Source organism: Pyrgilauda ruficollis, unplaced genomic scaffold (genome assembly GCF_017590135.1).
Source record: "Pyrgilauda ruficollis isolate IOZ18807 unplaced genomic scaffold, ASM1759013v1 scaffold5, whole genome shotgun sequence".
NCBI classification, from domain to species: Eukaryota; Metazoa; Chordata; class Aves; order Passeriformes; family Passeridae; genus Pyrgilauda; species Pyrgilauda ruficollis.
In genome coordinates this window covers 3,730,073-3,873,270 of record NW_024526599.1, presented here as the reverse complement: position 1 = coordinate 3,873,270, position 143,198 = coordinate 3,730,073, and the positions used below count along the sequence as shown (strand labels likewise).

The following is a 143,198-nucleotide window of genomic DNA, read 5'->3' as shown; positions in this document are numbered from 1 at the left end:
CCCTTTAGCTGGCCCAGAGCAGCTCCCTGCTCACCGCACGTGTTGGATGGCCTGTGTAGGGGCTACACTCCATGGGGGACACATAGCTCAGGGTGAATCTCACTCCAGCACCTGAAAGTTAGGCACTGCCACTGCTGGTGGAAATCTGGCCATTAACTCTCTTGCTAAAGGCAAAATAGAGAACCAGAAATACTCAGAATTCAAGGGAATTTGTCTTTCAGCTGCCTTTTGGGGTATTTCTGTTGTTTTTTTTTTTTCCTTTTGCTGTTCTTCCTTATATTTCTCTCCCCAAAATGAGATTCTGTAGTACTTTATTTGCATTAAGGGAAGCTTGCATATTGTTGCCATTTACCAATACAAATGCTAACAATACATAGGTTACTATCTGAAATAATTTGGATGACATATTAAGATGTTATTAATTTTGAATTTGGGTCATTATAGTTCAAGAAATGTGCCCTAAATGTAGAGCATGAGTTATATACACTTGTCTCTGAGAAATCAGTTTGCACAACCAAGAACTTATATATTTGGAATGTAAGCTGCCAGATACTAGTGTCTTGAGATTATTTATCAAAATAATTATTTAAGTTCAAGCTTGACACCCTTGTTTTTATAAAATAACAGTTTTAGACTCTGTCCTTTAAGATGTAGTCACTGGAAATGGCAATCCTGATGGAATTCAACGTTTTTTATTTGTTGGCCCTGACAGCTGTGTATTAGTAAAATAAATAAATTAAATAAACAGAAACATCTGTTCCAGTCACTAGAGGCTTATTGCTGGAGTTATCTGCATCAGATGGGAGGAGATGCTCTAGTAGAGGAGCTTGGCTTTCCAGAGCAGAGATTAGTGAAATCAGTAGGAATAAATATGTAGAATTGTGTGACCTGTGGGAAATATCTCACCTGCCAAATGATGATGCTAACTAGTGTTAAAGTTTGAAGTCCTCTAGCATCTATTCTGCATTATTCGTACAAGTAGAAATCCCATTATATTCCAAGTGCTAGCAGAGTCTCAGTCTGTATCTCATTAAAAGGAAAATCTGTGGCTTAGTTGAGAACTTAAGCCTGTAAGATTTTTCTTTTCATTCATTATTATTGGATCCAGGATACCTTACTCCATATATGTGTAAGAAGAGTATAAATGTGTGTGTATGTATATATATATATATATATATATATATATATATGACTATACACGTAATTTTTTTCTGTGTCAGTGCACTGGATAGTTATCATGCACAGAAAGCAAGAAAAGGCAACCTAATAATGCTTCAGAATTCCAATTCCATGAATATCTCAATAAACCTGAGAGAGCAGACAAAATGGGTATCCCTCTGCAAGTGTTCCTTTGCTGGTATTCCTACATGATAAATTAATCAAAGCTCTGGTACAGTTTTCAAAAAGATGCAAAATAAATTGTTCATCAGCTGGACATGTGTAACTTGCTAATTTCATGAAATTAACATGGGAAAGTTGTATACAGCTGTAGGAAAAAGGCAGAATGAACTAGAATGTTTCACTTTTTGATTGTAATCTGCAACGTCAAATTGAAGTTGCTTGCTGGGTTTGCAACTGTATCCAGGAATACATGATAATAATAAATAATAAAATAGAAATGAAAACAGAATTGAAGTTTGTAGACTTCTGAAGATGATTGCGCTACGGAAGGGCTATAGCTGTATAGTGCATGGTTATTTCAAATGGCAAAACCAGATTTCTTTGAAACTAGTTCTGTACTGAATCTCAAGCACTTCAGAAATAATTTCTTGTAGTTAATCTGTTCCAAGCAGGAACTCACAAGTTGGCTTATTTTGACAGAAATTGCTCTCTTCTGGGAATCATGGAACATAGAATGGTTGGTGTTGAAAGGGACCTTAAAATCATCCAGTTCCTCTCTGCCATGGGCAGCAACACCTTCCACTAGACCAGGTTGCTCAAAGTGCAGTCCAATGGTCTTGAACACTTCCAGGGAGGGAGCAAACCTAGCTGCTCTTGGCAGCCTGTTCCAGTGCCTCACCACCCTCACAGTAAGGAATTTCTTCCTAATATCTAATCTAATCTAATCTAATCTAATCTCAATCTACCTTCTCTCAGTTTAAAACATTTTCCTCTTATCCTATAAATGCCCATATAAAACGTTCCTCTCCAGCTTTCTTGCAGGCCTTCCTTAGGTACAGGAAAACTGCTGTAATGTCTCCATGGAGCCTTCTCTTCTCCAGGTCAAAGAATCCAAACTCTCAGCCCTTCTTCCTAGGACTAGTACTCCAGCCATCTGATCATTCCATAGCACTCCTATGGACTCACTCTAACAGATCTACCCACAGCCTTCTTGTGTTCCCCACATTATTCCTCGCCTTTTTCTGTTTCAATTGTAACAACCAGGGACTCATAGAAACCGATTCATTCATGTTGGAAGAGATCTCTGGAAGCTACCTTGGTTAAGACCTTGCTCAGAGCAGGACCAATTAATCCTGGTTGCTCAGGGCTTTTTCCAGCCCAGATTCACATGCTTCAAAAGTTTCTAAGAATGGAGATTCCACAGCCTCTCTGGGCCATTTTTCCAGTATTGGACTGCCCTCATAGTAACAGAGTTGTTTCTGATACCTCGTGGGAATTCCTGTTTTCTAACTTACACCAATTGCCTCTTGTCCTATTGCTCTGCCCCTTCAATAAAAGATAAGGACATGTTACTAGCTCATATTCAACTCAATTTCAAACACACTCCACCAGTATCTCCAAATCCTTTTATGTGGAGCTGCTCTTTACCCATTTGGCTTCTAGCCTGTCCTGTTGCATTAAGTTATTCCATCCCTGACACAGGACTTTGCATTTGCCTTAGTTAAACTTTATGAGGTGACCATCAGCCCATTCATTCAGGATACAGAGGTCCTTCTGAACAGCAGCCCTGCTCTCTAGCCATGCCCTCCAGTTTGGTATCACTTAGAAACATGCTATACCTACAATCCATCCCATCATCTGGGTCTTTATTAAAGAGGTTATGCAGTATTGACCCTAGTATCCAACTCTACCTGAAGGCTCTGCTAGTAAGTGACAGTTAGCTGGATTTTGTACCATTGATCCTAGATAGTTTCCTGAGGCCTTTTGATGTTTATTCCCTTAATTTCAGTCAGTAGAGTCTATGGCACCATTATTACCATAACATAAGCACCGGAGTGCTGCCAATGAAGAGATCTGCTTGCAGGTTTAAAGCACATGAGTAAGCAGGAGTTAGCGGTAGTGTGAGGGATGGTAACTGAAGCCTAGGAGGAGGCCTCAGGATCAAAGGAGAGTAAATAAGATGGAGGACAAGGCTCACTGATTATAATTGAAAAAAAGTACTTCTGTCACTTCCTTGGCTCAGAAAGTTTCTGAACACCTTGCTGCTGAAGAGAGACGTTACTCAAGCTATTTTCATACTTTTCCTGGAAGTATGGACTATTTGCTATTGCAGAAGATGGGATGTCAGGCTGGACAAACCCATCTGGGATTCACTTTGTGAGCCATTATTGCTTACTTGACTTTCATCTCTTTTCACATTAAAAACGTGAAAGTATCAACAGGCTAAGAGGTAGTGATATAGAAGTTGGAGAAAAGAAGACGTTGGCTTTGTTTTGATATTCAGGAGAATATTGAGAAGGTTGGAGGTTCCCACTATCTTTTTAATTCTTTAAAAACCTCAATTTATTGCAAATAACTGTTACAGTTCTGGGAAGTATTGTATTTACCAGTTCTCTGAAATTTAATCATTGAATGTTCAGCCAAGTAAGTCAGATGGATGTGTGTGGGTAAAAGGGATATGAGGTAATTTGAAGGAACATGAGTTTGCCAGCAAAGGCTTCCTCAGCTTCGTGTGAGGGTACTCTTTAGTTTCCAATTTGTATCTCAGTCTGCTAGATAATCTTCAGTCTTGCTTAAGTCAAAGTGGTTAACTTTAAAGTATAGTGCAGCCAATATTTGATTACTAATTGGTTGGCATTTATCTCTCCACTTTTCTCAATTTTGTATTACTTCTGGTTTCCAGTAATAGTAATATGTGTGGACATCACAAATACAAATATCAAGAATTGCAGCATGAAGATATTTATTGTGTAATAACTAAATTTGATAATTGCAGCTATTTGAAGTAAAATTATAAATGGTTCATAAAAAATAATTTTGGTTTCAAGGATAATGAGCTGTATAATTTAGTAGCACTGGGAACTAACTTCTTTAAAAGTTGCTGTGGCTAATGCTTTTCTCACACTAATTTCATGCTGTTGAAACTCCACCAGCATTAATGGAGTTAATCCTAATTTTCATTTACATAAATGCAAAGAAAGCTCAGCCTCAGTGATTTTTTTACATTATGTTTCAAGGGTGCTTGAAATTGCTAAACCCACTTAATTCCACATAAAAATAAAGCTTAATGCAGAGAAATCTAATTGTTCTTATGTCACACACAAAACTCTGTGGCAAACAACAGAACAATGAAATTCTGTTCTTTGACATTTTAGATTTGCAATGCTCGGTGAACATTCAGAGGCTTTTTGAGCTGTATTTTTATCAATGAAAAGTCTGTGAAACTGCTTAACTAAAAATTAGCTTGCTTTAATGTTAGCTTGTCCACTAGTTTCCACAGATGATGGAAGTGTTTAACTGCCTGTGTCAAAGGGAAGAAAAAGCATTTGATTTTTAAGACATAAATCGAATACTTAGTTTCTTACTCTTTGATCAGCTTTGCTTATATGGGCACATAATCTGACCCCCTTGCCATCCAATTTTCAACCTCTTTCCCCTCCCTCCCCTTAGTATTGAGCTTTTATCAAGGCCAGATTTCCCCCTCCCCTTCCCCACTACTCCCCCCTCCAGGGAATAGTCATGCCTCCTGCATTTTTCTCTCTAGTGTTTAGAAACTCCTCTGAAATGTTAAACCCTTAGGAAATACCCACTGCTTGTAACAGCAAGTGCTTTTTTTTTTTTCTTTTGTTACTAGGCTGCCACTCTATGGCCGTGCACATAAACTACAGCTTTAGTTCCACTGCAGTAAGTTGTACTGGAGGAGTTTCTGGGAATGAGAGAACATCTGGGCTTCATGTCCTACAACGCGAGTATGAATACTTTAAAAGAGGACAAAGGAAAAATCTACCATATGGTGTGTAGGCATCTACCAGAGTGATATCTTAAATACGTTACGGAGAATTTTTGATCATTAATAATGTCCATCCTGTCGTGCCCTAACATAGACCCTGCTTGTCCTGGCTGTTTAAAATAATGCTAGTTTGTGTTAGATTTTCAAAGGAAAGCAAAAGGATAATGCTCTTCAAAATACTCTGGCCAGGAAAACAACTAAACACTTAGACTGAACCATGCCTGGTATCCTTCATAAGTATGACGTTTTGATGATTTTGAATCTGTACAATAATTAAGTCATAGAAGTGAATCAAATGTTTTAAGAGTAGATGTTTATATGTAGCCAAAACCAGTGGCTTATAAATGGGTTAAAGGGGTATTAAACTTTTCTTAACAATAATTTCACTTTCACAAGGTTAGAATATGCTGCCTAGTAAGTTATTGTATAAGTCACTGTTTTCATAGCTGCATCTGAAAATGGAGAGGATTGCAATTTAGCAGATCTGCCTGTGAGTAGAATACTGTGAGGAAGTTGTAGATTTGTCTGCCTGTAAGCACTGTTACTTGAGTTCTACCAGTGTCAAGACCTTTCATAGCCAAAAGTCATGTTCAAAAGTGTGGGAGTGGCACTCCATATGTGTGTATTATTATTCCTCACCCTTGGACAATTTTGCGTGTTTCCATTCAGAAAGTGGAATAAAAGCAAACTTGAGATGTGTACCTGCCTTCATTTTTAGCACACCTAAGTTAAGAAGAAAACTCCAAGGTTGATGGAGATCTAATTTCTTGGAGATGTTAACTGCTAAAGAACACAGTCCCTGGTTTTGACTTGTCAGTGACCATCAGTTACTACCTAAAATATTGTAAGGCCTACAAAATTATACTATTTTCTGTATAAATAATGTCTACCATTTGAAAGTGATCTGAAAACCTGAGTCCAAAACAAATTCATTCATTCAAGTGAATAAAAGAAGTCTTATTGGCCAGAGAAGCCCAGTAGATGGAAAAGAAGCTCAGAAGTTTTAATAGGTGTTTTTCTTTGAATATTCTCCTGTATGCACTCCTGGATTTGCTGGAGGGCAGAGAGAAAGAAGGATTATTAAAAATTAAACAGCTTGCTCTTAGTAAAATAAAAATCCATTGTACAGTTTTCATTGATTCAATTTCATTAAACTGAAACAGGTGCTGACCTTTGGCCATGTTAGTAACATTGTTCCAGACACTCTCTTCAGCATTTTAATATATTTTGCTAATGTAGGTTAATATTATAAGAAGGGACAAATCTTCTTAGAATGGTATTTTCCAGGATCTTCAGCCATAATGCAACTTTGGTTTCTAAACAGAGCCAGCTGTTAAAAGTGCTAATTAGTTCTGCCAAGATGGTAATAGTGCCTATGTCCTAATAATCCAAACTGTTATATATATATTAAGAGGTTCTCAATGCTACAGTTATATCCCCCCATTTAGGAATATTACAAGAAAATTTTACTATGAACAGGAGGTTAAGAAAGAAGCGGAGATGATAAAAATATATAAATTAGGTTCTCAGAAATAAGTTGGACAAGAAACATCTTGGGTATAGGAAATAAACCAACATAAAAGGAGATATAAGATTACCTCATTTTCTAAAGTATTTCTACAGCAGTCAGTGCACGCAAGAGCAACATAAGTGGTGTGACTTAAAACCATACTGAAGTTCCAAGTGGCAATATTGAAAGATAATTAAAGCATTTTCAAAGAACAGGGATGCTGACCAAATAGCCAGAGGCTGGAATGCAGAAGAGAGTGAGTTTGCCTGAAGCACGATGCAGGCAGCCCAAGATCTCTCTCTGTAGTTTATTTGTTGCAGCAGAAGCACCAAGGTCCCCAGCTATCATTGGTGCCACGTAAAAATCTGCAAAGTGCTGCAGTGCTGCAGTCTTTGACACCTAACACATGCAGCTGAAATGCTCAAATCTACCAGCCAGGCTAAAGAGTGAGAATTAGAGCGGTAGACAATGAAAAAATATCAACACATTCTCTGTTGGGTGGCACTGTGTCAGGCAGATGCACATAAAAATACATGTGCAGAGATACAGAGCTAGCAAAAGCCAGGTTAGTTGTCATTTGCAATAATTAATTTAACTGTTGGTTCATGAAGGTGAATTGAACTGCAAACCAAACCTAGTACTGTAACAGTTAACACTGGTTTTGAGCTGTTATAATAAACTGACTATTTCCTGTATATGGAGCTCCTAAAATGTCCATTTTGTACAAAGTGTTGTATTTTTTTCCTTGAAACTTTTGGAAAACTTTGTCACCATCTACCATAATTTTTCTCCGGCATTATTCCTAAATGGTTGGAAATGTCAGTGCACTGTATTCCAGATATGGCTGCAATAGGGCTGCAACAGGACTCTATAGGAGATTATTTATTGTGATGAATTCCAAATATGAGCCATGGCTGTTCTTAGAATGCTACTGTTTCTTTGGTTTTACAATGGCATCACATAACAAACTTGTATTTAATTGCATATTTTTCACCTGTCTGGTTTGGCTCTGCTTCTGAGACCATAGGTGGCTCAAACTGATATGTTTTTTTAAAACAGAATAATATGCCCTCAATACTTTGGAAATGTAAAAATGTCTTAGAAAGAGACCTTTTCTTCCCTGTGCATCTAAATTAATCAAAAGGAGAAAAGGCCTATATAATCAAATTAATGTTATTGTCAAGACATGAAAATATAAATAACAGCTTTTATCTTACATTTCTTTTCTCTTGTTCTTTTTGCTAGAAATTAGTCAGTTAAACACATTCAGTGTATTTATCTTATCATAGTGTCCAGGTGATTTAGTTATATCCAGAATCCTGTTGTGGCAACACAGAAAATGCCTAGAGGACCCAAAAGTACATTTCCCACTCTTCCTGCCCTTTGCTAGTAAAGATGTTGGGTAGCATCATTGAACTAGCAAGGGCTAGAGAGGCTGAGTTAATTACCTGCTTCTCCCATTCCTCCTGAAATGCTGTTTCACTTTTCTGTATTTCAGTTTCCTCATCCATTATATTTCCTTCCTCTTGTCTTTTTTGTCACTTGTTTGCTTTTTTGCTTTTTGGTATTGTTGCTTAGGTTTTTGTTGGTCTTTTTTACTTATTTGTTTGGATAATATGCTATTCAGTGTAGGAACAGTGCATCTAAACTGTCAAATATGAACTGGAAGCTCTTTGTGTCAGTATAATCACACTAATAAATTCTTCAGCTCAGCTACTCTAGCTCACTTTATTTCACTAGACATAGCTCCTCACAGCACTTCCTCCTCACTAATACTCTGTTTTTGTGGGAATGAGCAGATTAAAATGAGTGTGCTGGACACCTGCTGCCACCCTTGCAAAACAGTGGAAGTCGTGGTCCAATCCAATCAAGAACACAACCCTAAGAGATACTGAAGGTACTATCCCCTTGAGCTGCCCAGTTCTCTGCTCTCTCTCACCTCAGATCAAGTCTTTCATTGAAATAATCTTCTGTCCTGATTCTCCTGCTTTGTTTAATTATGTGTACTGTTTATACTATTTCTTTTCATGTTCTGTCTATAAGGCTACCATTTCTTTTCCTGTTGGCTTGACTGCAAAAGTCTTATCCTGAATATGCATGGAATCTAGCACAACCTTCAGGCAGTGGTGAATCTCCAGTACTGTTACTTATAAAAGATATTTTGGGGACACTGTACACACAGTAGTAAATTTATTGAAGTGTAAAGAGAAAAATGGCTCAGTACAATGCAACACTTCAGGAACACATTTTGATATAGCTCTCAATCACACACAAACATGAAGTTATACTGACTGTCATAAAAGAATTGGATGTGATAAATTCTGTGAGCAGTATATTAAATATAAGGCTCAAAAAGCTAGCCACTTTCACAGCGCCAGCTTCAAGAAGCTGGCTTGAGTTTTCTTCAGTCTTATATTTAACAAATTGCCGCAAAATTATGCGGGTGTTCTTTTCTTTCCTTTCAAAATACAGCTTTTTGAAACATCATCCTTTATTATTCTCATTTCCTATTCCATTGGATAAATATTCATATCTCAGAATTTCCCACAGCTGGCAGAAATTGGCAGCCCTGTTGTTTGCTAGAAGAGAGGCAAAGGACTCAAATGGAATGGCCCTATTTCCCCACAACTGTGATCACATCAAATCAATCTGCAGGTTTGGAAAATATGTAGTTTTCCGTTGAGTTACTTCAACATTGTATGTGTTTTGTGGATAATGTGAGGATTTACATGCCTGACCCAAAACCAGCTGAAGTTTGTAGAAAGACTGATTGTAACTCTTTGGAATATGTGTCCTCTTCTGCTGACAGAGATTAAAATAGATGTAAAGAAATACCTGTGCCAGGCTTCTGTGCCTGTTTACAATACAGGAGAAACATTCCTATTTGTACTGGTTTTTTTAGAGAGGAAACCCAATTCTGATGAAGAAAGGAGCTGACAAATTAAGTAAACAATGCAGCAGGGCTACAGGAGAAATTTTACACTGCATATGTAGAAGAAGAAGAACTGAATTCACAGCCTTCGGGAAGGATAAGCAAGACCGCCTTGATACCATCTTTGAACTCCTCAGATTCTGGGTTGCTCAGCAGTCTGACCTGACTTCTGACTGGTGCTGAGATTCTGGCTCTAACAGCACTTGTTTGCCATGTTCTGCAAGAGGCCTTTGGACAAACAGCCTTTATATTCCTTATACCACCACCAAAAAGGACTTCTCCCATTGCAGAACACTCCAGCTATCTTCATGAGCAAAAAGTGAGTAGAGCACAGTTGAAGACATTTAAAGTGCAGAAGAACTAATTCAATACTATTGCAATGCCCTAAGGTATTTCAGTGAGGCTCACTCACCGGGAAGAACTGTGCTGATACATCTCTGTTGTCACTGTGCCTGTTCATCACTCAACTTGCTCCCAGGAGTAATATGAGAAATGGAGAAAACACGACACCAGAGGCTGTGGTGAAACCTACACAGAGCTTCTTGTGATCAGGGTCTGGGTTCTTGTGGACCATGTGGGTTTATCATAAATGTGCGAGAATATTTATTACACAAAGGGCAAATACCCAAACACAACTTTTTATTGTAGCCAATAAAAAAAGTAATGTAATCAGGAGAAAAGTAAGGAATTATTCAAATATATAGTTGATGGCAGAAACAGAGGACTATGATATCAAATGTTAAGGCCAGAATTTCTGTGAAGTAACATCTCAGTGTGTCTTTTCATTATTTTAATTTCCTGGATTAACACATGAATGATCAGGAGATGCTTGAGGCATTTAGAAGCCAGAAATAAACTGAAATGTACAGCAGTTTGCTCTGATCATCACTTTCCTACTGCCACCCCTTGCTTTCTGTCTCTCTCACTTCCAACTCATTGTTCCTTAAAACTGCTTTTCTTCATTGTGATCATGTCACAGTCCTTCACTGATTATACAAGACAGTTCCTCTATATGGTTTCTGATTCTATAATTTTTCCTGAATCCTCATTTCTGATTCTACCATTTCTCCTGATTTCTCACTAGCCTTTAATGAAAGTGATATTTCTGCTAGCCTCAGGATTTCCTGCTTGAAATAAATTCTCAAGTAGCATGTGTGTATTAGCCAGCCCGAGTGAAGACAGAGGAACTATGACAACTGGGAGGCCTTTTAATGAATATTTTCAATATAAAAGGATTCATTTTACAGGACTCTGAAAACAAGACATTAGCAAATCAAAAATTAAATCCCATAGACATAATTTTTAAAAGTTTTTACTTAGTTTAACAGAATCTCTTTGGTTTTCTTTCTTAGGAGTGCTGTGAACTTTTGTTTTTCCTATTTCTTCTTGGCTCACTATTTGTATTCTGATATTACTTTGCACAGAAAAAGATTGCCTCTTGCAGAGTTCAGTTACGTGTGCTGTTCAAGTGATCCTGACAAAGATGAATGGTAATAAAAATTGTTCATCCTTTGAATGTGATTTGGATTACACTGCAGAAATTGTATATCAATATTGGATAGAGCTGTAAGGGGGCTATACACAAGAAATATAGGGTTATATCTGGACATGATTTGTCATTCCCTTCTTGACACCACTCATTCTACATGCGTGTTCTTTATTTATAGGCAAGAAGCATGCTGACATTTCAATATTCCTTCAACTCAACAGCTCAGAGTACAATCACAACAAGAAAAGCAACATGTGTACCCACGAATAGCCAGAGATTAATTTCACTGGGTTTTCCAAGTATTGAAGGGTAAGCCACAATGCTAATTTTATAGATTTTTGATAAGGAGAGGTGAAATTTTAGGATTAAAAAAAGAAAATACATTTGAATAGCATTCATAAGATAATGAAGATATTGGGAAAACAGCACACAAAATTCCCTTTACATTTTAGTAGTAACTACAGGAGAAAACAGATGCTGTCCTGTCATGCAACATAATGTTTTATTTTATTTAGTTCTGGGTTTTAATTGCATTACTAGAGACAAAAGTCAGTCTTAGTTTATTTCTGTAAATGATGTCTTCATTACTGACAGAAACAGTAATAATTATGTGTACACAAACAGATGCAAAAGACACAAATAAAAGTCATGCTATTGTAATTAGAAGGATGAAAAAGTGTATTAATTGAATTAGGCTTCAGTTAATTTAATTAACATGCCAAGGTATTGTGATCATGAGCACATTAGAGACATCTTAACAGGATGATTTTCCATCTCTCATGCCCTCTTCAAATATATATTTTGTCATACATATGAAAAATGTGAAATGTGAAAATTCATAGTTATTCCCTGAAAGTCTTGACTAAGTAATGATGCAGAATGAACACAATACTTCTGCTGATAGAAGACTAAGAATGTTGAAGAATTTCAGAATATCTAAGATGAAGATTACATCTTGCAAAAGCAAGATATTTTAGTATTTCAAGCTAACAAGAACCTTTGCACTCTTAAAAAAATTCACTTCCCAGGGAGAACAGGAAGTGTAATCAGGCCAGTAAATTTTCAGAAGCCTTGAACAAATTCCAAAAAAAGACTCAGAATAAAAACATTCAGGCATATAACTTTTCCTGGTTTTAACATACCAGTTGTAATGTTGGCATATGTGAACCTGTATAGAACTAAGCAGTGACTTTCTTTTCCCAACAAGATATTTTTCATCAAGAAACAAAAATAAAGATCCTACTAGATTCAGCAATCTCTGGTTCAGCCAACATTATGTCAATATTATTTGGCTTCAGTTGCTAACAACTTGCAAGCTGGAAAATTAATAACTGGACTTCAGTTGCCACCATTCTCTAATGAGGCTGGAACGTGACCTGTACACCTAACCAGCTGTGAATAAAACAGAAAAAGCACAAGCTCACTTACAACTGTCAAACTAAGGCATTTTCTTTAGTGCTAATGCAAAGATGGATGAGCCCTAGTGCTGCAGCAGTATATCAACATTCAGCCCGTGTAAGCATCAGAGTAAAACAAGACACTGTTTACTCCAGAAGTTCTCTATATATTTTTTTCTTTTTGCTGTGAGCATTTCCTATGTTTTGCTCTGGGACTGGATGATAAACCCATATTAATCCCCTTGGAAGATTGTATTTACTGTAATTGTGTGAGATGGACAAAGGTCTTATCTGCATGTTTTATATTGTCCTTTTGCAAATTTTTGCATTCCTTTCTCAGTTTTAAATCATTGCTTTCCCAATAGTAATTGTGTATGCCAGAGCTATCAACAGTAGAAAATTCCATATGTTGCTGCATAGATAAAATACAGACAAGAGAATAACTCAAACCTACCTACTTTATATGCACCTCTCCAACCTGAGCAAAAGAGAGGGTGGTCTATGTAGATTTCATAGTTGAATCCTAGATCAAAAACTGTGTTTTAATTATATGTTCAGTTCAATCAGAACATCACACTTGTCTTCTCTCATCTTGAAGGAAGTCTGAAATTGTTTGCCCAGGTACAAATTTGGTGCATGACCACATCATTGACTTTCAGAATAAAAAAGCTTTCTTAGAATCCTGAAGGTTTGTGGAATAAAGTTGTGACTGAGAAAGCTGCTTCAGGACTGATAGGTTGTTCCTGGCTCCAGCACAGTGCTGAACACATGGCTTTTGTAAAAGCATCCCAGAAACTCCTTCTAACGCTCTCTTCCTTATTTTCCAGACCATTGAACTCTTACTGATCGGGAATTGAACACTGTAGAGATCCTTTAAACAACTTCTGGCATTTAGACAGCATTGGGAGGAGGGGAGTTCACAGTAGACATGAAAGATTTTTTCTGTGAAGCAGTTCATAAATTGATAAAGTTATCCTGAGATAAGCATTTAGGGAATTTTGTCAATAAAGACAATTTACTTAGTCAATGGGAACAACCATAAAAAGTGCAGAAAGCACAGATGAGTGTGTCTGGAATTCTTTTTTGCCCTACTAATTCCTGGATACCACTTCCTGTCCTTAGAAACAAGAAAAACCCATGTAAATTGGAGTGAGGCCTTTTTTTGGAGAGAGGAATGCCAATACTTTCTTCCATGGGGTAAAATCCCAAGAAATTCTACACAGGCTTTTCTCTGCTTTTCATGCTTTCCATACTCCTAAAGCTTTCTACTCAGAAGCCCCTTGAAGAATGTGGCATTTCCTTTGATCTAATGAAATTGCAACAAGCAGCTGTAAGATTTGGAGTATATAAGGTGTTTTTCTGTAAGGAAAGAGTCAATTTTCTTTATGGGTAAAGGAATAAACACTGTGAAAAATAAGCAATATGAGTAGCTGTAGCCAAGGAAGACAGAAGTTTGGGACAGGCTAGAGGAGTTATGATACATCCACACAGGGGAAGAGTAGGAGAGACATAAAGTGCCACAGAAAAGAAGATGTGAGGGAAGTCTAAAAAAATTTGAAAATTATTTTCCCTAAGGGAAAAATGCAAGTTGCTTTAATTTTCAGGTGAGAAATGTTGTATATAGAGCTCACACAGAAACCAGCTACTGTGAAGCTCTGATTCAAGGTGTGAGTTTGCTGTGAGAAATTTTCCATCCTTGTCAGGATTTTGCCAACTGCAACTTGCAAAAATGCTGCTTCATCAATCCAGACCTACTGGGAGCTCCAGAAATTTGGTAAATATTAGGATTTTGCTTCACTGAATCACAAAGGAGTTAGAAGAGAGCTCTGGACATCATCTAGTTCAGCGCCCTGCCAAGGCAGGGGTACCTAAAACAGGTGACACTGGAACATTTCCAGGTGGGTTTGGAATGTCTCCAGAGAGTGAGATTCCACGGCCTCCCTGTTCCAGTGCTCTGCCACCCTCAACATAAAAACTTCCTCATGTGGAGATAGAACTTCTTGTTGTTTGGTTTATGGCCATTGCTCCTTGTTCTGTCGCTGGGTACCACTGAAAAGAGTCAGGCACCATCCACTTCCATGACTAAACCAGGAAATTTGGTTACTGCTCTACTATCACATTATGAACTTTAGCTTTGTATTTTTTTAATCATATGAACCCTTTTCTTTTGAATGATGCAATCCTATGATCACAACTTGGTGAAAACAGAAAAGATGCTGAACCCAGTGAATGTGTGTATGTATACGCAAAGTAATTGGGAGGTAGAAAAAAACAGGATAAGGCCTCCTTTCTTGCTATACTGCTAAGAAAACTCAACATCGAAGAATTTCGCAAGACCAAAAACACCAGATTGTTTTGTAGTAGCAATGCATGAATAACATGAAACTGTTTCTGGGAATCAGAAAAAGGAATAGTTCTGGAGCTCAGTTTTTCATCTATCTAAATAGTATGGATATGCCTTTGGAAGTTGTCACCTCAGAAACTATAGTTGTTTAAATAAATATTTTAACTGGAGTGAAGGACCCCTAAAAGCCTAGCTAAAGGGATTCTTGCAAGCATGAGTGTGAAATACACAAACCCTTTATTTGATGTCAAGTCTTAGGCCTCTTTAAAGCTACTATGGAGGCCCTGATGATGAGGACGCTTGTCATCATCTATTCCTCTACTGACATTTGGTGATTAGAGTAAGGGTTGTGGTGTAAAATTGAAAAAGACAGGAGTGACACTATCTTGTATGTTTATTTTTCTTTTCCCTTTAATTGATACTGAGATATGCAGGTCCTTGCTTCTTACCAAACAAATTGAAAAATAAACCCTGTTATATCTTACATCATGTTTGGCTGTCTGGCTTAAAATAAGCAGGTGTCATCCACAATTTGTCAGAGGTCCTAGCCAAGTACTAGGCTAAAACCGTCAAACTGTTTTTTCACTCAACTTTTAATAAAACAATATTGTTCTAAGAAGTTGTGTGTTGTTGAATGTATGACTGAAACATAATATCTGAAACAGATCAAAGTGATTTATTTTTAAAGTTGGAAACACATAATATTCTATTTGTCATAGTATATTTTGAATTGTTTTAAAACTTCTACATCAGAAAAGTGTTTTTCCATTAGTAAACACATATTAATGCATCTAGACAACCTCATTAATATTAAACTTCTGAGCACTGAATTAGTAATTATCATACAAATATTTAATTGCAAAATTATTCTGTTGCTGTATATTAATGTTGCTTTGTGAACACTTCTGTTAAGTGTGAATTCTGTCAGTGTTCAGCACAAGAAAAACATGAGAGACTGCCTAAGTGCCCACAGGTGGTACTGTGGAGCGGAAAAATACCCCAAACTACCAAATAAACACACACACTTCCAAATAAAGAAAAACAACCAAAACCAGGAGACTGTAAATTTTAGTATTGAACTGCAAAGATTCTCTACCAGTATGTCATATATATTTCCAGTGTAAGGCAGTTTAGATGCATTTAATGACAGAAGAACAGAAGAAAACAAAATCAGAACTACTCATACCTTTAGCCCATTTCAGTACCATGAGAAACTCCTAAATTTACTTCTATTGACAAATTACTGCAATAAACTCCTAAATTTACTGCAAACAACAAATTTATGACCCCATTTCACCTTTTGAAATTTCTTTTAGGACTCTGTTGCTCTCTTCCGTAAGTTTTTCCCTCATCAGCTCTTTGCACTGAAGTGCAAGCTGCAGCAGGAAATCTGCTGGACTCTCTCCTGGGGCTAGCATTGTATGTTCTTAGGTATTAGACTCACGTGTGTCCAATGTGGTAATACTTCTTACATCATGCCGCGGCCAGCTCGCTCAGCACTACATCAGCTTTGTCCTCTGATAACTCTGTGGTTATGGAGCAAACATGAGCATATTTCAGCACTCAAACTGTGAATCAATTTGGCTTTGTCAGCCTCTCATTCTAAGAAGTATTGACCTCTGAACCAGCTCTTTTCCCTTCCATATTTTCTCACTTTTTTCTACTTCTTTTTCTTAGTCTCTCTAATCATGAAGGCAGTAGAAACAAATTTATTTATTACCCCACAAATGGGGTAAATTAATAAAGGAGAATTATACTTTAGAAATATGTTTGTTAACAGGACAGGAAAGGGTTCTTTTAGCCCACAAAATCTGGAAAACAGCAAAAGTAACAAAAATTATTTGTAAAAGTAATATTTACAACTGAAAACTGTAAGAATCTTTCTCTGAATAGGTTTTCCCCCCCTTGACTGCCAATTTTTGGTCTTTTGAAATTATTTGATTTGCTGCTTTCATGCAGAGAAATCCTACTCATTTTTTGAGAGCAGTCTCAAAATTCCTAGTTTTGCATCAAGGTGATTTTCCAGGGTTTCAGTAAGAAAGGTCCTTATTCATGGAAACAAATACTCTTTTCTTTTAATTATCTTCATTCATCACAAAACCACTTACCTTTAGACTGTCATCATGCTGATATGCTAGGAGCCACAAGTAGTTGTAAAAAATGCAAGGAAAACCGGCATTTAGCTGGAGACATTTCAGGAAGCCTGCAGGCTCCTGATATGTCATTCTCCAGCTACACTAGAACTCATTGGATCAGCTGAACACAAATGGAGATCAAATTATCAGATCTTGGCCCTCACCAATGTCAGCTTCCTACACTGGCTGTATCGCTAACGTCATTCGTCTATTGAACGAGACCCTTGCTATTTTTACTCAGAACAAAAATAATGTTGTCATGTCCAAGGGCTACATTTTCCCCTTTGAAAATACTCTTTTTCATCCTTTGCATTTTTAAAAAATCTTTTGTCTGCATTCTTTTGTGGTCTGAGGCTCCTGTATCTCAGCCAAACACTGATACATTCATTGCAGGCTTCAGCTGCTTTGCAGAGCCTAAATAGACGTTGAGGCTACACGGGCGACTTCAATTAAGTAGTTCCATAGAACTGACATTTTTTGTTGAAAAACAGTGTCTTTTTGCAGGGCCAAACAAAGTGGCAATTCCAAAGATGCAAATCGGAACAAAATACTTATAAAATAATAACCACCAAGGCAACTAATTGTAAGCATTCAGCAGAGATGACAAAGATGCATTTACCCAATTATTTCCTTCTTTTACTCTACCATTGTGAAATTACAAGTATGTGCATTACAGCAAAGATGCATATGATAAAGTAAAATTTCAGTGAGAAATTTCCAGATTTTAATAACCAAATAGCAGGCTTTTTGAGACAGTAAAGTTCTTTTACTTGGAGAAGTCTAGCTATGAAAATATACAAAAGCCTTTTATTCCTACGCACATGTATGCAGCAGAGATTCTCACTGAAGGAGAAGAATGCAATTATTTTTCCTTCGTCCTGCTTGTAAGACACAAATACACAGTACTTCATGAAATGCCTTAGAGGAACATATATGCTAACGTTTTCCTTCCAACCACCTTAGACTACAGCAAGTGTTTTCCTTCTTTTTCAGTTCTTTTTCTTTTTAAATTCAACTTCTGCGACTTACATCTATATGTACTTTCTCTTCCCGTTTTGGTTTTTTTATAATTTCTATTGGTTTATTTGCTGAAAAGTAAAAGAGGTGCTTGGTTTCTTGACTTTCTGAAGAGAATTTCCCACATTTAATTTCTTATGCACTTGAAATCATTTGGTCCAATTCATTCTCCCCTCCTCTTTGTTTCCTACTTCCCTTGGGCCCATCAAGCAAGCAGCAGAAGTCTGTCTGTGTGTGCGTGTATTCTGATCTGAGCCAAATGATCACAAATTACTCTGTCTGGCCTAAGCTATTATTAGACTTGCCAGCAACTGTGGCTCTTTTGATAATTTCAACAGCTGGTTTTGTTGCTTGTCTAAAGATGCAAAAGCACAGCTCTCTCCTCCCTGCAGAAACTGCTTACCTGAATAAAGGGCTGTGTCAGGATCTGTTCCAAGACTGCTAAGGTAGATCTGCCCAATATTGCTGCTCAGTCTACCTCCTGCAGACTTGTTAAAGCCTACCTCCCTTCCTAGGTACCTCTATTATTTACACACCTTTATCAGGTATCAAGCCAGTGATGTGTGGCATTTGGCAAAAAAACCTAAAGCTGTTTATCACTTGAAAATACCAACATAAACTAGAAGTGAATCAAAGCTCACAGACAGAGCATGGATGAATGCATCTGGCAAGCACTCACTAGGAAAGAATTACTTGCAAGTAATGGAGGCATTTAAAACCTAAAAACCACTTCCAAGATTGAGTGCTTGTGGCATTCCTCAGGGGTCCGTATGGGAACTCATGCTGTTTAACATCACTGATGTGGACAGTGGTACCCAGTGAGTTCAGCAATGACACCAAGCTCTGTGGTGTGGTTGACAAGCTGGAGGGCAGGGATGCCATCCAGAGGGACCTGGACAGACTTGGGAGGTGGGCCTGTGCAACCTCCTCAAGTTCAACAAGGACAAGTGGGAGGTCCCACACCTGGGTTGGGACAATCTCAAGCGCAAGCACAAGTGAAGAAGCAATACAAGAGAATGGATCAGGACTACCCCTTGGGAGCAGGAAGTGGGAATGATAGTGGATGAGAAGACTGACATGTCTCAGCAATGTGTGCTTGCAGCCCAGAAACCCAGGCATCTCCTGGGATGCCTCAAAAGACAAATGGCCAACAGGTTCAGGAAGGTGATTCTCCCTCAGTACCATGCTCTGGTGAGACCCCACCTGGAGTGCTGCATCTGGCTCTGGGGTCCTCAGCACGAGAAAGACGTGGACCTGTTAGCGTCCAGAGGGCCACAAAGATAACCCAAAGGCTGAAACACCTCTCCTATGAAGACAGCTGAAAGAGCTGGGGTTGTTCATCCTGACAAAGAGCAGACTTTGGAAGGACCTCACTGTGGCCTTCCAGTACTTTAAAGAGGCTTAAAGAAAGGAGGGAGAAGGACTTTTTAAATAGGCAAATAGTGACAGGACAAGGGGGGATGGCTTTAAGCTGAAAGAGGGTGGGTTTCAATTAGATACTAGAAAGAAATTCTTTAATGAGAGGGTGGTGAGACACCACAACAGGTTGTCCAGAGAGGCTGTGAATGCTCCAACTCTGGAAGCAAAGGTGTCCTTGCCCATAGCAGCTGGGTTGGAACTGAATGACTTTTAAGCTCCCTTCCAACCCAAACTATTTTTTTGTTGTATTACTGGTACACTGGCAGTGTGAGGATGCCTGCAGATAATTACCCTGAAGAATTCTATCTACTAGTAAGCTACCTCCTTTTACAGGGATTGAGCATTATTGAATATTTTTTGCAAAAACTTCAGAAATATGAGTCAAGTACTTCAATGAATGCTGCCTTGCATTTTAATTTTGTTTAAATGTTGTGACATTTCTGTGTTTCCAGGAGTACTGACTGGGAATTGTTTCCAGTACTGTTTACAGTAATATGTTGGTTATTGCTACCTGAATGTTGTATCCACATATGAATTGTATCTTAGTTTGATCTCTTCCTTTCGGGTGAAATCCATCTTCAAACAGTTACAGGCTTTTTTTGAATGGCTCCTCTAGCCCTAAATACAGTCACTGTCCCATGTGCATTTCCAGCTGGCAGAGCTTGATACATGGCCAAGCAGTTGCTTCAGGGACTTTATCACTTTCTGTAATTTGGTTATTGCAATCCCATTTTTAAATTGGACTTCCATGGTGATCGCTAAGGAACTCTAGATGATTGTCAATGTTAAACACTCATGATCACACTATACTCTATTATGTGATATTTTTGGGAATGTTTTCTTAGTAATAGCTGGAGCAACTCTGTTCAGCATGATTTTCTTAGGCCTAAATTTTGTCCAAATGTATTTTTCAATTTTATGTGCATGGAAGCCTCTGTGTCAATTTCATCAACAGCAACAAAAAAAGGCTTAATCTAGTTTTTGAGGGCTCAATGGTTTATTTCTGGTTTTTCCTTCTTTAGTAATTTTACATTACACCAAGTTCCCTTTCTGCCAATCAGCAGTAAAACACATAGTATAAAAAGGAGATATTTGGGAAGTGAAAAGTGGATGGTCCTTGTTCTTTGTGATTAGTGGAGTTTAGGAGCTGAATACAGGTGCTGCATTTTGGTTCCACAGTAGAGTACCAGAATACAAACAACACACAGTTTGTTTTACATGGGAGAGTCTCCTCTGTCTCACACACATGCACATATCAACAGCACGTACCTGTGACAGCAGCGCTCCACTGAAGAGTTTTGTATCAGCTCTAGATCACGCACAAGACATCTTGATCTTGCACTGAAATTTTTAAATATGATTTCCTTGGACTACCATGCAATCTATCCACGCAGAGGTCATCCAAAGCATGAGGCTTTTGAGAACACGTACCTGTATTGGAAGGTTTCAATTGTCTGTTATACAGTCCTGCTGTACATTCAGTTTTATTCCTGGCTTTACATCTTTTTACAGTATAAAGCCTTATGTTCTTCAAAGAATAACTATTATACCACTTGAACACTAAGAGCTGCAGTGGAAAAAAGCCTCTGTTAAGGAACAATGATTGTAAAGTCAAGCACTGAAACACTAAAAAATGTACAGACAATCATTTGTATTCATGCATTATATATTTTTCAGTTTTGTGATGACTTTTTCTTCAACCTGTACAATATGGTTTATTCACTGTGAGCATAGAAGGTCCTCAGTGTGTCAGCACAGATATTGCTCAACATTAGGATTACTCACTGTTTAGTTGTACCTTCCTGCTCTAATTTGTGGTCATATACTTTATGGGTTTACTGTTCCTTATTCACTTGCTCTGAAGCTGAATTTATCTTCCTTATATCCTGTTTTAGTAGTACCTACAACAGAATAATATGTAAAAACATTTATGATTAGGTTTTACAGCTACCATATGAAGAGAAGAAGCAAGATAATTTCTATTTAGATATAGGCAATTGAGGGCCCCAGGAGGGGTGGGGGAGAAATTAGATGTAAAACCACACAGGTGTCTGACTTGAAACGTGGCCATATTTTTCCTATCACTTCAGTGGTGTTAAGTGTGTACCTCACTGGTTTCAAGTAGGTCCTAAGATAACTTCTTAAGTAGTTCAAACCACAGTAGTGAACTCGGGCCAAGACACACATCCTCCTAGCCACAAACTACAACTACTGCCGGTCAAAAAGCTGCCTGCCCCCAGCCCTCAGCCACTATCAGGGCCACAGTCTGCTGCACCTACAATCCACAGCTCCCGGGGCTCCCGACTTCCCGGACGTGCACAGCAACTGCCCTTCTCACCTCACAGGATCACAGAATTGTCAGGAGGCCATCTAGTTCAGCCCCCCCTGCCAAGGCAGGGGCACCTAGAGCAGGCGACACTGGAACGTGTCCAGCTGGGTTTTGAGTGTCTCCAGAAAGGGAGACTCCACGACCTCCCTGGACAGCCTGTTCCAGTGCTCTGCCACCCTCAACGTAAAGGAGTTCTTCCTCATGTGGAGATGGAACTTCTTGTGTTTTAATTTATGGCCATTGCTCCTTGTTCTGTCGCTGGGTACCACTCCTCTTGGCATCTTCTTGCTCTCGTCAGGAAGCGAGGCAGACCTCGCACCCTCTCGCCGCAAGCCCCTTCTCCCCTTCAGCAGGAGGCCGCCCCGCTTCGCACACGCCGCTCGCTGCCGGGCCTCGCCCGCCGGCCCATCCCCGCGCGGTGCCCGGCGGAGCGCGGCTGCCCAGCGGCGGCAGCCAGGTACCTCCCCCCGCCGCCGCCTCCTCCGCCCCCTTTTGTGGCGGTGCCAGGCGGCCGCCGGGTTTCCTGCTGACGCCGGAGAGCCGCGGATGGGCAGGAAAGGCCGCCTCTCCTCCCGCCTCGCCCCGCCGGCAGCAGCGCGGAGCGGTCTCCGGGAGAAGCGCGGCGGAGAGGGCGCAGGTGCGGGGCGGGCCCGGCGGCCGTGAGGGCCGGGCGGCCGCGCCGAGGAGAGGGCGCCGGTCATGGCAGCCCCCGCTTCTTGAATGCTGCCAGCCGCCCCTCCGCCGCCGATGGCCGAAGCCTGGAGGCTGGAGGAGGACGAGGAGGAGCTGCGGGAGCTCGGCAGGAGGCACCGGAGGGTCGCGCTGAGCTCAGCAGCAGGTGAGCGGCGAGGGCGCGGCGGGCCGTGGCGTCGCTTCCTTTGGGCTGGCCCTGGCCCGCTCCCCGTGTCTGGATTCCTGTCGGGGGCAGGGCGGCATTGGCGGTGCCGGCCCCGGCGGCCTCGCCCCAGGGCAGCTGGGTTCAGCTCAGGTGCATCCGAGCCGCAGGCGTGCGCCCGCGGGCCGGCCCCAGAGCCTGCTCTGCTCCGAGCTCATCATAGTCATACAGTGGTTCAAGTTAGAAGGGGACCTAAAGATCACCTTGTTCCAACCTCTGTGCCGTGGGCAAGGACGCTTTCAACTAGACCAGGTTGCTCAGAGTCCCATCCAACCTGTCCTTGAGCACGTCCAGGGGTAGGGCATCCACAACTTCTCTGGGCAACCTGTTCCACTGTTGCACCACCCTGGAGCTAACACGGGCACGTGCTGACTAGCACAGACATGTCCAGGTGTGCAGGGTGCTCCATCAGGAAATTAGCTGCCCATGTTTTTCAAAGTACCGAGGTAGAGAAACATCTAGATAGCAAAGTTGTTCACATTCAGCCATTTCTGTGCAGGTTTGGACAGCAGGCCCCTGTGAACAGGCAAGAACCAGTGCATGTGAGAAGGAATGGGGCTGGGGAGTGAGTATATTGTCATTGTAGAGAGACCTGGACAACAACAAGCTTTTGTTTGAAATTATTAACTCGAGTGGACCCTGGCAGCAGCTGAAATTATTTAATTTGGACATCATTGTTAATTGAGGGTCAACATGCATGTCACTGTCCTGTAGTCACTGAGGTGTGAATGCAGCATTTATTTTTCTGTCAGTGTAAAATCCTTTCCAGAATGAATTCATAAGGTCTGTTTCCAGTAAAATCTCAGCCATGCTACATAGTTGAATTCCAAATATTTTGGTTTTGGTAATTATGGTACAACTGTAACAATATAGCACCCTCTGCAATTAATGTGAGTTTACATCCATTTGAGCAACAAGAAATTGAGTGTCCCTTTTGTAGTTGATAAAAACACAGCAACATGGGGGATCCTAGAGGAAAACTTTCAACAGGCAGGCCCTGTGGCCTTCAGTGGCTCAAGTTATGTCAGTGCCTCTCTGTGCAGATGCAGGATTAGCTGGATCCTATTGAAACCACTGTGCTTTGGGATGTCTGCAGGGTTTCACGTTGTCTGGGGTAGAGTGCAGAAAATCAGCGTTGGTTCCTGTATGGTTTCCTCCACAGCAAAGTGTTCGTGCTGCTGGTTATGATGTCTGTTTTCTAAAGGTGTTTCTTCTAGAGGTTTTTATTAGCAGAAAACAGAATTCGTTCTACAGTTCATATATGTATATAACCTTTGCCACCTTCTTGTGGAACAAAGCTTGTTCCCAGAATTTGTCTTTGGCACAGTGCTATTAACCAGTAATGAAAGGTGTTTTTCCAATTTTTACTAGTATTTTTTCCTGACAGCCACCCCTTGAAATGGGGCCAGCACTGTTTGTTTACCTCACTGGTGTAAAGTATGTGTGAATGAATAGCATTCTGCTTGAGCAGTCTCGCCTTCTTTCCATCTGTTTGCACATCTCTACACTGGAAAACACCACTAAGGCTCCCAACGGAGTATTCTTAAGGCATCAGTGAAGAATATCATCCAAAGTAGATGAGTTTGCTGCTCTTCCCTTACTTGACCTTTATTTACATACTTTTATTTATAAACCTTTTGAAAATCAGTGGGGCTTTTTTGCATGTAATGTGCGGTTAGGCTGCCAAAATGGTAATACAAATAGGTGTTAAATAAGCCTGCGAGATACTCTGTTGTAGGGTTTAAAAAATGTAGTGGCATCTTAGCAGAATGTCAATTTAAGTATTTCAGTCTGTTAAACAAGTTGTGAATGCAAGCAGCCTCATTTTCTGCTGTGTTCAGCCTGTGCATGGAAGTGCGTAAGAGCAATTGATCACCTTTGTCCTGCCGGTGGGAGGCATGTGTGCAAAGTGGGAGCTGAAAGGTGAAAGTTCACAAGTGCTTCTGACTTCCTGGAACCTCAGACTTAGTTAGCAGTGGTTTATTGGAGAAGCAGAGCACAGGAGGCTCTGCAATGAAGAAGTAGTATTTTCCCTTGAAGCAGGTGTGCTGCACCATGGACTGTAGGATGAAGCCAGCTAGACTAAACTTACAGCTTGCTGCTGCTCTAGAGGTGTGATCTCCTTTGGGGATGTGCACTTCTACTCTCTCTAGTGTGTCAGCTCTGCTGCTCATCCAACCTGTTGGTGAGTGAAGTCACTGGAATTGTGGTTTGGTGGTAGCCTGGGCTGATGTACTGGGTGGCTGCCTCATTTGGAGCCCCTGTGCTTGCTAGAACCTGCACCAACCTGTTCTGGTGCACTGTCCAAGCAGAGGGATATTTTTCTAGTTCTCTTCAGTGGCTGGGAGTCTTCTGATTCAGCTCACTGTAATGGTTTTGGGTGAATGTTGAAGCTGGCACAAGGGAAAGAATAGGAACATGCAGCCAGAGGGAGGTAAGAGCCTATGCCAGTCAGAAGTTAGTTTGGCTCAGATTGCTGTGAGACTGCAGCCTGAGAGCTATTAGAGACCTACTCATGATTTGGTTTTTTGGTTTTTTTTAGTTTGATTCACTGGAGGGTTGATTTGATTTTTTGCTGTGTTGGGGGCTCTTTTGCTGGTTTAATGAGCTTGAAGATGCTTTCTTAAGCAGTAGACTGCCAAAGGAGATCTTGGAGCAGGGAAACTCGGAGGAATGAGATAGGCAAAAACCATTTGTGTCCATGGAGTAGTTGTAGATAGCTCAGGTGATGTGTCTGGCTGCCTGTGTCTACCACACTGCATGTCATGATCCCATGTCATGGCATTATTTTCTCTGAATTCAAGAAAGCTTTTATTTGACATAGTCTGGAAAACCTGTGGGAAGATATATTAAATAGAGCCATTTGAAACTCTTCTAAAGAAACTATTTTCCCTTTGAGAAAATGCTGATTGAATTTTATATATATATATTTGTTTTTTAGGTTATAGGGAGGAGAACATATTCTTTAAAAATTGAGAACAATGAAAGTAAGTGCATTAAAACTGAATCATCTGGTCACCTGCTTTGGGAAAGGAAACCACTTTTATTGGAAAGTTTTAGGGTTTTTTACTGCAATATAAATAATGTGATCAATTTCTGCCTCCCTTGTTGCTTATTTCTGTCACATGCATTATTGTTCTGGGAAGTTATAGAGACCACAGGATCTTTATTGGATTTTTTTTTTTTTTTTTTTTTTTTTTTTTTTTTTTTTTTTTTTTTGTTTAGAATGTTAGTATTTTACTTAGTTTGTTTTCAAGAAACAAACATATTTCTTGTAAAATAAATAAACTTTTCTGGTAAAATAAATAAACTTAAAAAAAATTCCAAACAAACCAGAACAACCTCATTAAAATGCTATTTCTCCATAGACTTACAGGTTCTCTCCAGTCTAACTGTAAACCTTAATCTGGTGTGCTCTCCTATTTTCACTACCTTTTTATTCTGTGATTACTGACTGTCTTGTGGGAAAGTTTATAGTGAATGTAGTAAATTTTAGTTATGAACTGCATTGCTTGGTTATCTGTCCTTACTGTCACATTAGAGCTGAGTACCACAATATTCCAATATTGTCTCAAGCATGCAAGAAATTTTTAACATATTCAGTATCTGCATTATTTCACTTTGAATTCTGGCCCGTGTTCCCTGAGAAAGAATAGCCCATTATAGATGTGGCAGAAATTTCCTTACTTAAAAATAAAATGAAATGATCAGATATGGAAGCCAGTAATGAAATTTATTTGAGTTGATAATGAAGACCTATGTGATTTTTACTTTAATGTGTGGTCAAAAGTACAGGCGGTCAAGGCTTTGGTTTAATTTACTATTACTGTGTTTTACTTATCACAAATGCTTGTCTGTGATTTGCTCTCACACAATGACTGTAAATTTTGCACATGAGTTTGGCTGTGCTGATTGAAACGTCTCTGGGTTGAGTTTTGTTGGATTTTTTTCCCCTACCCCTATTTCTGTTTCTCCATAGTAGTTCAGGTGTTTCCTGGAACTTTTTCAACACTAGTGAGCAGTTTTGGATTATGGGTGAAATCATCTGGTTTTGATTGGTTGATTGACGGAGTGCTTTGGGGTTTTTTATGCCAAAACAAGATTTAGTTCAGAGTTGGATCAATTCATTACACTCCCACAACTCCCACATCAAACTAGCACTGACTTGTTTTTGAAGCTGAGAACAATGAGCTGTATCCAGTAAAACAAATTAAGGTTGAATATTTCACTGCTCAACATGCTGAGAGGTTGTGGGGGTACGTTTCTGTAGTGTGTCTGACAAAGTTCAGTGAACACTACTTTGCATGGACTTTTTATAGATAAATGAAGAATTCAGTACAACAATACTCAGCAGTTGTTCCCATGTTAATGCAAAACTATGTATCTGGCTATGAAACTATGAATAAGATGGTCTGAAATCCTTCTCTGAGGCTGTTTTGGTGGTGATGTCCTTTAGGGTTCACTGGATCATAACAAGGACAGCTCAAGCTTAGTCCTTCCCAAGAGGTGCCAGCGACCCTGGAGCTAGGAGAAAGCATGGTTAGGAAAAGGGTAATTCGAAGACTTAGTTGCTTAACCGACTCTTATATTTAGGAAGTGGAAGGATTGGCATCTTGCAGAAGAGAAGTCAGGATTGCCTGTGTCCTTCAGTGCTGATCTGGAATTTGTTCTGCTTGTCCATACCAAGTGTAACCATTTATCAAGAGGAGAGGAGAGAAGAGAAGAAGTCTCCATCAAGTAGATAATTTGTTTTAAATAAATTAGTCTACCTATGATCTGCTGGTCTGCCTGTGTATACAGAGGAAGCTCTTAAAAAGAGGACTAAGAGGAGCATTCAGGGTAGGGGAGTGAGTGCCACTCTTTTAATAATTCTTTGTTTCATCAATTAGCTCACAAATTCAAGAAGTGGTGGAGTTGATGGCCGGCTGAACATCACTTCCCTCTTTTCCCTGGAATTCAGTCTGTTTTGTTTTGTAGTCCTGATGCAGATTTAGGAGCTTCACTTTTAATAACTGCTTCAGGCACCACCACAGTAAAACACTTGACATCCAAAGAGCACAAATAATGTAATTCTCCTGTAATAATCTCTGACTGATGCTGGTATGTTGTATCTTGGAAGTATTAAGAAGATTATATGATTAGGCATTTTTCACAGCCCATTGAAGTTACTGGGCACATTTCTACTATATTTCATAGTCTTTGACTGTAGCTTGCTTGAGGTAAATACAAATAGTAACTAAAGCTTTTCTGGAAGTTAAATAATATAGCCTATACATGGAAATTCTCTAACATATCTTGAGATTCAGGTTAGTGGCAAGAAAAAAACCTGCTTGCAGTTACTTGGCCAGGAGTATAGACTGAACCCCAAAGAATGTTGTACCCTCTGAAGAAACAATGCTTCTAAAAATGAAGGCTGGTCTTACGAAAATAATTAAACAACTTCTGGTAGTCAGTGGGGTGATTTCCTGACCAAGGAAACTGTAGAAGGACCAAATAATAATAAGTATTATTATTAAGTTATTAAATGGACCTACTTCATTTAGGTTAGAGTCAAAGCAAGGCACAGAAGTATATAATTGCTCAAGGAGAGATGAGTTTGTAGCCAGAGAATGACCCATAGAAACTGTGATTGTACAAAGACCTTGCAGTTACCTGTGTTGTAATCAATCATTTCCTGTCGGGACAACAAATGATAAGTTTGGGTTGTTGCATAAAGAATGGGGATAGACAGCAAAGCATAAAATGAGTCATAACCTCATGGCAAGAAGCTTTTACCAAAGCGGTTGTTGTTTACAGATGGAAAAAAATGTAGTATTTGTAAATAAATCTGCTAATATTTGCTATTGAGAGTATAGCCTTTGCTGTCCCAAAATGGGTTCCTTCACCCAGTGTGCAAGAGGCCAGTCCACACAGAGTTGTGGTATTTGATGTATTTAGTTCAGCTCAGAAAAGGGTCCTAGCTGGCAAATTCACAAAGCCAGTACACCAATTATCAAAACTTTTCATTAGTTATACATTTTGACAAGCAAAGGCATTCATGTTTATCAGCTATAATTTATACAGTTCTCTTGTTAATCAGTTTTTTTTTTTCTGTTAGTTAAATTACTTTCTTCTTCTGCTAATCAGCCCACATGCTCACTCTTTTGAGTATATGGGTTTCTTGAGTTGGTGGCTGTGAGTCAGTGGTTGTGGTCTTCCCCTGCCAGAGTTGCCTTTTACCTAGTTAGCGCATTAGTTTGATGAGTTGGCTTTGTTTATTCCTCCTAATCTGGTTCCTGCCAGCCTTATCGTCGACATTCTGCCCAGTGTCCTTGCAGTCTATCAGTTCAGCATTCTGTTGTGATGCTGTTTTTCAAATTTTGTACTCTGAAGTTCTCTCTTTTTTTCCTTTCTCTATAGCTGAAGTCACTGAGGCACGTTAAGCTGCAATTACTGAGACATTAAATGTAATTTATCTATTTGGAAGCAATGCATCACCTTGATTTAAAATCTGAAAACAACAGGGTAGTGGTGTTGATGCTCTCCATTAAAAGCTTATGTAGTTCTGTGTGTTTTGTTTCAATAAGCATCTCATACAATATGTGCCATATGAAATTTTATTTTGATAGCACTAAAGTAATTTGCTGTGAACTTCTTTCTTGATGCTTATTATCTATATACAATGCTTTAGCATTCTTTAGTCTCTTTGCTTTGCTGACTTTGTTTGTGGCCATGGAAGTGTGGTCTGGAAGAGAGCTCTGGGGTCACTTAGTCCAGCTTCCTTGAAGCAGGCCTATTGCCAAGGCTGGATCCGTCCAGCCTAGGCTTTGTATAGCCTTGGAAAGTCTCCTGAAAGAGAGGGATTTACAGTCTCTGCAGGCAACCTGTTTCAGTGCTTTACTTATTTCTAATGGAAGAACTTTTGCTCACCTACAACCTGAACCTCCCAAGCTACATTTGTGACCATTGCCCCATTCCATATTGTCCACTAACACCAGGAAGAGTTTGCATTTGTGATCATTGTTGCTACCCTACAGGTAGCTGTGTGCTGTGGTTAAGTAGCTTCTTTGCCTTCTCTTTTCTAGGATAGAGGAGTCTTGCCCCTTCAGCCCTCTTGTTGCACTGCTTGCTTATTCAGGTCCTCTGACTGTACAGAAAAAATGTAGTGGAAGTGTTGTTTTCATTCTGGCAAAGATTTTTTATTTTGCTGTTGAAAAACAGTATGCACAAAAGGCACTGAAGCATTCCAACAGCAGATTTGGGAACACAGTATATCATCTGTTGATCTGTGGTTTATGCTTGGCAAGCATCCTTCTCTTTAGTGAAGGACGAAAATAAGTTTTGTGGGAAGGCATAGATTTAGTGGTTGATGGCACATACCAAGAAAAATTCCTGGTTTTCCCCTCAACTTTGTATTTTGACAGACACAGGATCTTATGTATATCAATGTTTTTAAATTGACCACTTGATGTAGTGCTGTTACACTAATTGCTTCAGGTGTTTTAAATCTGTAGAGATTTGTATAGATTTAATGTGTTATTCTAAAAACATCAATTTGACATTCTGACTTGAGAATGTAGAATCTTATAACAAAAGTTAATGGAATGCTAAATAAGATGCTTCAAAGATGAACTTAATTGGTTTAGAAATTCTTGTATGTGTTACAAAACAAATCTGTCCTTGCTTTCCTGCTTTCTATGGCTGTATTTGGGTCCAGCATGAAGGGCTGCATGACAGCAAGGCTGAAAAAGTTCACATTGGAGTAAAAGCTGAATGAAACAAATTTTACTCTTCATTTTTTCTTTTCCCTAAGCTTTTAAAGATGTCGTAGCTTTTATTTTGTGTGTATGTGTTGCTACCTTATCTTGTTCAGGCTTTTGAAGAAAATATGATTGGATCAGAACATGCTAAAGATTTCAAATGACTGACATTGTTACTCCTGTGGTTAATAGTGGACACACTGTCAGCCTTTCAGAGCTGTGCTAGTAGCTCGTGTGTCACAGCACACAAACTGAAAAAACAAATGTCTTCAGGAAAGTATGCAAGAAACACCTCCCAGGATTCAGTTTTTACTTCCAAGAGAAATTCCTTCCTCTCTGCAGTCAATTTCTTAGCAACTTCTGGGAGGCCACATATGAAAGGCCCTGCTAAATTGCTGCCAATGGATTTATCTTTCATTAATTCAATTCCTTTTTTTAATCCACTTAGACTTTTAGTCTTCAAATCTTGCATGGTAGTAAGGAACACAGTCATTATGTGAAATCAGTTACTGTCTTTTGCATACTGGTCAGTATTTCTGCTGGATAATCACTGGTTCTTGAATTATGATGATAAATTTCTTATCTGTATTCTGCTTTTTAATATGGTCTTGATCGTGGTGATTTACTTCCTTAAAAGCTTAGGTAAATTTTCAAGCACTGTGTTTACTACAAAAGGCTTTCTAGTCCATTCTTCTTCTAGACAGAATATTGTATGTACAAAAGAAGCTGTTTGACGGTTTTCTTCAGTTATAGCATTTAGATTCTGTTTATAAAAGATAAGCTAAAATTAATATAATTTGTTTTCTCAAGGTGATAATTTTGTATTCATCATTAATTCCTTCTTGCATTAAAAACTGAGTTCTCAATATCACAGAATTGAAAATTGATTCAGGTTGTGCACATCTGTGCTAAATAATTTTTGAGTGTACAGTGTGTTGTGGTCTTATTTGTTATTAAAATACTGTTCATTTATCCTATTGGAGAGATGGGACATAAATGTCTGGAAACAAGCTCAGCATTTCAATAACTTTCTCATATTAAACTACTCCATTGGTGTGCTGTATCCATTTTATAGCTGCACGTTAAGGTTAGAGTACAAAACTAATAGAAATGTGGGACTTGGGATCAAAGTAGAAACTTCCTATGAAGTCTCTCTCCTTCTACCTGGTACTTGAAGAACAGCATTGTCAGGTACCACAGTTCAGCTGATGCCAAATGCTGTAAACTTTGTCATTTGTCTTAAGCTTACCATTCTTGCAACATCCAGCGAACTCCAAACTGGCATGATGAAATTCACCTGAGAATGGAGTTCCTGAGGCTCAACACCTGCCACGTCCTACCTGGACAGTTTACCACATCCAGTGTTTAAGCAGGTCAACTCCGTGCTTGGATGAGCATCACTGCCAGCATGGAACAAGTATCACTGAATGATGAGATGGGATAATGCTGCAGACCTCATGTATTCAGCGCTTATCAGCTTAACTTTATGAAAAAAAAAAAGAGCTTTTTCTGTTCTAGTCTGCAAAGCTTGCTGCAGATGACCAATATAATCTCTGGGAAATACATGATAGCAGCTGCCATGACATTAGGCACATTTCATTTCTGTAATTGCTGTCCACTAGCTTGATGTTTGTGGATCCATTATCAAGAACTATTTGAAGTGTATCATTATGGTATTTTGGCACTATAGCAATGTAGAGGTACTTATTAGTATGTTTACAGAGGCCGAATGCTTCTGACAGGATCTGTAGGCCTTTTTGGTGAGTGCACAGAACTGGGGAGAGGTCTGGTAATACATGGGAGGGTAGTTATTTCCTCCAAGGTACCAAACAATTGGAACTGTTTCTGCCAGCATTACCCATGTCCAGAAAAGATGTGTTTATCTGTGGTAAGCACAGGATTCTTTGTTTTGAGGGTTTTTGAATGCTTAATAACTTTGCCATCCTTTTTCTTGGTCAAAGCAGATTTTTGAAGCCTCTCTAGACTGTAGGTGAAACTGCTTTGTGTTGCCATGAGTAGCACCCTGAATGGATGAAATTTGAATTTAGAAGACTGAGAACAGGATGCAATAGCCTTATGTTGAGGGTAGAACAGGTATAGAATTAATTTTATAACAGCTGCACAAGGTGACGTCACGGTGCAGGGGATTCAGCTGTGCATAGTGACTACTGGTCAGGATGGTCTTCCAGGACCCGAGGGCACACGTATGCAGATTTCCATGCACACGTTAGGCCAGTAATGAAGGACTCTGAGGTACCTTAAAGGGGATTTGGTAGATGTTTAACACCTTGGAGTAGATGTGGATAAATTCAGTACACACCTCAGTAAAATGTCTTCAGAATGCCAGGTGATTCACATCTTTAAAAACTGGATGCTGATCACTACATTATTGAATAATATGCATTAAAACATTATTTGCTTTAATATCAGCAAAGTGCTGGGCTTCCTGTTCTGCAGAATAGTGGCGAAGAGTTGCACAACTTTTAAGCATGTGCTCAAAGCTGATGGGTGAGGGTTATCTCAGGGTACAACAATTTATTCATATATGCCACCATCATTAAATAAATCAATTTTTTGCACTTTCACATTAATCCCTTTTATGATGTGTCTAGGTCTTGTAGTCTTTGATGATAAAGTGCAAGAGTCCTTTTTGGGAATAATCCATTTTATGGTACTTCAGAAGAATCGTGTGCACATGAGAAGCAATTGTTACATTCAGTTTCCTAGAATTTTTTTATTTCTGTGTTGGGCAGAATTACCAATGTCCCTGGAGGGAAAATATTTTGTTAATAAGCTGATTTTGAATGCACTTCCCTAGGAAATTAGGATTGTAAAAAAATCAGTTATATTTAAGACTGTTCTCTTTAGATGAACTGGGTAAACAGCTTGGGGATTCTTTAATCATAAATAGTGACAAAGGACGATAAAATATTCCAAGAACAAGCTACTGAGTATTTCAGCAGTATCTTAAGAGAAATAAATACTTCCATTTGCCTGGTACATTTCTTCTATTTTTAGAGATACTGCTTTTTTTGTGGTTGAGTGTATTATAGTCCTTTCTTTTCATACATTATTTTCTTTCTCTCTGTGTCATTTCATCTCCCCAGTCTCCAAATTCCTCCCACAGTGCAGACCTATGCACTTACTTGCATTCACTATCATGTCTGATACCTAAATTGAAAGCACTGTCACCTTTATTCTGTCAGTGGCTTCACAGGATTAAATAGTCAAGAAGGAAATTTTCTTGTTTGTTTTAAAGCCAAGTTAGTTTCCTGATGTTCAGAAGAAGGAATATCTTCTGAATTGCTATTCAGCACTTTATTGTGAATCCATGTCTTGCCCACATTGAATATGACTTAGCTTCCAAGTGCTTAATCTGTAAGATTACTCTGGGGACTTTAGTTGTTGAGGTTTGCCACCTCAGCAGTATGTTGTGACATGTGCATGAACCTACACGGAGGTGTTCAAAGCTGGAGGTGCTTTAGGTGCTGGATATTCTGGTTCTCAAGCAGGACAAACCCCTGAGGAGGAAAATAATGGAATAAATTTGGATCTTGCATATTGTGTATGAATGCTTATAAGATAGTCTGTTAATACAGTGTCAGAAGGACAAGTTTATTCACACATCTAACTATTGCATTTTTTGTATGTGTATCAGCACCCTTTGACAGGCAGACATAGGTAGGACTGAGTGAGCTCTGTGGTCTAGCTGAGGAATATGCAGAATCTCTGCAGGCATGCTAAATCTCTGATTCAAGAAAAAAAAGGTAGTACAGTGCTCTTGAAAGATAATTTCCTTTTAATGGCAATGCTAGCAACATCAGAGTATTATTTTTCAGAAATGTGGATTTAACATTTCAGAAGTGCCTAGAGAGAAATGTATTTTGTGGTTATAAGTCTTCTGTTCATCAAAATGTTGAGTCAATTGATACTTTCCTTATGAAAGTATAAAAAAATTAAGTAGTAGGGCTCATCTAGAGTAGCTCCCGCTGTGATTCTGGTGGTGTACTGGTACCTGTGTCTAGTTACACCTGAAGTACATAATCTAAGAATTACATTGCACTGATCAGCTGTGGTGTCTTTTATGAAGATTCAGGGATTTGTACTTTCAGGAGTTGCTAATTTTTTGAAAAAAAAGCTTTACAAGGAGCTGTGTCCTAAATTTCCTTCTTAAACAACTGTGGTAGAAGGCAAAAATGTGGTAACATATGTATGTAGTGGGTGTATTTGATTGTTTATATTCTTTGTTTATCATTTATGGCTTAAGAACAAGCCCAGTTCTCAGTGCTGAGTTTAGTCTAGGTTCTTACAGCACGAACCTTTTAGAGAAATGGTGAGAGCTTACACAGTCTGTTTCCTTTCTCTTTTGTTTTCTGCATCAGCCCCCTCTTTTGCTGGCACATATGTTCACACTGATGCACACACACTTTTGCTGTTGCAGTTCAGGAGAAATGTAGGAGCAAGAATGAGGGGGTGGAACTTCAGAGTCACAAAAACAAATCAAGAGCATATGTAGCATTGGCAAATGTGGCCTCTGCTGTCCAGTAAAATTCTTTTTCACTTATATGCTGTGCACTTAAAAGTGCACTGAAGGCTTTAAAGATGATGATAGTTTATTTTTAACCTTTTTTGCAAGGTAAAGATACTATAACTAAAAGTCTTGGGATAATTACACGCTATATGGTGGCCAGTAGGTTTCAAAATTAAATACTCGACTGCAGAGGTTCATTGTGTTCTCAGCTGTGTGTTGGGGTCCATCCCCAGCCATCTATCAGTTGTGTTTAAGAGTGGGGGGAAAAAAGCATTACTCCAAGTATAAAAAACTGCAGGAATGCTTTGTGCTTACAGACTCACTTACTGTTTAGCACTAAAACTGACAGACTACTATAATTTCATTGTGGGGGATGTTATAATATTGTTTTCTTCCTGGCAGTACTGCTCTGGAAGTCAAGAGCATTCTGTAGAATTTAAATTAAGTATAAAAACTGTCTGCCTTTACAGTTAAAAACTCTGAGCATGTCCTGATTTTTGTGGCCTTTTGCAGTAAAGGGAAAGCTATACGTAAAGTAAATATTAAAAGTTTCTTCCAAGCCTCTCATTAATCTGTGCTTGAGTCTTCTGCCTTTTAAACAACTGATAAGGGACTCTGCTGTTAAAATATTAAAATACACAAACAAATGTTCTGTCTTAGGGGTTTTGCAGTATGACAGTTCCTAACAAAATTGACCAAAATTTATAGTAGATTCTACACAGTGGAATCAATTTGCGTTGTTCTGATTCCTTACCTGTGGGAAGTGCTGAAAAGAAGGAAAAGTGGCTTTGAGCCACAATATGCCTTAAGAAACAGAGGCAAAAAGGTGGCAGTATCAGTGGCAGTTACTGCTTGTTTCAGTGCAAATAAAGCAACTAGCATTGAAAATCCTGCACAAATGCAGGTCTTCTTCCCAGAAAATGTGTGATTCCTTTGAGAGAGGGCCCCCTCTCACTGGCAATTGGAAATGAAAATTCGGGGGTTTTGACTCAGTTGTCTGGCAGGGACCAGTGCACCATTTAGCTATGGTCACCTGGTCTAGATGTACATGACTGAAATAGTGGCATCACATTTCTGCACGATGCCTTGTAAAGCTGCTGTATTGGTCTTAGTGTCTGGCTTTGTTAAGGCCTGACAGCCTTCAAAGCTCATTGGGGATTGATGCATTCAGATGCATCATCAGGATGAAAGTTGTACAGCCTCTTCCAATAATTTTCTTATCCTGAAAACATCACTTCTCTCTATATTTTGGTGGTGCCAGCGCTGCTTAAAAGCCCATGGTTTCCATTGCTTGGTTTGTCTGGAGGTTTGCCATTGTTACAGTAGCGTGTAGTGCTTGCTTTCCTTGTGAAACCACTGCTGGGCCATTGAGGGCTAAAAACTGCTGGGATGGAGACTGCTGGTTGCTCTGTGTCTTCCAGAAGAGTGTTAGTGTCCTGCCTCTTTTGCTGACTGGTCAAATTCAACAGGCATAGTTAAACTATGATACAGTAATTCCCAGAAATGGGTATGTGCCCCCTTTTCTCCTTCAGCTTTTAAGAGATCAAGCTGTGGAATGGGGTTAAAAGTGGGAAGTTACCAGCCTCGGGAGGTAATTGCATTGGAGGTTCCCCAGCAGCTTTGCGTTTTCATGTGGCAGAATGTGTGTTAACTTAACTTCCCACTCATTTCTCAACAACATTTTGTGTTTATACTTGAATTTTTTTCTAGTGAGAGCAAACTTTTCAGTTGAAGTCACTCTTAGCAACAAGATGCTTTGAAGAAGCTTGCAAAATAAACAGAGGAAAATAATGGCTCTACTGAGTGTGAGTTCCCTTTTTCCTTTTCTTTGCTTGTCTTCCAGAAGCAAGAGTGATTGCCTTAAAAGATACTGTTTTCTGCATTGGTGGTCTTTTTTGGCAAAAACTTAGGCTATTTCGGGTTTTTGGAGCAACTGAAATGATGTTGACCCTGTTATTTTTCTCCCAATGATTATATTTACGTTTTTCTTGAAGAAAAACTTTTCTGTCATATTAAAAGCAAACAACAAAAGAAGCTGATTTTCCCAAACTTGGAGTGTAAGAGAATCACCTTTTCTTCTGAAAGCAACTGGAACATGGCATTTCTGTCTGTCACTCAGCCTTTGCATGTTGAAAAAAGGCATAAGGTGTCCATGCTGCTGCTGAAATACCCAGAGAATGATTTTGTAAAGAAAATTTTTGTGGTATGAAGAGTAGATTTTTTTGTGATTTTGTGATATGAATAGTCGATTTTTATGCCTTAATGTTTTCCTTGATTCTTCTGCTCTGCTTAGAACTCGGCAACAGTCTTCCCAACTTCAGCCAGGAGACCCTGACTTCTTCCACCTTGTCTGCTCCACCTGCTAGCTAATTGGCTTCTTGCACTATATCCTGCTTCTGAACAAGGCTAATATATTTCTCTTGTATGGCCATAATATTATGAGGGCAACAAAGATTTTGTAAATAGTAGGTGTGAGTATGAAGTGGAGAAAATCTCAAGTACAGTCAGCAGGAGGTTGGAGCATGATCAGTTCTTACAGATTGAGAGACTGCAGATCTCTGGCTATGCAAATTGTGGATTGGAGGACAGGCAGAAAGGACTTCATTAACTAAAATAAACTTAGGATCATACAATCCAGTTCTGTAGCTTGTGAGTACTAGCTGCTTGTAAATTCCTAGCATATTTTACTACAGCTATGTACACAATGAAGAATTTTATTACTTTTGGCAACAGAAGGATAGGGAGGACAGTACTGGTGTCTTGTGTCTGGAAGGTAGTATCTGTCACTAAAAATGGCATTTTTTCCTGTGCATTTCCTATGCCAGAGTGCAGACAGACTTGTTTGTTCATTGTAAATGCTAGTCCAGCAGCATTCAGTGTTTGCTCTGATCTGACACACAGTCTTGGCTTCCAGAGTTTAGAATTGAAGAATATACAGTTTTCTGCTAGAAGGACATAATGTCTTGTAATGTTTTACGGTAATTTATATCTTTGATATAGAGGAAAATCTGTAGTGCAGGATTTAATTTTCAAATATTTGTAACTATACAGTCTTCTTGCTGATTTCTGTTAGAAAAGATTACGAAGGCGTCTCTCTGCTGTTGAGGTAGCATATATAGAGAAAAGAGAATCAGTTGTGAGCATGCACTTTTGAGACTCAGCTTTTTTCAAGTCAAGGATTTGCCTACAGAATGGAGAGGTAAGATCTGCGTGTGTGTGTATATTAAAAAAAAATTGCCTGTTTTTTCTAGGCTTTCATATTCTAGTGTTTGTAGAGGTGTGTCATTATTTGAAGTGATGCTTGTACCTAATGCCAAAACGCCATTTAGAATTGCAAAATTTACAACCTAAATTGTAAATCAATTAGGTTGGAAAAGACTTCTGAGATTGAGTCCAGCCTTTGAGCTCACCACCTTGTCAGTCAGACCATGGCACCAAGTGCCATGTCCAGTCATTCCTTAAACACCTCCTGGTGCAGTGACTTCACCACCTAATTGATCCCAAGCACATAACTGAAAGATTGAGCTCTTTGAGTCTCTCATTATGCTTGAAACTAAAACAAATTTAAAAGGCTAAGGTCACAGCAAACTTAATGAGGTGGAGGTTTTAGTTCCATTTTAAAATGTCGGCTCTTTGCTTGTAGGATTACAATTTCTTCTTTTCAAGAAGATCAATATGCATGTAGGTGATATGCTCTCACTAAGTTTATCAGAAAATAAAATGTGCAAAACCAAATGTAGTACTGAAATGCTGAAACAGGAGTGAAAATAAAAGAGAAAAGGGAATCACATTGATTTCCTGAATGAGCAGGTTGCAGCAGTGTGGGCAGGCTGTGGTGGATCTGCTGACTGGCCATGGCTGTGTGGGAGAGCTCCCAGACACTGCTTACATGTGCTCCGACTCGGTTCCTTCCTTTGCACTGGTTCATTCACACGATTGTTTCAGTGGGGGGACTGTGTCTGAATACTGTTAGACTGGCTGCTTACAGAGCAGGAGACACTTTTAGCAAGCAACAGATGGCAAGCAGATTTCAGTAGGAAGTCCGGTCTCATTTTGTTCAGTGCTCCCAGGTAAGGAGGTTCCACGGTAAGGATGGAACGAGTGTGTTTGAAGGGCTGCTGCTGCAGCTTTGGTTTGAGCTATTCCAGAGCTATACCATGCTGCTTCTGCTAGCAGAGTTGCACACAGTGTGATGAAATGGAGATCGCTGTGAGTCAGGAAGACAATAAATTATAACTGTGTGGCTATGACAGCTCAGTAGGAGCACCTATGGATGGAAAAAGCATTACATACTTTTAAGCACTGTTGACATGAGATAATTTTTTTACCACTGTAATGAAGGCTTAATCAAATGAACACATAAAGCTTGGAGAGGAAAATATTTCTTTTACACAGGAAATAAAACTTCACAAACAAATATGTACTGTTAACAGAGCAAATTTTATTTCAAATGCAGAGCTTTAAGATTGAAAATACAATCTGTGAGCATGAAATTTTTTTTAGGAAGACTCTTCTGTATAGACAAGCTTTTCAGTAAAGTGTTTATTAACGCACGAAAAATAGCTTTCTGTTTAAAATACACAGAGATCAAATGAGAAGCAAAATCACCATGGTCAGCGGAGATTATGTGCAGCTGTAGGAATTAACTTCTGCTTGTATAGTGGATCTTTCTGCATTAAAATTTTAAACCCCTCCTCTAATTTTAGAATATATGCATTTTAGGTGGACCACAATCTCAGCTTTTCAGTTCAAAAGTCATGCAGTAAAATATATTCTGGACTTAAAATATAAATGACAATACATGAATTCTAATATCATAGCAGGCAGTTATTTTATAATGCTTGTACAATAATCATAACTCTTGAGAGAAATATTTTATACTTTTGGTGCATACTGGAGCTTTATGTGTAGATTTTTATGGGTCAATCTCATTAGTCCAGATAAGCTACTTGAAATACTTACAGGATAAACAAAACCCTTTCTAAAAACCACAGGAAAATTCAGTATTTGGAACTCCCAGAAGCTGAAGAGTTAATGGTGGGGTTGCACTGGATTCCGTGTATTTGCAGATGTTGCTGCGACCAACTGCTGATTTTTCTCCCATCCTGTCAGGGAACTCTGCCAGCCATGATTCATGGAATGATTTTTTTGCGCTGAGTAATCTGTGGTTTTTCTTTTTTCCTCTTCCCTCTCCCTTATTTTTATCCTGAACTAAAGCACTATTCATTTCAGCTGAAGGGAGGAGAAGCTTCCAAAGCATTAATACAAAACATTAAATACACTGTGTTTTGAGTGGAGGAATTGTAACAAATGTTAAACTTGCAGTAATTTTACTTGGTCTTAGGCAGTCTAGTCCAGTGTGGGAAAACAGTTTTAGAACAGAATCAGCTTTTGGTTTTGCTAGTCATATGGTTTCACAGTTCTCTTAAGACTTCTGTACTAGTATTGCTAAAGAACATCCAACTTCTGTGCTGATGTTATGCCTCCTTTCTCACAGATCGCTCAGAAAGAAATAAACCAGACTGCCGCTCTTCAGGGTAAGAACTGTATTTCTCTATTTATTCTTCCCTTCTCTTTTTTTTTTTTTAATCCTAATTTTTTCCTTTTATTGGGTGAACTAGGAAATTGGCCAGAAATATAAAAATGTCATTCTTCTACTTCTCTGTTTTGGTAACAGTAATGTAATACCAAAATAAGTTTGTGTTAAATATAATTGTTTTATATTCTTTATGGGCAAAGGTTGGGGTTTTTTTAAGAAATTAATAGGACTTGCTACATTGTGATTGTGCACACTGAAACTCTAAATGCTTGTTTATGTGTCATGCACAGGATTGTTTGGTAAAACCATGGTTTAAAACAAGAAGCCCCTCATGTCTTTTACTACTTTGAACTTTTTGCTTCTATAGCAAGGGAAATAATTCTTGGTTCAGTCAAAAATAGCAACACTTTATTATTTATTCCATTAACTCTGATCCCATCATACCCAAGGTTTCACAAGAACGAAAGTGTTTTAAACAAAGCCCATGCACACAGACACCAACACATTGTGTTTATTTAGAATTTCCTTCAGGACTTGTCATGAACTTCTAGGCTATTGATTTGCAAGGCCATATTTTCCCTTAAGCTTATGAATATTCTGTAATGCTTCTTATCCTCTGATTTTTAAATAATCTCTTTCCCTATTGCCTCATTTTCAAACTGTCTTTCAGTTCTCTACTGGGAAATAGGATTTTGTCCATGTCATGTGGTTGATAGTGGAATTTTAATGAACCAAAGTGATAGAGCAGACCAGCGAACCCTGGCTCTCCCATTCCTTTGTGAAAAGTCTTTCCAAAATATTCTCCTGGCGTCCAGGCTTTTGACATGACCTGACTTTTTAATTTGATTTTTACAGTCTACATTTTCTTTCCTTTTTGGTACATTTTTACAGTACAGTGGGCTAGGATTTATCGCTGGAAGAAGAGTGTAGCATTTTCCTACAGCACACTTGATGTGTTGTATCTGTTGTGTGATGTGATGGGAGAGGATGTTTTTCCCTTCCCTCCCCCATCTGCTACAGCCCTGTAGCTTATTCCAGCAGTGTGTTTAAGTTGCAGGGGGGTATTGCCTTTGTCTTTGAATACTTTTATCTGCTTAAAAGCTCAATCACTGCATGTGCTGATTTCCTTTAATACTTAAAAATACTGAACTTTTTTCTTCTCTTAAAATTTTGTAGTTACAGTCCAAATGTTAGAACTTTCATTAGATCATGTCATATTACAATAATGTCAAACAAATACAAATCATTATCCAAAGGAAACCTTATTTTATCAAAATGTTTAGTTTAAGGTTGAAATAGCTTCAATCTCTTCCCCTTTCTTCTCCCTAGTCATTCTCACCAGTATGTTTTTGCTCTGGAGTGTGTTTTGCTAGTTTGAATTTGGACCAAAAGCAAAGTAAAACTTGGAATTTTTTTCCATGAAATTGAAAAGTCAAATGTGAACCAGCCTTGGAATAAAACACTGCCCTAAGTTGCCTGGACTGCCATCTCCAAATTCTCATGTGGAAAGCAGAGAGTAATTAACAGTATAATGTAGATTGGTCATAATGTTGAGAGAAATGCAGCTTTCAGTAGTCTTTCATTCCTGTCGGTAGTGCATGTGCTTTCTGACCATATCTGTGTATCTTCTACCCCCTTCTCAGTCTCACTGGAGATTGTGTCATGAGCTGCGAGGAAGAAAAGCCACCATTTAAAGGGTAGTGTTGTTTTGTGCACGTCTCACTGCTGTTTGTAGACTGGAGCAGGAGCAGCCTGCCTTACTTAAATGATGTACTCTGCTAATTGATATTGCTACACTCAGTGGTTCATGTCTCATCATAATTAGAAGCATTATTCTGTGGTGAGACAAATTGCTGGGTGAGATTCTTATCCCAAGTCCGGCCATATCATGCCCTGGAAAAGAGCTGCAGTTGCATCGGGGCCAGAGCCCCTTGATAGAAGACCTGAGGGAAAACTAAATTGTGAAGTATGCACAGCTAAAACTGAAGTGCAAAGCACTCTTCTCTTGTAACATAGGCAGCATTTCCAAGCTGTTTGAATGTTACTGGGGACAGTTTTATTCCATTTTATGATGAGCTACTGCACTTTGGACACTGTCCTCTCTGGGACGAGTTCATGACAAGGGAAGAAGAAAGTACAGTGGTTCAGAGGCATCTTGGCTACTTATTCCTTCAACTGCATGTTGAGGGATGCATAGCTTAAACAAACAAGATAGTACCCCTCTCATGGTCTCAAGTGGAACAAAAATGACACTGCAGGTCTTGAACTGAAGGTCTGGAAACAAGAGTTTCTGCACTAGAATTACTATGAAATATTGAATGTGGGTAGACCTGTTGACAAGGTGAAGGAATAAGCAGTGAGCCTTAAGAAAGGTTAAGAACTTAAGATGAAATAGCAGATGTAAATGTTTCCAAGAGAGATCCAGAGAAGTAGTTTATTGTTTCAAGCAAAACTCTGATGAGATCTTGCCCAGAAGTCTGTAAAGTCTAAGTACAAATGTGGAACACTGGGATAAGAAGTGACCAAACAAAGGCCCAGATATCCACCACCAACTCTTCCTCATGCATTGTAAGGTTAGGTGGTGGTCTGGAACATGATCATCTTAACAAAAATGTCACATAACAATATTTCTGGTGATTTAAAGGTTCTAAAGCTTGCCCTTTCCAGTCTCCTGTTCTTATATATGTCTCTGCCTATGTATTTCTAGATGTATTTGAAGCTTATGCTTGAGTCTTTACAGTATTAGGGATGAAGAGTTTATATACAGTGAGACAGGATCAGTTTTAAAACATATCTTTGGACATAATTATTTTGCAGTGAAAGACATTTAAAAACCTGTTCTAGGTGGAACAGTATATAAATGGCCAGTAATATAAAGGGAGGGAAGCAGGTAACCTTTGCAAAATTATTGCATTATCTTCTGCCTCTTTTGGTGATTAGCAACCATCTGACACTCAGGAGAGTTTAGATAAAGCAAGGAGTAGCAGAACAGGGCCTGTGTATCTGTTTCGTGTACTGCTCTGCACTGATTTTTTTGTTAAATATAGCACATTAGTAAGATCAAACAAATGTTCACTGAATCCAGATAATACCTATTGCTATCTTAAATTTTAATAAAGAGACATTTCGTTTCATGACCTAATAGCCACCCTTCAATTGTTACATTTCAGACAGTATGAAAATATACCTCTACTGGTAACAGTGGTCTGTAATTATAATTCTTGATTTTACTGTCAGGTCATGCTTGTACTGTTGTCTCTGATAGCTTCAGGTCATGCACTGCTTTAACACAGGTCAATTAGGTCAAAAGAAATAGGTCTTTATTCCTCTAAATGTTTTCAAACTGAAAATTATATGATAGTAATAGAAGATTTGAGGCATCTACATATTTGCAGTTAATCCCTGAACATGAATAAAGCTTGTAGAAGGAACTGGATTTTTCTTCTTCTTTTGGTTAAGGATTATGGATCAAAAAATCCTGAAACACATTCCTATAATTTGGTATAATTCATTGTAGTTGCCTTGACCTTGGAGATGAGCAGATGAAGGTAGCTAAGAACTGCAGCAATTTACTGAGAGATTTAGTAGAGTATCAATCACTTGAAGTCAAGTCAGAAATATCAGTGTCTACTGTGAAAAATGGGGAGGGAGATGAAAATAATTAGTTCATTTCTAGAAATAGATCCTAGGTTTTACTGCATGTAGTCTGCCTGGTGACTATAATGTGTTTAAGTTCTTTTACAGCTGGTTGCCTTCATTTGATTGCAGTAAATTGAGCTTTTTTATTTAAAATGCATCAAGTCAACAATACAAATAGACAAAAGTCGTCTTTTGTTCCATTATAAACAAGCACTTGTAGTGGCTGATCAGAGGGGCTACTGATCCCTTTAGTGAAGCTCTGCTAAATCAAGTGATCGTTTTTATGAATGGTATTTTGTATCTGACTTTGGGTTTAGTTGTTTGGGGTTTTTTTAAATGTAGCAGAATTCCATCAGTGAAAGCTTCTCTGCATTTCTATTTCCTCTGCTATATAATGCTGATTTTTTGGAACTGTGTTTAAGAAATACTACAGTAACAGTGGGACTATATCTTAAAAATGTGTCTTCCCAGATCATCTGTGAAACCTGCAAAGACACCCTTTAATGAAGATCTTAAGCTTTTAACAGGGAATGAAGGGAATCCTAAAGCATTGGCTTGAGAATGTGGTGGAACTGTCCCCTCTTTATAGTTAAAATGAGGTGGTTTTGCAAATTAGTATGCTTTTGAGGTCTTGAGAAAACAGACAGTAACAGGTTTTTCTATGTTGTAGCCATTACAGTCAGTCATTTAATAGTTTCACTGGATCACAGCATATCCTGAGTTGGAAAGTACTCACAAGGGTCATTGAAATTTAACTCCTGGCCCTGGACAGAACCATCCCCAAGAGTCGTACCATTGGCCTAAGAGCATTGTCCAGATGATTCTTGAACTCTGTCAGGCTTGGAGCTGTGACCGCTTCCCCTGGGAGCTGTTCCAGTGCCCAGCCACCCTCCGGGTGAACAACCTTTTCCTGATATCCAACTTAAACGGCCCCTGACCAGAGCTTCATGCCATTCCCTCAGGTCCTATCAGCGTCACCACAGAGAGATCAGTGTCTGTCCCTCCTCCTGCCCTCAGCAGGGAGCTGTAACTGCAGTGATGTTTCCCCTCTGCTCTGCTCCAGGCTGAACAGACCAAGTGACCTCAGCCACTCCTCACACGCTTCCCCTCAAGGCCCTTTGCCGTCCTTGTTGCTCCTCTGGACTCTCTCTGACAGCTCAGTGTCTCTCTTTTGTTGGAGCACCCAGAGCTGCCCCAGCAGTGGAGGTGAGGCTGCCCCAGAGCAGAGCAGAGCAGGACAATCCCCTCCCTCGCCTGGCTGTGCCTGCTGTCCCCCAGGACAGGGCTGGCCCTGCTGGCTGCCAGGGCTCAGTGACTCACATTCAGTGCCACGGACCAGGGCCCCCAGCTCCCTTTCTGCAGCGCTGCTCCAGCCTCTCATTCCCCTGTCTGTATGTACATTCAAGGTTGCCCTGTCTGAGGTATAGAATCTGGCAGTTGTCTTTGTTAAACTTTATATTGTTGGTGAATGCTCTGTCTTAGTCAAAGGGACAGTGTGGAGAGACTTCTGCTGCTTCTGTATTGAGAAATCACAGAATGGTGGGAAGGTCAGGCAGGTCACATAATCAAGCATGGTGCTCATAGTGGGAAGATGCTGATGCTAGATCAGCCCTGTGATGGTTTTTTTATAACCAAGATTTGAAAATCTCCCAGGAATAAGAGGTTGAGCCTACATACTTTCAGCCCACTGTGAGGCTGCTTGTCTGTCATTTACTAACTTTATTTCCAAATGATAGTGCTGTGGGAAACACTAGTAAAAGAAACAGTCTAAACACTGGACTACTTCATGTCCCAAAGGACCGAATTAATTCACACAAACATCCTGAAGTACAGCTTTTCATCACTGTTGTTTAAAACCCTTGTGTTGTCTACTGGTAATGTCTGGACAGCCTTGTCAATGCTTCTGTTTTACACAAGAAAATTTCAGGCTTTTGCCCATCCAGCCAGTATAACAGACTGTAATACACATCTAAAGTTTGAGACTTTGAACCTTGCTGGCACTCCATCTGAATGGGAAGGGTTGTGTGCAGAAGAAAGAATGAATGTTGTGGGATATTTCACTGTGATATTTTTATTCATTACATTTAGCTTTTGCAAGTTTTAAGGCTAGGGAGTATCACGTTACTCTTGCTCTAGGCATGCTTTTAGGCTGTGAAAATAGAAATGTCCTGCTTTTGTACCCTCCCAGTAGGTCAGAAGTTGGGGTAGTTCTAAAACGTATCTAGTCTCCTTTCCAGATCCTTGGGTTGCAGTTTCACAATTGCCCTGAGCTGAGCTAAGCCTGTGTTGCTCCAAGAAGGAAAGGTCTCATTCTCTCCTTTGGGTTGCTGTCAGTGCTCATGTGGTTAGTTGGATCACAAGGCTGGTTTCCAGGGGAAAAAAAATAGCTGTGTCTCTGCAGATTAAGCAGGTTCAGTGTAGGGGGGCAGAGTGATTTTTTGCAAGTTCCACAATCAGTCAATGGCAGAACTGGAAACAGGGGCTCTGAGTTGTGACTTTTCTTGTTATCTTAAAAGTAGGCTCATGTGACTCCTTTATTTTCAGTCTTAGAGATAAATTTTGGACTCACTCACTCAGTGCAGTCCCACACGTTAAATATAGATCTAAACTGGTGCAATTTGAGATTGGAATCTACTTACGTGTCTTTGTTTTGTTTATCACATGTTTCTCATCAGCACGTGCTTTCACCTTGGAGCTGTTGCTTCTGGGAGTAGAATAGGCTGGAGCAATTCTGTGCAGCTTGTTTTTTTGGTAGCTTCTTTGCCACAATAAATCATTATGCTTAATTTTTAATTTGCAATGTTAATTTTACTCTGCTCAGTTTATACTTATCTGTAAATGAGGAAAAAAAGAATCACAGGTAGAGCTGAGGAATAAATGGCAAATGGATTCAGCATAGTTTCTGGCAGTTAGGGATCACAAGAGTATCTAGAGCCTGTTCCTGGGGGTGTTTGTTTTAATGTTGGCAATTTATCACTGTTGTGTTGGGGATTTTTGCCTATTCATCTCACAGATAGCAAGCAGTAAAGAGTTATTGTGAAGGGTGTATCCTAGCCAGCCTCCTAGATCCCTTATTCCTAAACAGAGAAGAGGGATTTGTTTTAATAAAAAGAGTGCTCTGTTCCTGGTTTCTGCAAAGGGAATTCTGAAGGACTGTTTGCTCTGGTGCCCTGAACAACTCTTTCCGTTGTCTGGGCTGCTCTCCAGTGCTTATTCTAATTCATAATGGAAAATAACGCTGCAAATGAGATGGTTGTTGAAAGAATAAAGAGAAAAAGGCTCACCCTCTGTCTTTGCTGAAGGAATCTCACTGCTTCTTTGGGCATCTTGTGTACATGAGCAAGTTTCACCATTCCATCATCTTTCAGAATAGACTTCTACAGAAAGTGCAGAGGACCATCCAGACACATGGCCACACTCCTTGTGTATTAGGAGAATTATCTGGGGCATGAACAACCATGATAGACATTATTTCTAAGAAAGGTAGTTTCAGGAAGAACACAAGTGCACATTTTTAAAGCCAAATTAATCAGTCATGGTTATAATTTTGCTTCTTTATAATTTTTCCCTCCCCAAGACATTTCAGCGATGAACAGCAGATGAAGTTTATGTGGTAGTTGGGAGGGAGGGCTGGGAGAGAATTCTTTCCAAACGTATTTATAATATTCTCAAAGAAAACAGAAAATGAGGAGGAGCTGCTAAGAGAAGCCTATATGATATGTGTCAGGGCTGAGGAGGCAGAGTCAGCAGGCTGTAAACTTACAACACAGAGGTAGTAATCATGAGATTGTCTCTGAAAGAATTTCATGTTGATATTTTAAGAGTGTTGGAGCTTTCGTTTATTTCCCTAAAGATTTATGTAGGTTTCTGTCTAGGCTCAGTATCTAGATTTTCTTTTGCCTCTGGAATTTGAGTGGGAGAGCTCAGTTTGCAGTTATATTGTATTCGTTTCTATGGCCTCTTACTCTGATGTGCACAAAAGAGATTGTTATTTCGTTCTTTTTTTTTTGTTCTCTTTTAATGTACTGCTCACCTACTTTGTAATTTCATTGTAAGTTATTTCTTTAGTATCTTTGTTCTTTATTCTAGTGTAGGGAATCAGTTACCTTAAGTACCAGCGTCTGATTTGGCAGGTTGAACATTGAAATGATTGATCAAGTACTCCTTTAAAGCATGTTACAGTTGCATTCTTACTACATCATGGCGGTAAAGTATTCCTAGTGAGGCCTGTCACATTGATAATTTCTTCCTCTTAAATGTATTTTAGTATAATGTACAGTATAATAGGCAGTTTGCACAGCTGTACTTTTGACTCTGATCCTTTTGCTTGTGAGATTGCATTTCTGATTTTTCTACAAAATTTCTCTGTTCAAAAGTGATATTTTGCTTAGTGCAGACACCACCGTTTGAATTTAAGCCATGTTTGCATACTGCGTTTGTCCTAGTTTTGGCCATCTGTGACAAATCACAGGCTCAACTGTGCTAGTATTAGCCCCTACTGTAGACAAGGATGAGCTGCTTTTTCATCTGTTCCAGCTGCTTCATTTTTAAGAAGAGAACTAAGATCCAGTGATACAAAGCATCATGTTGCCTGTTCCCTTGGAGGCTTACAGGCAGGGCAGGTTGCCAGCAGGTGTCATGCTCCAGGAAGGTCCCCTGCTGCAGAGGACTGTAGTTAGACCATGCAACCCTAAATATGGAAAGCATTCATAGAACTATGGTCTTTATAAGTATGCATAGCTGCATCTTAATCTTGGGAACATCGTTACAAGAGGCTTGTCGTCTGACTGTGGTGGACATTGCCATCTCCTGAGGCTTGAGGCAAAGGCTGGCTTCTAATTAAAGAGAAGGTCCAAATCTAATCAGGGTGTTTCAACCACAAGCAGTAATTACTGTGTTAAATCTCTCTTTTGATCTACAGCATAATAATCTGGTTGAAGCAAAAGAACTACCTCAGTGATATCACGTTTTTATTAGGCAATACTTCTGCTTGGAATAAATGCGTAGTAAAAAGAAACAGCTTTGGTTTTACTCTTATAATTCTTCTATTTCATGTCATTCGATTTCTGCTTCTCCATCCCCTCACACCAGTATCTGGTATCTAGTATTAGAACCTGAAAGGAGGTTGGAGAAGTGAGAGGACTAGAGGAAATGGCCTTAAGTTGAGACAGGGGAAATTGAGATTAGATATTATTAAAAAAAATCACTGTTATGGCAGTTAGGCATTGGAATAGGTTGTTCAGGGAGGTCATGGAGTCACCCTCTCTGGAGGTGGTCAAGAGACATCTGGATCTGGTGCTGGATGATACAATTTAATGGTTTAGTGGTTCAGGGGTTACAGTGGTAGTGCTCGGTCGTCAGTTGAACTTGGTGATCTTAAAGGTCTCTTCCAACCTTGATGATTTTATGATTCCATGAATACAGTATTAGTTCAAACAATCCTGACAGTGTTTTGTGATTGGGCCAGGTCAGGAAGTTTCACAGTTTCTTTGGACAGCTGTTTTTAAAACCACTGTGTTGTTTCATTGCCTTTTTTCCACAGCCCCTTCTAAAATAATAGGTCCATGAATAGCTAAAACCATGTAGTGCTCCTGACAGGTGAAGGTTGAACAACTAGGAGGAAAGAGAACAATATGATGGGACAGGTACATTAATGACAGCTGCAGGAGAGGCTTTCTCACCACACCTTACTGGTGTATAGGACAAAAGATTATTTGCTTTACTATTCAATCTGTCTTCTTCCTTCTAAGGTTGTTGACAAGGAAATGAGTTCTGTTAAATGAACTTTTTACAGTGTGAACTGACTAGAAATGCTTTCTGTTAATAACAGCATTTATTTTTTTCACCAAAGACCGATCTGAAATGACAACACAGTTCTCTGGTGCAACTTGAAGCAATTTCCTCTTGTCCTTTTCCTTGTTATTTGGCGGAAGAGAGAGACCCCCTCACCTTGATATAACCTATTTTCATGTGGTCATAGAGAGCAATAAGGTCTTGCATGAGCCTCTTTTCTCCAGGATAAACACCTCCAACACCCTCAGCTGCTTGTTACAAGATTTGTGCTCCAGACCCTTCACCAGTTTTGTTGCCCTTCTTTGGACACTCACAGCACCTCAGTGTCCATCTGGTAGCGAGGGACCCAAAACTAAATCCAGAATTCAAGGTTTGGCCTCAGTAGGGCTGAGTACATAGCGACAGTCACTGTGCTGGTCCCGCTGGCCACACTGTTTCTGAGACAGGCCTGGAAGGCCACCTGAATGCGTTCTGGCTCATGTTCAAACATTATCAACAGCATCCCCAGGCCCTTTTCCACCAGGCAGTTTTCCAACCATTCTTCCCTCAGCCTGTAGCAGTGCCTGGGGTTGTTGTGACCCAGGTGAAGGACCCTGCTCAAGCAGGGTAATGCTAGAGCACATTGCAGGGATTGTGTCCAGATGCTTCTTGAGTATCTCCAGGGAGAGAGAGTCCAGAAACTCTCTGGACAATTTGGCACAGTCACCTGCACAATAAAAAGTTCTTTCCTATGTTCAGTGGAACTTCCTGTGCATCAGCTTCTGTCCCTTCCCTCTTGTCCTCTTGCTTGACACCACTGAGCAGAGCCTGGCTCTGTTCTTCTGTCATCCTCCCTGCAGATACTGAGACATTTATGAGGTCCCCTCTCAGTTTTCTCAAGGCTGAACAGGCTCAATTCTTTCAGCCTGTTATTTTAAGGGGGATGCTCCAGTCTTACCGTCATCTTTGTTGCCCTCTCTGGACATGCTCCAGGAGCACCTTGTCTCTACTGTGATGAGGAGCCCAGAACTGGACAGCACTCCAGATGTGCCTCACCAGAGCTGAGCAGAGGGGCACAATCACCCCCCTTGCCCTGCTGGTATTGCTCTCTGAGAGAAGTGATATTTTGTATTCATTAGCCAACAGTAGGTTTTCATTAGGGTTTTCTTGAATTCATCCACATTTTAGCACCTGCTGTATGGCAAGCAGTGCCAAAGCTTAACCTCACATTGCATATTGAAAAGTCTCTTTTGCTCTTTTGAGCTTGGTGTCTGCTAGTTTTGTATAATGATTTCTATGTTGTGTAGTGTAAGAGACTGAGCTGTCATTCCCTACAGCATTGCTGCTTCTTGAGAAAGTTAACATGGTGTTGTTTTGCTTTTAAATAGATCATGTCAATCAATTAGGTATTCTTAAGGAAAAGGTCACTATTACTTTTGGAGGCCTAGAGGCATTTTAGCAATAGGCAAGAAGGTTGACTGATATGAGAAAAAGGACAGGAATGATTTACTGCCTTTGGAACTAAGGGCATCACTGAGAGTGAAGATTAGAGAAATTATGTGCTTTCAGGTAATTCAAGGCCTTTAAGTTGAACTGGAGATTGAAAAAAAGTAATATTTATTTTCTACACCTGTCCCTGTAAAAATTATGGATCAAGGGTTAAAGGTCAGGGATGAGGAGGTCCTTGTAAGAGAAGGGTAACCCCACTGGTCACTGGTTTTTCTGGGTTTTTTTCAGTTGCTGGAGTTGGCTGATACTTTGTGGCTCTTTTTAATTTCCTCTGCCTAATTCATCTGATGACATGTGGCACGTTGATTGAAGTGCATGGAGGAGCATGTGATAGAGCCGTTGTTTGGGGAATACTTGCAGGTGAGGGAAGGGCATTGATATCTGTGGCTGTGAAATATTTTGGAGAGGTATTTCTTATGGCTGTGGCTCTGACAAGGTCCGGTTCAATCTGTTCTACAAGATGTTTGTTTCTGAAGCTAAATTTAGTTGGGTGGCAAAAAATGATAGTGATTATTTCTTCCAAGTTGTAATCATCCATTAGAGGCTGCAGTATTTACTGTCTTGCCATATAATTTGGGGTCTGTGATGTTGTAAGACAGCCAGGTTATATGATTGAGGGTGGAGGGAGTTCCTTTTGTCTTGTAGTGTGTTTGCATGGTGACTTGCTCAAAGATGAGATCTCTGGAGAAATGTCCCCAGAGGTTAAAAGCCTTCTCTCGGTTGTTGAGGTAGGTATTTTGTTCTTACAGCAAATTCAGTGCTGTTCCCACCTATCAGGATTTTGCAGTGGGATAGGTGCAGGTTTTGTAGGCATCAGAATGATTTTAAAAATGTCTTTGGCTCTGTGGGTCGATGCTTCTATTTCACTCTTGGAAAATAATTTGAGTATGTATAAACTTGAATGCTTTTCTCCAGCCTGGGCTAGCAAAGGTGTTAACTTTGCCTATACATTATACCTTACCAACATTCTCATAGAATCAGAATTAAAATACTTGAAAAATAATCTTTTATGCATATATTTTTGGAGTTGACCTTAAACTCAGATTTGCTGGGTCACTGTGAATGTATAAAAAGGACTGAAGTTTAAGGTCGTTTTTAAACTCAGAGGTAAACATTGCATACCTACAGGTATGTGAATGTATGGTTCGTTGTTGTGTAGTGCAAATTTCTGATGAATCATTTTCTGTATTTTGTGACCAAAAGCTTTATGAATATCTGTGGCATAGAAGAAAAGGAAGCATTTCAAGAAGGGCAGGAGAAAAGTGTTAAGGAAAACATGCCATTTTTCTGACTGAGCCGCATGCAGGGTACCTTCTGGAAAGACAGGTCCAATGAAGGGTGTGGTTATGAGATTTTATTTGACAGTTTCTATGCACTGTGCATTCTGTAAGGGCCGCTGTTAAAAGTTCATGGATCTCACATACTGTAGGGTGTAACTGCATGAGTCAGCAGTACATTGCAACAAGATGTGATCATGCATGAAGATAGTTTTACTTTTGTGAGGTTTTAATGTAAGAGGGTTGAAAATTAGTGTTTCTGCTGCTTGTTAAATTACTTGTTTATAAGTACAAATGGCCTATTTGAAACCAGTATGTTTCTTTTTATGGATGACCTTGCAGTATTCTTAAACACATCTTTTGGCTGTTGGTTCGCATTTATGTTGTACAAGAGGTTTTGGGGTTTTTTTTGGTTCTCATTTTAAGCACTCAGTTAAAGCTTCACTGTGTTTTCTGCATATGTATTAATATTTCTGTCATGTGGGCTGTCCCTTCACAACAAATGCCTTTACTCTCAACACACCTCTATAATTAAAACAATGAGGAAATTCCCTTTGTTTCCTCACTCAGCTAAAGGTTAAACTCCAGCACATTTCATGCTGCTTGTTTGACTCGGCTGGCTTATAAAGAAGTTGAATTAGGCTGAAGGAGCACAGAAATCCTATGACATGGGACTTTTCATAGAGCTTGGCATTGGCAGTTGTTGTACTTTGAAATTCTCAAAGGCGTTCAACTGATTTTTTGGCACTGAGGTCACCCCAGTACTGAATGCTTCTCGTAATCCCAGTTCTGTGGGTTAGGTTGAACTTTACATTTTAGATCCCAAACATCTGTCTTTTGTATTGCAGTGCTGGAATTGTGCTGCTAATATTTGACTAGGCAAGATCCAGATACTATTTTGACTGCTGAGTACAGAACCTATTTAGTAGTGTTCCTGGGAAGTGAGACTCAATGAGTCACCTGTCAGAGGCCTCAGTTGCCTCAAGATTCCCCAGGAACTCCTTCCTTATTACTGTAGTTTCCTCTCAAAGGATGCACAGTAATTGAAGCAAGTGGGCATATCTTTTACAGATTTTTACACAGGAAACAAACATACCTAGGCAAAATCAACCTTTGCCTTGGTCTGATTACTGCTGTGATGTCTTTGAAGTCTGTATACTTGCAAGCACCTGAGCTTTCTCCACTGGATTCCTCACCTCCAGCATATGCATCATCTGGGTCTTGCTGAGTTCTTGCCCTTGCAGTCAACACCCTTTTGTTCTTGCTTGTTCTTCTCTGGAGCAATGTTCTTTTGTGTTTCTATTCTGAAGTTCCTCTGTTTTCAGAAGTCCAGCTGAAATAGACCCATCTTTTAATTTATTTGGGAGATTTCCCACCCATTCCCTATTGCTTTCTCTTTGCTGATCTGCAGATAAATGATTTAGTAGGGATTTAAGATACTCACTGCTATAAAAGTAGTGTTACCGATTTTATTACAGTCATTAGTAGTGTTTCTAGTCAGATGAGAACATTGACATACCACTTTTTCCCTTTACAATAGTTTAAAGATAATCTTACCACTATACTTATATGTTCTATGAAATATAGAAACTATTTGAAGAAAATCTAATATTCATGCTTTATAACAGTTAAAGCCCTGTAAAGACATCTTGAATCCTGTGGATCCAGATTTACTGGTTTTCTTTATGCCTTTGTCCTGCTCATCCTTCATGATTAAACCAGGTTTTATTCATCTGTGATGTCAATTACAAAGGTTCTGGAGCTCATTTAGCCACCAGGTTATATTTGATGTACAGAGATGTATGAAGCAAGCAGAATGTCCCATCAGTGGCTAGAGAAGGCTTTGATTTACTGACTGAAATGCAACTGCAAATAGTTGAATCAAAAGACCATTCTTCAGAAATAGGCTTTGTTTTGTACTCTTGAACTGTAAAAGTAGGGCACTGTCATCTTTCCTCATGTGCAAATGCAGAAGCTCTGTAGACTTTAATGGTAAAGTATTTCCATCAGCAGAAGCTGCATTTTATATCTAAATTCTTCTATTTTAAAAGCACTGGTTCTTTCTTTCTGTTTTTTAACTGTTACTTTAGTGTCTGAGTGTAATCCTGGCTGGGCCCAAATATCCTGTCCCTATCACTATAACAATTCAGTGATACTTTAATTTACATTTACAGTGCTGCATTGCTGTTATGCTATTATTAAAATTATAGGTGTTTCTACTGCTAAAATTATTTACTACCAAGATTAAATTGCCATTAGTCATAAATACTATTTACTAATTTTAATCAAAACATACTAGCTGGCTTATCATAACAATAAGTGTGATATGTTGATAGATGGCATAGTGGGGAGCCTTTTTAGCTGCTACGGGAGGGCCAAAGTCTTCTTGTAGCATACATTTTATTGGGAGCTGAAACCAGTCAATACGCAATGAAGACTGAGAATGACTTGAATCATACTCTAGGCATTTGCCTTTCTGGAATGGCTGCATTTATACAGTCATCTTGGGGTTAGGGGCAGTTCAGTTCGGGTTGTTGACTGAAAGAAAATGCTGTAGGAAATTTATCTAGAATGTCTGTAGCTCAGGATCAGGAAAGAGTTAGCTCAGGGTGCACACAAACCAGGTGACTCAGATTCACAAAAAATTTGCGAGGTGTTTCAGCTTCAGGGTCTAAGCTGGACATTATTAAATGTGGAAGCCGTTGTAACCTCATGACTTGTAGGCTGCTGTGAGAATTGAAGTGTGAAATGTTATCATCTGCTGCCATGATTTGCTTTGACTTCCTGCCTGTGTTCTGCCTTAAAATTGAAGGTTTTGTTGCTAAAATACGATCCCAAAGTATGACAGTGACAAGCACATGAATATGTAATAAGTAGTTGAAGAAACAGCTAGAGAGCAATTCCTGAAAGGATTTCCCTATGCTGATCAATTTGAGCTGTTTTAATTAGCTGAGCAGCTGGATTTTAGCTGCTGCTTAACTACATCCTCACTTGTCCAGACAGTGGGAAGTCACAGTTGTGGCATTCATTAAGTGATGCAGAAGCAGACATCCTCAGCATACTGATGAGGATTGAATTGTTGCTGGACTTAATTACTGGTTCAGGATTTCTTGCTTGTGAGGCTGAACCCAAGAGAGAAGTAAAGTTGTGCAGGGATAAGTCTTAATTTCTAGATGACCTATCTATACTATTAAGCAGGTAATTTCTTAGGTGACTAGATCTTTTCCAGCCTCCTGTACCTGCAGGGACAGGACAATGATCTAGCAGAGAACATGCAAATGTTCATTTTACAGAAAGACTGTGGGGACAGACTGCTGCCAACAGGCTGCTGTGTTTGTTCTGGTGCTTGTCTGATCTCCTAGTGAGCTAATATGGATGATCAGCACTAACAGGGAAAAAAAATATAAAGAGTGGATCAGCTGATGCTGAAGGATGAGAAGAGCAGCTGACATGAGGTATAGCCAACATTTGGTGATTTCCTGTCAGATTAGTGGCAGAGTTATGGACTTAAGGTTTGTTTTGTCAGTGGAGGTTGAGCTGCTTACCCCAAGGACTGCTGCTGGCCTCCCCGTCCACTCCCATTGCTTCTCTGGTGCCACCCTGATGCTCATGTGGCTCTGCAGCCAGCTGGAGCAGTTGGCCTGTCTGGCTGAAAATTAATCAGGATATTTGGGATGGGATTCTTTGTTGTTAACAAAACCACATGGCTGATCCAGCAGACTTGTGACCGTGCCAGCACCAACACAAGAAATGGTGAGCGTGGGGAAGGCTGTGCACGGTCTGCTTCTCTGACACTGATGGGGAAAGTGCACCTGGACTCCATGTGCCATGTCAGCTAGTTCACACCATCAGCTGGAGGACTGGGGCTCCTCAGCAATGGAGGCATTGAAGCAGCTGACCACTGTGGGTGCATTTTCAGTGTGAATTGACTTCCACAGGATTAATACAATTCTGTCTACTGCACCCACATCATGAATATGGGATACCTGTGAGTCTTCTGTTTTAGCTTTAGGAACTTTTTGGTAGAACTAGTAAGTCTGTCTTTGGCCTGCAGGTGGTGGTAAATCTATCTTTTGCACCACCCCTAATTTAGCTATTAAGTTACTAACATCTTTATGTAATTCAGTTTGCAGTGAAATATTTTAGGTGACATTTAAAACATTTTGTGCTTGGAGTAATGTCTTCTAATAAGTTTTTAGAATGTTGTACTGTAGTACACTGGCTGTTACAAAGATGGCATTATTTCTAAAGTAACTGTGAGGAATATATGATGCTTTTTATTAAGCTAGTGTTTTGCCTTACAGTAATTTCAGCATGAGCTATTTTAAAATTCTTGGCTCACATTCCAAGAAGTCACAAGACATTAAAAGTAGCAACATTTTAATTATTTTTACTCTGTGTGTGGGTATAAAGCAGGGTCAATAACCATCACAATGTACATTTCTTTTACATGGGTGTGTGAACCTAAGGACTGATATTTTATGAAAAGCTTCGTATGACTTGACATAAAGGATAAATTTCTAGATGTTGGAATAGATGCTTGAGAATATTAATTTTTTAGAACACGTGATCATTCTTTTTCATTATTTTTGTTGGCTTTTTTTCCCCTTTAGGCTTTTATGTATGTCTAGAGTGATGTATGAAAAAAGTGCAATCAGTTTTCCTGTAGAATATTCATTGTTATGTCAGTTTAGATAAATAAACTAAAGGTCCTGGTTCTGATAAAGAGAGCAGGCAATGTGAAGGGCTGCTCAATTCCTGCTGAGAATCCCATGCAGGCCAAGTAGAGGGTGTGTAAGTAGATGACAAAGAGAGGCTGGGACAGGCTAGTAGGTTGGGATGTCTTCTGTGTCCCAAGCAGTATCACAATCTTTAGAGCAGAAGGCTGTAGATAGCCAGGGGAGACCCTCCCTAGATGGCTATGGGTAGGCTCAAAGGCAGGAAGGGGACAGTCACAAGCCAGTCCTGCCTGTGATCTCCAGAGGCAAGTAAAGTCCACAAATCCTCTGGCTACTCAACAGCCAAGCAGCCTCACTGTCAGGCAGCTTGTGGGAATGTGCCCATGAGGTGCCTTCCAGTGGACTGGAGACTCTGCTGCTCCTGAACCAGCTAAAGGACCAGGTGGGTGAAAGATAGCCCAGAATCTCCAGGCCTCTTGGCTTAGGTAGCTGTCCTGCTCTGGACAGACACAGCTCCCTGCCTGCTCCCTTGGAGATGGCTGTGTGATTTGAGCTTTATTCCACTTAAACAGCACCTCCTTCTCTGCTCTGTGGGGACTGCTGAGGTGAGTGATGCTCACACAGTCACTGTGTTGGGTCAGGAGTCACCCTGCAGGAGCAGCCTTCTGAGAAACCTGGTAGCTACACTGAAAATGTGTTTGAAGAGAGACAGTGGTCAGTCAAGGAAGTGTCGAAGCAGAGCCCCAGATGAGGGAGAAACCATGGTTTATGCACAGTAAGTGCATAAACCCACTGAACAGTTTACAGCTCTTTGCCCAGTCTACCTTGTGGCAATTTTATTTCCTTAATGCATAGATCTGAAATATGCTTTGGAAACATTTTTCTCAAGTATTTATGTTTAGAAAACCAGTTCTTGAAACCCAGAGTAGAGCCTGCCAGAAAGAGTGAGTAGGTGTTTAACAACTTGAAACACACCACTCCAGGTTCTTTATCTTTCAGAAATGGTGACCCGTAGGACCCTTTTCATATTGCTGCTGACTTGAAGTACCCTACTGCTTTCAGCATAGCAGGCACAGCAACTTACAGATCCCCTCTGAACTTATTGAGTGGGTTTTTCTGGGTGCAGTGTGGGTTTTGAGGAGCTGGCAGGGGATGCTCATCAAAGCTGTTGCCTTAGCTGGAAATGAAACGAAGTTTGTGATTTAAATCAACGGTTAGCAAGGTCTAGGATAAATGTCAGATGTCAGAGGAGTTGCTCTGGTTGTTCAGTCCTTCCTGCTAGAAGATGGGGAGGTGGGTTGGATGGCTAGTTTGCATTTTTACTTACTCCATATTAGATACGACTCTGGTGTTGTTGCTAATGTTTATGAGATTCTTTAACACTTTGGAACTTTCTGCTGTCTGCACGGTTTTCTTCCAGCAATAAGAGTTTGAACTTTGCTTGTGTACATTGCAGGGTGGCACAGGAGCTCCCATCCCCACAGCTAGTTATTGTCACACTGTCCCCTCGGGTGTTCTCATGTAGTTGTGGGGGGAGTCGCATTATGGATGGATTAATATTTCCTTGCCATGTGCATTTGTGAGGATTTTTTTTTCCTGCCTTCTGGTTCATTGCTGTGCCTTATGAATAGGAGGAGGAGGTGGGAAAGAGGCAAGAGCCGTGCAGTACAGTAATTGCTGCAGCTCCTACCTCATCAAATAGGAGAATTAAATTTGATTTGGTTATGTTAATTATTTGGATGGCTTGAGAGAAAACATGTCATTAACTGTGGAGCAGAGGAGGTTATTAGTAACCTTATCACTTCTCTCTTTGCAACACAGAATAAGAGACCAGGAATTGCTTCCTATGGAGCAGGGATGGGTAGGCTCAGCTAAGGTATGGGTAAAATCACCAGCTGCCCCAAGAACAGTGTCTTATTTCAGTTACTGGGGTTTAGTATATAACAAAGTTATGAAGTTTGCAGTTCCTTTACAGGACTTCATGGGGAGAAAAAAAAAATGTGTCTACTGTCATTTCCATATTTTTAAAGGGCTTAAATAATTGTAAGCTAGATGTGAATCAGACTCTCCTGGGGGTAGGAAATGTAGTGCTTTGCCAAAAGGTTGTTGATGAGTGACCTGTTAATGGAAAGTGGAAAAGAAAAACTGTCTTCTAACAGCTTGTTTTGCCTGTGAGCTCATAAATTTTCTAATAGAACCATGTTATCGTGGGTTCTAAATTACAGATAGTTGCATATTTGGGCTGCCTTGCTGCCCTTGATATATCCATTCTTTAACTTCACTAGGTAGGTTTCATGAGAGATTTTACTTCTTTGTTCTTTACATTTTGATTTTAAAAATGTTTTCTATGTATCCTTTTGGTCCTCATGCCATATGGAAAGCTTGAACTTGTGTCTGTATGACAACTCCTATGACTTCCAGCCAAAAGTATTTGCTTTTATATGAAAATGTTTATCATATTCTGAGGCAAATTGCAATGGGTCAAAGAGCTTTTACCAGTGGAAGAAAGAACTTGTTTCTTTTAGTTCTTACTGATACTTGAATGTGTGTACCTCATAGATTTTCTAATTTCTGCCAATAAAACTTAAGTAAATCCTGAATTCTTAGTATGGAAAGTTACTGCTGCTCCAGGAGAATTCAGATTTTATGTTACCAGACTTCAGTCTCCTTCCTGTCTGATTATAAATACGATTAAAACCCTAAAGAATGTAGATATTCAGAGAAATGAAAGCAAAATTAAAGCTTCAAAAATGAACATCCAAAAGAAAGAGACTTGAAATATGAGGAGCTAAGGAAAGAGTCTGGGGTACATCTGTGAGGAACACACAACTAAAAGTGTTTCTTAAAGATAAGGCTGTATTTTGATGGGACACTTTGAAGGAAAACTAGAACCCTTTTCTGCTAAAAATGCGCAGTGAAATATGACTGTTAGAAATGTTTTCTAAAGCAGCTTTGCAAGCAGTGTGGATTGGGGCCAAGCCACATTTGAACTGTTTCTGAAACCAGACAAATAGGCATTGTTTATCCTAGACTAGCCAGACTGTTTCAGAAAACAGTTCAGTCAGAGCAACGTTCATTTCTAGTCTTAATTAGTTTCCAGAATGACTGTAGCGGGAGGATGTTTTCATCCACATCCTTTTTGACTCTCTTTCTTCTCTCCTCCAAATCTCCCCACTCTTCATCACACTAGAGGAACTGCAGCCATCATGTGCATGTGGAGCTAAACTCAGCCCTGACAGAGCTGGTGTGGTGCACAAGAGCAGACTTAAAATGCTAATGCACTCCCTGTACTAACATTCTTGCTGATTGAGTCTGGTGTTAGAACTTTTCTGGAAAAGGCTTGATTAGTATACCTTTGTTTTGTTGTTAAGATGTTGTATTAATTTGAACCAGACATAGTCTATTTATTTTCAGCCTTTAAAAAGTCCATTCAGCTCTTCCAGAGGCTTCTCGCCAATAAATATTCTTTATCTCTTGCATTTAAAAGAGAAAAAAGAGAAAAAACCCTTCTCTTCTGAACTGGTTGGTTGGTTGGTTTGTTTGTGTTGTTTTAATTCCTCTGCAGCTTAGCACAAAGTGGAAGAATATTAATACCATGTTATTCAAATTGCAACATTTCTGAAAGTGGTAATCCCAAATTAGATTTGATTTTTACCTGCAGAAACAGTAGGGGCTGCTGTATCTCTTAAATAGAACATTCAGAGGAGAGGCATCAGAAATCTTAGTCTTACTAAGAAAACAGATGAATTGGCAAAAGGAAACATTTTTCTGTCCCTGCGTATCAACAAATATTTGGTCATGTTGTCTTCCTAACCCCACCCACCAAGTTATTACTGAAAAATGTTATCTCAACTGGAAGGGAAGACAAGTTGTTAAGTACTTGTTAAAAATATTTAGTAAAGGTTTGTAGGTTTTTACTTCACAGTGTAAATTTTATTTATTTATGAGAATATAATTCATTAAATACATGCAATCTATGAATATGCATGCCCACATGAGACAGAATGTGAACTTCTAGACAGACTTGAGAGACATAATGGATTTAATAATTGGCTTTCTATCTTTGCAGAGTTTTGAAGCCAAGCTGTAACCTGGTTTTCATTAAAAGGGGTTGGGTATGGTTTTATAGTGCAGGAGTTTTGGACAAATTTCTGTAAGATAACAATGCAGCGGAAAAAATAGGCTTGGCAAATCCTTTATATTATATGGGGAATTTTTGCTTGGTGCTACTTAATTGTTTTCTCTTTGAGACATTAACCATGTTTTAATAATTCTTTTTTCTTCCATAAGCCAAGGACCCTTGTCATCCATAAGAGCGGCAATCAAGAGATGTAAGTTTGCTTTTCCTTTTTGAGAACTGTAATGTTGTAAGATTGCTACATCTTTATTTTTAGTAACTGTTTAACTTGGTATGCAAAAACAAAGTAGCTGTAAATAAGTAAGCAGTTAGCTTAGGGGCTGTAATTTCTTTCTCTTTCTTTTTAGACCATCTTTTTGTTCCTTCTTTCCAGTTGCTAACATTTTCTTATTTATGCACTAATGCATCTGTGCACAGATGTGATCTTTCTCTGAAGAGCTTGGTTAGATGTGCCCAATTTTTAGTTCATTTGACAAAACAGAAGATTGTTTCATTTTAGTAAAAATCTCCAGCAACTGCTTATTCACTGTACTGGGGACAGAATTAGACTCTTGTACTGGGCTTGTTTTGGAAAATAAAAGATTGTTTATAAATCTTGAATGAAAGTCCAAACTCTTCTTTCCCGATTTCAGCATTTCTTTTCCCCTTTCCCTGCTCGTGATGTTTCCAGGCAGACAGTTTATTTAGGTGCATCTTGCAAAGTATTTTATGCTGTTACTTTCTTCCCCTTTTCAGTTTTATTTCTTTTCTATTAATGACTTTAATTTCATATTAATGAAACAACCCTCAGGATTCTGCTATGGGGAAAATAAATTAGTGTATGTAGTACTGATTTGTTTCTCCTGAACCTATTAGTCAGGGACTCATTAGTGTGGATTAGATTGGAGGTAGTGAAAGGCCATCATGAAAGCTTTACTCAGTGCTAGTCTGCATGATACTGTCCTTAAAATGCAGCACTTTATTTGTGCTGTTGCTGCCACAGATGGAAACTGGAAAACAGGGAGCACCAGATCACAGAGGGCCTTTTGTGTTGAAGTCAGAAATTGATTCAGACTGCCTAAGCCCCAGTACCTTGCCAAGCTGAGAAATCATCTACGAGATCATTAAGCATTTGATATCTGTTTTTGAAAATGCAGTAGCAAGTGATTCTTTGTTTTGAGGCATAATCACACAAAAATCCAGTCAAGAAGCTGTGGCTTATGGTACTTACTTATCAACATGTGAATAACTATGATGAAATATAAGTACCATGTGAATTATTCAGATAATAAGCTAGCAAAATAATATCCATGTACATAGCAAGGCATTGTATATGAAACTATAGTTTTTTGTATGCCATTACCCAGTGCTGTTAGGATGGACCTATATTACAATGGACACTGAATAATTCCTAACTCCCCTTGCCATTAATCTGGAAAAAGTATGATATTCTCTGGACAAGTGTATTTCCCTAACAGAGTAGAAATCTGTCTTTCCTGATTCTTTGGGCTCTTACTCTCAAATTTTGAAGAAACATGATAAGTATGTACAGGGTTTCAACTTACCCACCTGTGGACAATGCTTTATGTCATTTTGTTTTGATAAGTCTCTCCATTTCTTGTGACCAGAGAGAAAGGTTTATTTTCCTTTGGTGCCCTGACCACAACTCCAGGCAGAAACACGGTGTCACTTTCAGTTCTTTGACTGCTCCATATGATTCAGAAAAGTGAGCCCCACATAACCTGAAGGAAGCAAGCATGTGAACATGAGATTTGCTCAGGAGTAATCTTTTGATCTCAACTCTTCAGAAGTTACCCCAGGATCTTTAATGATGGTCTCAGGCCTGGACACACCACTCTTATCCAGCTCCCCCTGAAATCAGTGAAGCTGTTTCCATCGATGCCAGCACAGCAACGTGCACAAAGAATGGCAAAGAAAGGGGAAAGAGGCAAGCCATATGCTGCCTAGTAGTGAGACAAAGGGGGAACAGTGTTTTCACTCACTTCTCCACTCTTCCAGTCCAGTCTGTTGTTGGGAAGCAGGGCTACAGAAGCATGTCTCTTACCCTAAAATGTTGGAAGAACCTGTGGGCTTGTTCTATCCTCATTCTGTCCTAAGTAAATACATGGCTGAATGAAGAATGTGTAACAGCTTGTATGCACTCTAAAGCTGTGGCTTTCCATTTGGCAGTTGTGCAGCCATTTTTGGCTGTGGGTTTTGTTTGTTTTTCATTTTGTTTGTTTTGCTTGGGGGCTTCCTAGGTTCTTTTGGCTCTCACTTTTTTCCAACCAGATCAATTCCGTGGCCTCATTCTCTTCCCCATCTGCACAAACATTTGGGCTGGCATGATGCAGGGAATGGTGCAGAGGCAGGAACACACAGCCCAAGGAAAGGTGTAGGAAGGAGTGAAGTGCCTTCATAAATCATGATTGTCAAATTTGAGTAAAACTATGGACTTGCTCTAAGGATGTAGTTACAATGATTTTATTCAGCAGCAGTGTCAGCCTCTATGGTGCCTAACAGTCAGATCAGCTATGAGAAAGGTATAGAGGACTACCCTGGGGGTGGGAAGAAGAATCCCTGTAACCCCCCTAGTTTATTATTCTGTCAGTTCCCTCACTGAAGTTGCACAGAGAAGCGCTGGAGCCAGGAAACAGAGGCAGGAAAGAGACTCCTGTTGGGAGTGGCATCTTCCTTCCCGTGTGCTGCTGGTGGTCTGAGCCCAAGGTAAGCAGATTCAGGGAGGTAAAGTGAGACAAAAACTTAGACAGTGGTAATTTTTTTTTATCACTGTGAACTGGCTGTGGAGTCACATGAGTGCTAACGTTCACTCAAGAGGAATTGAAAACCATGTTTGGAAGGGGAATTGGGCATCACCATCTCTTTAGCTATGTTCAGACATTAAGTCAGCCCAGCTGTAGTGTCAGACAATCTAATATTTCCTTGAGGTGCCTGGAAACAGAACCAGAAAAGGAGCAAGACCTCCCCCTTGTGCCAAGAAACAGTTTGGGAGAAAACTCTCTTATTGCAGAGATGCATGAAAAATTCCAATTAGTTTGAACCTCCACATCTTTTCTTCACAACCATTTCATACAGAAATAGTCTAATCAGATGTTGGGTGAAATCAAGGCTCTTTTTTCTAGTGTTGGCTTGAGGATTATCTGATCATTTTAGTGTTCCCTGAAGAGGGATCTCTGCAGTCATGTAACACCTTTGATATTTCAAAAACCGCAAGCGTGGCCTCTTCCGTGGGAACATTCTGTCAGTTCTTCAAACTGCATTACTTTGTAGGTAAGGGATGGAATTTGTCCACTCTTGAGGCTTTCCTTGAAATACTGTAATGAGTAACCTTTATTCCTAATCATCTATATAGTGGAACAAATGACTTCTTAGTCTAATAGTCTCCATATTTCATAGGTTTGGAAGAAATGTCTAATATGGTTTTAGAAAGCTTTGAAAGAAGGTGTGTTTTTAAATATTAGCACATGTCCTTGTTGCAGAAAGGCTTGGTCTGTTTGAGGCTATCTTTCCAATTTTTAATGCAAAATTAAACTTGCTTTTAAAACACTCTGCAATGACAAAACTCTTCAGTGTTTCATACAGTTTTGCTAATGGAAGCACACAAATATTGTTATGCAGTGTGTACCTTGTGGAAGCACTCAGTGCCCACAACAGAACCTTATCTCTGACCAGATCCTTGATAACTTCAGTTGCCTTAAAAGGTTTCCCAAAAGACTAATTTCTAGCCCAGCTGTCTTCTAAAGGCTCAAATCTACATGTCAGACTTCTGTTGCCACCAGCTTGTCTGTAGCATCGAAGTTTATGGGTTTGAGATGTCATAGTGGTTGTACTTACACAGGCATTTCAATCCCAAATCTTAAAATGCCCCCTGCACCATATGTATGTTTTTAAAATACAAATTACATATTAAGTACGCTTGAAAAGTAGGGCCCTGGGAAGAAACAGTCGAGAAAAAATTTGAAACATAAGTGTGCAGCACAAATAGGATACCCTCTGCCTCCACATGTTTAAAAAGAATAGGAAAAAGACCACTAAATAGTTCTTCTAAGAACTATGTACAAAAGAGGAATCTGTAAGTCACTGATCTGCCCTCTATTTACAGTATTACCATTAACACTTTATTCTGTAAAAGGTTAAACACATTTAGATGCCATTTAGATGCATTGACACTGGCCAATAAAGTGCCTCATTGACACTAATAGAAATAAACCATACTGACAATGGTATGAGTTGATGTGATTTTTTTTCCCCTCACAAGACCAATAAAGTTTTAAGATCAAAAAGTGAGGTTTTCATGCACTGATATTTTCCTCTCCTTCCCCTTCTGAAGCTACTTTGCTTGTTTTACTTACATACCTCTAAGCATGAGCTTCTGGAAATGTTAGTGATTCTCACCCTGAGCATTTCTTATTGTTAAAGCTGAGAAACCAACTGTTTTCAGTTGTCAGTGTATAAAGCAGCGCTGAAATACATTTCCATTGACTCCCCTGATGGAAGAGAGGTTTTTAAAATCTGAAAACTGTCCTAATTTGAAATCTTTATTTTTCTGATGGAAAAATTAATAGTATGCTTTTTCAAGACAATCCCCAAAGGGAAAGAAGAATGGACTTAAAGGCTCAAAAGACCACAAGGCTAGAAAAATGGCTGCACGTTTGTTTCTTGTGGTTTTTTTTTAAGTCAGGTATATACTATATTTTAACAATTCATGTATTTTTTCATGCACTTTTTAATTAAAATTAATATCTTAAAAAATAGTGAAGGAATAAAAGCTGTGTGAGTCTGGGGACGAGGATTATTTAGAAAGTTTTTATTTTTTTTTTTCCCTAGCATTTGTGAAACACCTGAGAGCATAAGTTGCAGTAGCTTTTATCTCTGTTTCTACTGTGGATTTAAGTCCTCTCAAGAGCTTCCAAAACAAAATATGTTCTAAAAGTATGGTTGTAAAATAATATGACAGCAAAAGTAGAGGAGATGTTGACAGAAGAGAAGGCCTTTGTCAGTGTCATTAAAAAATAAATGTTTATATTAAATGTTTATACGCATGGAAGTAACTTGATTCCATTGATACTTGAGAGATATTTTTTTCCAGAAAAATGAGTACATTCTGAAGATATGTATGATGGCTTGGGCATTAGTCCTTTTAAGGAGACGTGTTTATATATTTATATATCGGCTAGGAAAGTTATTTTTATATAAATATTTCAAATGTGTTGTTTTCAAGAGAGTTGATTTGTTTACTTGAATTTTGGAGCTTGATAGATTACATAGATACCTCACTGGATTTTTTTTGCCTATGTTAAGAAAGGAAAAAGGTCTTTCAGGCTTTTTTTAGGTTTTTCCTGTTTAATAACTTTGATAAATAGAAGCACATTTAGAGTCTCACAGGAAGAAAGGGCTTGTATAATTTATCCAGAAATTAAGGGATAGTGAAGTGAGGTGACAGGTTTATTAATTCAGTTTTACCTTCCCCATTAATTAGCTTTTGCTTCTCCTGCCTTTATCATTGGAATTGGGCTATACCCCAAGCAGATGTATTGACCACATTTACCAAAAAGACACTTTCTTCCATCATCTTTGCAAAAGTAATCTTGGATTTGATTGGTTTTGGGGTTTTTTCCTCTAGCGTGTGTGTTAGATCAGTGCTATGCTGAGATCTCTGAAGAGGGAAGTGAACGTGAGGTGTTTATTTACTTAGTCAGTTTTTACAGAACTGATTTAGATGTGAAATAATTTGAGGTATGCCTCTTGCTGGGACCAACCTGCCTGCCTGTACCTCTGTGGTAGGGGATCCCAACTTCTTTGCATCTGTATCAGGTCCTCAGTGTAAATTATTATTTTTGAAGGGGAGAAAAGGCAGACCCAAATAAAGGACAATTTTAAACTAGAAAAAGCATTCAAAGAGATTTGATTTCCCTCTCCACATTCCCACTGTGTTTATTTGTTGAGCCATACAGTGGACATTTCCATGTTCAGTTTTATTCTTCACGGTTAATTTATTGCAAGAAAAGCTTCTAAACAGCCACTGTTAAAATTGGCATGCGACTAGAAGTAAAATGTACTTTTATTTTCATTTTTTAGGAAATAAAAAAGTGAAATAAATAGTGTTGTGAATAGACATAACAGTTACCCCTTTACAACACTGGCACATGCACTATCCTTGCATGACTAACCCGTTTGATCATGGCTTCTGGCACTCTGAAGCCTTGGTTTGTTCTCCTTTACCTCCTCTTTGTCTTCTGTAACCCCTTCTTTTTTTCCTCTAGCACTCATGAATAGTGCACATCCAAAATGCCCTGTCGAAGAGGTATGTCTGACACAACACTCTGCAACTCTCCAATCAAGTATGCTTTGCTGATTTTGGCTAATGATGCTGTGATGTTGCACAATAAGATGCTACCACTCCCTTAAATTGCACTTGCTGTGCAAAAATTTTTTTCCTTGGATAATTTGTTTTTCTCTCTAAAGAAATCCAAACGAAAATGCAATGTGGCCATTGAAAAAAAATATTTGAATGTAAATATGGCAAAATCAGAAAAATTAAGAGGTCAGGATTTGCTTATTTTATGTAACTTAAAACATGTGGTTTGGAAAAAAAAGTTTCTGACTCTTAATCCACAAGTGATTTAAACTTTAGCAAATATCTAGCTAGGAACATTTAGTATTTTCTTTTTACATGAAGGAGAGTGAAATATCTTTTTAGGTTCTGTGCCTTAGTACTTTTCCCTTCTATAAAACAAACAGAAAGAGACATTAAGTAAGATTGAAGAGCACATCTCAGAAATTATCCATCAAAATGAAAAGCCTGATATGTTTAACACTTCCTTTTGTTTAATCCATGTATCATTTTAATGAAAGGAAAAGAAGTTTCAGCTCTTGGGTCCCCACAATGCAGAATATAGGAAGGTGTGGAAATGAAGAAGACAGGGGAAAGGACCATCTGTCTTGGTGGTAACTTGGACATAGAGAGACTTTAAATGATTATGAAACTCCACTCTGACTATTTTTAAAACTTCTTATATTTAGTACAAATATTTTTTTTTAACCTTGGCCAGTCTTAAAATCTGGGATTTAGGATCTGATGCTCTATGTTCTGCATTTCATTGATAGTGTATTGGTAAGGGCTCTGCTATTATATTCATATTGCTGTGGCAGTATATTTTAACCTCTTCAAAACTTTTCTTTCCTTTCTTTAAATAGCTTCTCGGACCTCTAGCCATAGTGATCAACAGAGGGATAGAAGGTATGATGCTCTTATTTATATTGCAATCAGGTGTTACTGTAAAACTTGTTAGATTTTGTCGCAGTATTACTTTTTATGGCTTTCTCCTCTAGTTTATTTTTTGCCTTGTCTCTATCCTTAGTATGTTTATAGAGTAGACTTGGAAAAAAATAGAAATACTTTGATTTTTAAGCATGATAGGTTAAGAGTTTGAGGAGTTCTCTCATCAACTTTTGTATGTGTCCTCAAAAGGAGAATGCAACCAACCATCAAACCTCTGCAGAGCTGTTTTATTTTCCTGACATCTATGTACGGGATCACTTCACAACGAAAATAAGCGCACTTTTATGCCTCCTTTCAGTTTCTCAAAGGATATTGAGAAAGGAGGTCACCAACCTGGATGGCTGGTGAACTGAGTCTGCCATTATTTTAGATGTGAAGGAACTGTACCCTTCTTTTTTTAAATTGTTTTAAAATAGTTTTAGAAGTTATGCTTCTGCAGCTTTATTTCTGTCAGCAGACAGAAGCTTCTGTAAGCAGATGCTTTATCTGCTCACAAAAGTCCCTTTTCAAAGTGGACGTTTTGTGAGATTCTGGATGGATCAGTGGTGCTGCAGGGACCATGGCCTGGGAGCACAGGCCAGCCCTGCAGCTGATGCTCTGAAAGAGCAGGTACAGTGATAAACCAGGATATAAACCTGTGGGTCCTTCGCTGTGATGGAAGTCTCTGTAGTACTGGGTGATGTTAGCAGATAGGCCCTGTCCCAAAGGCCTTGTGGGGCTTGCTTTGCCCCACTTCAGCACCCTGGGAGGTTTCCCTTGAGGTCTGAGGATAGACGAGTTTTTCGGTATCCAGCCAAGAAGCAGTTTTAACCGCCCTGCTGTTTTCAGATTGTAGCTGGCTACGGGCAAACACATGATTACTTCTCATTATCCTGTGAAGACTAAGACTTCTGCCATCTGATTGAGTTACACTTGTGTTTAAGGACTTTAAGCATTTAAATTATTTCACTGAAGCCAGTAAACCTACTTTTTGGCTAAGGCATTTAATTAGGAGCTTTGAATGGAAGCCTAAGTGTTTGTTAGAAAGGTCAGGTAAGTTGCTTTGAAATCATGGAAAAACACCTTTAGTTAAATCAAAAAGACCTGAGATATTTTTATTTCCTGTTCCAGGAAAAACTTGGGCTGTTATACTTTAAAATAATTATTTGTAAATGTTTAGGTAATTATTCCCCTTTGCCTCCATTTCCAGGCGTCCTGAAATTACAATAGTTGCTGCTGAACCCCTCCGGGCATCCTCCTGGTTTCCAGGTGCAAGTCCTGTCACTCCTCAAGGATTAGGATTCCCTTCTGCTTCATCTCATGCTCAGTGGAGGAGAAATGAGCATCTTCCAGCTGAGGTGAGCATGAATTTACATGAGGCACTGTTTGATTTACAAAGGTAAAAAGCTCATTAGGTTAGACAAGAACAATCTTTGCTTGCTCAAACTTTCATCACATTGAATAGAAGACTATGACAGTGTTCTTTTCCTCTGTATATGTTAATTTAGTATTTTTTAATTCATATGCTAATTTTTTTAAAGTATCATATCTGGATGTACCTTAATATTTATCTCTCTATTTTGTAGCTTCCGCCATCGTACGAGCAGGTGATAAAAGAAATCAATCAAGTGCAAGTCAATACCACAAATAACAATAATGCTGCTGCTCCTAGACATACCACTACTTCTGCAACACAAACTGACTTTCCAGAGGAGCTAATCAGCCATTTGCCAGGAAGTAATGTAAAAACTAGTGTGCCTCCACGCTGGGAATCTGCAGGCTGTCGAGGTGAGGCTGTTTTGGATTTCTCTGTGGTGAAATTCTTACTCTGTCTTCTGAAGATGCACTTTATTGTTGGTCTGTGCAGCATTTAATATGAATAACAGTTAAATTTCTGTGAATTATTACTACTGTAAATTTCTGTAAAAATCCTTTCTTCTGAAAAGCTGCTATTGCATTCAGAGTATCATTAAATCTTGAAAGTTTTGTTCAATTCGGCCAAAATGACAATCAGAACATTGGGGCCGTAGGAGCTCGGATATCTTATCAAAATAGCAGCACTTCATACATTTAGACTGAAAAGTGTGCTAACCAAGTTGGGGAAGCTGCTGTACTCTTCTTTGGTATAGATTTTGTTTGCATGCCTCTCAATGCTGCAAGTTAACAGGAGCTTTTGAAGTCAACTTGTAGATATCATGCATTTCAGCGATGTTCAGCTTATTCCTAAAGTTTGTATATTTTTCCATTTATCTTTTTAGGAACAGAACTGTATTTTTACAAGCACTAGCAGAGTTCTCAATGAAAGCCATCATGTTTACCATCCTGATGGCAGTCAAAAAATAACACAAATTAAATGTTCTGGAACAGATAAGTAAAACCTTTTATTTTCTGTTAGCAGGGCAGAGTCCTCTTAAACCTCCTAGGCCTCCTGCAACTCTTCTGAGTAAGTCTCCTGCAGAAAATGAGAATCCTTTAATAGTCTTTGAAAATCCTGAAGGTCAGAGGAGCCAAGAAAATCCCAATGCTGTGATATGTCCTGTGCCAAAGCCAAGATCAAGAAGCAATCTCAGACCTGTGGTCAAAAGTACTGAAAGTAAGATAGACAGTGGAGAAGAAGTGAACCAGTCTAATGCAAAACAGCAGCAACCTGCAATTCAGCAGTCACCTCTTCTAGATGAAGACAGCTTACTAGACAATCACTTAGTGATGGACAGCATGAGTACAGAAAGGAGCCAAAATAATATTGTTTCAAGGATCAAAGTATTTGAATCCCAAGGCACTAGTGATACCTCAGGATTATCAAAAAAGCCAGAAATTGCCCCTCGTTCATTTGTTCCAAGATCTGTTGCCACGAAGAAGCCGGTGATTGCTCCAAAGCCAGGGCTAGGCAGAGTTTCAGAAGAGTGGGATGCATGGACCGAAAGCAAATCAACAGCTTCCAAGGAATTGCAGCCTCAGCCTGAAATAGTTGGGAGCAGTGTTGTAACCAAACCTGAACTGCCAAAGAAGCCAAAACCCAGCCTTGTTAAAAGTAGCAGTAGTGATTTTCTTGATGTAAGGTGTGGATCAGTTGCAGAAAACAGCGATGGACAAAAGAGATTTCCTGTTCCTGCTCCAAGGCCTCTTGTTCCTAAAAAGTCATGTTACTCAGAAAATCCTGCCCTTTCTTTGGCCTCACTAAAACCTGTTGCTGCTCCTCCACGGCCTTCTGTATCTGCCCAAGACAAGGTTTTAAAGTCTCTGGGGGAATTGTCCCCTACAGCCAACTCCTCAGCACCTGCTTTGCAAAATAAATTAGATGTGGAAGGAGATCTGATCAGTTTTGATGATGATGTTTTGCCCCTGAGTCCAGCCTGTGTAGTTAAAGATAGCATCAGTTCTGAAGCAGCAGCAGGTAAGAAAAGTTTTTAAAACTGTCACTATGGTTATTCTTTGCAGGTGTATCCTGCGTGAATTACATCTACCTGTCTTGTTGGGGTTTATGTGTGTGCAAGAAACTTTTGGCTTTCTGTTATGCCAAGATCACTGTAAAATTACATGGATTTTAAGACCTAGGAGGTTTCAAGGCTATATATATCTCAGAACTTCTCTGCTGGATATATTATGTGATTACTAAAATAATGATAAAAGAGTTGATCTTATATGCTAGATGTCACCTCCTGAATGTGTAACAGCTCTTTCTGGGGAACTTGAGACCGCATATCTCTGACCACCTAATGTGACTAATTTATGTGAGTGCCTCAAGTTCTGTGGTAGAAACCTAGTCATCTGAAGAAGGAGCAGTGTTTGTGGCATATAGGAACACTCATGATCAAACATACTGGGTGGTCTGTCCATCTCACCAATGCCTACTTATTTTCTCTGTCCTATCTTTCTGTCTGGCCTTGTCATGTGACAGCATTCTTATCACACTGTTTCAGCTTCATAGTTTTTTTAATAAATGAAAATAATTAATGCATGTGGACAGATCAATTACTAAAACTACATTCCTCTCTTAAACATTGTTTGATACTATTAGACACTTGGGGTCAATTTTTTTAGTGCTGTTTTTAGGTAGTTTAAGACACAGGTGGGTGTTGGGCTTTCATTACATTTTATAGCAATAGGTTTTGCCCTCTTAATATTCAGTATGTCTGAATATTAAGAGAGCCCCATTGCAATCCAGGGAGAGTTCTATTTTAAAGCAGAGGGTGTGTCATACAAAAGGCTCGTTTAAGGAAGTGGCTATGACTTCCAGGTTTTTTTTAATTAGCCTCATCTATTAGGTTTGTGTGGGCAGAGTTTGATATTGGGGGGGCTACAGGTGCCTTTTCTGAGAAGCTGCCAGAAGCTTCCCCCATGTCTGACAGGGTGGGAGGGATCCCATGCTGATCCCATGAGTAGGGGAAGAGTGTGGGAAGTCCTCCACTGAAGAGGAAGGAGTGGCAGAGACAACATGTGATGAACTGACCACGGCCCCTGTTTTCATCACCCTGTGCTGCTTCAGGGAGGAGATGAGAAAATTGCAAGTGGAGCTGAGACTGGAAAGAAGGGAGGGGTGGGAGTAGGTGTTGTTAAGATTTGGATTTATTTCTCATTACCCTTCTCTGATTTGACTGGTAATAAAGTCAAGTAATGTTTCCCCAAGACAAATCTGTTTTGCCATGATGGCAGCTGGTGAGTGATCTCTCCCTGCTCTTATCTTGACCCAAGAGCCTTTTGTTACATTTTCTCTCCCTGTTCATTGGAGTAGTGGAGTGATAGAGTAGCTTTGGGGGGCACCTGACATCCAGTCAGGGTTAGCCCACCACACATCATTTATCATCTTAACTTTCACAAAAGAGAGGTGTAGATGCTGTGTAGTTGTCATGGTAAATCAATATTAATGATTATTATCAAATGCAATTTCTTCACAGTTTGTGAATTATATTGTCAGATGAAGTTCCAATTTCTTATTGTTTCTCCTCTCTATTGTCATAAAAGCCCCAAGGCAGATGTAGAAAGTTCTCTTGAAGTTTTAAATTGTTAAGATTGGTGTATACAGACATACAGTTCTCAGGAGAACTTAAGTAAGCAACGAGAATAAGGCAATAAAAGATCCTGCAGGAGAGGTGAATATTTCAACAAGTCCATTTTTTCTTGGGCCGACAGATTCCAGGAACATGGCAAAAATGTCACCAAAACTGAAAGGAGGCAGTAGTACAGGGTGACTGGAGAGGTATTTTGTACTTATGTCAAGAAAATATATGGCTGATGGTGTCTAAGGAACAGAGGCATGATTATTGTGTCTGGAGACTGGAGTCGTGGAATAGACACTGTACATGTGGAGGGTCTTAGAGGAAAAGCCATTCAGGGTAAAAGTTTTGTAGTTTCAGTCATTTTCTTTTGATTAATAGAGGTAGCAAATAGAAGGAAAATGTACCTGTTCTAAGTAGTAGGCAAGAAAAGAGAATATTTACATTTTGAAAATGTATAAAAAGGAAAATCATGTTTTAGCTATGTACATTAAAAGACAGACTTGCCCACAGCCTAGAAAAAATATAAAACCTTAATTCTTCCATTAAATCAGAGGCTGAGTGATCACAAAGGAAAATCACCTGAGAAAAACAGCTTTCATGATGAAGTGATAAGAGTGTTGTTCTTACTCTTTCTGGTTGGTGCCCTACATGTTATTCTTCATTTAATTAAGAAGAAAATGCTTTTCATCCTGGTGGTTAACAGAGGAATTATTCATAGAATAGTTTCCTGACTTCTTAAGTCACCCACCCGTGATTTTATTAATTCACCTGTGTTGCAATCCCTTCATGTCTGCTAAAGAAAAAAGGTATGGCAGCATTACCACTTTATTACACTGCAAAATTAGGACTAATTCCAGATTTCTGCTGGCATTTTTGAGCTCAAGATCATATCCTGTACCCTGGATAACTAATACTCTGCAGTGTCCTGACAGAGCGTCCACAAGAACAACACTGGCTCTCTGAAAATGAGGCAACACAGAGCACTAACACTAGCTATTTCTCATGTTCCCATAGGAACAGCTTAGGGATTTGCAAGATGAATCCATGGTAAAATGTTTTGTGAAGGCAGGAAGAGAAGCTCTAATCTTGCTCCCAGTTCCCCAGACCTTTGCATTTCTTAGATATTTGTCATTGTCATTACTTAGCAAAATGACAGCGCTCTGCTTGTTGTTATGGCAACCCCAGGAAAGGAGGAAGGCTTTTATGCAGTGGCATTGGAAGCCATGCACCAGCATCTTGTTTGTCAGAGAGCAGCATTACATTGCATATTGCAGTGTTACCAGAGCTTCATTTTGTCTGGTGCAGCACAGCTGCGTGAGGCCAATGTGAACAGAACTGCAGGGGTCAATCCCTGCTGCTGCTGGCTCCTGCTGTCAAAGGAGCAAGGGGAAGGGTTCAGTGACTGCGTGATGAGGAGGGCACAGAAGGCAAAAGTTGAAATGAGCATATGAATGAAAAGGTGAAATAGGCAAAACAGAGTATCCACAGCAGTTTAGGTGGCTGATGTAAGACATCAGCTTCCTCTATTCATCAGCTACCACCGCCACAGTAAGTGAAAGATATTTGAATACTGTGTATGTGCTAAGATAACAGTGTTGGCAGCAAACCACTTTAGTTTCACCTGTCTAAGTGTCAGTGTTTAACTGGTAGTTCAACTGCCAAAACTAGCTGAATGATTCAAGTTTACCTCAAGCAATCCTGTGAGTTTTGTCAGTGTTTGACAGCATCTCCAGCAACACAGCTATTACTTGAGTGAGTTCACCCTTATCCAAAAATCAGTAATTTTATCCTTGTCCAGCCTGCATGAAGATGGGAATCATTCAGGTGCAAATAGAGACTCTGGATACGGAGATTTCTTTTAAAGCTTTCAGCATCCACTCCAACTTGAAGTCTATGGAAGCTTTGGAAGCTTCAAAATCCAGAGGTGAACTGTGACAGAATCTTGCAGCCAACTCACGATGCTGGCCCAAGGGAAGTGCTAGGAGGGAGAAGTCAGGAATGACAAAATCTGTAGAACTGCATTGTCATCAGCTAAAACAGTTTTAAGTGCCATAATTTTGGACTCAAAGGCTAATGTTCAATTTGTATCCTCATGAAATTACTTCTATTTAAGTGAGTCATTTAGAATGTGAAGGCATGTGTTTGGGACTCTACACCTTTTGGTTCTAATGCTTTGATGATAGTTTTGGTATTTTGGATCATCTGGGTTATTTCTGCATTTCTTTTATGGCTGGTAACAGGAACTTGTGCAGTTCCTGGTGGTTAAAAGTTTTGGTAATCTGTCAGGTGGGCTCAGTTCTCACCCATTTATACAAGGCTTGCAAATTAAATCCTAGTGCAAGCTTAACTGTGTAAAAATCACAGCTTCAGAAGACTCACATTTTTTACCTCTAACTTGTATTAGTTGCTATGTCTGAGTAGTGTGCCTGCTTGCTAAAAGTTATGAGAATATACGTTTTGGACAAAGAAGATCAGGTTATGGTGTATTTGGAGCACACATTTAAATTACAACTTGGAGGTGATATTGCTGCAATATTTTTATTCCTTTTCACATGTGGAGAGCTCTTCTTCTCTCTGGAACAGCATATAATTCACTGATTGCTCTGTGCCTGACATAGCAGAACTCAATTTAAACCAGGTGCTTTGAAAAGTAGTTCAGAGACTGCCTTACCTTGCCAGCAGGAGACAGCTCTCATATTGATATCTTCATTACCTTCAGTAGTGAGACTACTGCATTTCTTAATTGTCTTGTCTGTCTGTCTGTCTGTCTAACTACTTAATCGTATTATAAAGGTTCATTTCTGTCTCTGCTGAGAGAAAATATCCAACTAAAGCAATGCTGCTATTCATTTATATGTATTGTTGCTTCTTGTGGCGTGAATGGTGGCATTTGTATGACATTATAGACAATTCAGAAAAACTGCTGCTTGAGTAACTCCAGATTTGTCTGCTATGGGGATATTGCCCAGCTGCTTGATTTTAATTGCTTCCTCAGGATGGAAAAGAAAACAAGAAAAAAGAAAAAAAAAAAAAAAAAGGAAATACTTCTAACTGGTAGATTAGTCCAGACAGATCATCAAAATAATGCAGCTTTTCTCAAGGTTCAGCAGTGTTTCTGATGACTCTTATTGTGGTTATTTTCAAGACACCTGTCTCCTTTTTTACTTACTGACAAATTATCACCCCAGAAAAGAATGAGCTGTCTCATCCATTTTAATCTGCTCTTTGGCATAAAACCCTGTAAAAACAGTTTTATCTGAGAACGTGCTGCTTTTGGAGACTGGGGGCTGTACTGTGTCCTGTTGGTTGTGCTGCAAGGTTGACAGTCTCCAGGAAGAGTGATAACAAGCATCCATTAACTCTTCAGTCACTACAGGTGCTTGCTTAGTGGATATAAATTGGAGCCTTCAAGGACCTTGAAAGTTGGTACAGGAGAGGGCCTTATATCTAGGCTCAGGAAACAAATAAGGTTTTTAAATCATAGCTACGTAATAGATGAGCCCTTTAGGTTGTCAAATGCAAATTAATTTGGTTTGAGTTCCAGATCTATAGATGCTGTGAAGTAACACACAAGTAATAATGTTCTTAATAAGATCTGTCTTCTCTGATAATTAAATCTGTTTATTTTACAATATTTAAAATGCCGATATCCTTTGTTCGCAAAGTTTGTCAAAGAACAACAAAATGCTTATTTAAAAGAAAATGTTTATTAAAAACTCCCTTTTTTTTTTTTCTGAAAGCATGTGAGATTCTTCTACGCAAGAGCGTAGATAGATATTTTAAACAATGTCATAAATTACCATGTCCTTCACATTTTCAATTAAAAAAAAAAAAAGATTTTGTATGTCTGACTGCTTTCCATTACCTGTTTTGGAAATTTCCAGCTTGCCTGTTTTGGGGCACTTCAATCTCCTGGCAATAGGAAATAATTCATTCACCTGGCAGGAACAGACAAGGCTGTCTTTCTTAATCTTCAAGGCAATTTGGGGGTATATTTTCTTGGTCACCCATTGTATGTCCAAATACCCTCCGGCGTCTAATTTTTGAAGTCAGACCAGTTTACACAACCAATTTCTAGCAACATGCCCTCACAGCTGACCTGTTCTGGGCAGGAGGTTTGATCTGAGACCTCCTGAAGCCTCTTGTTCTCTGAACTATCCTGGTCTTACTTCAACTAGCAAACTAGATCCGTGGGAGAGGAGTAGCCTCCAAATTCTGCCATAATAGCTCATGCTGGTATGTGCAGTATTTTTGTGCCAAAGGCAGTGTAATTTCCATCACCTTTACTAGTACAGATGAAAAATGAACCAAATGGTTATGCTTTTAGATACACACAGGTGCAAAGTGTGGGCATTCCCCCACTTCAAGAGAGGAAAAAGCTCAGAAGAGGTCCATCTATATCTCTGTATGTACAAGTAGTACGTGTGTCATTTTCTACCCCATGAATGCTTTTATTGCCATTAAGTGTTACAAAAGTCCAAGAAGTTTTGCTATTCTAATAGTAGAATTATTTTATCTGCTCTCTAGCTTTCTGACTACATGGATGAGATGTCATTGCTCAGTTAAGGACAGCTTGCATTTTCAGCAAGTACATTTAAGTAAAATCTTCTGTGGCATGTCTTGACAATTTTTTTCTATACTTTACAGAGAATACAAAACTATGTAGTTCTTGGTCTTTGTGCACCTTTGTCACACTGATGGCTAGGCTCTTTCTGCGAAGCAGATTTGCTTGCCTCTCCTCCAGTTTTAAGACTGAAGCAGTACTAAGTCTCCTACCAAATGAAACTGTTTTCCTTTTATTTGAATGAGCTGGTCTAGTCTCCTAGCATTAAGAGAATACCAAGAAGCCTGAGTGTCACCTGAACTTACTTTCAGGCTGGGCACAGATCAGATGCTGAAAGAGCATGCATTCCATTGTGTCTCTCTTTTTTTCCTTTTTTCTTTTTTTTTTTTTTTTAATTTTCCAGTCTCTGAAAAGTTAGTCATGGCCAGATCATGACAGTGTTCTGTGCAGAGGGAGCTGCAAATTGCATATTTTGTGAAAGGTGGTGTAGTCCATATTATTCTCTCTGTGTCAGAAATCCATTTCTGAAAACAGCGAACTGTTAATTTTCTTGATGAAAAATACCGTGGAAGGCAGATTGGTAAAATCACTGATGCTGGAATTTAGATACCATACCTGTCTAATACATCTCTTTATTGTTGTAAATAGGTTGAGGTTTAAAATGTCTGAATGAACATCAGACTTCTGACATTTCACAGTGTTTCTTGAGCACGAGCTCCTTTCTTTGAGGTGTTACCTGTCAGGTTTCCATTGACTCTCTGGCTGTATTACTAGGAGGGGCCTGTTGCTGAGAATCTTCCCCCAAGTATGGGTTGATTATGCTTCTATGAACACTAGAGTGCTTATGGAACAGGGCTAGGTTTTAATAAACGGGGCTAGGTTTTAATAAAACCATTTGTTGATGAGGTCTGTTCCTGTTCTCTGTTCCTGGAAGGCTCTGGTGATAATACTGTTCTGTGTGAAGGGAATGTGGGAGTTTTGCCTTTACCAGCTGATTTAGTTGTTTTTTTTTAATTAAACCTTGAAAGTAGACACAGTTGCATACTTCTGTAGTGACAAGTATAATATCAGCATCCACACCTTTGTACTCCATTGTTCTCATGTGTGCTGAGTACTTCTTGCAGGACTGAGCATCTTCACAACAGGTAGTACTATCTGGGCTTTTAGCCTTCCATTTAGTGTTTGTTTGGAGATTCCCCTTATTGCTGCTGAGGTATCTATTACCATCTTACCACCTCTCACTTAAAGACTATCAGTAAATATTTCAGGAAGATGCCCAGCTATCCTTCTTGCATGGGCAAAACCTACTGCTTCTTCTGTAACCTCATTTTTAATTTTAAACAAGGATGGTGTATGTCAGTGGGAGGTAGAAGGTTGTTTCTCCAAAACTGTTAAAAGAAAGGAGATTATGAATGGTTTATTTGAATACACAGCTTGCATTTGTCTTTCCTGCCAACAAGCACAGTAATATACGTTATCACATAACCTTTTGAAACAGAAGCTCTAGAAAAATGAGACTAGGGAAGTCACAGATTTTAAGCATTGTTGTAAAACTTTAATAAAAAAATCAATAGAAGTCTGTTGATTTGCCTTATGAAAAATTACTTGCAGATTAATTTCCTTGAGCTGAGAAGCTTTAAATGAGTACATTAACAATTCTGTTTTCACACCTCCATGAATTATGCTCAAATGATGCCCAATTGTTGTTAAACAACATAAAAATTTGATATGTTGTCAGTCCCATTGCACAAAGCAGCACAGTCATTTTCTCAGCCAATTTCTGCTGCAAGCCCAGCACTGGGGAGTGGAATAACACAAACAAGGTAATGAGTTTTAAACTAATTATGAAGTGACAACAGTATAATTGAACATAAGATAATGAGTGGAAAACTAACGTTCATCAAATGGTTTTCTCAGCCTTAGAAATTGCTTTTCTCAGACAAAAATTGTCAGATGTATTGATGTAGAGACCTCTGCCAACTGCTGAATGGTCAAGAAAACTGTTTCTATGTATAGCAGTGATTAACAGCTGACAAACAGCAATTTTTTATAATTTAAAATCTTCTTTAAATTTACAGGACTACAGAACTGTTATTGTTTGGGATATTTAGAGCATTACCGCTTGCTCTCTCAGTGTCTATATTTTCATAAGATGGAGGCTTTGGAAAATTGTTTCCTTGTTTTTCATGCAGAACTTCCTCCACCTTTGCAGAACCTTACCCTGAGAGGTGCTCTGTGTGCCAGAGTGTTCCTTATGGTCATGCTGTGTCAAGGAGCCCGTGACTTAGCCCTGCTCACCTTTCCTCTGCTCATCCTAGAGCAGAGCTGTGTCTAGCTGTGTCTCCAGCTTCCCTATAGGCAAATGCAGCTTTGAGGCCTTGCTGCCTCCCCAGGGTCACTCCTCAAGTCTGATGTAGAGTTGCTAGATAACTAAAAGAGAGAGCAAAGCCCAGTTTCAGGGTTTGGGGGTTTTTTTCAGCTGCACTTAAGGTCACTCTAAACACCAGCACAAAAGTTAAGATTTGATAAATCTTCAGGGTTTTTTTAATGCAATTCAAGTGTTAGCATTGTAGCTAGCAGATGGAGGTATAAAATAGTAAAAGAATATTGCAGCCTTGCTCCAATGGTGGGATTTTGATTCCTTGTAATGACTGTACTTCCAGAATGCTTCTACCCCACTTGTGGTCTGTGTTTTGAAGTCCTCTACAAAAACTCTTGGTGTGATGCAGCTTTCACTGAAGAGACCTGAACCCTCTACCCGCATGTGCTGGTCCATAACTTGAACGAAATGTTGTTTCACCCTTGCATTCTAAAGCATTGTGGGTTGCCTGTACCTAATTTCCAGACGCAGTGAAAATCTTTGGGCTCAGTGTGATGGAGTCATCTTTTGTCTAGATGGCAAGGGAGTTTATTTTTAACTGTAGCCTGTATACCTTTATCTGTAGACAAATTGCTGACCTGCCATGATCCTCTGTACCTAAATGTACACTCCCAGCTGTTGTACAAGCAGCCTGACAGAAGGAATTGATTTGCTTGATTCCTGATTAAAATGAGATCTGAAGGTAGCCAGGTGGTTTCTGGGGAACCTGTAGGTTGGCTCTAAGAGAGGCCATGGCACAAATCCACACAGCACAGCCATACGGGATGGGTCTGCCTGTGAAGAAAGCCTTAAGCAGGGGGCTGGTGGGAGGTGGACATCTGAGCAGGGTGAGCATGCATGGGCCCTGTGGCATGTTGTCCCTGCTGTTGTGACAGCTGCATGCCGGCAGCAGGAGCTGGGGACACTGCCAGAGGGGGCTGATGGCAGATGCACTGGCAAGGGGGAGCTGTGGCCACCGAGTCGTGTGCATGTGGGAGGGCATGAGGTTGTTCATAAATAAATACTGCATTTCTGGACTTTCTTAAATCTTCTGTGAATTGCCAGGCACAGATATATAGTGTCTTGCTTGGATTGGATTGGATTGTTCAAAATTGTCCATAAGAAATCATGACTTCATATGACATTTTTTTTCTAAGTGTTGAAGATAAAATTTTATCAAACACAGATTTTTCCAATTTTGTCAGGAAGTGTGGCCGTAGTTTTGGGAAAGGACGTGCTTTTATTAAAGTCATGAGGAATTCAAAGAGATGCCCTGCATATTTCTTCTCTTGGACTATGACACTCCATAAATAACACCTCATTGAGCTACACATCTGAAAAGGCCAGCAGAAGAGATCAGACTCGGTTGTTGTGGCTATGAATATGTGTCAGATTTATCACCCAGAGAGTCCTTCTCCAGTTTCTACTCTACACTTTTATTATACTGTTAAGCATTGCCATTTTACTGCAGAATTTGATAATGTCTGACAAAGAAGTAGCAGTTGTTAAGAAGAAAGAAGTATTGCTCTTTGACATGAAGGTGTACTTGAGAAAGAACACATTAATTTGGTCTTTATTTATGTACTAGTATTTTTACAGCTGCCTTCTGCATGTGACTGTGTTCCCATGCCTGTTAATAAGAGACCAGTGTTTAAGGTAATGAAGCATGGGAAACATTGCTTCTGTCTTACCAGTGGAATTCTTGGGCAGGCTTGTAGAGGAATGAGTGATATAGGCAGGGGCAGAGCTCAGGCACAACTCTGCTTGGTCTGAACCAGTTCCTCCATGTCACCAGGTTTATAACCAACAAAATTATGCAGAATCTTCAAAAGAATTAGTTGTTCTACAGCAAGGACCTTTAGTAATCAGTAATATTTAAGTGTTTTGTATGTTTCAGTAGGTATTTTATCTGCTGCAGTGCTGATTGTTTAGCTTTGTGACAAGATTGTATTGATTAAAAGTTTTCAGTGAATGTTTTCACAGCTATGTCAGTGCATTAGATCAAGTGCTTTGTAAACACTTCCCTAAAGCCATTCTGATTTCAGGTCCCTATTACCAAGCAATGCAGTTCCACTTGTTCAGTGGCTCATATAATCCCAGAAGGTATCTGGAGCATGTTTATGTTAAATCAGCTATAAAAGCAGATGTACAGAGAAGAGCTGTTACTTACAAAGAGCTGGATATGCTAGTTGCATCAGCCTAATCTCTCTATTTTTATTACTGTATTGAGTGTGAAATATAAATACCCTTAATAATGAAAGCAATATTTGGTAAGATTTGTGTTCAGCAAATAAGTATTAAAGATGTTGGGTTTTTTCCTCCTTCTAGATCCGTTTCAGTTCCTTACCAAAAGTGAACCTGCCAAGGAACAGACGGCTCAACCAGCTGTGGCTCGGAAACCCACTGTAATCCGAATCCCCGCTAAACCCGGGAAACGTGAGTTCTTCTCCCAAGTGTCTGAGAAATGTGTTAGAAAACCATTTCAGTTGGGGCTTAACTGATTTGCTGTTTAGTAGCTAATATCAGCTGCCAGGGGAATCCCATGGTATGGTTTGACAAGTCCGAGGAGCCAGCCTGAGGGCTGTGGTGGGAGGCAGAGGTAGATGAGCGCCGTGTTCTGCTCTCCCTGCTGCCAGCTGCTTCACTGGGCTCCTTCCCCTGAGTCTGATGTCTCTCAAACCTGATGGAGCCAATGCATATCAGAGGTGAAACGGTGTGTAAGGCGCAGATCTGAAGGCTGGAAAGGAAGACTTGGAGGAGACCCCTGCAGCAGAAGCAAGCTTGTTTTGTCTGCTAAATTATATTCTGGAGCTGAACCTTTGGCCAAACTGGCTTTGGTGCTGACCTTAGCTGAGGTTTAGTGCTGCTCCCAAGCTTCCTTGTCAAAAGAAAAACATTGGTGCATTCAACTTTGCTTCAAATACCACTTGGTTGCGATGTTTAGCATAGTTTTCATAGTTTAAATCAAAAAGTTCCCTTGATCCTTGCTAGTTTTGAAATCTGTGGCCATTTAAGCAAGAATGTTTAGGTAGCAGTTTGAGGGAATAAAAAAAGGCATGTGGGAACTAGGATGCAAAAACCGTATGTGTTCTATTTTATGTCAGGGTCTTGACTATAGTTTTCTGAGAGTTACTGTATTCCTAAAGCCTGCCACCTCTAATCCTATACAGCCTTACAAATGACACTGACAGTGTCTCCAAGTGGAAATTTATCAATGAGCCACAAGGTCTTTGTGTTGGTCTTTGTATGCTGGAGTGGGTACTTGCAGAATTCTGTTTGGCCTTATCTTTGATCCTCAGAGCTTAGGGAAAAATGTCAAAAGATAGCTCTTAAAACTCATGTTTCAAAATCATGTTTTGACACATTTAGTAGGTGTACAGTCAGCTTGTGGTAACTGTGTGGCCAGGTGGTATTTCTCCTAGGAGTTTCACTCATTATTTCCCATCTCCCCCCATCACCAACCCACTGTTAAAATACTCAATTTTCTTTTCCCCCGCATATGTAAGAAATGCGGTGGAAATGATTAAAAATGCAGAGAAGACTGAAGATAAAGCTGTGAGGAAAAGTCTTTCTGTTAATACCTGATTAAAAAGAAAAGTTTTTTTCAATTGGAAGAATATGTTTATGAAGTAGTGTAAAGAAACTGTGACATAATTCTGCTCTATAAAGGAAATTTTAATTACAATTAGAAATAAAATTAAACAAAAAGCCAACCAACGACCTGACTTCTTTTTCTTTTCCTTTTTTTTTTTTTTTTTTTTTGAGATGGATACCCTTTTGAACTTGCAGATAACTAGGCTCTTGCTGCTCTCTAGTGGTAATTGAAATTTCCACAAAGGACTGCCAGTCCTGTACTTAGCTACAAACAGCAGGAGGTTCTGAAGGACTGCCTTGCCTGCCTTATGGGAATCAGTGGTTGGAAGATGATTAATGGGATAGGGAGGAACAGAAGCATATTCCAAGAAAGCAGAGAAGCCTTTTGTCAAATAGGAGCTGCTGTAGAAATGTAACCTGTTAAAAGTTAAAAGAGGAGAACAGTAAAACTGGGTCAAAGTAAAAATGGATACAGTAGGGTTTCCATTGTAAAGGGGCTCAGTACAGGGCAGTCTTTTGCCATCTTGTTTTTTGAGGAGATAAATTCTGTCAGGAACCAGGAAAAACTGAAAGCCCCAGTAAACAAACAAAACAAAATAACACAAATTTTTTTAAACCCCTAAAAACAGCCCACCCAGCACTACCAAAAAGGGGACAGAACTCTTAAGAATTTGAACTCCAGTGAAGTTTTCAGTTAGGACTAGCATTTTTGTTGAGATGTGGTTAGAAAGGAAGCATCAAAATTCTACTTCATTTATTACACTTAGAAATCACTGAAAAGAACACCTGACTTAGAGTTCTTGGGGATTTTTTTTTTTTTTTTTTTTGGTTTTGGTGCTTTCTCTAGTTCCTTTAATTCTGACCTTAAATAGAGTAAGGGAGAGGAAATTAGGCCATCTGTGTATATAGCAAGATTGGAATTGGTAAATAAATATTTTATGCTTTTTTATCAGTAAGACATGATTAAAAAAGATTTCTTTTGGAATTACTGCCAGGTATTGTTTTTACTTTTCATCCATTGCAGTACCTTAGAAAAGTGATGCACTTCTCAACTTTTTTCTCCCATGCCTGGTCACTGCCAACACAGTAACTGTGAGCTTCTCCTGAGAATTGAACTGATCCATTGAACTGATCCATTTTAAACATCACAGCAGTGTTTTACATAATAGTAATGCAATAAAGGTGTTGAAAATAAACAACACTGCTCCTTCCTATGTTTCTTTGCTGAGAGTAATTTTTGTGAAATGAGCAGCTGAAAGGTTTGTTTTGAATAGCATCTCTCCTGGTTTTTTTTGTCATCCATCTATAAATGTCCAGGCTATCTACACATATTTTTATGTAACTCCAAGTTTAGCTGGAAGTCAGAAGAGCTTAAGTGTCTGTAGTTCTTTCTATGAAATTAATTTTCTTGTTATACAAACAGATGTAAAATAGATGACATGGTTCCAGTATATAAAGACAAAATGTTTGGTAAATATGCTGGTAAAACCTGTCCAAATACTTCCCAGGTTTCAACAGCAGAGACATTGAAAGCAAATTGAAATGGAAAGAGAAATTGAAAGCAAAAAATATTTAGAAGGGTTTTCTATTCTTTATTGAGCATGAGGACATCATCACTCTTCCCTAGTAAGATCTGTAATGTTTCCTCTTCCATGTCCTAAACTTGCTTTTCTCCTTAAAGACTGCCTGGCAACTTCCATCTCTGTTTTCTGTCATCCTGAATTTTGTAGCAGGCAATAATTTATTTTCTTGCCTTTACCTTTCTGAAGATTCTTCCATCCAAGTCTCCTGATCTTTCAAGGTTGCTTGAAATAACCCTCAGCTGTTTTCCACCCTGAAGGATATTCCAGGAGCTGACAGCTGAAGAAAAAAGTGAGCCAGTTTAGAAATGTGGTGATGGCGTTTCAGGGTATCCAGTAATGAATCTGACATTCCAAGGGGTAGAAACTCTTCTACTTGTCTAATATTATATCACCAGATATTGCAGATAAAACCCTGGAATTCTGAAATGACTTGCTGGTGTCATTAGAGTAAAGTGAAGATCCATTATGCAGGATGGGAAGTACTCCTGAATTCAACCTCAGAGTTACAATGTTCCCCTCATGTCCCTTTTCCCTTGACTGCTCTTTAAGTGGTTCTTCCCTTTGGCTGCTCCAGCTTTGAGGAAGGAAGTTGCATTCGCACAAAAAAATGCCCCAAACAAAAGTGAATTCCTTTACCTATTGTTGATCCACATGAGGAGGGTATTAATTAGACTTTAATTTGGGATTCTTTTTGTTTTTTACAGCTTTAAATGACAACCCACATAGCCCTCCACCACTTCCTGCTGAAAAGCCTATTGGGAACACATCCAGTATCACAGTGGGAAAACCCAGCAGTGGTGACCTAGTGAAAAAAGGGGTAAGTTAGAACTGTTTTCCTGTATTACAGCTTTGTCTGCTTTGGTTAAAAGATCTCTTGTGATCCTCATGCATTTGTAAAGTTGTTTGAAGGACCAGAAGATGAAAACAACTACTCAGAAATATAAGGCTTTTTTCTTTTAATCCTGTTCTCTAATTAATTAGGTAATTTAGACTGCTGTCAGTTTTTGAAAAATACTCTGGTGATTTTACTGAGCTTTGATCACATCTGTCTTCAATTTTCTGTATTCATCATGTGAAATCACAGTATTCTACAACTGAGTGTCAAAAGCATTGCAAAGTGGCTCAAAGTCCAGTGGGACTTACATGGTGAAACGTTGTCAGTGTTGTGCTTTAGAAATGTATTCTTTTACCTTCATGCACACAATTTCTCTTGGTGTCTGTGCTAATTTGCAGGCAGAGGAAACTTTTCTGTAGAAGAATGAAGCTTGCTTTTTTTTCCAGTTCTTTCCTTCTAATTCTTTCTGCTGGGTAGAACCACCTATTTCGGGAAGTAAGGTTCTGCTCCTTGCTCCAGGGCACGTACATAGTAATGGTAGGCATTGTAGCTAAATGACATTTGACACAGATTTTCAGAAGGGAATTAAACTAGATAATGACAGTAAAATTTACAAATACTGAGTTTTCTGATGACAAGAATGGCAGAGAATCTTGTAAAAGCCACAGGCAGAAAAGATCAAATCAAATTAAGGGCCCTTACTAGATGGATGCTGCCAACAAATGCCTTTGTAGCTACCTCTGCTGTTAAGATAAAGGGTATTAAAATGTTGTCATTGAAAAGGCTGTTCAGAGAGGTTCCACCTTTTCTGGATAATGCTGAAAAAAATAATTTACGAAACAAGACATTAAATGACATTATATGCAGTGGAACTCCAAAACTTCTACAGTGTTATCCAGGTTATTGTGACAGGCATGTATAAGCTTCATAGGATGCTTTTAAAAAAAACATTGTATTGAATCCAGTGGAACATTGAAATCCTATATTTGGAAAGGTAAGATCGGTGCTTCTAAAACTAGTATAGTTTGTCAGTGGAAGTGATTAAACAGGAGCAGCAAAAATTGTTGACCATAAGCAGCAGTTGGCACAGATTTCTTCCTTTTCACACAGAAGAGGAAAACTTTTGATATGAGGATAGCATCCTCATCTGAAAGTGGCAGGTTGTTTTCTTTCTAATAGGGTCATTTAATCAGAACATTAAATGTGGGGACTCAATCAAGGGTCAGATTTTGTCACAAAATATATCTGGGTGTTTTCTAGATGAGAAAAATCACAGAAATTGTTTATGAGTTTCAGGCACATTCAAGCACCTAATTAAGTAAACAAGACTCTTCAGACCAGTCCAGAAGTACTGGTTCAGAAAGGGTTCTTTTGAACCCAGATTCAGCACTCTGATTTATGATGCTGTTCCAGAAGCAGCTGTGCTTGTTCCGCAGAGCTGGCAGAACTTTCTGGCACTGGGATGAAAACGAGCAGCAGGAGGCAGTAAGGATGGTCACTTGTTAATCCATCACTGTGGTCCAAGCCCTTCAGGCATGGTACATGTCCTCCTCTCTGACTGCTGTACGGGGGTAATCTCTGGCAGGGACAGCATGGGCAGCTGGGAGCAGTGATGCCTTAATCTGCCAAAGCAAGATTCACTGGGATTTGTCTGTTAGATCTCTAGCAAACATATTTTGATGCCTTCCTTAATGGGAGCTAATGTTGTTTGCAAGGGACACTGTCCTGTGTGAGTTGAATTAATGTCATGTTTTCTGCTTTAAGCCTGTTCAAAGTGTTCCATGTGTCGAAGTTAAATCCAAGTTGATAATGCAAATCCCTGTGGGCAGTGTAATTGTACATTTGTATGACTCTCCTGGAACTGGCTCTTAAGTCCTTACTGCCATGTAGTAGGAAAGGAGGGGCTGGGTCATATTTAATGCACAATTTAAGCTGTGTTTCAGGTGGTAAATCAAGTCATTTGCCCTCCATATTTTCCTCCGTGTTCAACAACACTTCAAAATAGCAGAATCACACCATAATTCTTACTGCTTTACTCCCAGACCTCCAGAAACTCTTGTTTTTCATGTCCATAGGATATAATATAATATAAGAATTATATCATTTATACAAGATTTTTTTATTTTCCTTAGGCTTAAAGAAATATCTTTTTTCTTTTGAATGGTTGTAGGAGTTGGATCCCTCAGAACAAGCTGGAGTGCCTCAGCTAGAGCCTCTACTACCCCCAAGGTGAGTGTGGTTCTCCAAAAGCCCTTAAAAGTGCTGTTTCTAAATTAATTTGCATAGTCTCAGTGTAGACACTGCTGACTCCAGCCATAGCTCAGTAGTCTTGGCTGGGCACTATGCTCACTAATAAATAGGCAGGACCAAGTTGGTGGCTGTTTAATACTTGTTTGTACAGTATGGTATGAGCAAGGAGATTACAGGAGAGCAGCTGTTTGACTTTTCAGCTAATGTACAGTGGCTGCTGACAGTCATTCCTTTCTGAATCTTTAACCTTTTCACCCACAGCACTTGCACTTGTGGTGGGATTTGGGTGGTGAAGGAATGGAGGTGGCAGATGATGCCAGCCTGAAAAGGGCAGATGCTGGGCCAGCAGCTTCCCAGAAGCACTGGCTAGTCTGTACACTTTGGACCAAACATGCAGGTGCAGGATCAGTGATAACCTTGGCGTTTTTTATTCTTGTGAATCAAAAAGAAGGAATGTCTGCAAGGGCAGAAGTTACTGGACCAGCCTTTAATTCATGTCCATCAATGCCAGAGACACAGTGGATGGAGATCTGGCAATGACTAGCCAGCCCACTGTGGGTATCTCAGTGCTTGCATCTAAATCTGTGGGTTTAAACATGAGTTTGCTCTGTTGTGTTAGGACAAGAGAATTTTTCTGTTCTTGAAATGTGTCTGTCCAATAATAATAAGTATTAATTAGCAAGAAAGAATGTGCCTCAAGAAAGCACCTCATTATTGCTCCTTACTGGCTTGTTACTTCCCCACATTAGTTTAGTATTCCTGATTCTTATGAGGGTCTCTGGGACTGCAGTAAATATTTTGTCCTTTCACTCTTCTGCTCAAATGGATGTTTAATTTTTTTTTTTAAGTAAGCAGTAATAATTCACTTAATTTCTTGTTAGGATCTTTTTTAGTTAAGTTGCTTTAAAAATGTGTGGGGTGGGTTGGTCTGTTTACAGATTTAAAACAGTTTAACTTGAAATATCTGTTTTTGTCAATATTAAAAATGCTTAGTTTAAGATGAGGCCAAGAAAAGGGAGAGATGGATGATGAAGAGAAGTGGAAAATTTTTTTGACAATTAGAAATTGTTCCATACTCAGATAGTAACAGAGAACTCTTATCAGGAGCATTAGTAGAGCACTAGTGTCTTCTCAAGTAATGGGTGACACTCACAAAATGTGTTAGAATGATACTTCAAAGATCCACCAGTGTACATTTGTTGGGGTTAATAATTTTTGCAGACCCATGAGGATTGTACATGAGCAAATAATTATGCTGAATGACATTGTATGAAACAAAAAACCAGTTGTAGCAGAAACTTGCAGTAACTGGTTGAAGGTATCCCAATAACAATCAAATGATACTGTAATTTTGGAATATTACTAGTAATATTAATTGCTAGCAAATATTACTACTGTCACTTGCTAGTCTCTAATTTTTAGAGCAACTTAGAAACTGCTCATCTGCTAATAGGAGTGTGAGACCTCTAGCATTGCCAGAGAACTTGAGTGTTTTCACCACTGTTTTCTTTCTGTGGTAGACATCTGTTGCATAAAAAATGGTAAATTCTGCTGTTGATGGCAGTGTGCAAAGTGGTGCGATACGAGTTTCATCAGAGTCACTTCAGGTAAGTGACATTCCAAGGAATGAGCTAGGTTGATTCCTAAAGACCAGCTTTCACAAAGGCTCTCCAATAGCAGAGGTGCATCCTGCAGCAGTTAAAAGAAAGCTCTTTCCAGAGGTGGATTGCTGAAACAAATCCTGCTTATTTAGTGGGCTCCCCAGAAAGCTGGCAGGCTGTTGGTGAGCAGACTTGGAAGTATGTAGTCAAAGGATCTGTCTAAGGACTTGATCATCTGGTCCCAGTCAATATCTGAAGAGTTCATGTATTGCTGGAAAGCTTCAGACACTACACACTGCACAGCCCAGGTCATGACAAGTCTTGTTTCCTTACTGCACACTCTGTATCTAGGATGAGGTGGCAGGCTTATTAATATGCCTATTTCTCTAATGTTTTGCACAATTTTTAGGCCTGTGGATGGAAAAATTGTACCTGCTCGACCTCCCCCACCTAAAAGTGTTCCTGGAAGGCCACCTCCACCAAAATTCTCTGCAGCCAAGACCTCCTCCCAGAAGGATGTTCTTTCGCGATCTAGTTCTGACATCGCCTCTGATAAAAAAAACAACAAGTTCAGGTTGGGACCCAAGAGAGCAAAAAGTGCAGTCTTTAAAAATCCAGATCCAGCATTACCTCCTAGACCTAAACCAGGTCATCCTCTCTACAATAAATATATGGTAAGAGTTGAGATATTCTGTCTGAGTACATTGTTTTTATAAAACAGTGTTAGTTAAAATAGTTGAAAAAAAGGTAGTTAAAACTATTAAAGTAGGTTAGTAATATGTGGCTTTCAAAATGCATCTATCAGCATAATCTTCCCTAGAAAATGCTAGTAGATAAATAGTAAAAAGTCCTGTAAGGCAATACTGGAGAAAGCAATAAATACATGTAAAGTATTGTAGACCTGTGTGGTGTATTTTTGTGCATATATGTAATTATATTATCTTTAATGCATAGCTCTTGGGGCTTCTTTTTCCAGTCACCGATTCTGAATTGTCTTTCAGTAAAATGATGCTGAATAATTGCATTTGTATATTGGTTCACCCATACATATCAAAATGCTTAGGGAAATTGGGGAAGCATTGGAACTTATAAAGTAGTTGATCTTACTTAAGCTTGCAAGGAGTGAGGAATGTAACATTGCAAATCTTACATTTTCATCCTTTTGATGCCATCCCGTTTCATTAAAAAAATGGGTTTGGTATTGTATGTGTTATTAGGGAATTTTAAATACAAATGGATCGACACTGCAAATAAAAATAAAGGTGGTCTTTCCTCAGAAGCTTGAAACTGGTCAGTGATAGAGCTGGTGGCTGCTTGAACTGGTGCTGTTGTCAAAAAAAGCAGCCACACAGCCGTGGCATGAACAGCATCAAAATTCCATCAGCATGAAGTGGAAACGTTCTGTTGCCACCTTTTTGATCTTTCACTTTTGCATTTAGAGTTTTGTGTATGAGATTTTTTTTCTGTAGGAGGTCAGTAGTAATTCTCTGCCCTGAAGTCTTACTGTCAATAGAAATTTCCTCCCAGGGAGGAGGACAAATTAATATGTTTCTGCATCAGAGTGTCTTTCTGAATATCTTGGAAATTTCCTCCCAGGGTGTTTTTCTAGTGCCCTCCATGACAAATTAATATGTTTCTGCATCAGAGTGTCTTTCTGAATATCTTGTAGTGCATGGTGTGATACCTGTTAGGTGTCTTAAGTGGGCGTGACACCACTTGAGTTTCTCAGAGTGGCAGTTCATATCATGTCAGTCTGTTCTGAATGCCTTCCAGAGGAACCTGTCTTCTTCCACTGGATGCCTAATTGCCTGTAGTGGGAGGTTTAAATAGCTCAATCATCTGACTGTTGTCACTTGAAGTGAAAATCTGAGATGCTTAGAAGTGAAAAAGCTTTTCCATTTGCCCCTGTTTCTCTTCAAGCTGTCTGTGCCTCATGGAGTTGCCAAGGAAGATTGTCTTCCCAGGAACGCTGGAGAACTGTCCTGTAAGGTATGGTGCTTCTTTTCTGCTGGCTTAAATATTCAATGAACAAGACTCCTGTTGCAGCAAAGTATCAAATCTTTTAGTCTTCAGAGGTTACACTGAGACATGTAATAGTGATTTATTAAATCCTTGTGTTTCTGTAATCAAAACAAAACAACTGCCAAAACAAAACCCAATAATGGTGATTTGCCTCATAGCACAGGGACATTCAGCTTATGGAACAGAGCAAGAGTAATTACTTGCAGTGCCAGAAGAGAAAGGAAACTGGTAAAGTTCCTCCATCTCATAGGAAAAAAATCACTCTCTTGGCTGAGTGTCTGAGAATGGAGCAAAAGATAAGCGAGTACTTTATGGAGTGCTATACATGATACATCAGCAAATTGGCTTTGACATAAGGACTTGACAGTATTTTCTCTCTGCTTCTACAGATCCTGACTTGGTTTTAGGGCATGACCCTATTAATATCAAATAGCTAGTGGAAATTAGAGCAATGAGCATCCTTTTTGACTATTATCAAAAGCCTACGTAGCTGAAACAGATTTCTGTGCAGTATGTTGTTGTCTGTTGTAATTCAGGTCTTATCTTTGTCTATGTTTGGAGTTTTTTGGTTGTTTTTTGGGGTTTTTTTTTGTACACAGTGAATTACTTTGTATATAATTCACACATCACTGTCATCAGTACAGCCTAAAAATTCCTAGTGGGTGGGGCAGAGAAGGTGGCTCAGCATTTTGAATGTAATTTCTCTTTATGAAGATGCCACAACAAAACTGTCAGCTCCCCTCGGTGTTACCTTAGTGTAAGCAAAGGCATAGTGGCTTCCTTGCTCCTCTTGGAATGTTTGTTGGCACATGTGCTGTCCCTGCTGAGTCTGCTGGGGGAGAGTTGGGTTGGGTGTTCTCTCGAGCAAGGACGAGTGACTGGTGGCACAAAGTACCAAGCACCAGTGCAAAATTTGTCCACAGCCCTTGCCATGAGTGTTGCTATCAGTGCTACAGATTTCTGGCCCACAGAGATAGCTGAGGCTTTTTTCTATACTTGGAAAAGTTGCATGCCTTCCCTTCCTTTCACTGGCAAAAGAAGTAGATTTTGGTGAGATGTATTCTTGTTTACACTGGCAAAAGGCATACAGAACTCAGACCCATAGGTCTGTGACCAATAACCATTTCCTTCTGCAATACCAGAACAACTCTGTGTCCAAAGTCAGAAAATGAATTCAGGAGTACATGACAGAGAATCTGTTAGTATCTTCCATGATTGATAAACTATTTGGATTTATTTGTTGTTGTCAGGATTCAAACCACCCTCCAAAGATTTCTGACACAAGTGCACCTCATGCTGTAGTCCTGCATGATTTTCCTGCAGGTAAGTAAATGTGAATATTCTGGAAGCACATTTTACTCCAAGACTTTCAAATGGAAATTTTCTTAGAAATTAGAGCTTAAAAATGGTGTGGAAGCTCAGTCTGCAAGGTCTGCATATAGAGTTGTTCAAATCAGTGGGTTTAGCTGTAGATGGGTCAGTCTTTCAGTTAAAGCTAATTGATTTATCAGGTAAAATTAAGACTTTTTTAAAACTGATTCTGGTTTTGTCTGTATTAAGAGGGTTTTACTTAGAGAAAATCAGTGAGTGTGACAAGTACTGTTAACTGAAATGATCTTGTCTTACAGAGCATGCTGATGACTTGGACCTTCATTCTGGAGACACTGTTTATCTTTTGGAGAAAATTGATACGGAGTGGTACAGAGGAAAATGTGGGAATCGCACAGGGATATTTCCTGCCAACTTTGTTAAAGTGCTTGTATGTAAGCTTTGTATACATTGCTACTTAAGATCCTGTTGCATTTGTTTTCTGGTTCTATTTTACTAAAGCTCCGGTGTGTTTGACTCCATTATGTGTTCAGATAATCTCTTAACCCACTGGCACAACAGAAGACTCATCATTTTGTTTGTGTGGTATTAGATGCTTGATTTGGCACAGCCAGCTTGTGTTATGGGGAATAATTTGCTGTCAATTTAAAGCCAAGTGAGAAAATCATTGCCCTTACCAGATTCTCTTTGGAAACATGCATAGTTTCTCAGGGTCCTCAAAGCAGATTATTTTTTGACAGCTGCATGTCAGAATCAACACTCGGTAAAAGATGGTTGATTTTTGTGCCTCCCTGCAGTTCCCCATCTTCTGTCATTTTCTCATCCCTTGAACTTTGCTGGAATCACCACTTTTTTAGCCATGTAATGAACTAGGTCAGAGTAGCAATTTGAAACCATGCTGGGTTTTTTTTCTTCCTAGAGTACTGTTTTTTTCCAACAGGATCAATTTGCCTAAGTGGTTTTCTGAGTGGCTGCACAAATGGTTGTGCTGGCACAGTGCAAGGAGATTGTGTTGTTGCAGATGAGCAGCTTAAAGCAATCCTCTTCCTCAGTGTGACACTTGACAGTGAGTGGAAGGCAAGAGACAGGTGCTCTTTTGGAGTCCAGTGGTAATTAATTTACAAGGATACGGTATGGTTCCCTGCAGACAAATGCTGGGTCAAACCTTTTGCAAGCCTGAGTCTGAGACTGAAGTCCATTTTGTGACAATGGAAAGGGCACTGGGCTGTCCACACCAGCCATATGGACATGGAGGAATGCCAGAGTGACACCAGGATGCTGGGAAGGTGTATGGCTTGGCACTAAAGACAGGAGGTGTCTGTGGCAACACTGCCTGGGCCAGCACAGCTGGCAGAGTGAGCCCTGCTGCTGCATGGGCCATACCAAGGATTTGGTGGACATCAGAGAGGGTAGGGCATCTGTTTAGTTTGTAACGGTGGTATTGGAGAAAAATTTTAAGATCTGAGAAGTCCTGAAGAATAAAAACTAAAGTCATAGTTAGTAGTAATGGAACCGTGCTTGATTCACTTTCACAAGATTTGTTAGCTAAATTGATTGGCTGCTTCTGCACAGACCAACAGTTCCATTTAAAAGCTCTTGCTTCTACTGATAGCTAGTGAAGAAAAGATTTTATGTTAAAGCAGTGGAGTGAGTATTTCAGGTCAAATTCAGCATTGATACAGACAGATACAACTTCATAAAAGCTAGGGAAGATGCATTTCTATTTTAGTTGTAAAAGGTGATTATTCTTTGAGGGCAAAAATCTTTTGTTTGAGAATTTGGGGTTTTTTAAAAAGAAAAAAGAATACAGTACATGAGGCTAATTTACTTGAGTGAATTCTCCTGTTAATTCATGTCAGATTTCATCTTGATACAAGGTCTCCATACAAAACACTACAATGTGTTTTACAGTATTGAGCTGGGTAGTAGTTTGGATCTGGACACCTAACAATAATACATAGTTATGGCTTCCCACAGAACCTTCAGAGCACCACAGATACCAGCTCCTTCAGCAAGAGCAATGCAGAGATGATTTGTCCTAAAAGGCATTGTCATTTCCTCCAGTGCTTCACACAAGCTATGGAACATTCTTGTTGATTTTATGGGAACTGGCTGGTATAACAGTGAGCTGTAACCCAAAGCTCCTCACCAGGGCCTCTCAGCTCATAGTCCTGTACATCTCACAGATCATCCTTCATGTCACCCCAAAAATACAGTTGAAATCCTCCTGTGATAAAGGACTTGAATGTTGGGTGTTTGATATACCAGTGTATTGATTTTTTAAGTTGTATTTCTCCAATTCAAGTGAGATTTGTGAAATGTGTTTTTTTTTGGAGAGCAGTTGGCTACCAAAGCACAGAAGGGATAAGTATAAACAGTAGTTTTGTCTATTGTGGTGTACTGTGCTAGTAAATAATTGAGAGCAATTAGCAGTTGAGAATTGGGATCTAAATTCAACAACATGTAGTAGCATCTAGTCACGTATTCTGTCAATCAGTCATGCTACAAGTAGAAACAATAAACCAGCTTCATAAAACAAAACATTAAATATTGCTCCTTGTTTGCATAAGATTAAAAAACGAGAAAACAGGCATAAATTTACATTAATGTGGTCATATATCAGAGCATGCCAGGAATTACAAAGTGTCACACATCTAAAAAAACAGATTATTTTAACCTGTTTCAAGTTTATTGTGGTTAGTTGCCATGAGCTTATAATGGAAGATATTATTTATTTTATTGTCTTATTAGATTGATGTTCCAGAAGAAGCCAACAAGAAAAAAATACCCTCTTCATCACGATGTATCAAGTGAGTCAGATGAATCTTATTTGCTTTCTCATGTTGATTTATGAGGAATGAAAAAGAAATACTAACTTTGAAGCAGGAGCTCTCTACACTGAAGTTAATAGGGTTAACAATTTATTCACCAAAATATATTTTAAAAATTAAATTATATGTTTTAAAAACCTGAATGTTTATGATGTTTTATAAAGACTTATATTTAGTTTCAAAAAGCCTAAAACCATTCTTTCATGAAAACTGGTTCCAGAAACCATGGACCAATCTAATTAACTTCAGCAGCATTGTACACTCCTCTCTTTGCTCCTGACCTTGCTGCTTTCTTCCATTGTCCTCGCAAGATGGAACACGGTAGGGCTCCTACTCATGTGAAGGAACAGGATACAATGGAACAGAATGTAGAGGTACTTTAAGCAGGGAAATCTGTCTGTCCCTAAGGTGTGCAGATGTATGGGTAGATCCGAAGTTCCCCCCAAATTATCAAGTGAATTGCCAGCACTTTCATTTCTGATTTTCAGACAACTTGTACTAATATTTGTGGGCAAGAAATGATTTTTCATGTTATTTATTTCTCAGTGATGTTTATTGGATTTCATAATCATTCATTCTAAGAATTAAAGTAAATTCATGCAGAGGCAGGAGCAACTAGTGTCAGTGGGATAATTTATTTGTTCTTTATAGGAAGCTTGGTTTGTCAGGAAGAAAACTTAATTTTAAAAAGTTGCTTGTGCAGCTAAGAAAGAAACAGAAAGTTCTAGCTCTGTCCTGAAAGAAACACCTTTGCAAAGATACTTGGTGAGGGACAGGGGTGGGAATCAAGCTACTTACTTTGTTTGTGTGCTATGAATATATAGAAAGAATTAAAGCCTATTACTTTTTTCCAGCATGGCATTTCTGATAAACCAAAAATTTTCTTAGGTTATTTTCTTAAATTTAATTTATTAGGTTCTTAAATAATGAAATCAATTTAAGTCTGGGGGAAAAATAATTAGGATTTTTTTCAGTGCTGTGCCAAAGTATGTAAAATTTATCAGATGCATTGAAGTTTCTTTCTTTGATAGATAAGCTTTTTCCCTATGAGATTATAGGGATGGATTTTACAGAATAAAGTATTTTAAAGCAGATAAAAACTAGCTTCTTCCTATGAAACCTCCATGTATTTGGGACAAATACACAGCACTCACCCCCCACCCATGTTTGAGTGCATCTAAATGGGATGCTAGCTCGAAAAATAATCAAACTCTTAACAAAAGTGTATCAGGACACTTGATTGGATATTGGAAATTGGACAGGTGACCAAGAAACAAGGGGATTTATTGTTGCTTGGAAGGGAAATAGGGTCTTTTGCAAAATAGTGTAACAGCCAGCAGTTGGGATGCAGAAATTCCATCTGACTTCTCCAGACTCCATACTCATTCTGCTCAGAAAGCAGAGATTAGAACCAGGGCTGGCCCCCAATTTTCCACCTGTCCTATCTTCAGTGCATTCATTATCATTTTAATTAAAATATCAATCCATATATTGCACACAATGCTGTCTTATTATTAAATAGACAGTAATAATAAAGAAGCAAAATAATTTTCTCTTTTGTTTGTGCAGAGGTCCAAGGTGTGTAGCACGATTTGAATACATTGGAGATCAGAAAGATGAGCTCAGTTTTTCAGAAGGTGAAACTATTATCCTGAAAGAATATGTAAATGAAGAGTGGGCCAAAGGAGAGCTCAGAGGCACGTCTGGAATTTTCCCCTTGAACTTTGTGGAAGTAATTGAAGATCTACCTGGAACAGGTATATGTTTGCAAAAATCTTCAAGAGCATGGTTTTGTACTTAATGCAAATAGGCAGCATATAGGAGAAAATTCCAAAAGGACAGTGATTGCAGAATGGAGGTAAAAAGAGAGGGAAGACTGATAAAAAACCCCCTCAAAATTAACAGTAGGACTTCTTAAGAAGCTATTCTTAATAATTACTTCAAATATCTAAAATCGCTGTCATTAGTAACATTCTGAATAGACACTGCTCCTGTTCTTAAGTTGTGCTTTACTTATGTAGGTACAGAAACAGCACTGAAGAATAAGGTGGAGGTTTCATCTTCCCTTCCTCAGGTAATAAAACTTTATAGGTGAGGGCCAGAATTTATGTATAGATTTACAGAGACTATTATAATGTGAGAGTAACCACAGAACGTGACACCGCTCCCACAACACACAATGCTGCAGTCACAGCCTCAGTTCTGACACAAGGCCTAAGCTCATTGAATTCAGAGCTTCTGACAAATTTACATTGGTAAATTTTTATCCTTTGTGCTGAAGGAGATTCTTGTTAGCTCTATTTTAAGTATTGCTGCAGTGATCTAATTTTGAATTTATTAATCCTTTCCCCTGCCACCAGAGATAAAAAGGAATGTGGCTAAGCCTAGATGAAATTCTGTGGTGCTAATTGCTCAAATGCCATTCTAGTCTACATCTGCAGCAGCACTGTTGTATTGGGAGGGTGTCAGGACAGCCATGTGCTGTACAGCTGCTTTCAGCAGCATCCGTCAGTTTGTGGGCTCCATTCACACTTCTAAAATTAATGCATCTCTTCTGTTAACTTGAACAGAGCAACAGACGCTCACTAGAGTGGTGTGAAGCGCTTCATGATTTCACAGCAGAAACCAAAGATGATCTGTCCTTCAGAAAGGGAGACTACATCCAAATACTGGAACAAGTAGATTTGGAGTGGTATAGAGGAAGATTGAATGGAAAGGAAGGGATTTTCCCAGCAGTTTTTGTTCAGACCTGCTCAGGTACAGTGCTCCTACTAGATGGCACAACTCATTATTCCTTGAGTTGTGCCAGTCGTGACAGCTGCGGGAGAACACAACGGCATCAGCTGCATCAGCAAGTCACACACCACCAGAGTCTTCAGTACTCTAAAGCTAAACTTAAGTTTTGAACCTACCTCTCTCTAATAATGGCAATATAATGTTCTAATCAGTAAGTAATCTGTGAGGTTACACAGACTCTGGGATGTTTTCCAGTGTGGTTTGGACACAGGCAAAACAGCCACCTTTAAGGAGTAATTCAGGAGTATTGATGCTGCTTCATCTTAGAGCAGAAGGAGGGAAGGTCAGTGTTTATGTATCACCAGTGGGAGATTCAAGTGAGTTTTAAATTTAGTCTGCTTAGAAGCAGAACTGTGAGACTGTTTCATACTATAAAATGGACTGGTGGCAGTAGAGTTTTTTATTCCAGTAGGACAGTGAATCTGGTACAGCAGTAGCAATAACATTTGGACAACCTGTAGTACAATAGCAGGCAGAAAACAAGAGAATGAGAGGAAACTTCTCCAGAAACAGAGATTTATTTCACTCCCATGCAAATAACTTCTCTTGCCCATGTTCTGTAGCCAGGGTAGAGCTGTCACAGCCTGGAGGAGGGAAGAAAGGAAAAGCCAAAGCTCTTTATGATTTTCATGGAGAAAATGAAGATGAGCTTTCTTTCAAAGTAAGTACCTCTCTTGGACCTATTTCCAAGAGGTCTCATGCTCCTAAGGAGTGCTAAAAAATAAGGTTCATCCCTTGTGAATGTAGGCTGTAGACAAGAAGGATGAAGCCCATAGATATTAACATAGATATTAATATGCATAGACATTAACACATTTGATACGTGGTCTCTCTAAAAAACATTTTTTCCCTTATCACTCCTGTTACCTATCAGCAAAAATCTTCATTAAAGACACTGAAAAGAGCTCAGGAGTTGCAGAATTCTCGACTTCTCTGATCTGGTTAACATGACAAGATAAACAAACCTTATTTTGCAGTACATTCAGTTCCTGATTGGTTGATATGGTCAAGGGAGCCTCTCTTTGGCTAGAAAGAAAACTCTGAGTAGGAGGTAGTGGTGAGAGAGCCAATACTACAGCAGCCAGGCCTCTGAGGGAAACCTGGTACAGCAGAATCTTGAACTGGCAACACAGTACAGAGTTGCCATGGGAACAAGGGAAAAAATTAAATACATGCTGGAAGCCCAGATCATATTAAGCATGGACAAGAAACAGAGTGCCCTTGATATTCAAAGTCACGATTTAGGTTAACCGTGTTCTCAAAAGCAAATTTCTGAGAAACAGAAGACTTTCACAGGAGCTGAAACACAACACACAGTATTTTCTCTTCTAAAACTAGCAAAATACTTCTAGCATTAGCAGCTTGCAGTGCTGAAAGGATAGATGATTCTTTAAAGCAGAAAAGGGAAATAGAGGTACTGAAAGAAAGGCCAGTACTTCAGATGAAGGGTGTGGCATGGGACAGTGAGAACAAGAACCAGTACCAAACACAGGACCTGCAATTTAAATAGCCATACTGAGCCTTTAGATTGCTTTTCCTTTTTTGGGGGGGGGAAAGTTTCCAAGTGCTAGAAAATACTGGGACTAAATTTAAAAAAAAAATCAAACAAAAGCAAAACAAAAAAACCCAAAAACAAACAAACAAAAACAAACAAGCAAACAAAAAACAAAACCAACCTAAACCAACCTTTTCCAGTGTTTTAAGAAAACAAACCCTGGAAACACACACAAATAAGCACTAAAGCAGGGCCCTATGAGCCAGCTCTTAACATGCCTGGAGAGGCAAAGCAATGTGAGAAGTTGTCCAGCAGTGCTCTTCTGTCCCTCCAAAGGTGGTGATTTTTCAGCATAGACAAGTATTTATCCTAAGAGAAGCTTCAGCTGGTTTTGGCAAACCATCTCCCAAGAGATGTAACCAACAGAAGAGACTGGCCACATCTTAGTCCTCTTCTCTTTGATTGATATTAATTACTTGTAAATGGGATCAGCTCTGCATGCCTTAACATTGCTCAGTAAGACTGCACAGGAAGCTGTACTGACTGACACTGCTCCTTCTCTTGCAGGCAGGGGACATGATAACAGAGCTGGAATCTGTAGACGACGACTGGATGAGTGGAGAGATACTAGGGAAGTCTGGGATATTTCCCAAGAACTTTGTTCAGATTTTAAAAACACCATGAAGTGTTGCCTTTCTACTACTCCCTGTGTGTGGGAGAGAATGTTTTCTACCGTAAAGGCACAGCAAAGACATCAACGAGTGTTGATTATCAATGTTTTGCACTACTTTTTCTAGACAGTCATAGTAGTATCTTGAAGTCAGATAAGAAAATTTGAGTCTTTTGTGACAGTGTATGTAATCATGTTTCATGAATGCTCAGAGAGCAAAACAAGCAGGCTTTTTAGCCATTTCCAACTAGGGAAATACTGTGGTGCAACACCATTTTAACTTATATAGCATTCTAGTATGTTTACTCTCTGGTATTATATTTATCATGCACAAAGTCTGCATAACATAAGCTGCTTTGGCTTTCTTTGAACTTCTTAAGATCCAAACTTTAAAAATTGTTTTAATATATAATTACAGCACTCAGTATGTAGATGAGGTTTGATATTCAGGTTTCATTACTGCTTGAGTTCCACATTAGCAGTAGAATCCACTTGTTTTATGACTTAGAGGATAAGAAAAATAACTGGTATTTCATAGTAGAAAGGTATCAAATCTAATACTGGTAAGAGGGGAAATGGAGAAATAAATCCTTTTGTAGTATCCTTCTATTCTTAGTCCAAGCTGCTCATACAGCAAGATCACAAAAGTAAAATGTTTAAGTATTTTGCCTCTTAATGAATTCTGTTTAAATTGGTATGAATCATCTTAGACCTTCCTTGTTTTCCCCAAAATACTTTGCAAGTACAGGTTTAGTTTTTCCTACCGCCCACCAGATGGTTCTTTGAGCACCATCATACCCTTCTTTCCCAGCTGAAGTTAGTGACAGACAGTGTTTATTGAGCTTTCTCAGATCCCAGCCATGGAGTGGCTGCACTATTCCAACTATTTGCCCCTCCACTCCCCTTATGGAAGTGGAAAGCCAGTGTTCACCCAGTCTGCATTTTATTTGTCACTCAAGCACTGGAACATACTTCAGTAACACTATTCCTATCCTTAACATGAAGGATATTATACAGCCTTGGGTTTAGTTTTCAGCAGACGTGGGATTAGTTTCCAGTTTGTTGCCACATACCAGATACACTGAGCATCCTTATAAATGGCCTGTCGAGGCCCTAAGGAAAACACGCCTGGCAAGAGGTTACTCCAGACAGCTCTAACCAAGGCACTTGGTAAAGAGCAGCAGGGTAGCTTGCCTGACCAAGTGAGATGGATGTGGTTGAGGTAGTTTCACATTATAGGAACTTCTGGTAGGCAGTTCCTTTTTCTAACAGCAAGGAATGGGCATCCAGTCCCAGTGGCAGACTGGAGCTCACCTGAAGCAAGCCTGAGGGACCTGCAGTGCAGACAGGAGGGCCTCGGCACCATTCACCCAGCAGTCACTGCCAGGCCCCCCTTTGTGTTCTGCTGTGTTTAAACTACACCAGTTCCCTTCACACAGCCTGGGGATGAAGACCACACAAAGTTTTAATGAGCTGAGGAACTGGACTTCTACTTCCAATAGGGATTAACATAAGCAAAATGCTGAATTACATCTGGAAGGTTGGAAATGCAACAAAGGCTACAGGTGTTACTCAAGTTTTAGCACCCCCAGCAAGCCTGTCCAGATGTGGAATCACATGGCAGCCCACAGCCAAGGACAATCCTTCCCTCTCCCAAGTCTTCCTGCTAGGAGATTCTACAGGTTCTTGTTTATTCCAAAAAACCAGTCATCTCCTAAAGAAATCCAAGGAATCCAAGGTCCTTCAAAGACACACCGCACCAGTGGTGGTAGATGAGGCTGAAGTGTATGATGTTTACTTACTGTTTGTCTGGCAGTTTTCTAAGGTTTTGATACAAGTCTCAAAAGTAGAACTGATTTTTTTATATTTTTTTTCAATTTCCTCTTTCCCATTTTTATAACTGTGTCTTAACCAGTTGTTTTTGTAACTTCACTGAATGTTTGAAGTCAGTGCCTGTTCATTGACAAGACCACTCTGCTGTATGTAATCTCCTCCTCCCTGTGGGGCAGGGCAGGAGTAGCAGCAAGGCCTTTTACTCAGAGCTCCGAGTGCCATCTAAGGGCTGCTCGCGTGGCTGCAGGCAGCTCAAACGGCGGCTGTGTGAACGCTGAAGAAGGGAGATGCTCGGCTTTTACAGGGCAGGGTTTTCCTAAGACAATGCCCAACACCACCATAAGACCGCATACAGATCACAACAGAAAAGTCCTAAGGTACAAAAAAGCCGAGAATGAGGTGGAGTGCAAATCTTAACTGCAGCGTAGTAGCAAATTCCAGCTGTAACCTTGAAATCCAGCTAGATCTCCATGCATTAGAATAAAAGCCTCACTTACCGAAATATTTTGTTTGACCCATCCTCTAGAAATATCTTCAGGAAAATTATCTTTGTTCTGTGTACAATGAACAGTGTCCTAAATAAACCTTTGTTAAGTCCAGTAAGTTTGTTATGGTACACCTCTGTAAATTAAGAATGTATTTAACCAATAAAATTTTTATAATTAAGTCATGATGGCATTTTCATTGTCTCATGCTGTGGAAAGCTGAGCTTTCCACTTGACAGTTGGAGAGATCTCATTCTGCAACGTAACACCTCACCCCCAGACTAGTCCAAACCCCTCAGAGATGTGGATGATTTTAACAGGTTATTCAAGCCTTTGCACTTGGTATGCCTCACGCTCAGCACCTACAGAACCTATCGCATTTTGCTACCTGCAGCAAGCAGCTGTCACCACAGGGCATCACACACACTGCTTCTCACTGTGACCACGCTGTGAGCAAGACACAGGCTGATCCTGCATTTAGGTGTGCTCTGCTGATTGCTGCTTTCATACTCCATGATTTTTCAGCTGGTATTTGAGGAGAAAATACAGAGTATGATGCATAGTGTTTTCCTTCCTGCTTGTCCCCAACCTGAAATCACATTACAAAGCATACATTTACCCAGAATGCCTACATGGCAATGCACTGCTCCTAACAATACATTTTAAAGCCTGAAAAAATCCCAAGTTCTTGTTCTTTCCCCCAATCCTCTTGGACTAACCTTTGGCAACATACAGTCCTCAGATATGCGAGTAAGAAATAAAACCTATGGCTTCAAAAATGTGCACTCACTACTCTTCCTTCCAGTACACAGAGTAGAAAAACCAGAACATTAAAACTGTAACTTGGAATCACAAGACAAAATCACATAACCTGCAGCGTTCTGAAGTAAGTTCAAAAGCATTCTTCTCAATTTTGCCTAACACTTGGTCCAAACCAGAATTATCAACTATGAAAATGTGAAAATCCCTGGCAGGGAACAGTACAGCCTGCATGGGTAGCAGAGCCCCTCTCATTTTCTCCAGTAGCTTTGTTGGAACAGCAACATTTTCGCTGTTTTCCTTTATTTCTTGTCCTAAGCTCGGTGACAACCAATTGCAAGAGCCACCACTCTCAGTGAACTCCACGTTTTGCTCTCAGCTTTTAAACCACTGACTTACCAACAATTTAGTAGGACTAACTTTAGGTTTGTTGCCCTAAACAAAACACACTGATAGTGCACAAAACTCATTTTAGCCAGAAAAAGCACTCTGGCACTTACAAGCCAACCTAAGTTGAACAAGAAGCAAAAATGCTGTTAGATAAAACAGTCTTAAAAACTACTCAGCAAAACATGCTTTGTTTTCGAAACACACACCATTGCCTCTTTACAGAATTTTTTCCCCTGCAGTTCCACAGGTCTTCCATTACAGTCATCCCTCAGCTCTGACAGGTTAAAATCCAACACCCAACTCCACTGCCTGAGCACATTCTGGATTTCTCAGTGCTCAAAATTAAGTGCTTCCATCACCATAATTACAACCTTAACACCTTCAAACACCTTCTGACCACCAGAGACCACACCTATCCCATGAGAGCCTGTATTAAATTACCAAGGAATTTAAACATAGGCACATTATTCTGAAGCAAGTCATCTGGATAAAACTGTAAGACTTCCCAGTAATACCAAATTCTGACACAGGTTTCCCTGTGCAATTTCTGCCTTTCCTGTACTGTGAGGCACTTCTCACCAATACAACCTCTGCACATGTTCACAAGGTTTTTTTTGGTGAGGACTAAAATTACTGGGTAAAACCTACATAGAGAATCCACAGGAAGGACAACCCACCTTCTTCCACCCATCTCCACAACACAACTGGAGAAGTACATGAGTACTTCTTTTAATTTTTTTTGAACCAAGGCTGTAGGTTTACCTTACTGAAAACTCATCCATACATCCAATACCAATATTGTCCAGCAGCAATACAGGCAGCCAACCAAGCATTAGTTCTGTATATTAAAACCTTTTATTTTCCACCAATTTTTAGTTTCACACAGACTCTTGCACGGGCGGCTCATATCCATCAGCTCGCTCAACCTTGGTGCCTGCCTCATCCCCAGAGGGCTTTCCAGCACCACCACCTTCACCATGCAGCTCCATCAGCTTGCCCACTAAAAAGAAGCAGTGACAGAAACAGTGAGAGATGGACCTGTCTGAACAGTTTTAAATTACTCCATTACTCATCACACACAAATGAAACCAGCAGAACGTTTCCTGTAGGTAGGACTAAGTCCATTGCAGACAGCTCATGCACAGAGATGCTGCTGCAGTCAGACAGATCAAGCAGTGAAATAAGGCTATGTAATCAAACTGCAAATGACACCTTTTCCTAAAAGGATCTGGACTCAAGCACCTACTGCTGCATTACGTGGGAATGTCAGAAATTGGGGAAATGGAATCATTCCACATCATCTGGGACCGAAACATTTTGTCATCATTCATTCCCAAAGCAAAGCTTTTAAACGTTCAGCAGCAGTTCCAGGCGAGATTTCAAGAAGCTCCAAACTGGATGCTCACTGCTTGGCTTTCAATCCTGGAAGCCACACATCAGGACAAGGACACGCTTTCCCTTCTACAACTACTAAAGCTGACGAAGCTGCTGTAACATCTTCATCCAAAAGCAAACACATTTGCACTGCCTCCTTTCCACAGCCTCCCCCAAATGTCTGCAGGGACAGACTTACATTCAAACTTGGGCTTCTTGAGCATCTTCACCTTGCGGACGTAGACGTCGTGCAGAGGGTAAATGGACTGACAGGCCTTCTCGATGTCCTTGCCAATGCTGTCTGGGATCCTGAGGAATCACACAGCACCACAATGCTAAAAGCTCTGCCTGCTTCTGCAGCAGCAACACAGCCTTAAAAGAATCCTTAATACAAAATATCCTACAGAAGTTTACACCATCACACTGACAACTTTCTTCAAGTACATTTAGAGTCTAAGACACCTCCCCTGCAATGTGAGAAGGGACACAGTGCAAGTGTGCTCATTTTGAGAGCAAATCTGCAAACTTCTGGAAGCAATCAGCACACTGAGAAACTCTCCTATCAGAAGAGCTCAGAGCATTCACAGCCCCAGCAGATCAGAATTACAACTTTAGTCTGCAGAAACGTGAGCCACAAATCTTCTGGAAAGCGCTTTTACATTTATGCAAATGTGACAGTGGATTCAGGTCAGACGGGATGCAGACGAGGAGAAGCCATTTGCAGAAAAGGGTGATTGGCTTTTCCACACGAGGGGCTCCTTGCCTGGTCTGACAACAGCTCGAGATGCACCAGCACTCCCCAGGCACTCAGCAACAACCAACCCCCAAACTAGGATTAAACTGTAGGGGAGAAGAAAAGAACACGGCCAAAGCTTACAGCTTATTGACAACTTCCTTCAGGTCATTGGTCTGCACCTCCCGGGTCATGATCTCCATCATTTTCTTGCGGATCTGCCGGACCTGCTGGTGCTGGGCATAGGAAGTCTTGCGGATTTGGTTGTTGCGCTTCTTGGTGAAGCCCACGCAGAAGAGGCGCAGCAGGTACCCGTCTGTAGTTTTGACATCCACGTGGGCCTCAATCATTGTCTGGAATAGGAAGCAGTGAGCGTTCACCACCCTGCAGCACAGGCTTTGCCAGGCACCAGCGCTTCCCTCCCTCCCTCCCTCCCTGAGGCAGGCACACCTTGCTTCTCACACACCTGCCATTTTTTGACCATGGAGCACATTTTGTCCCGTGTGAGGTCCATCCCATGGAAGTTGGTCAGACAGTTTTTGCCCTGAACATCCTCAGTGATCAGTTTAAATTTGCGGAAGGCAACCTCATCATTCTGCAGATCAGCCAGGCTCACTTCAAACACGCGGCCCTTCAGCCCGTCGGAGGCAATTTCTGTGAGATGGAACAGAATCAAACACCTTAGGCTAACATCAGAAGCACATCCTGCAAATCAGACACTGAATTCCCTCTGGAATCCTGTTCTCTGACGTTTTTTAATAGCGATCACAGAGCCAGCAAGGCTGGAAATTTCTCCCTTTGGGAGGAATCTTTTCAAGGCAATAGTACCAGGTGTGGGATACGAACAGCAGCACACAGCAGATTCCACCACGTGTAATAATTTGGTTTGTTTCAAGCATAAAGGGGTTACAGAGTGTTTGGAAATGATGAACACTAATGAGGAAACCAAACATAGAAAGCCACAAGTGCTCAGCAGAGATGAAGCAGCAATGACCAGCCCAGTACAATCATTTCACAGCTGCTCCTCCAGCGCTGGCTGGCTCACACTTCGTTTGGCAGTGACCCTCATTTGATTTGTTTCACGAGTTACAGTTCAAAGTAACAATCACCATCCTCACTTTGAGAGCAGCCAGCAGAGTATCACAAAGCTATTTAGCCATTCTGCATGGCTAAGCTTCCAAAAACAGGGTTACCTCTATCCAGACTCCTCTGCATTCCTAACAGAGGTCTCCTCTTCCTGAGGTGTGCCACATGATATAAAACCAAATTTACCCTCCTGTGATACATCAGACATCAGTGCTCACATTAAGTCAGCAATTCTGGCTCTGATCTTTAACCAAAACCTTTAAATTTCAGGTATTTCAGTATCTTCATGTGCTGGTTGTTATGATCCTATTAGGACTAAGGTCTCCTGTGGCAGGTCCCACACCTCCCCCTGTGACAATCACAACTACTGCTTACTTCTTGAACTTCTCTCAGCTTGCCAGGTTACCACAGGAGGAGCTCCTTAGAAACTTCAGGCCCTTCCTTCCGTGGTCTGGCATTCTTGTACACACAAGAGCCCAGTACACGAACTTCCTGCAGCTAAGCTCATTTATCCAAACAACTCAATCACAATCAACTCAAAAAAAAAAAAATCCACTCAAATCACCTAACTATTTTAGCTTCCAAGCTCGTAACAGCACAAGCAAAACCCATTTTCCAGCAGCCTTTTATCCATGAAGTTCTTTAACCGCTCGCAGCCAGCACATGGAGCAAACACAATCCCCGGCACCGCACCAAGCCCAGGTACTCACTAGTTCCTTGAGTCCTGGTGACAAGCGTCTTCCCGATGTTGCGGATATTGAACATCGCCGGCGCTTTCACATCGTACCAGTCCTTCTTGGAGAAAGGGTCGACCCTTAAATCAAATGAAGATTTGTTAAGCGACTTTCTCAGGCCACACCGGGCTGCAGCAAGGCTTTCCTCTCCGACCGCCGCCGCTGCTCCCGCCCCGCCGGGCCCGCGCCCGCCCGCCCGCCGCCATGACAGCACGGGCCCTGCTCCGGCCGGGCCGCCGCCGCCATCCGCCCCGCATCCCCGCCATCCCGCCGCCGCGGCGCCCCTCCCGGCGCCCCCGGGCACCGCCCGCCCGCGCCCCGGCGGCGCTCACACTTTCTTCTTGGCGCCCTTCTTGCCGCCCTTGGTGAGGCGCTTGTTCTTCCCGACCGCCATGGTCCGGCCCGCGCCGCGGAAAGGGCGGGGCGCGCGCGCTCCCGCGAGATTATACGAGAGCGCCGCTCGCGCGAGACCTGCGAGAACGGGACCGCCTCCAGCGCCGGGAGCGGGGGCGGGAGCGAGAGCGGCCCGCCCGGGACCTACCACGGCTGGACGGAACCAACGGCGCGGGGGGGGCGGGGGGAGCCTCGGCACGTGAGCGCCCCCGCCTGGAGCCCCGCGGAACGTCCGGCTCTCCCGGTCCCGATCCCCCGGAACGCCCGGCCCGGCTCTCCCGGTCCCGATCCCCGCGGAACGCCCGGCCCGGCTCTCCCGGTCCCGATCCCCGGAAATGGGGATGCCCGAGTGGCGCCGCTGTGCAGAGCCACGGGGACGGGTTCGGTGCACCGACTGTACCCCGGCAAAAGGCAGGGGCAACCCCCTGCCCATTCTGATGTCTTCAAGCCGAATCATCTGTCCCCAGGCTCAATCTTGTCACCTTTTGTAAACGTAACTGGTGTTCTCTGCTATTTTCTGCAATGGAATTGCTTAATGAAGAACTTTGTATTTCAAGCATCACCTAAGAGTTCTGTCATACAAATAAATATACATCGATAGATGACGAATATGCATTAGACAGGGGGGCTCATGTAAATTTTACTGTATAAAAGATGTTACTTGTTACCCCATGGTGTGTTTGATTTGTCAAACCGCCTCCTTGCATCCTGTGCAGAATAAATAATATCTCTTTTCTAAACTGGACTCTGTGTTTAGAGAGCTCCTGAAATCAGCAGCTTTCCCAGGCCTTGGGGCACCGAGGGGACAGCCAGAAGTCGGTGGTCTGGGCTGCCCCAGATGCCCCGGCCGATGGCTCCTCTCCCCAGCGCACAGGGCAGGAGCAGGCTCCACGCAGCCCTCCTGCATGGGCAGGGATGGCACATGGAAAAGCCGTGCCTACCATAGCGCCAGGCAGTTGGGATCCCCCTGGAGAAGAGGTGACCACAGGCTGTGGCTCACCAGTGAGCCTCACAGCAGCCTCTGGCAAGGACATGCCTGGGGCTGTGCCGGGTAGATGGGATCCAGCACAGGTACCTGCACCACGCCTGCTAGAGACAGCCCGCTGCCAAGCATCCAGGCTTGTTCCTCCTCCTGTGGGCACCATCCCTTCTGCACCCACAGCAGGACTGTGGAAAGCAGAGTGTCCAAGGGGTCATGGTGAGAGTCCCCATCCTGCTTCCATGCCCACGAGCAGTGTATTGAGAGTCAGCAGGAGGCTGTGCTGACCTTCCATGCCTTCGAGGTTTTGGCCAGGTGCCTGAGCTGTTCCCACTGTAGGGACTGTGTACCTTTGACGGTTTCTTCAGAGGCTGTAGAAATGCCACCAGAGCCCAGGGCAGGACCCTCTGCACCTTCACTGTGGCCAGTCTTGGAAGTGTTGCAGCTCTTTTGGGACAGGTGCTGCCCAGCACCTCATTTTCTCTTTGCCACTTCCCATCAGAGTCTCTCTGACGTCTTCGAAGAGGAGGATGGAGACCACTTGCACCCACTCGTGACAGCCTCTCCTGGGCACTGCATGCCTCTCCCCCTGGAGGGGACACGCTTTCCTTGGGGCTCCATCACGATGGTCAAGGGAAAGGAGTGTTTGGTGGGCTCAGGCTGGCTCCTGGCTCTTTGCTTGTCTCTGCATCAATGGAGCAGCTGGGAGCATGGGAGGCAGCAGTGAGGAAAATACATCCTGGCACTTCCCAGGAGTATGAATTTGCCTGCAAGGGGATACAGGGGAAAGGAACACATAGGCCCCTTAGCACTGCAGAGGAGCCATGGATGTGCCACATCGTTCAAGGGTTGTAGGAACACCTGCCAGCTGCCCCAGAGGTGACATCCTGCTCGCCACCAGGGAACCACGTATCTTGTCCTGCCACCCAAAAGGACCCAGGTATCCTGCCTTTCGTGGGAGAGGTGGCCAAGGCCAGAGTGGGCAGAGGCCACCCAAGGGGATGTACGCAGACAGTCACGTGGTTCGTTAATGACTGCCTAATGACCTTGGGGCCATGAGGGTGAGCGGGGCCTCCTGGACACCTGGCTTCCTCCAGACGTCCACTGGACTTTGCTCTGTACCCTGCCCCTCCTCCTGGCTCCTTGCCCATTGGGCACAGCTGGGGCCAGTATAAAAGAGGTGCAGAGGAGTGGGAGGGATCCTGGAGACCCTGAGGCCATAAGGGAAACTGAGGCGCGCACACAGGTGCGGGTGAAGGGTGCATCGGGGACCAGAATGTTTGTGGGAGGGGTCTGTGAGGAACCCAAGCATCCAGCGGGGAAGGGAGGCTGTGTATGGCATCCGGGTGTGGGGGCACGGGGTGGGTCTGTAGGGGAGCCAGGGTCTGAGGAGCAGGTAGGGGGTGTTCCGTGGGGGACTGAGGCTTCTGGGGGGTACATAACTTTATGGACCCATGCATCCAGGTGAATCCACAGATAGCCCAGCTGTCCAGAGATGGGCCCCCAGGCACTGGGAGGGGATTTGTATGGGACCCAGGGATCTGGGAGGGGGAAGCTGTAGAATAACCAAGCACCCAGGGTGGGATTTCCAACTGGGGGTCCAGATGGCATTCTCGTACCACCCCACCTTCCCCAGGTGTCCATGGCGGGCTGGGTGCTGTGCATGACCCTGGTGCTGGCAGCACTGGTGGGGGCGGCGGCGGGCGAGACCCGCTATGAAAAGTTCCTGCGGCAGCACGTGGACAACCCGCGGACGTCCACGCTGGCGGCGCATCGCTACTGCGAGACCATGCTGGCGCGGCGCCGCGTGACGGCCCCGGGCAGGCCCTGCAAGCCCTCCAACACCTTCGTGCACGCCCCGGCCGCGGAGCTGGTGGCCGCCTGCTCCCAGGCGCCCGACCCCGCCACGGGGTTCCACAGCACGGCGAGCGCCCTGAGCCTCACGGCCTGCCGCCTGCGCGGCGGGGACACGCGGCCGCCCTGCGCCTACCGCGCCCGCCAGGCGCAGCAGCACGTGCGCGTGGCCTGCCGCGACGGGCTGCCCGTGCACCTGGCGGGCACCTACACGGCCCCGCCGTGAGGCTGGCGTGGCGCTCCCGGGGGCCCCCGGCGCCGATCCTCCCTCCCTCCCTCCCTCCAGGGGCTCTGTTAGTGCTGGTAATAAAGGACGTGTCAGAGGCCTGGGCTCCAGCATCGGCTTCCGGGGGGACCCTGCGATCATACCCCTCCCTGAGTGCCCCCTGAGCCCCTTGGGTGACCCCAACCCTGTCCAAGCTGTATTTGGCCCCCATGTGCCTTACAAATCCCCGGGTTTTTCCAGCCTCCTGGGTGTCCCGTTGCCCTCTGGGGTGTCTCTGCCCTCTCCCCTTTCTTGGGTGTCCCACAACTCCCACAGGTGCCCCATAACCACCACCACCCTCCCAGCCCAAGGCCCACCAAGGCTGGATGTGCACCCAGCCCTCTTCCCAGGGTCCTGACCCTTTGGGTGTCACACTGCTTTCCTTGGATAGCCCATAACTTTCACAGGGTTTCCCTACCTCCCACATGCCTTATGACCCCCCTGGGTACCCCCAAGTCCCCCCATGTCCGCCCCATCTCCCACATGCCTCTGACCCCATCTGTGACCTCTCTGGGGCTCAGGTGGCTCCCCCTTGGGCCCCCACAGGACCGAGCCCTGGCTGGGGCCACACAGAGCCCTGAGCCACCGTCCCACACGCACTGAACACAACACACAGCGCACACAAAAACCTGCACTGGGCACGCAGCGTGCAGCCACACTCACAACACAAAGCATTCAACACTCACAGCCCTGCTCCTAGCACAGCACACAGCATTAGCACACACAGGACACACATGCCAGCACATACTCACAGTATGCACACACGTACAGAAGCTGTGTTCCTGAGTCTCGATGGGATTTCACAATTTCAGCTGGTGTTCATCACCTCTTGTCCTCCATTCTCCCTGGCAGTACTTACCAGTACACTTAAAAGCTCCCCCTGTCTGAGCCTTCTCTTCTCCAGGCTGAGCAGTCCCTGCTCTCTCAGCTTTTGCTCTGGTCAGGCTTGCTCCAGTCCCTTCATCATCATCATCAATTCCTTGCTGGACTCTCTCCAGTATGTCCATGTCTCTCATGTACTGGGAGTCCACCACTGGATCCAGCACTCCAGGTGTGTCTCAGTGGTGCTGAGCAGAGGAGCAGGATCACCTCCCTGCACGTGCTGGCGGCACTCTGCTAATGCAGCCCAGTGGGCTGGGGGACCCCTTTGCTCTGGTCCTATTGCTGTGGGAACCCTGAGAAGTCCCATGGGACTGCTGACATCCAGGAGCTGTGCTGCTACAAAAAGGCAGCCCAAATGCATCCAGAAAGTGTAGCTGAGGAGGAAAAGGAGTGCAGAAAATGGTCTTCCCAATCCTTTTCCTCTCTTCCCAGGATACCTCTTGCTCATGTGCCCCAAGTAACTCAGGTGCTCCTTTTCTGAAATTCAGGTGAAAGGCATTTTGAGGGCCATCCCTGGACTGGTGAGCTCCACCAAGGCCCAGTGAGGGGAGCACTACTCTTAGTGCACTGGGAAGGAATTGGGGTATTTCAAAGGTATTTGGGGCATTTCTGGACCAGCAACTTACAGCAGACTCACTTCTCCACCCTGCTCACTCCTGGCCATGGGAGGAGCTCAGGAGGGAATACCTGGGGTCTCTGCAAGTACAAAGGTTTGATCTCTGCTTCTTGCTATCTTGGTTCTTCAGGACTTGGAGGATTCCATCTCTCCACTTGTTCTCTGGTAGCTGAGATCATCCTGGCAGTGATAGAGAAAAATATCATCACTGTGATTTACCCCGCAAACTTTGCACTGCAGGCTCTGAAGTGCATGGGAGAGGTGGCACCCATCCTGGGGACACAGCTCTGAGCTGCAGTAAAAAAACAGCAATGCCCTTTCTGGGATGCCCAGCACACTGCAGCTACCTGAGTCTGCTGGAAAGTCTGGATGATTCCTGGCATCTCCCATTTGATGGCAGGGCAGCTCCACCACTTCAGCACATCCCATCCCATTATTGCACTGTTGGTTCACTCCTCTGCTGTGTTTTCTCCTAAGACACAGCTCTGTTTCTCCAGCATATGTTTGTGTCTGTTCTTTGTGAAGGCTAAAGGGAAAAAAATAGCCACAAAGGAATCAGGATATCCAGAGGGTGTTATGCCCTTTGCCACAAGCAGCAGCGGACCATTTACAGGCAGTGGTCAGCAAATTTGTAATGGTAGCAAGCAGCAAAAAGCCAGGGAGCAACTGCTGCCTGAAAATAAAGGAAGGAATTTTGCAATATTATGTTTTAATAAATCAGTGCATTTATTTCCTAATTGGTTCCTCATTTAGGTACTTTCATGTCCTGCCTAACACAGTCAAACGTAAAGTTGTGAGGTTTGTGGTTGATTCTGCTTTGTAACACAGAAAGTGATCTCTGCTTTGTGGGTGGGAGTTAGGCAGCCTCCCTTCCCATTTATGTGCTTTTTTTTTTTTTCTGAAGAAAAAAAAAAGATGAGACCAAAAATGTTTCAAGAACAGCACTATATGCCTAAAACTTGTCTCTGAGTCATATCTGCTTGACTTTCATGCCCAGACTTTGCTTTGACAGTGGTCAGCCTGCTCTGCTCACTCACTCTATTGTCAAACAATTAATTCCTTCACCAGAAACTGGCTGTTGCTTGTTTAGCACAGGGAAATGAAACAAATAATGCTGAATCACGCACTTCTTTATGGCTCACAAGCCCAGCCTTTGATGATATAAGATGAGAGGCATGAGCAGTGTGTCAATATTTCCAGTGCTACTGAGGAAATTTGTTCCTGCTCCTTGAAAAGCAAGGGCATTTTTTTCAGAACCATAGCAGAGAGTTGCTTAAGCAGGCACTGCAAAGACCTTCAGAAGTATTTACTCAGCAAAGTCATATATCAGCTCCATGGGTTTGGCAGAACAAGTCCTGTGAAACCAGGCTGTTGCTGCATGCCATGCATGCCAAAATTGACATGGAAAAAGCCTCTTTCCAGCATATTGCTTGCTCTAAAATACACCCTGCACAAATACAGCAAAATAAAAAGACAGTTTCTGTGCAGCATATCCACCTTTCTTGTGTGCTTGGACCACAGGGAAGGGGGCTGCCAGGCTGCCTGGGGGCAGCACGAGTCTAGCAAACACCCCTTTCCCCCTCCAGCAGTACCTCTGAGATCCCGGGGTGTGTGCTGCTCCTCCAGTCACTGCTCCTCAGCACTGTCCCTGTGGCACACGGACCTCAAACTGAGTTCCCAATCAGACGTATCCTGCAATCCTCCTCCCCCTGACTGACACACTTGGCCCCCAGGGTGCAGGGTCATCCATGTCCCCTGCCACCCAGGGAATGATCCATCCCCTCCACTATTCTTGCAGAGGTTCCTGGGCAAGGGGACAAGAATGCCTCCTAGGAAAACGGGAGCTGCTGCTCATGGCATGGTGGGGACAGCAAAGACAAGGGGGGCATAAGACAGCAAAGTCCTCAAACTCAGCTGTGGCACTCAGCTGAGGCTTAGGTGTCACTTTTCCCACAACAGCTACACATCAGAAATCCTAAGGCACTTCTCCAGTTCAAGCATTGGCCCCAAGACCTAAAACCTAGGCTGGAGAAGAAGCATGAGCTACCACAGGGGAAGTAACAGGAAAGCTGGGAGCTAAGAATTTCTGTTTTTATGAGACCAAGAGGCCACCCACCCAATCTAAAAAAAAATATAGCTGAAAAATACTATTGTTGGCCTGTGGTCTGCTGGGAATGCTGCTGCAAGGTGCCAAGACCAACACCAGAATCAGACTCAAGAGCTCAAACTCAAAGTAAAGCGTTTTGATCAAGTTAACATCTCACACCATGCAGGCCCTGTGCCGACACCTGTAAGAGTGTTTGTCACTGAAATGAAACTCAGCATGCAAAATGGATCCAGTCTCATGTTTTGTGGGCTGGTTGAATGTTTGGCTACCTCTTGAGTCCCACTGAGTATCCAGCCAAAGGTTTGCAAGCCACTTGCCTTGCAAATTATCTCCCCCTTGCCAGCACAACATGGATCTGTCATGGCCGGTCCCTGTATCCTTCAGTGCTCTCCTGCAGAGCTGCCACCCTCTTCCCTACATTCATGCTTAGAAACTGAGTCATCTCTTCATCTTATCACAGAAAAACATGCTGGGCTCCTTCAGACAGGTTCTCCAGCTCTTTCATCACTCTGCTGGCCCATGTGAGACCACATGCAGCAGGTCAGAGCCAGACCTTCCAGAGTGCTGTGATGATGATCCAGGATGATCCATGGGATGGACAGTGGTTCCCAAGCCAGAGAGCTCCTGCTACCTGTACCAGAGGGAAGTGGACCCAAAAGTCAGATGCAAAAAAGCCAATGTGTAAAAAATTCCCAGCGGTCGCAGTTGGAGCCATCCCACATTCTTCCAGCAGGCAGGGACGTGCACAGCCTCCTCCCTAAGGGGATCAGGGGAAATTCATTGCAAATGGGTGCCCAGCCAAGGAACTATCCCCTCTCATCAGCAACAACCATAGCCAAACAGATTTTAAAAAAAGAAAGATCCAGGTGAGAAGCCTGGAAAGGATTCACAGAAAGTACATAAAGTGTCAAGAAAACCTGGGGAATTAAAATTCCCCAAAAGACCAGGCTGTGTCTGGAAGTGAATCAAGGCTGGAGGAAGGTGCTCATGATAGCTCAGCTAGTGACACCCTGTCTCAGATAAGCTGATGCTGGGCTCTCTCCAAATGTCCCAAACTTACTGCTTCTCTAAGGGCGCAGAACTGATGTCAGGAGCAGGGCACTCATCTCTGCCTCATGTTGGGGTGGAAAAGTAAAAGCTCACAACTGCTGAAAAATCTTTTTTTTTCCCTCAGCAGCACCACCTCTCTCCCAATCTGAGTGTCTGCTCTATGTCTGGATGGAGGGAAAGGGGCTGAAGGGAGCCAGGCCAGTTTCTCCACCTTTCATTGTGCTGCTCCTGCATCCCATCTGTTGGAGAAATGTGTTTGCAGTGCACTCAGCCCTATGCATTCCTAATTCAAAGACCAGCAGCAATAAGACCTTGCCGGCCTGCAGTGGCCCCAGCCTTTCACGTGCCAGCTCATCTCTCGATAAAGGAGTTAAATAAATGTTAGACAGAAGGGACAGGTGAATCAGCAGGCAAAGGGAGGGAACTAGAGAGATAGGGAAAGCAAAGCAACCTGGCCCTGACTTTCCCCCCAAGGCCTTGGAGGTGATTTGGGGATTTTCCATTTCATTAGCTTTACAAGGGGTAATTCCCAGCATCATTCTCATGAACAGACCCACCCTGAGCTCCCTCTCACCCCTTCACATCCAACAGCGGTGTTCCACTACAGCTGCACCACTACACAGGAAAGCCAGGCTGTATTAGTATCTAATTTAGTAACAGGCAGCTGATACTGAACTGCCCACAGAGAAAAAAAAGAACTGATACACAGAAACAAGCAGTAATTTTTGTTTTGAAAGGGAAAAGCAAAATGGATGCCAAAACTTACAAAAGATGTGAATTTGAAAGCCCTGGGTTCTCCCTTGCAAAGGGAGAATTGTGAACTGCCCTTGCTCCTGAAGAGAACCAGCCACCCATTCATCCCTGCTTCCCACTCTAGAGGGTGGTGTTGTTCCCGGGCAAAAAGGCTCTGATGCTTTGGGAGAGGTGGGGATCAGAGGACTGTCCCATAGGCACAGAAATCTACTCGGTACAGTGAGTTCATTAGAAACATGCACACACGCAGGCAGGAGTTTATTAGTCCACATTTACCATACCAAAAAAACAAAAATCCCCCAAAATAGGGGTAGGTTCCCAGTTCTGCCTGCTCATAAACTAACAGTGCTGAGGATACTAAACATGCCGTGTGCACTCTGACTGGAGTGCAGGGCAGGAGCTGAATGTGCATTTGCAGCTGAGCTTCCAACCTCTCACATATGAAAGGGCTGTGTACCTTTAGCCACGAGGCAGTCAGGAGCCCTCAGCTGCCTCCGAGACACATCCAAGGTCAGAGCAGCTGCAGCAGTTTTAATGTGTGCAAGAGGGAGGCTGGCTCAGCAGATGCTAAGTACTGGCAGCACAGCCAGTCCTCCAGTTCAACGCTCCGCTCCGTGTCCACGGCCCTCTCTGCAAACTTCATCATGAGCAGGGCACGCTTCATGTCCACCCAGTTCTGCAGCACCTGGCGCAGGGTTTCCTCATGGCTGAGGGGCTGCTCCACGAGGTCTTTTCGGGGCCCCCAAAGCAGACACTGCAGCATCCGCTTGGCCTCGGTGATCCGCACACGCTTGATGGGATCTGCTTCCAGTAGTAGGTGGGCCAGCTGCTGGAGTCCCCGGGAGTAGATGGACAGGCTGGGTAGAGCAGGGAGGTCCTCAGGGCTGTACTCCTGCTCCCTGAGGTGCATCTTCTCCTCAAAGGGGTTGGGCTGGTGCAGCAGTTCGTAGATGAGAATACCAGTCTGAAACTCATCAAACTTCTTGTACTGAGAAGCTGATACGATCTCTGGGGCCAGCCGGGCCTGGCTCTTCTTCAGCTTGGAGTCTCCAGTTCCAGTCTTCTGTTTAGCTTTCAAAAAATTGCTGATGATGAGGCGGGGTAAGTGTTTGTCATCTTTGGCTTTCACACAGCTCATGGGGGGCTTGCAGGGCACAAGCAGGAGGTTCTCCAGGCACAGGTCACGATGGATGATGCCATGCTCTTTGAGATGCTCCAAGCCGTTGCAGAGCTGGAGGAGCAGGAAGCAAACGCGACGTTCGTACAGCTCCGGCTTGGCTTGGTGGAGCATCACCGAGTCCCTCACGAAGTCGGCGGTGGTCTGGCTCGGCACCTCGCGGGTGATGACCACCACACAGTCGTGCTCGCTGGCAGTGCGGGAGGGGTGGAAGCCATCTCCAGGCAGGCTTTTCCCCACATCTGAGGCCAGCAGCATGCTGGAGGGGACGGAGGCCACAAAATGCCCACAGTCCTGCTGGATGTTGAAGTGAACTGGCACTGCAGGGCTGCAGTATGAAGCAGCTACCTTGGACTCCTGGGTTTTACAAATCTGTGAAGAGAGACCAAAAGAAAAGTCTCATCAGCCAGTGACAGCGACAGGGCAGAGACCAGAAGGTGAGAGGTGGGATGCTAAGCTGTGATTTGCAGATGCTCCAGAAGACAACAGCAGAAGCAGGTCTGTGCATTGGTCCCTTAAGCACTTTAAAATATCTCCTGATTTGAGGATTGTTTTTGTCCTGCAACAGCCCAACCTTAGCCACCAGATGTCCGGGTTGCATTTCTGGGTGCGCTTCCTTTGCCAGACAATGCCCAGTAACTGCAGGAAAGGAGGACAGTAGTCCTACCATGAATAACTTCTGAAGATTTTGTTTCACTGCCAACAGAAGCAACATATCTTTTACATCACAGATATCATTGAGATAAAACTCCTGCAAGCCAAGAGACATTCCTGGAGGGAGAAAAGCAGAGCTTGTGGCAGAAGACATGCTGCCTCCATCTCTGGAGACAGTTAACACTCCTGGATGAGGCCCAATTCAATGTGAGGTCACTGTGAGCAACAGTGCTTTTTTGTGGTGAGGCGTGGACAGAAGCCGCCACCACTTTCTTGCCAACTGATCCTACTCTGGTCCCAAGCCCTGGAGCCACTTTCACATCCTCCTCAACTCCATTCCACTTTTGTGTGTCAGCAACTGCTCTCAAGCTCTTGATCAATGGCTGAGGGAAACCAGCAATAAGCTGTACTCCTCGGCACAGGCAAAAAAAAAAACAACACCAAAGAGAAAATGGGAGCTTACAACAGGCCTAGAAAGAAGTGAAAGTGCAGCAAACTCTAGGGAGAAAAATGCATTTTATAATCCAGATTCTCTTTAACCTACATGACTTCTATCTTCATTTTCTTCCCTATTTTAGCTTTATTCTGCATTAGAGACTCAAAGACAGATTTATTATAGGAGTATCCATTAGCTTATGGGGCCTTCTGGCATTTCTATTATACTTTTTTCCCCTTTATTTAGCGATGTGTTTATATGTCATCCACAGGAGAAAGCAACAGGCTGAAACTGAAGCATAAAAGGTTTCAAAGCCTGGAGCATGCCAGTGCCAGTCACAGCATGCGTGCAAAACCGGACGAGAAATCAATTTCGCCTCTGAGTTAAAATATTCACAAGAATAGAGAGGAGCTGAAGAAGAGGGCTGCTTTTGTATTCCACTAGCAAGGGTTTGAATCTAGGCATTTACAGATATTTCACTCAGATGAGACAAAACTGTGGAGATGGGGCATTTCAAATCCCTATTGTCCTCTCTTTTCTTAACAAAAATACCCTGCCCTGGCTTATTTGTGGAAAGACAAGCTTTGGAGAGCTAGGCAGAATGCAGATGAATGCAGTGGGACCCAGGATGATGCAGGAAGTCCCCAAATGCAGAGCAGGCCTTCCAGCCCTCTGGCTAACAAACCTGCTTGTTCCTCTCCCAAAGGAAAGTCATGTAAGGCATAGGAAAAGGGGGGGAAATTCCTGGCAAGAGAGAAGTCTCTGGAAGAACAACTACAGCCAAACAAATACAGGGAAATCTTCCCCATCCAGCCATTCTTCTTGACTTTGGCTGCACCAGAGGCATCCTCCCTGCTGAAAGCTCCAAGCAGGAGCCTGGGCTGGCTTAGTCACACACCTCTAGTGGAGAAAGAAGCCAAGGCATGGAGCATATCTTGGCTTAATTCCTCTAAAGCCATTTCCAAACTGTTTCATACATAATCATGTCTGTCTGTGCACAGCTCAGACTCTGGCTTCTGCTTCTCAATAGGCTCCTTGGCTCAAGTCTCATCTTCTGCCCATTTTGAGCTCTCCAAGTCTAATTTTAACTTCAGGTCTGTGATCTCTTTCATGTCAAAAAATCTATACCAGAAGCCAGGAGGGGCAGCTAGGGATCAGCCAACTGAATTGTTACACAATTATTCATTCCCTACTTTGGCTGCCAAAGGGATGGTGGCACACAGGAATCGTATCCATGCACATGGATAAACACATACACAACATCACTATGCTGGCACAGAGTATGGCCTTGTTGCAGTGGCTTTGACTTTGTTAAGGTGTTCTGCAGTGTACCTAAGGCACAGAGTAAGCCCACTTCACACAAGGGACACGGGTGCAGTCCTGTCAAGAGGCTGAAATGTGCTGTTTCTGCCTTGGCAGGAATTCATGCACTACAGCCACAGAGCTGAGCTACTGAACCCCACCTAGCACGGCAGGCAAAAGCAAAGGTGTGGGTGTGCCACAGGGAACTGCAGATTGAAAAGGAGCACAACAGTTCTTAAGCTTCAGGAAGAAAGTTGTGATTTATTTAGGTATAACACACAAGAAAAGCTGCCTCTCTGAGTGCTGGACTAAGGGTATTGGTGCAAGATCCCGTCTAATTTGATTCTGGTTATTTACAGACCCCCTGTTGGGTTGACCATACTTCCTTTAGGATATGAACTGGCTTTTAAGCTACCACTTAACTAGAACATCCCTTAGGGATGTTTTAAAACATTCTAAAACAACCCTTAGAGTTCATAATGGTGGAAACTATTCAGCAGAGATTTTTTTTTCTTTTTTATTCCTTCCTTAATGCATCTCTGACAGCGCTTTTTTGGGAATTACTTTAGGCTTTGAAAACAACCTGAGGAATAAGCAGCAGTGAGATGTCCCCAGTGTTAAGTCAGAAGGGAAATTAAAACCTCTGTATTCAAGTAGCAACATCGATCAAGAACCCAAAATCCACAGGATGTCCATGGAACCAGTTGGATAAGCTTACTTATCCAGGTTTCAAAGAGCTGAACTATTGCACCTCAAGTTTCCATTTCAAGACATGTATTCCATGGAGTTACAGGAAAATATTTCAGACCTGACCTTACACAGCATGTCTGGGTCAGCCTCGCATTGTTTAATTGGGATCTGCAAAATCTTACTGTCTGTAGTTTCAAGATCATATAAGCACTCAGTATCTGGGTCAGAGCTTCCACTTAAAAGGCAGGCAGAGGCAAAAATGCTGTCTTTTGAGCAGCCTTTCATCAGCTGGTGTCATCAGAGGCGAATGCCTCTGAGTTTACAACAGAGTATTTGCACAAAGATGTTTTCAGAGAGAGAAAATGGCTGGGTTTCAGACCCCTTCAGCAATAAACTAAATCTGACTGGCATTTGTTACAATGAAAACTCCTTCTCCAAATCAACCTTCGCAAGCAGTAAGGGGAAAGGGGCAATTTTGGAAGGGGTTTTGCTTGTCTAACTTCACCAGTGAGAAATACAAGCAGAGAAAACAAGACATTGTATGAGACACCATGTGCTGCTAGTGCACACATCTCCACCTAGAAGATGGAGATGAGCCAGGACACCTGCTGGCTGTGGACTTACCTTCACAGCATAGGTAGTAGAAGGGTCCTTGGAGCAAGTGGCACAGTAATAAATGGCGTCCCCCGAGTCGCAGCAGGGCTTGTTGCACGTCAGCTTGAAGAGCGACCAGTTGTTCTCGCTGAAGTGCAGCTCGTTCTTCTGCTCCCGCATGAAGCAGTCCTCGCACTTGGCGACCAGGCGGCGCAGGGACTCGGCGTACAGGGCCCCCAGCTTGCTGTACACCCCCTCCTTACTGTCGATGTTGCTCAGGAGGTTGTGGAGGCTGGAGGCCGAGGACACCTGGCTGGACACACTGAGCTGCGAGGAGGAGAGGGACTGGAGGTTTCTGCTGGGCCCGCAAGCCCCTGTGCTCTTACCAGTGCTTGAGCCCCAGTAGCTGTTTCCTTTGGAGCTTTTCTCCAGGGACTCGGAGGAGGAGAAGACACCAGGGTGGCCCCCCAGGCTGGCTGGGTGGATGAAGGGAGGCTCCTCTCGGAGGCACATATTGCTCTCAGAATGGCTGACATTCAGCCTGGGGCTGGCAGCACCAGCTGCTTTGCCTGAAGATGCCTGTCCCCCAAAAAAGCCATCTGGAGAAGACACAGTTCTGATCACTGTCTTCTTCTGGGGCAGAGGGGGCGGGCAGCTGGGGGCAGAGGAGGGACCATCCTCAGTGGCGACGGGAAGGAAAGGGACAGAGGGAAACACTTGGCTGTCAGCTGGAGGGGGTGAGTGGTTCGGCTCAGATGAGTGTCCTAGGAGATAGCAACACACAAGAAGATGCCATGAGTGACCCTTGCAGGCTGAGAGCACAGGTCCTTCTTCATATCCCTGCCACCCCCAGGGCCCTGGCTGGGAAGAAAAGCAGCAAGCAAAGTCAAGTTACATCTGAACCCAGTTCATAGTCTTCAGCTATTCACAACTGCAAAGTTTCACTGGAGGGGTCAGGAATTTAATACAGTTTAATAGAGCAGGTTTGCAAAGCAGGCTGCAACCAGCCATCCAGAGAAATGCACTTCCCCACCCTTGAAACCACTCCCCTATGAACTGCATATACAGTAGTAAAAAGGTAGTAGAGGGTAAATATTTAAGCTGTGATGTCATCCACTGGGAGGTAAGAATGAAGCACTTGATACAAGGACAATCTTTTAAACACAGCCCCTCTCACCTGGGAGCTGCCACCCAGTGCTTCGGCAGCAGGGCACGATAAGGAGAGAGTGACTCATGGCACACAGCTCCAGCCCTCTGGCTGCACTGGAGCACTCCAAGTACATGGAACCTTTCTCTCTGCTTCACACTGGGGAAGGGCTGCTGAGCAAGCCTGGGACTTTGGCAATTTCCATCTTGCTGAAAAAAATCTGGCCTTCCCCCCACGGCCTGTTTTCCAGCTTATTCTTTGCAGAGAGGGCAGGCTGGCCCTACTACATAGCACTAAACCCCAAGCAGCTCCACATGCCAACTGCACATGGATCGGGTTGGGATGGCTGGCTCATTTTGGGCAGCCATAGCAGCTGCTTTCCTACCCAAGCCAGACTGGAGATGGGTAATAAACTTACATGCCATGAAAGAAGTGGGACATTAAAAAAAGGTGATCTGATATTGAAATAAAAAGCAATAATTTCAGGTCATAGAAACAGAACACATGAGGAGTGGAGGGGAAATTAAAAGAACAGAGACAATAATTCAAGGGAATTTATCTATGCCACTTGAATGAGAAACTGGACTCTGCTAACAACTCGCATGCAAGTGTAAACCTTGAAAGGTGAAAGGTGGGGTTTTGCTCCAAGCAAATAGCAAATAGTTTAGCAGATAGCAGGATCTATTGCTTTCTTTAAATCTATCTTCCAAAGCTGAAGAGTGGTAGCAAACGATCCTTTCTCCTCACAAAGCTGCTGCTGAGGGTTCAGCTGCCAGCAGGCACTTCCTCACAGCGGCTTTCTGCCTGCTCCAGAGGAATGCCCTGGGGCACTTTCCGTGCCAGCCCGCAGAAGGCACTTGTCTCCTCACAGCCCAAGTGACTCACCAGCAATCACGTACAACTTCCAAGTGCAGGGACTCAGGTCCCTGAGCTCCCAGCCTGTCCTGGCGTGTCACTTGCAGGTTTGCACCAGCTGTGCTACAGCAGCAATCCCTGTTAGCTGTTCCACCACCTGAGGCCACATGAGGTGAGGGCACATTCCCTTGTTCTCAGCTACCAGAGCGGATGCTGGCACCATCTGGCCCTATCGCTCCTCACCAGACTGTGGTAGCACTGGTCAATTTTCATTTGTCTCCTCCAGTGCCAAGGCTCTCTGTATGCACCTCCTGTAATCTATCCCATCACACCAACATCACCAAGAGATACCTCAGGAATGAGCAGCACTGATTTCAGCTTCTGCAGGTTTGTCTTCCATGCCAAGCTGTTTCAACAGCCCATTTCTGACAATATGCTCAGAAACAGCTCTGTAGGAAATGTGAATCAGCACATGTCTCTTTTGCCCCAGTGCTTGGGTGCCAAGCTATCTGACTCCTGTTGGACCCTTGCCCCAGGTGTGTGCCTGTATTGTACACCCAGTTGCCCAGCAAGTGACTGCTCTCCAGTTTCAGCTAAGAAATACCTGCCTTAACAATTAAGATTCATGCCCCAAGCTTTAGTGAAAACCCACACATCTGCATCATACTCTAATGGGTCCACAGGAAAGATTCTCTCTATTAAAACCTTGCCATAAGCTACAGGCAGGGATCATTCAGCATGGCACCTCTTGTGACTTCCATCCATGGGGCTTTGACAGAGGATAGAGCCAAGAGAAATTCTTCAGTGTGCAGTCCATGAGTACCTCACCAGAGGCATCTCTGCCAGGACATGCAGCTGAATCCCTGTTTCAAGAGACAAGATTTACTTGAGAGAGTCTTAGGAAACAAATGTCAGCACCGGAATCTTTGGCAACCAGTCCACATGCCTTGCCCACAAATGCAAAACTGGTCTTAAGGTTTTTTTTATATGCTGCTGAGCTCTGCCCCAAGCAGAGAGTAGTGAATTAACCTCTTTCACAGCTCTCCTAACAGTGCTTTGCACCTTCAGCATGGAGTCCTTCTGTGTGTCAAGGGCTTAAAAGCTCCCCTCCACTTCATATTTTAACATCTGACAGCATAGCAAATTAATTTGAGCTCACCTCACTCAGTGACTGACTGCACAGCTTCTTGCTTGCATCAGCAAGACAAACTGCATTTGAGTGTTCATTTAAAAACTCATCTTTCCCATGATGAGTTTAAACAGTTGCTTCTGTTAGTGAAGGCAGAGAAATCCTCTTGTTCCTATCATTTTTGACAGCAAAATGCTTCTGTGCCTAGCAAGTAAAGATCCAACATATGTGAGTTTTTCTTACCCCTGTACAATTTCCTGGCAAGGTCTCACTTTCAGACTCCAAGTTAGTGGTGGAAAAACAGAGTTTCCAGAGCTCTGGCTCTTAATTTTATTGCTGCACGTTGTTGCTCTTGGAAAGACAGAACTTCCACTACTTGAAAGTTGCTCTTGCTAAGGAAATACTTTCTGAGCTGCTGAACACGTTAGTGCATGTCTAAGTTACACACTGATGAAAAAAAGTGACTTCATAGTAAGTATTTTTTAATCTCAGTTAAACGAGTGCAGGCAGATTTTTTCCCCTTAAGAAATAACTGGGAACACAATGCGAGGGAGAGATCATGTCTAGCACAAAATTCCTTCTGGTACTCCTCAAATCTATGTAGGACTTCCTATTGCAGGGCTTCTTGTGACATCGTGAAATGCATGAAGCACAAGCAGGATGGTTTTTATATGGAGATTTTATCTAGACCAGAGGACATCTACAGGGTGAATGATACTGGCACTTGCTGAATGAAAGAGGAAAAAGTCTGTGATGTTGGTCTGACTCTGCCACATTCATCTGAAGTGCATCAAGAGGCAGAAGGATAGGAGAAGTGGGAAGATGAAGGGTCAGTGGGGGAGCTGGGGACTGCACCCTCGTGACCCCTGGCCTGAGGATGCTGTCCCAGCAGTGGGTCTCAGGTACAATGCTACCTCTCCCCCAGGTCACTTACTGCCATCGCTGCCGGTCTGCGTGTCCGAGTCGAGGCTGTCGCTGGAGCCGGCCGTGAAGCTGACGTGGCCGCTCCTGAAGGGTGGGCTGAGGCTCTCTGCAGAGCTGTTGCTGACTCTCTCCAACTCAGTGTTACTTGGGTTCATTTTCAGAGCGTGCCTAGAGAGAGTGAAAGAGAAGTCAGGAGACAGATGGCAAAAGGATACCCTGCCTGCACTTGTGCATGGAGATTCAAGCTGAGAGCAGCCTTAGTTTGGTCTCTGCCTATCCATACACTGCACAGTCTGTTATCACACCAAACTACCTCATTCCTGTACACTTTTCTTCTTTCTCCAGTACCTGGGGAATTGCATCCCACAGACTCTGAGCAGGTTATAGGCTTGCAGTCCCCAAGCCAAACCAGCTGTGCTTGAGCAGAGAGGGAAAGCCGGTGAGCCAGGAGCATTCAGCCAAAGTCTGCACTTCCTTTGCCTAGAACATGTGAGGTCCTGGACCACATCCTATATTGGCCACGGCCACTCAGAAGTGGGGACCCACCAGTGTTTGCCTTCAACAAAGTTCTCAAAGGAAGGAAGTAGCATCACTCCTCCCATTTTACAGAAGGCAAGTCAAGGCTGGGTGCGTGAGCCCCATTCCTGCATGACAGAGGCATAGGTAGCAGAAGAGTCCATCATCTTCAACCATGCATCACAGTTAACAACCAACACTTACAAAAGAAGAAGCATCTCTGCAGAAAACATGAGTCTGCCAAGCTCAGAACCTACCACACGGTTTTTAATGTAAGACCTGCAGTTTTCCATGCAGCTTCCACCTAAAAAAATAAATAAACTAACCATAAACTGGGCTTATAACCTGCTAGGTCATGGTTTAAGTGACCAGTTTAGGCAAGCAGGATTTTTTGCTAAGATAAAGAATTTCCCCTGCATTTTCTTCATGTTTCTGCCTTGGAAAACAACAGAAACTGTTGAAATCAGGCAGCACAGAAGAACAGAAACACTCTTAGCATTGGTACAGTTCCCACTCTGTCAGCCAGAACACAAAGGTTATCAGTCCACATTTTTTAAATAAAACTGCCAATCTGCTGATAAAATTCAACACATTGATTAAGAATGTAAAAAGGTTAGGAGCAGACTCGTACAGAAGTAAAAGGACTTCCAGCAGCTATCTTGCTGGAAGGTATCCGGTGTTTCCTAATCAGACGGCTGAATGGCTGCTGAGAAAGACAAACAAAAGACAGGCACGACCGTTTTCTTGTGGCACCCTGGTCACATGCATGGGACCCCTCCTCATCCAAAACTCCCAAGCACAGCAGACACAGACTTTTATTTGAAGATTGAGAAATGTTTCATTCCCAATCCAGACAAAGCACTTACTCTTGTGTCCACACCACCACATGGAGAGCAGAGTGTATGAGAAGCCCGGAAGAAACTTCTGCCAGACTTCCTCATTTGCCTGAGCAGCCTTGGTCTAAAAATACTCAAGGGCTGATGAAAATAAGGCAGTAAAAACCACTTCAGGTATACTTCAGCAGAGACACTGGTCTTCCACCAGTGATGAATTTATCACAGCAAGCCTCTTGGGGAAAATTTACAAAACTTCACAATGCACCACACAAGTCACAGTTTAAAAAATGAGAGAGGGAGAAAGAGAGAGAGAGACACACAGAGAGTTTGAGGGGTTTAGGTCTGTTATGACTAATGCTGTTGAAAGCAACCGACTGCACTTAATTTTTTTTTTTTTTTTTTTTACTATAAAGATGCAACTTTATCCTATAACTTTCTTAGATGCTTAACATTTAGTAATTTGAGTGGAAAAACGCAAGGGTGCACACCCATGCTGGTACACTGCCTGACCCGGCAAGAATCAAAGAAGCATTTGAATCCATCAGAAAAGAAGATTTAGCAAGACATCCTGTCTTGATTCACAGAGATGAGATGTTTTCTAACACATTCCTTCCCCCAGCCCCCCCGAAACCTCGGTGCATTTCTGTTTCTTTCCCATCACTAAACACAAACTCACGGAGCTGCCTTACCATTCCCGCACTCAGAGAGAGATGAGACTTTGCTCGGCGCGGTCCAAGGTCCGCCGTGCACGGCCACACCTATTCCTCCTCCGAGCAACCTGGGCGCAGCGCGGGCCGGCCAGAGCCGTGCTGCCTGCTGCCCTTGCTGTGCTCAGCATGGGTGAAGTCAGATGCAGAGAGAGCCCCGTTTCCTCCCCGCAGCGCCGTGACTGATGTAAAGCGCAGTTCCTGAACAGGCGCACCGAAATAGAAATTGTTTGCCGCTTAAACGACATCCTGCTCTTGTTTCAGATGTTACAGCCGGGCCAGCTAATACCTCCTGGAATTACCTCTGCCTTACATCTCCCTCTTTTCCTATGAGCTGCTTGAAGCCCAGGGTGCAGCCTGCACAGATCAAAATTCAGTAGAATTACTACTGAAAACTTGATAGGGTCAAACTCTCCCATTTCAGTAAAATTCCACCCCAAGAGCTGAACAGCTCATCGCTGCAACAGCCTGTGGGACCCTGATTTACAGCTACCCCAAACATCCCCTGCTTTGCATGTATTCCTTCCACCTCACCTGAGTACAAGGGCATAGGTGGCTTTTTCTGTCTTGCCCTTTTCACCCACCAAAGGATATTGGAAATTACCAAAGGATGCTGGAAAATCAAGAGCACAATGCATCTAAAACCCAAAGAAAGCACTGGGTTTGTGCCCTGCAGCACTGACTTGTAAACATCTGTGGGCTACACTCCTCATCAGAAAGATTTAACAGTAGTTAATTTACATCAATTTAAAAATGCCTGCTCAGCACCTAAAACACAACCAGCAACCTCAAGAGCAGCACCAGAGCCGTCATTGTGTGCCTGTGCATAAAGAACAGGTCATCAGAGTCAGCTCTCCCAATTGAATAACCTAAACCCACAGGATTTCACAGATTTTCAGCTCTCAAACTATTCTGGTAGCTTTAAATACACTTCAGTTACTCAACATCCTCCATGCAACAGCCTGGCATATTCAGGCAACCCTTCCAGTTCCCTATTTCCAAGCTTTCCCTTCATAAACAATTACATCCAGCTGACTTTCCACATGATTCTCACAGTCCTGCCTAAAACAATTCAAGATTGAAAAGAGTGGTCTTGTAAAAAAGCACACCAAAACAAAACACCACTCACCCACCCCCCCCCCCACACCCACAGTCTGGAGTTCCCTTAACACTGAAAAGGGACCAGGCTGATTTCCCTTGTCTCAGGTTGCGCCTCTAGCCAGGGCCTGCTTCATCTTTCCTGTGTCTGTTTGACCAGTAGCCATGTGTATAATTTCACATTTCTCCACAGATCAGACCTAATGCTGCCGTGGGACTCCAGCATCACCAACTGCATGCTTTGCACTTCTCAGAGAGACAGTGGAGATGGCCCCAAAGCTTGGCTCCCCTAACTGCAGAAGACCCACACGCCTTGGATATTGCTTCAGGAATCCCTGGACTTTGGACATACCTTCCTCTTGAATTTCTTGTCTGAGATTTGACACGGAGATCTGGTTACTTTCCACAAGTGCAATGGGCAGGTTTTGAGAGGAGGAGGCCCCTCAGGCAAAAAAGCTGCCAGGCTCCTGCTCGCTCCTTTCCTGCAGCCACCCCACGGGCAGCCTGCTGGCAGCGCTGGGGGATGTGCAAGGCACCTCTGCCCTGCACAGAGCCACGGTCACTCTGCAGTGCCATCACGGGGCTCTCCCAGCCTTGCTGGGCCAGCAGGAGGGGGACACTGCTCCTCAGCACAGATGACAGGACTGAACAGATAACAGAGATGCTGAGCTTTATAAATCATGTGAGAGAGGAACGAGGAGAGGAGAACAGAGAACACGCACAGATCACCACACAGCAAACTGCACTCCAGGAGGTGTTTGGTGATAATGTCAACAAGACACCCCCTCCCAGTATAAAATAATGGAACTAATGCACAGAAGAGAGAAAAGCCAGACTGCGTTACAGCACCAAACATAACATATGGCTAGGCATAATTATTACACAAGAGGAAGCACCATTGTACCATATGCTTGTCTATCACGAAACGTGAATAATTATATCTTCCACCTCTTGCCACTTGCTGTTTCTTCCCGCATCTTCCCCTGGTTGCAGAGGGAAATTAAAATCCAGCATACAGGAGCTTACAACATTTGAAGCTTAGATTTGTACTTATCCTTCTGCTATCAGCTGGCAAATGTGGAGAAACCAAAACTGAGGTAAGGAAAAGAAAGGATTTTGAAGAACTGGCTTTGTTCAGAGGGATACGCTGCTCCTCCCTGTACTAGAAGGGTTTTATGTAGCACGGGTTAAGTAGAAACAAGGGTTTGGAGTCTGGAGATGCACAGGAAAATTCAGATAGGGTACAGAATTAAGATGGTATGTGGGTCGAAAATTAAATCACTGCATACTCTAATGTGATGAAGAAGGTAAAGAATGTCATTTCAATTTCCAACTCTGTACTTTTTTAAGTGGTAAGACAGGAAACACACAGAAGAGTGAATTACTTTAATTTTGAAAGAAACAAACTCTCCTAAAAGATAAGCTGATAGATCACAATCTTTTCAGCCAGCCCATTTTGTCACTGGGGTACACCCTGACACTGAACTCCAAGGAGAAATGGGTGCCTCAGGAATGGTAAGAAAAGAGGAATATTCTGCCTCAGATACAGCTGCTGCTCCGTCACAGACTGATTCCTGGCAAGAACACACAGCACAGCCCCACCAGCCAGCACCACCTCCCCAGTGAGGAACAAACCTGGCTCTTTTCCTGGCGATCCTATTCCCAACACCTGGCTCTTCTCGTGTGATCCAATTCCCAGCATTGCAGCTTTTCTGTAACACTCCTGTGCTCTGCTCCCTCCGGCAGCAAGCAGTGGCAGCAGCACCGGAACAGGCAATCTTGGCACTCCTCAGGCTCTTTCTCCCTGGCTGTGCTCAGCAATGACAGGTGTGGGGAAGTGCTGTGCTGCACCTTTGCTACCCCATGCCAGCGCACTCAGCAAATTTCAGAAGCTTTTTTTGCCACTGTCTTTTGAAGGTGGCATTAATTGTGATGAAAGGAGCTCAAGATGCAAAACAGCAATACTGTTTTCTTTCTTTAAGAGGCACACAAAATAAATTAGCCATCAAGGTTTTGGAGGCTAGAAGAAACCACGAGGATCTTTTAAGTCTGATCCGCTGCATAAGAGAGACATAAATTTCAGCAAAGATTAATTCCTCGTGCCAAGAAACTGAAAGCCATACTAGAGTGTTTTACACCAAAGAACCTTTAAATCATCATTGCACGTACATGTCCTGGGGATCCTAGTTTCCCTGGTGAGCTCCTTCTCTAGCCAACTACCTTCCCAGCTTTTGGAAGAAGACCAGCCCCCATCTTCCCTTTCCAGCCTTTTCCCCCTTGTAATTATACTTATTTGTCATTCTGTTTCTTATCTTTCTTATTTCTTATCTGTCATTCTAGACCAAGCAAACATCAAATATCTGTAATCTTTCAAAGCAGAAAAAGAGGATTGTACGAAGAAACAGTTGCAAGAGATCCAGAGTAGCTTTATATAGGATCAAAACCAGGCACATATTCATTTTCCTTTTTTTGTAACAACTTTTAAACCCCCTCGAAATTGCTCCTTCTGCCATCCTAACTTCCAAACCAGAGCTTCCTCAGTCTCTGGAAGGAATTTACCCTGTAAAAAAATGTTTCCCCTTTAATTGTTAAAGCCAAGATGAACAAAAACAAAATCTACAGACTCATTTTTTCTTTCTCTGCTTTTTAACTATTCAAACACACATGCAAGTTTTCCTTAAAATAAGCAATTAAATTTCATTTGGAAAGTCAAACAGGTAAACTTAATTTTCCAGCATGAAATCAAATGCCTTGCTGCAGGTTGAGATGTAGAAGGAAAAAGGACAGTTGCATGCCTTTCCTGCAGCTGAGATGAACCCTGATCTGCCAAGCCCCCAGCCCCAAGCCTGTGCCACAACCAGGTCTACACTGGCTTCACCTCCACCCCTCAAAGGAGCTTTTGCAGCTGAGCCACCAGGGAATGTCCTGGGCTGAGGCGCTCTCTGTGTGAGGAGAACATAAGCCTAACAGAAGGATCAGTGGTTCTTCCATCAGGGACAAGCACACGTTCACAGGCGGCCCAGCACTAGGAGAGCATGGATGTGCCTCAGAGTCATCTTTGTGATTCTGCTTCTTCAGGTATTTGGCTGCAGCCCAGGACGAACAGAGGGGGTGTTCCTGCAGCACCAGGCCATGGCCCGAAGCTGCAGCAACTGCCCAGGGTGACACAATGCCACCACGGTGATTTCACCAGCTGTGCATGCAGCTAGCCCTCCCACCACCCTGGTTCCTGCATTGACATGCTCAGAGCAGCCACAGTTTTGCTTGAGACAAAACCCAAGCACCCTCAAAGCAAAGAAACAAAGCAGGGCTTGCAAAACCTGAGTCTGATCAGATCACTCCTTACTGCTCCTCAGCTGGCTGGGCTCCCTGGGCTCCAGCTTCCATAGCTGGAGGCAGGACTAAGCTCTTTTGAGTAAGGTGCCCCAGGGCTCAGCTACAGGCATCAAGGCCCTTGGGAGACAAATACCTGTAGCACAACCTTCCCTGCAGCCACACAGGGTAACCAACACCTCCCTCAGCCACCTGGCAGGGTTTACAGCGCTACCAGAGATCCAAGCCATGGATGCCACATGTTCCCTCACCTCAGTGTCCCTGCCTGCTTTCACATAGGCTTTCTGGCACACAGATGCTTTCATCAGGATGACTCAAAAGCAACTGTTAGAACTGGCACAGCCCAATCTCACCAGAAGCATGAAATAGCCCCTCAAAGAGGCAGAAAACGCTCCACACTCCTCTGGTGACAAAACACCACACAGAGGACAAGAGCAAATACATCTGTGTGCTCATTTGCTTGTGGACCTTTGGTTTCCTCTGACTCCAGCAGGCATGTGGCATCACAGCAGGAAGCCCAGCATTAAGGAGAACTAAAGCCACTTTTTCATCTCTTCCTTTCCCTTCAGAAACCTCATTTGTTCATCTCTTGGCCAATTTAAAACACTAGTTCTCAGGGTTAGCCAATCCCAAAACACACTGAAAATTCACAGTCCCAACCTTGAGGTCAGTGATGCCTACACATAAGCTTGACCATGGACCCCAAGGCCAAGTACTCCTCCAAACACCCATCCCTTCTTCTCTTGACTTTTAAATCAAGGAGCCAGACTCAAATCTGTTGTGCAATGCACAGTTGCAGGCAGCAAAACTGCCACACACAATAAAGCAAATATGGGACATCTGCAAAAGGCAAAAGTATACTTCCCTGGTATATTCAGACAATATAATTAATGGAGAGAAAAACAAATTTTCCTCCCCCATTTGACCTTTGTTTTATTTTTTTTTCCCTTTTTTCCTTTTTTTTTTTGTTATTTTTTTGTTTGGTGATGCACACAGCTGCAGATACTAAATGCACACTAAGTATTGTAAGCCTGTTTTTTTTAGTTGCTTAGCAGGGCTATTTCCTTCCCAGATGGATAGCTCTCCTCCCTCACTTTTGTTTGGGACCTGCAGTTGCCCTGCCTGCAAACCTGACTTGCAGGAAAGCGGAGAGCAGAAGGTTGCCTGAAGCCAGGTGGCTCCCACACATAACAAGCCCACGTAGGGCAAGCTCCAATTACCTGCTTGCAGGCAAGGAGCCCTCCCTGGGAAACTGCAGCTTTGAGAGTTCACCTTGAAAGCAGAAAGTCATCAGAGCCAAACTGAAAATGTTGATTTTGGAGGCCATTAGCATCAAGAAAAGGTGCTCAGTCCCACCTACAAAAGAAGACTGCAACCAGGTTTTCTACGCTATTCAACATCAAGGAACTGTCAAGACAGAATGCAGCTGACCTGGGAAACACCAGCCATCCCAAGCATGGACCTTTTTCTCACTTGCATATTGGGACTTAAAGCCAAATCTTGCAGCCCTGAAGGGCTTTTACAAGTGCATGTGACATTCAAACCAAGACTTACAAAGATCAGACAGCTTTTCAGAGTAAAAAGATAAATAGCTTTTCAACTGTGCAGTCACCCCCCATGATCCTGAAAGCCCACCTTTGGACAGAAAAGGAGGAAAAAAGAATGGGAAGCACCTCCTAGTCAATGAACTCCTGCAGCAACCATCCCAATTGCAAAGGATTAATAGACCACCATGCACACACTCACGAGGCTGTACCTAGACTGCTTTTTTGGCGGCGGCGGCGGCGGCGGTGCAAACTCCACACCATTGCTCCTGTCTTTAGGGAAATCAAAGGAGAAAGAAGAAGACTTGGTCATTCCAGTCTGGCTCTCCAGTATCGGGCTGTCATCCACAAAGTCAGCACCAGCTCTTCCACTCTCAGCTCCTACTGTCCATGGGTGGTTTGAGATCTCCTGCTCCTCCTCCTGCTCCTCCTCCTCCTCGATTCGGCCCTGCTTGCTCCATGTTGGGTTATAGTATTTCTGTCTCCTGTCATAGGATGAGGCTGCCAGGCCTCTACTGGACTCCTCCACAGAAACCCCATTCCCATGAGTGCAGGGGGAAGGGGTCACCCCAAAGGCACCTGTGTCAGTACAGCTCCTCAGCGGCAGCTGAGCACCAGCTCCATCGTGGCTGTTGTCATCACCAAACCTTCCCATGTGGGAGCTCACTGGGGGCACACGGCTCCCCTCACTGCCTGGCTGGCTGTTTTTGGACATCTTTGGGGGGATGGCTGGACTCTCAGTAAGTGAGGTCTTGACAGGAGCTGCCAGATGAAATCTTGTGCTGTTTTCACATCCAGATGCTTGAAAAATCTGTCCAGACTCAATAGCAGGTGATGAAGTCCCAAAATCAGGGTGGGAAGTGGGGCTGATACATGGCCACTGAACTCCTACCGCTGAGTCAGGGCTGCTGAGGAATATTGTCTTGTGATCATCCTCAGTGCGTGCTGTCATTATAGTTATCTTTGCTGCCACCTGGCCAGTGGAGTCCTGGTGTTCCTTCTCACCTCCCAGAGCCCAGCCACCATCCCGCCACAACCCATCAGCTTTCTCCTTGGCAGTGCCGTAGGCCAGCTTCTCTGCTTTTGCCTGGCTGCCAACAGCCTTCAGCTGTGCCTTCCTCCTCTTGGTGCTCTCGGCATAGATGGGATCACCATGGGCTGGCTCAGTGAGGCGAGGGCGCTGTGGCTCCACCAGAGCCTGCTGAGGGGTGCTTGAACCCTCAGTGCAGGACCCTCCAGCGACAGAGGGCTCTCCAGGGAGAGGTAACTCCTCATCCTCCCGGGACACAGCAAGGGCAGCCACCTTGCAGCTCCCCGTGGTCTCAGGGAGGGTGGCAGGCTCAGTGTGGAGAGCCAGGTTTTTCCTGTCTGAACACAGGGCATAGGGAAGAGGATCACTCTGGTCTTTCGTGATGCAAAAGGCCACGTTCACAGCTCTGCACTCCTCTTCGCTGAATTTGACTGCCCGGCCACTTGGCCTTGGAATCTCAGGAGCATCCCGCTGCCTCCACCCGCTGGGAGTGTGACTCTCCTTCTCACACTGTGCAGCCTTTTCCTCTGAGCAACATGGCTCCCATGGGAGAGGGTGCTCTTTGTGGCAGTTCGTGATTGAACAGTACTCGCCCCCTTCGCTTTCCAAGACGGAGGAGATGTGACCACAGTCATGCCCCAAAGGGAGTGCTGCTCCTTCTCTGGTTTGGGAAGAAGTGTTTCTGCTGGAGTTGGTGGTGCTTCTGTCCTCCAAGGCAGATGGATTAGGGCAGGGGACCTGATGAGGCAGGGCAAACTTGTCCTTAACTCTGTTGTCCTGCTTGCCCACCTCACCCACAAGTACCAGGCTGTGGATGGAGACGTTTCTCTCCACTCGACTCTCCAGGCCACGCAGACCCACCATGGAGTAGCTGGGAGGACAGCAAGACAAGCAGTCGCTGGGCTGGTTGTGAAGGAAAGGCTTTCTCACACCACCATTGCTAAAATTGTCAAGGCAGATGCGCTGTGCTTCTCCTGATTTCAGGAGGAGTTGCTTGCCAGAAATCACGCCCCAACTGACCTGCATGGGTCAAAGAGACAAATTCCCTGTCAGAACATGCATATGCAAAAGGAAAGACAAATAAAATTTAAGCAAACCCACAAACTGGAAAAACAAAAGCCCAGCTCTGCAGAACAGCACTCTGGAATTCACCATCTATTTTGCTGTGCTCACCTCACCACTAATTTCCACAAACCTTTCCAGGTAAAACTACACTTGTCATATTTCCTGAACCATTTGTAATCCTTGCATTACCAACAATGGCAATGCACTGGAATAAGACATTCTCCTTTCTCTTCCTATGGGTTTGCTGCCAGAAACATGTCCAACCTGTCATCCTGTCTGTGAATCACTGTGCAATTAAAGATTCAGAGAGCGAAAGAATATTTGCACCTCTCTCTGCTTATTTTCATTTCATTTCACACTGCTCCAGAGTGTGTGACTCCAGAACACAGACACAGACTATCATGGGTTATCCTGGGATAGCAGCTTGGCCATGCTCAGAAGTAGGGATTGAGGAGCAGGCATGCCAAATCTGCACGCACAAATCTAACACCACCAACAATGGCAGCTCGAACTCGTGTGCCCTTCACCCCTTAGAAGAAAAGAAAGGTACAGCAGTGGGAGGCTAAGAGAGCTGGTGAGCCCTGACTATCCTCTGGGCCATGGGGAAACAGGAGCACACCTATGCCACAGGCAGTGGGGCAGCAGCCTGTGCGTCACTCTGCTGAGGCACTGCTGGTATCAACTGGTCAGGGTGAGGAGATACACCCACAGGGCATTACTGCTCTGGCAAAGATTGGCAGGAAGAAGTAGGAAGGCAGGGCACTTTCTTCCTCACCCACAAAGACCACAGATCCAGTCAGCACTGACTGCAACCAGACAAGACATCTTTTCAGTAAAACTTCCCAGAAAAATAACCCGCATCCTCATTTTAAACCGGGAGTTCCTAAACAAACAATGTATTTTTAAGCTCCTCTGCACATAGCTTGTGAGCAGTTCATCCAGCTTCACCCAAAGATACAGTGAGAAACCAATATATAGCTTAAAAACCTGAGTCAAGACCAGAAGGAAAAACAAAGGGAAGGAAGCGTTTGTAACAGATATTCCTAGCACTCTGAGGATAGGTAAGTAACGGGAAGTCATGCTTTGACTGGATTAATCATTACCTGTGACAGATCTGCATTCATATTCACATCCGCCCACGCGTCAGAAACATCCGAGTTTATCATTGTTGGCTTCACAGCAATTGTTGGCTTTGAGAAGGGGGAAGTAGTTATACCTTCGTCTTCCAACACGAGGCTCTCGGGCTTGGTCCCAGCTCCATCCGGGAGCACGCCACAAGCTCCCACGTCTGGGGGTGTTTGCAGCCGATGGGAACTCTTCGGGTTGAAGCAGTTTTTGCAGGAGCCGGGCTTCCAAACGTGTTCCACAAAGTCACTGCACGCAGACATCTTCAAATCCTCGTGGGTCAGACTGAGAGCCCACTGCGTCTCCTGCACTGCCCTCCACTGCTCATTTTGCATTTGCTCCCCGAGCCACTCGAAAGCATCACCTAGACATCTGGAAAAGCACAACACTGTCTGATTAGCTTGATTATGCCCCCAGACTGGAAGATTTTTAATAGGACAGATGATAATTACACTTACTCTGCCTTCATCACAAAGGCATATTGTTTAAAAGGCTTTTTTCACAGCTTAGCTAAAGCCCACACAATCACTTGAAAAGTCTCAACTTCTAAGCATAGCTCTGTAATAGAGAAGACATCAAGCGAGCAGCATTCCTATGTGATTTAATTCCCTGCTTAATCAGCATGTATAACCAGCCTCATGCAAGGTTTAGATCAAGGGTAAAGAAAAGGGGTCTTGGAAATAGCTGTTCACAGCCCCACAAGCAGAGGAAAAATTTCTTCTCCGAAGTGGCATCCTCTCTCAGGAAAATAAAAAGGCCTGGAGACACAAGGACCAGAATTAGAGACTGTGTAACCAAGGGGACCAACAACAACCTTCCTTCACCCAGAAGCACCACTGTGATTACTGCCGTGGTACACAAAGGCTTCTCTCCCACCCAGTGAAAGGCAATCAGCAGGGCTGGGGCTGGCACTGATTTGAGCAAGTGTCTGGCAGAATGCTCTTATCTCGTTTGCCAAGAGCCACAAATAACAGTGTCAGCTCGCTGAAACGATTCATTGTCTGCAAGGGGAGAAACGTTTTGCTCTTGGATTACTTACAGTCAAGGATTCCTTCCCATCTTCCTTCCCCATGAGGGAAATGCCCCAGGAACAAGACATTCCTGCTGCATTCCTGTGTCCCTGTCCCCACCACCCCCCTCCTGACCAGGTCTGATTGCACTCTAGCCAGTAGCTAGATACCTGGAACTAAGAACTTTGGAGATACTTCCGAGGAGGACTCCTGCAAAACTCAGCGGATTAGGAAAGATCAGACAGAGAACGCAGCCGGCTGCTATGGGTGTCAGGACACACAATTTCCGCACGTGGCTCTATAGAGTCTTTCCTCGTCTAAACAAGTTTAGGTCATCATCCCCCGGCCAACTGATCCCCAGGCAAACTGAGGGCCCTTTCCTGAGGGTCTCCAAGTGAACAGGCACTTTTACACTCCAATCCTGGCAGCACATGAGCAAAATTTACCAGCCTGATCCTTAAGCACTTCCTCCACGCAGGCACAGTGGAACACCACCAGAGCTAAACCAGCTTGCAGTGCAGTAAAGATTCTTGCCTCTGGGCTCAGAGATGCCCTGGCCAGTCCCTCTAACAGCCACCCACACTACACGGCATAAAGACAGACAACTAATGACAGCCTGGGTGGGACAAAGTGACGCAGAACAGAGCCACTGACCTGCAAGCATCACCGAATTCAAGTGCCATCTATGGGAAGGGAGTCTTTGATCGGCTAAACCATTAGCACCTGCAGACTCCTTCTGTCTGGCAGGCTAATAAATTAGGATCTGTTTCTTGGAAAAGCAGGAAAAAAGGAGAATATCGGTGGGATTCACTAATCAGATTGCGTGTCTCTTTTTAGGGAAGACACTGCTCTAGACAGGCTTTTTCATGGACTTCATAGAGTCTGAATTAACCAAAGGGCAGCGAATCACTCTCAGGCATATTCCACCACCTTCAGTGAGGTTAATGGTATTTGCAGGGAAAACAGCTTTAAAAATATTTTATCCTTTGTTTCCTTTTAGATCTAGCACGCAGTGTCCAGCATTACCCAAAGTTGAACAAGTGTCCTGATGAGAGCCAGCAAATTAAAAAGAAAAATCAAAGGAAGGGAAGCTGGCACCGAAGCCAGAAAAAACTCTTCACTTCTGGTTTAATATTCGGCGCTGCCAGATGCCTGTTAAAGACCAGGGTTTCCCTGTCTCCAGCCGCCGTTTCTCGCTACCCAGATCCCGGGGCGGGCCCGTGTCCGCACGCCGGCTGGGCACCAGGGACCCACCCGCACCAACCCACGCGGCGCCAAGCGGGGAAACAGGCCGGGATCGGCGGGGGATAAGGGACCGAAAGCCAGGACCTGGCTCTGTCCCCAGGCAAGCCGAAAGCCAGGAGCTGGGTCTGAGGCATTCCCGAAGCCCCTGTGCGTCCCGGGGCACCGGCGAGGACCCGATGTAACGGCTACCTGTTCCCTAGGACAGAGATTCCAGGCTGCGGCGCAAGGATGCTCCGGCGCAAAGAAAAGCCCCAAACCCCCAGCCCAAGTAGCTCTGGCTGCCAGACGGACCCTCAGAGGCGTCGGGCGCCCACCAGGACCGGGAAAAGTTTACCGGGCAGAGCCCGCCGGGGCTCCCGGGGAGGGCGGCGATGCCGGTCCGGACCGGAGCGCTCCCCGAGCTGGCTACAGACCCCCGAGCCGGCCCTCCGCCCGCATGCTCGGTGGGCAGCGGCACAGCCCCACCGCCCCGGCCCCCGGGCAGCCCCGCCCCGGCCCCGAGTGGCGGCGCCGGGGTCCCTCCCAGCCCGGCTTTGTCCCGGGAGGCGGAGGCCCGGTGCCCGCCCCGGCAGCAGCTCCCCGCTCACCAGGCTCCCGCGGCGGCGGCGAGCTCCGCTCGGCTCCGCGCTGGGGCACGGCGTGGGCACGGCCCGGCACGGGCGGGAGCGGCGCCCCCCGCACAAAGCGCTCTGCCCGCTCCGCACAAAGCGCTCTGCCCGCGCCCCGCCAGGCGAACGCGGCTCGCAGCCGCATCCCCACAGCACCCCCGCCCCGGCAGCGCTCCCGCAGACAGGCTCTGTCTCAGGGACATCCCCGCGGGCATCAGCCCCCGGGCATGCAGACACCCACACACCCAGCGCCGATCCCACAGGGTCCTGCGCACGAACCCACCCCGCACCCCGACACCAGCCTTGAAGACGGTAGTGATCCAGCTGGAAGGCACTGGGAGCCAGAGAGTGGGCTCACTCATCTTCACTCATCAGCTTTCCAGACAACGACATGGTGAAGTTTGTCTCGAAGGGATGCTGTGGAAGGGAGAGAAGTTTCAGTAGCTGAAATCAGGATTTGACCTTACTGTGCAAAAATTGCAAACAGCATCTTAGGAAAATCTCAAACCTCTGCTGGTGTGGGAGGCTGGGTTTCATTAAAAGGGAACAGGATGAGATTTTGTTCACTGTAGTGTCTGAGCTATGCTTTAGGGCAGGCTAGAAAAGGAGTAGTCTTCACTTAACCGGGTACTTGTTCTGTGGTGTGTAGTTTTGAGCATCTAAATTCTTCGAAACTAGGGAAAACCAAAACAGTTCTCCCCGTGCCCTGGTCAGGGCCTTAGTTTAGTTCCTTGCTTAAGTCACTGCTCCTTTAGTGCAACAAAGCATTCCTGGTCTCATACATAACAGTGGATTAAAAAGGCAAATAGGCTTGCATAATGTAGAATCCAAGCCCCAAATAACAAAACAGAAACTGGAGATATACACAGCACTTATAGAAAAAAAATATTTCTCAGGAACTAAACATCCCAGTAAATTCTTCCCCTTCAGGGAATTTTGGCAGTAGCACAGTTTGCAAACATCCCGGCTGGCTGGTCTTATGCAGTTGTGGCTGTCTGCTCATGTTCTCTCTCTCCTTTATTGATCAGTTATTAAAGCAGTCGAGAGACCCCAGAACTCCTCCACTTAATTTGCTGTATTGCCATGAAGACATCTGCTTAACAACCTCCCGATTCTTCTTTCAAGCAAGCCACTCACAATCAAATTGCTGTGTCTTTTCGTGTGCGGGATCCCAGTGCCAGCACACCCAGTCGTATGAGTAAATTATCTCTCAGAAATGCCTTCACCATGACAGAAACCTCTCTCCTAGCACAGATCAGCTCATCTGTGGGAGGGGAAAATGAGCTGGGAAAACAAATGGCCCAAATTTCTGACATTTTCTCTATTTTAGAAAGTTTGAAGGAAAGAACCCAGCTCTAACCAGCAGAGATGAGGTTGTGGCTGCATGGCTGGCTAATCCTGGAGGGTGGTAAACTTCTTCAAATTCAAGTATCTGAATTTCATACCTGAAACTTTAAAAAGGGCCTCCACTCTTTTCGATAAGAGCACTATAATTTTCTCAGCCAGCCTTCTTAGTGAATAGTCTAGGTCAGCTTTGAGAAGAAAAACCAGATTTAAAATTCATGCTATGTTCACACTGGAACAGCACTGAACTGAGTGAATTCTCCTGAGATGTTTACTCCAAGTAGGAAATCTTTTCCCATACCAGAGGCCTTGGGATTACAGGATAATTAAAGTTTCTTTTTTCTAATGAAGTCAGCCTGTTAATGCCCAGAGATTTCAGTAGAAATTTGAACAACCTCTAGTTTTTATAAAATAATTATTCTGTGAGGTCTGAGACCAAGCATGATGGATTTTACGTGTGTGTAAAGTCACGTGGTTTCCCCAGTACAGTATTCATCATTGTCCAGTTTTGGTGTTTTCTCAATGTCCAAGAAAACTGGCAGAAAGGAAGCCCTCTCAAGTGGAAAGCAGTACACAATGCCTGCTAAAACATGACTACATATCCTAGCCAGCCATATGTCTCCCAATGTATTGTTTTCCAGAACACTGTCACACAACCAACGAGGCACATGGCTCAGAGCAGCCCTGACAGCACAAAGGGAAACTTTAGGATGACTGGAGCTTCATGTACCATCCCTCACTGGCAGAAGGGAGACCATCACTGAGCCTTGCTTTCAAAGAGTCATCTGTAAGAGTAACCCCTTGGGAACAGGCAGGCAAAGAGCACAAACCCACAGTGAGTGTCTCTGTAGGCAGACAAAAGAAGCAAAGCTCTGGAGATGGGTTCAGCATCACTCATGACCAGCAAAGTTGCCCAGTCACCAAGATT

General features: G+C 42.2%; 4 protein-coding genes and 1 non-coding gene across 8 annotated transcripts; 2 read left to right on the top strand and 3 right to left on the bottom strand.

Annotated features, from left to right (window-relative positions):
- Window positions 1-22,228: 22,228 nt before the first annotated feature.
- Window positions 22,229-104,107, top strand: SH3D19 (SH3 domain containing 19). Of its 4 annotated transcripts, XM_041480108.1 has the most exons (21): window positions 22,232-22,541; window positions 40,366-40,405; window positions 61,574-61,614; window positions 67,685-67,725; window positions 68,619-68,661; window positions 69,893-70,040; window positions 70,269-70,470; window positions 71,078-72,076; window positions 82,931-83,038; window positions 86,484-86,596; window positions 88,785-88,843; window positions 90,875-91,139; window positions 92,386-92,454; window positions 93,738-93,810; window positions 94,116-94,246; window positions 96,568-96,626; window positions 98,217-98,404; window positions 98,669-98,721; window positions 99,218-99,404; window positions 100,007-100,104; window positions 101,506-104,107. In XM_041480108.1, the coding sequence occupies exons 4-21, from the start codon at window positions 67,710-67,712 to the stop codon at window positions 101,620-101,622; spliced, it is 2,928 nt and encodes a 975-aa protein (XP_041336042.1). In that variant the 5' UTR covers window positions 22,232-22,541; window positions 40,366-40,405; window positions 61,574-61,614; window positions 67,685-67,709; the 3' UTR covers window positions 101,623-104,107. The 4 variants fall into 4 exon arrangements, with proteins under 4 accessions (XP_041336040.1, XP_041336041.1, XP_041336042.1 ...); XM_041480106.1 differs by lacking the exon at window positions 67,685-67,725 and having other exon boundaries at window positions 22,229-22,541; XM_041480107.1 differs by lacking the exon at window positions 67,685-67,725 and having other exon boundaries at window positions 22,230-22,541; window positions 71,081-72,076.
- A 1,804-nt stretch (window positions 104,108-105,911) lies between these two features.
- Window positions 105,912-109,479, bottom strand: RPS3A (ribosomal protein S3A). The gene is made up of 6 exons (XM_041480110.1): window positions 109,335-109,479; window positions 108,979-109,082; window positions 107,649-107,836; window positions 107,327-107,535; window positions 106,649-106,758; window positions 105,912-106,075 (listed from the first exon to the last, which is right to left on the bottom strand). The coding sequence occupies exons 1-6, from the start codon at window positions 109,394-109,396 to the stop codon at window positions 105,954-105,956; spliced, it is 795 nt and encodes a 264-aa protein (XP_041336044.1). The 5' UTR covers window positions 109,397-109,479; the 3' UTR covers window positions 105,912-105,953.
- LOC121360386 lies at window positions 106,338-106,407 on the bottom strand. The gene has a single exon (XR_005956193.1). It is a non-coding gene; the product is annotated as a small nucleolar RNA SNORD73 (small nucleolar RNA).
- A 2,101-nt stretch (window positions 109,480-111,580) lies between the features above and the next one.
- LOC121360308 (ribonuclease CL2-like) lies at window positions 111,581-112,551 on the top strand. Its single transcript, XM_041480069.1, has 2 exons — window positions 111,581-111,620; window positions 112,011-112,551. Exon 2 carries the CDS (start codon window positions 112,017-112,019, stop codon window positions 112,452-112,454), a length of 438 nt encoding a protein of 145 aa, XP_041336003.1. The 5' UTR covers window positions 111,581-111,620; window positions 112,011-112,016; the 3' UTR covers window positions 112,455-112,551.
- A 5,580-nt stretch (window positions 112,552-118,131) lies between these two features.
- PRAG1 (PEAK1 related, kinase-activating pseudokinase 1) lies at window positions 118,132-138,398 on the bottom strand. The gene is made up of 5 exons (XM_041479962.1): window positions 138,042-138,398; window positions 135,056-136,893; window positions 126,820-126,977; window positions 122,785-123,518; window positions 118,132-119,450 (listed from the first exon to the last, which is right to left on the bottom strand). The coding sequence occupies exons 1-5, from the start codon at window positions 138,396-138,398 to the stop codon at window positions 118,413-118,415; spliced, it is 4,125 nt and encodes a 1,374-aa protein (XP_041335896.1). The 3' UTR covers window positions 118,132-118,412.
- Window positions 138,399-143,198: the final 4,800 nt, after the last annotated feature.

Excerpts from the sequence above, each read along its gene's own strand:
- RPS3A (XM_041480110.1), bottom strand. The coding sequence starts at position 109,396 with ATGGCGGTCGGGAAGAACAAGCGCCTCACCAAGGGCGGCAAGAAGGGC. Across the intron at positions 107,837-108,978 it reads CACCAGGACTCAAGGAACTA|AAATTGCCTCCGACGGGCTG; the intron begins GTGAGTACCTGG and ends TCCATCTCACAG. Across the intron at positions 106,759-107,326 it reads AAGGAAGTTGTCAATAAGCT|GATCCCAGACAGCATTGGCA; the intron begins GTAAGCTTTGGC and ends GTGATTCCTCAG.
- LOC121360308 (XM_041480069.1), top strand. The coding sequence starts at position 112,017 with ATGGCGGGCTGGGTGCTGTGCATGACCCTGGTGCTGGCAGCACTGGTG.
- PRAG1 (XM_041479962.1), bottom strand. The coding sequence starts at position 138,398 with ATGCAAAATGAGCAGTGGAGGGCAGTGCAGGAGACGCAGTGGGCTCTC. Across the intron at positions 126,978-135,055 it reads CCGCCAAAAAAGCAGTCTAG|GCACGCTCTGAAAATGAACC; the intron begins GTACAGCCTCGT and ends CACTCTCTCTAG. Across the intron at positions 123,519-126,819 it reads GCAGACCGGCAGCGATGGCA|GACACTCATCTGAGCCGAAC; the intron begins GTAAGTGACCTG and ends GCTATCTCCTAG.
- SH3D19 (XM_041480106.1), top strand. The coding sequence starts at position 22,424 with ATGCTGCCAGCCGCCCCTCCGCCGCCGATGGCCGAAGCCTGGAGGCTG. Across the intron at positions 70,041-70,268 it reads ATGAGCATCTTCCAGCTGAG|CTTCCGCCATCGTACGAGCA; the intron begins GTGAGCATGAAT and ends TCTATTTTGTAG. Across the intron at positions 93,811-94,115 it reads CCTGCATGATTTTCCTGCAG|AGCATGCTGATGACTTGGAC; the intron begins GTAAGTAAATGT and ends CTTGTCTTACAG.